The following is a 108580-nucleotide window of genomic DNA, read 5'->3' as shown; positions in this document are numbered from 1 at the left end:
GGTTGATTAGGTGCTGGTGGAAGCCTGTCTCCTTTAGAGAAACTGAATGGTTTGCCTCTTCTCCCATTTGTTTTTCAGTCCGCCCAGACCACCATCCGACCTTCTCCACTCCTCATCTCATGTTGCAGGCCAACCCTTGTGGGGGATCCAGAGATGACGAGAACTTCAAGAAATCTCACGGCCGGTGAGAAGAAATGATAGTTATGTCTTGTCCTTAGAGACGGGGATTCCATTCTGTCATGGAATCCTAGGCTTATGGGCTTCATTGCCTTTCCGAAGTTTTCCCTCCAGCCTTCTTCAGCTAGGATTCCTTTCTCCTGACGTAGCGTGGAGACAAACGAGTGTGTGTCACACCCTCATTTGCAGTTAGTCTTGAATTCATCCTAGGACTACTATTGTATCCTCTGTAGATCCTGGATGGTCCTGCCTTTGGTCTGTCCCCAGATGAGTCAGGATGTATTGAGAAAGATCACCTTCTCCCCTGGAACAGTAATACTGTTTTTTCTTCCTCTTTAAAGAAAACCCAGAGAGCCACATTGAGGCTCGCAGTGGATCTGGAACCGGCACAACACTCTGCCAAGCAGCCTGTGCAGTTTGTTTTATCGACCTAGGTAGGAGGTGAGGCCTTCCCCCGCCATCCAGGGGTCCCGTACTCAAACCTTAGGTGTCATTGGGGTCATCTCTTTTGAGCTACCATCATTTGTTGCAGATAAGGGCAAGAACCTGGAAGAATCGCCTGGGCGTGGGCCCATCTTCTGCCAACGTTGACGGAATACGCAGACCCCTTGAAGTCTCCCTGGCTATGAGGCTGATCAACATGCAATGGGGAGACAACCAGAATGCAAGGGAAGGTGTTGGGCTTTGTGAATTTGGAATGTGTGTGTGTGTGTGTGTGCATTTTGAGGGGGTGAGGTTCAGTAGGTTTGGGGGAGACAGCATGGAAGCCGAGGAGGTCACTGTCAAGTCAGAATGTCGTCCTGGATATGGGAGCAGGGGCTCTGGGCAGAGAACTGGTTCTGTTTGGCTTGACTGTGGGTCTGAGGAGACCCTGGGCCCTTAATTCTCTAGAAGGGTCTCAGCTCTGGGTGCTCACAGTCCTGTCTCCAGGGTCAATCTGTCCATCCTCAGTCTCCTTTGAAGGGACTTTTATCTGGGTCTGACCAGTTGCTTCCAGGGAAAAGAGTAGGGAAGTGTTTGTTTAGTGAGGAGCAGGACAGGCAGGTTTCTGGTTTCCTTGGTTATTTTTTCAAACAAGGAATTCTGGGGACCTGAGTGTGAGATATGGAGGTCAGTGGGGAGGGATGGAGTAATTTCCAGGGCATGAGTTTCATGGAGATTGTAGTGTCCAGTATAGAGCAGTGTACATTGAGGCCTAGTAATGGACTAGGACTCTCCTCTCTAGGGAAATGGGGAGGTATCTTTGGCTTTGGGGCAAGCAGTCATCTACCCCTCAAACTGGTGATAGGGATTTCTCTAAGAGAGGGGTCACGGGAAGGAGTAGGGTCGAGTCGAGTGTCCAGTCTTCTCCTGGGCATTGCCTTGACTATTAGCTGGTCACAAGATTGGATGTCTGCTTTGCTGTCAGGGGTTGTTTGCAGGGAAGTGGGAGGACACGGTCCACAGTTTAAACGGAAAAGAGAGAGAGATAGATAAGGAGAATCAGGGAGTATGTGTGTGTGTGTGAAGCCCCCGCATGGATCTGGATTCCTGTAGTGGTATACCAAATTTTTGAGTGGGTTGAGTATCAAACAGGGATGGGGAGGAGTGTTGCAGATTTACCCTCCACCCCACTTGGCTCAGTATTTGGTCGGGAGAGGTCTTGTTTGGATGCAGTCTTTCTTGGGACTGGGTGTGAGGGGATCCAGTGTCATGGGCAGGGAAGAATGGGGAAGCTCTGGTGTCTTGGGTTGTCCTTGACTGGGTTTGCCACCAGAGCTGGATTTTTAAGGGAGGTGGAAGCAGGTCTGCTGTAGGAAAAATGGAATGGTTTGTCAATTTTTTTTTCCATTTCCTTTTCAGCTAGTTCAGAGCGCCAGTAGCTCTTCTCCACTCCCATGGTCCTATGAAGAATATACTGTTGGGTTGGAATCTGGAACCTAGGATCACTTGAAAAATGTCATGGAAGGTGAGGAGGAATAACAGTTTGCTTTTGTCATCAGAAACAAGGATTCCTTGAACTTATGGATTCTCATGTTTGATTTGGGTTGATGGTCTGTTCCAGGTGTTCACCGTGGTTTGAAACTCCTCATGCCCCTCCATCTCTGATCGTGAAGATCACTGCCTGTGCTGAATACAGTGATTAGCCTTTGAGTGAGCCCTCAACAACCCTCCAATTTTCTGGGTCCTGGAAGGTCCTGTAGTTGCTCCATTTGCAGATTTTTCAGGAGCAAGGGATGAAAATCAGTCTTTATTACGGGATGAACAAATCAATTTTATTGTGTGTGAATCTTTTTTTTAATTTTTTTAAAAATTTTGTTGCTTCCTCCTCTCCGGTGGAAGACAAGAGGCACGTTGAGGCATGAGGTGGATAGGGAACTCCCACGTCGCAACAAAAAGTAGTTTGGGTAGTTTGATTTATTGGTCAAAGGAGGCGGGGCCTTAGCTGGTCCATCGGATGTCCCCTTATAAAATTCAGGTGGCATTCAGCGGATTGTTATTTGGACTCGGCATGTTTTGTACGAACAGGGGGAAGTGGAAAAAACTGAGTCGGGCGTGGCTCAACTCTGATCAACCATGGCGCAACTTCCAGATCACCTGGGACCCGCACGGTGATGAGGAGGGTGACTCTGTGGCCATAAGAGCAACTGAGGCCAAGGGAAGGTGTTGGGTTTTCAGAAAAATGTGTTTGTGTGTGTGTGTGTGTGAGAGAGAGAGAGAGCATTTTGAGGGGGTAAGTTTGAGTTGGGTTCTGGGAGAGAACGAGGAGGCCACTGTTGAGTCAGAACGTTGTCCTGGATCTGGGGGCTGGGGCTCTGGGCAGAGAACTGGTTCTGTTTGGCTTGACTGTGGGTCTGAGGAGACCCTGGACCCTTAATTCTATAGAAGGGTCTCAACTCTGGGTGCTCACAGTCCTGTCTCCAGAGTCACTCTGTCCATCCTCAGTCTCCTTTGAAGGGACTTTATTTTGGGTCTGACAGTCGCTTCCAGGAAAGAGAGCAGGGAAGTTTTGGTGAGGAGCAGCACAGGCATGTTTCTGGTTTCCTTTGTGATCTCTCTTCAGAGAAGGAATCCTGGGGACTGGAGTGTGAGATATGGAGGTCACTGGTGAGGAAGCAATTTTCAGGGCATGAGTTTCTTGGAGATTCTAGTGTCTAGTATGGAGCATTGTGCACTGAGGCCTAGTAATTGACTAGGACTACCCAAACTATGGAAATGTGGGTACTTTGGCTTTGGGGAAACCTGCCATACCCCCAAGAAAGTAGCGATAGGGATTTCTCTGGGGAGAGAGGGGTCACGTGAAGAAGTAGGGTCGAGTGTCCAGTCTTCTCCTGGGCATTGCCTTGACCATGAGCTGGTCCCCAAGATTGGATGTCTGCTTTTCTGTCAGGGGTTGTTTGCAGCAGAGTGGGAGGACATGGTCCACAGTTGAAATGGAAAGAAAGAGAGAGTGGGAGATAAGGAGAATCAGGGAGTGTGTGTGTCTGTCTGTCTGGCCATCTGTCTCACCACTCCAGATAGATCTGGATTCCTTTATCGGCCTACCTGATTTTTTTTCAAGTAAGATTCCTAGAAATGCCGATTTTTCCCCTTTCCCTGTTGATGCGGTATTTGCCTTGGAGAACTCTTGTCCTTTGCATCGAGGCTTTGTTTAGCATGGGTTTGTGGTGCTCTGTGGCAGGGGGAACTAAGTGAGGAAGCTAGGGTGTCTGTGGGTTCAAATCTGTGTATTTTTAAGAAGTGGTTAATGTGGTGCTGGGTAGAAACCTGTCTCATTTAGAGAAACTGAACAGCTTGCCTTTTTTCCCCTTTTGTTTTTCATCCCCCCCCACCCCGACCACCGTCCTCTGCTCCTCATTTGGTATCGCAGGGCACCGCAGGGGGAAATCCCAAAACGAAGAAAACTTCAAGGAATGTCATGGCAGGTGAGAAGGAATGTCAGTTTTCTCTTACACTTTGAAACCAGGCTTCTGGGCTTCATTGTCTTTCCAAACTTTTTTCACCATCTTAATTCAGTTAGGAAACACTTTTCCTGATGTGGCGTGGAGACGACGGACTGTGCGCAACCCCCTCCATTTGCAGTTAGTCTAGAATTCATCCTAGGATGACTGTCGTATTTTCTCTGTACATTCTGGAAGGTCCCGCATTGGCTCCATTCCCAGAACTGTAAGGGTATATTGAGAAAGTTCACCTCCTCAGGAATAGAATTCTGTGTTTCTCCTCCTCTCCAAAGAAAGACCAGAGAGCCACGTTGAGGTGTGCCGTTGGTCGGGAACAAAGACACCCTTTCTGCCGGTACTCTGTGTAGTTTCTTTTATTGGCCTAGCTAGGAGGCGAGGCATTAACTAGTGTATCCGGGGACCAGCCTGAAACCTTAACTGTCATTAGGGCTATGCTTTTTTGATCCACCATTTTTTTTCCCCAATATGGGGGAAAAAATGTAAAACGTTCGTTTCGGTGTGGTCCCATCTCATGCCAACGTCGATGATGTACAGAGACCAATTGGAGGCTCCCTGGCTGCGAGGATCAACTACATGTGATGGGGAGAAAAACAGAATCCAAGGGAAGGGAAGGTGTTGGGCTGTGTGTGTGTGTGTGTGTGTGTGAGAGAGAGAGAGAGAGAGAGAGCATTTAGAGGGGGTGAGGTTGAGTTGGGTTCTGGGAGAGAGCGTGGAGGCCAAAGAGGCCACTGTTGAGTCAGAAAGTTGTCCTGGATATGGGGGTCGGGGCTCTCGGCAGAGAACTGGTTCTGTTTGGCTTGCCTGTGGGTCTGAGGAGACCCTGGGCCCTTAATTCTATAGAAGGGTCTCAACTCTGGGTGCTCACAGTCCTGTCTCCAGGGTCACTCTGTCCATCCTCGGTCTCCTTTGAAGGGACTTTATTCTGGGTCTGACAGTCGCTTCCAGGGAAGAGACCAGTGAAGTGTTTGGTGAGGAGCAAGACAGGCAGGTTTTTGTTTTCCTTTGTGATCTTTTCCGAAAAGGAATCCTGGGGACTAGAGTATGAGATATGCATGTCAGTGGTGAGGGATGGAGCAATTTTCAGGGCATGAGTTTAATGGAGATTCTAGTGTTTCATATGGAGCATTGTGCACTGAGGCCTAGTACTTGACTAGGATAGCCCGAGCAATGGAAATGTGGGTACCTTGGCCTCGGGAAAACCTGCCGTACCCCCAAGAAAGTAGCGATAGGGATTTCTCTGGGGAGAGAGGGGTCAAGGGAAGAAATAGGGTCGAGTGTAGAGTCCAGTTTTTTCCTGGGCATTACCTTGACCATGAGCTGGTCCCCAAGATTGGATGTCTGCTTCTCTGTCAGGGGTTGTTTGCAGTGGAGTGGGAGGACATGGTCCACAGTTTGCATGGAAAGAAAGAGAGACAGGGAGATAAGGAGAATGAGAGTGAGAGAGAGAGAGTGTGTAGGTCTGTGTATGTGTGTGTCAGGCCCCCATGTGGTTCTGGATTCCTGTAATGGCCAGCAGATAGTTCTGTGGGTTGACTAGAAAACAGGGATGGAGAAGAGTGTTGCAGATTTTTCCTCCCACCCCTGTTAAGTCACCAGTTGGCTGGGAGAGGTCCTGTTGTTTGGATGCAGGCCTTCTTGGGTAGGAGTGTGAGGGGATGTAGTGGCATGGGGATGGAAAAATGGAGGTTGTGTTGGGTTGTCCTTGCTTGTGTTTGCCACAAGAGGTGGATTTTAGGGGGGCGGTGGAAGCAGGTGTGCTGTGGGAAAAATGGAATGGCCTTTTTTTTTCCCATTTCCTTTTCAGCTAGCCTAGAGCACCCTCAGCTCTTCTGCAATTCCATGGTCCTATGAAAAATACTCTTGGGAGGAATCTGGGGCCTCGGATCACTTCTAAAATGTTATCGCAGGTGAGGAAGATTAACAGTTTGCTTTTGTCATCAGAAACAAGGAATCCTTGAACGTATAGATTGTCAGGCTTATCGGCTCGATGGTCTGTTCCAAGTGTTCCCAATGGCTTGAAATTCCTCGTGCCCCTCCATCTTGGATGATCATGAAGATCGATGCCCATGCTTAATACAGTCCTTAGCCTGTGAGTGAGTAGTGAACAAACCCTCCAATTTCCTGGTCCCTAGAAGGTCCCGTAGTTGCTGCGTTTTCAGGTTTTTCAGGAGCCATGGACAAAAACCAGCCTCTCTTAATAGATGGACAGATAAAATTTTTTTTATATTTTGTCGTTTGCCCATCTTCAGAGGAAGACGAGAGAGGCACGTTGAGGCGTGAGGTGGATCGGGAACTACCATAGGAGCAAACAAAGAGGTTTGTGTAGTTTTGATCTATTAGCCCGTAGTAGGAGGCGGGGCCTCACATGGTCCAATGGGGGTGGGGGGATGGTCCCCTCTTAAAATTTCAGGGGATCGTTATTTGGATCTGGTATGTTTTGTACCCACAGGGGGAAGAAAGCGGAAAATTTCAACCAGGTCACGGCTCGTCGCTGGCCAACTGTGATGAAACATCCAGGTGTCCCGGGGTCCGCACGGTGATGAGGGTGACAGTGCAGCCACGAGAGTGACCGGATCCGAGGGAAGGTGTTTGGCTTTCAGAAAAACGTGTCTGTGAGCGTGTGTGTCCATTGGGGAGAGGAGAGTGGGTTAGGTTGAGTCGCGTTGGGGGTGAGGGCATTGAGGCCGTATCGGGTACCGTCGACGGGCAAGGTGCTCCTGGGAAAGGGGTCTGGGGCTCCGTGCGGGACCGTGATTCTGTTGGGCTGGAGCGTGGGTATGAGGAGACTCAGGGCCCTTAATTCTATAGACGGGTCTCAGCTCTGGCTGCTCCCAGTTCCGCCTGCAGAATCAGTCTGTACAGACCCCGTCTCCTTTGAAGGGACTCTTCTGGGTCGGACAGTTGCCTCCATGGAAGAGAACAGGGTAGTGTTGGGTGAGGAGAGAGGCAGGGAGGTTTCTGGTGTCCTGGATCCTATTTGGAGAAAAAGGAATGTGTGGCCTTGAATGGGAGATGGCTGTCCATGCTGAAGGACAGAAGAGTTGTTGGGAGTCAGTTCCATGAGGCATCCAGTAGAGAATGAAGGTAAAGAACGACCGATGAACAGTAGTGGAGCTGGAGTGTCCTATGTAAAGAGAGGTGGTGTGCCCTTGTCTTCAGGGAAAGCAACCCTCCACACCTGAAATTTTGGAGTACGGATTCCTCTGGGGAAAAAGGGGTCAAGTCAAGCAGTTGCGGGGAGTGTAGTGTACAATGTTTTTTTAGGAAGTGCCTTTACCCTCTGTGGGTCCCCAAGAATGTATCTTTCCCTATCAGGGGTATTGGAAGGCGCTGTAAACAGAACATGAGAGTGGAGAGGGTGAGCGTGTGTGGTGGGTGGAGGTGGGGAGGGAGAATGTCTGTCTGTCTCAACCGTTCCAGATAGATCTGGGTTCCTTTATTGGCCTACCTGATTTTTCCAATTAGCTTTCTAGAAATCAGGTAGGGTGATGAGTAGTGCAGATTTTCCCCCACCCCTGTGAATCCAGTATTTGGCTTGGAGAGCACTTGTTCTTGGCACTGAGGCTTTCTTTGGCCTGGGTGTGTGGTGCTCTCTGGCAGGGGGAGATAAGTGAGGAAGCTAGGGTGGCTGTGGGGGTGAATATTTGTGTTTTTCAACAAGAGGTTGACTTGGTGCTGGTGGAGGTCTGTCCTCCTTTAGAGAAATTGAATGGCTTGCCTTTTCTTTTATTTGTTTTTCTTCCCCTCCCCCAAGACCACCGTCTTCTAGACTCATCATATTGTATCGCAGGCCACCGCTGGGGGGAATCCAGGAATGAGGAAAACCTAGAAGAATCTCCTGCCAGGTGAGAAGGAATGCTAGCTATCTCTTGTACTTAGAAACAAGGATTCCATTTAATCATGGAATCCTTCTGGGCTTCATTGTTTGTTTGTTTTTCCACCAGTCCTCTTCAGTTAGGAATCCTTTCTCCCGACATACCGTGGAGACGATGGACTGTGCATGACACCCTCATTGGCAGCTTGAATTCATCCTAGCACTACTATTGTATCCTCTGTAGATCCTGGAAGGTCCTCCATTGGGTCTGTGTCCGGATGAGTCAGGGTGTATTGAGGGAGATCACCTTCTCCTTGAGAATAGATTGCAGGTTTTTCCTCCTCTCTAAAGAACGACCCAAGGGCCAAGTTGAGGTGTGTGGTGGGTCTGGAATGAACACAACTTTTCTGCCATGTACTCTGTGTAGTTTTGTTTGATTGGCCTAGCTAGGAGGTGAGGCATTTCACAATCTGTCCGAAGATCATCTTAAAACCTTAGCTGTCATTTGGGTCATCCTTTTTGTCCCACTGTCATTTTTGCTAATAGGGGGAAGAACCAGAAACCCTCAACTTGGTGTGGGCCCATCTCATGCCAATGGTGTCGACGTACACAGATCACTTTGAGGATTCGGAACATGTTACGGCAAGAAAAACAGAATTGAAGGGAAGGTGTTGGGCTTTGTGAAATTTTGTGTGTGTGTGTGTCAGAGAGCATTTTGATGGTTGAGGTTAAGTTGGGTTCCGGGAGAGAACGTAAAGGTCGAGGAGGCCACTGTCGAGTCAGATTCTGGTCCTGGATCTGGGAGCCGGGGCTCTGGGCAGAGAATTGGTTCTGTTTGGCTTGCCTGTGGGTCTGAGGAGACCCTGGGCCCTTAATTCTATAGAAGGGTCTCAGCTCTGGGTGCTCACAGTCCTGTCTCCAGGGTCACTCTGTCCATCCTCAGTCTCTTTTGAAGGGAAATTTTTCTGGGTATGACAGTGGCTTCCAGGGAAGAGACCAGGGAAGTGTTTGGTGAGGAGAAAGGCAGGTTCCTGGTTTCATCGATCATCTTTTCAGACAAGGAATTCTGGGGATGTGAGTGTGAGATATGGATATCAGTGGAGAGGGATGGAATACTCTGCAGGGTATGAGTTTCACGGAGAGTCTAGTGTCAAGTTGGGAGTTTCGCACCATGAGGCCTAGTACCCAACTCGGTCTGCCCTCTATCCAGAAATGTGGGATCTCCTTGGCCTCAGGGGAAAGCCGTCCTCTACCGCAGAGACCTGTGTTGGGGATGTTTGTGGGGAGAGAGGAGACATGTAAAGGAGTGGAGTCAAGTCTGGTGTCCAGTCTTATTCTGGGCTTTTTGACCATGAGTAGGTCCCAAAGGTTGGATCTTTGCTGATTTGGAAGGGGTTGTTTGTAGGGCAGTGGGAGGAAACAGTCATAAGTTTAAATGGAAAGAAAGAGAGAGGGAGAGAAGGCAAAAGAGAGAGTGTGCATGTGCATGTCTGTATGCCAAGACCCCAGATGGATCTGGATTCCCGTAGTGGTCAGCAGAATTTTAAGTAGGTTGAGTAGAAACCAGGGGCAGGGAGGGGTGTAGTGGGTTTTTCCCTGACCCCTTTTGGGTCAGCCTCTGCCCAGGAGATGTCTTGAAGTTTGGATGCAGGCCTTCTTGGGCCTAGGTGTGAGGTGATCCAGTGTCCGGGGAGGGAAGAATAGAGAAGCTAGGGGGTTTTTGGTTGTCCTTGCCTGTGTTGCACCAAGCAAGTGATTGGGGGTGGTAGAATCAGGTGTCCAGTAGGAAAAACTAAATGGTTGGGTTTTTTTAAATTTTTTTTTTTTTGCATTTCCTTTTCAGCTAGCCCAGAGCCCCAGCAACTCTTCTTCATTCCCATCGTCCTATGAATAAGAGTGCTGGGAGGAATCTGGAAGAATCTGAAATGATCGGCTTGGTGTGGGCCGATCCCGTGTCAATGTTGACAATAGACACAGATCCCTTGGAGGCTCCCTGGCTCTGACGATCACGAACATGTGACGGGAAGAGAAACAGAAACCAAGGGAAGGTGTTGGGCTTTGTGAAAAACTTTATTTCATTTATTTTTGTGTGTGTGTGTGTGTGTATGAGAGAGAGAGAACATTTAGAAAGGGGTGAGGTAGACCTGGGTTTGGGGAGAGAACCAGGAGGCCACTGTTGAGTAAGAATGTCATTCTGGATCTGGGGACCGGGGCTCTGTGCAGGGAATTGGTTCTGTTTGGCTTGCCTGTGGGTCTGAGGAGATCCAGAGCCCTTAATTATATAGAAGGGTCTCAGCTCTGGGTGCTCATAGTCCTGTCTTCAGAGTCACTCTGTCCATCCTCAGTCTCCTTTGAAGGGACTTTTTTCTGGATCTGACAGTTGCTTGCAGGGAAGAGACCAGGGAAGTGTTTTGGTGAGGAGCAAGACAGGTAGGTTTCTGGTTTCCTGGGTCATCTTTTTAGACAAGGAATCCTGGGGATTTGAGTGTGAGATATGGATGTCAGTGGTAAGGGATGGAGTAATTTGCAGGGCATGAGTTTCATGGAGATTTCAGTAGAGAGCCTTGTACAGTGAGACTCAGTACTTGACTAGGACTGTCCTCTATAGGGAAATGTGGGGTATCTTTTTGGTCTTGGGGCAAGCAGCCAGATACCCCCAAAACTAGCAGTAGGGATTTCTCTGGGGAGGGAGGGGTCAAGTGAAGGAGTAGGGTGGAGTGTAGGGACAAGTTTTCTCCTGGGTATTGCCTTGAGCATTAGTTGCTCCTAAAGATGGCGGTGTTTGCTTCTCTGTCAGGGTTTGTTTCCAGGGGAGCGGGTGGACACGGTTAACAGTTAAACTGTAAGTCCCTGAGAGAGGGAGAGAAGGAGAATGAGAGAGTGTGTATCTATAGGTCTGAATGTCAAGACCCCAGATTCATCTGGATTCCTATAGGGGTCTCCCAGACTTTAAGTAGGTTGAGTAGAAACCTGGGGTGGGGAGAGGAGTGTAGTGGGCTTTTCTCCCATCTTTCTGGGTGAGCCTATGCCCAGGAGAGGTTTTATAGTTTGGATGCAGACCTTCTTGTGCCTGGGCGTGAGGCGATCCACTGGCCAGGGAGGCAAGAATAGAGAAGCTAGGGTGTTTTTGACTGTCCTTGCCCATGTTTGCACCGAGCAGTTGACTTGGGGGTGGTAGAATCAGGTGTGCTGTAGGAAAAAGTGAATGGTTGGACAATTTGATATTTTTTGCATTTCCTTTTCAGCCAGCCCAGAGCCCCATCAGCTTTTCTTCACTCCCACGGTCCTGTGAAGAAATACTAGCCGGGAGGAATCTGGATGAACGTGCAATGATCAACTCGGTGTGGGCCTATCTCTCGGCAACGTTGACGATATACACAGACCATTTGGAGGCTTCCTGGCTCCGAGGGTCATGAACCTGTGACGGGAAGAAAAACAGAAGCCAAGGGAAGGTGTTGGATTTTGTGTGTGTGTGTGAGAGAGAGAGAGAGAGAGCATTTTGAAGGGGGTGAGGTAGAATTGGGTTTGGGGAGAGAACCAGGAGGCCACAGTCGAGTCAGAATGTCGTTCTGGATCTGGGGGCCGGGGCTCTGGGCAGAGAATTGGTTCTGTTTGGCTTGCCTGTGGGTCTGAGGAGACCCAGGGCCCTTAATTCTATAGAAGGGTCTCAGCTCTGGGTGCTCACAGTCCTGTCTCTAGAGTCACTCTGTCCATCTTCAGTCTCCTGTGAAGGGACTTTTTTCTGGGTCTGACAGTGGCTTCCAGGGAAGAGACCAGGGAAGTGTTTTGGTGAGGAGCAAGACAGGCAGGTTCCTGGTTTTCTTTGGCATCATTTCAGAAGAAGAATTCTGGGAATTTTAGTGTGAGATGGATGACAGGGTTGAGCGATGGACTGAGTTGCAGGGAGTGAGTTTCACAGAGTCTAGCATCAAGTTGGGAGCCTCGCACTCTGAGGTTCAGTCTTCGAATCGGACCGCCCTCTATCCCAAAATGTGGGATCTCCTTGGCCTCGGGGGAAAGTCGTCATCTACCGCAGAAACCTGGGATGGGGATTTTTGTGGGGAGAGATCGGTCGAGTGAAGGAGTAGGATCGAGCCTAGTGTCCAGTGTTTTCCTTTGTATTGTTTGGACCGTGAGTTGCTCCCAAGGGTTGGGAGTTTTTTTGATCTGGCCGGAGTTGTTTCCAGGGGAGCGGAAGGACACGGTCAACAGTTAAACTGCAAATCACCAAGGGAGCGAGCAAAGGAGAATGAGAGAGTGTCTGTGTCAGTCTGGGTGTCAAGACGCCAGATTCATGTGGATTCCCATAGTGGCCTAGCAGAATTTTAAGGAGGTTGAGTAAAAACCTGGGATGGGGAGGTGTGTAGTGGGTTTTTTCCCCCACCCCTGTTGGTCAGCCTATGCCCAGGAGAGAAGGCAGGCCTTACTGGGATTGGGTGTGAGGTGATCCGGTGGCTGCGGAAGGGAATGATAGAGAAGGTCGGGTGGGTTGGGTTGTCCTTGCCTGTGTTTGCATTAAGAAGTTGATTTGGGGGTGATGGAGTCAGGTGAATTGTAGAAAAACTGGATGGTTTGAAAAAATATATTTTTTTTTCCCTTTTAGTTTAAGCTAGCCTAGAGCACCCTCAGCTCCTCTCCACTACCATGGTCATGTCACAGAAGACTGTTTGGAGGAATCTGGAGCTTTGGATCACTTCAAAAGATCTCATGGTAGGAGAGGAGTCACAATACTCTGCACTGGTCATCAGAATCAAGGTTTCTTTGAACTCATGGAGTATCAAGTATATTGGGTTGCCCATCTGTTCAAAGTGTTCTGTTGGGCTTGCCTGTGGGTCTGAGGAGAGCCAGGATCTTTGTGCCCCTCCATCTTTGATGATCGTGAAGATCCCTGCCCCTGCTTAATAAGGTCATTAGGGTCTGAGTGAGTCCTGAACAAACTTTCCAATCTTCTGGTCCCTGGAAGGTCCTGTAGTTGCTCTGTTTGTAGATTTTTCAGGAACCATGGACAAAAATCAGCATCTCTCATGAGATGAACCAATCAATATTGTTTGTGTAAACTTTTTGTCGCTTCCTCTTCTCCGGAGGAAGACGAGAGAGAGGCACGTTGATGCGTGGAGTGGATCGGGAACTCCCATGGGACAACACGAAGTAGTTTGTGTAGTTTGATGTATCCGTTGAAGTAGGAGGCGGGGCCTTACCTGGTTCATCGGGAGGTCCACTTTTAAAAAACAAAAATAATCAAGTCACATTTTTGCTCCTCTCTAAAGATGACCAGAGAGGCATGTTGAGATTTTCTGGTCTGTCTGGTCTGGAACAAACACAATTTTTCTGCCAAAGACTCTGTTTAGTTTCTTTGTTTGGCCTAGGTAGGAGGGGAGGTCTTCCCCACTCTATTCGGGGACCATCTTCAAATCTTAGCTATCATTTGGGTCATGCTTTTTGACCCACCATCATTTTTGCCAGCAGGGCGAAGAACCTGAAGCGATAGACTCAGTGTGGGCCTGTATAGTGCCAACGTTGATGCTATACACAGGTCACTTGGAGTTTCCCTGGCTCTGAGGATAACCCCCATGTGGTGGGGAGAAATACTGAATCCAAGGGAAGGTGTTGGGGTTTGTGAATCTGTGTGTGTGAGCATTTTGAGGGGGTGAGGTTGAGTCGGGTTCCGGGAGAGAGCGTGGAGGCCGAGGAGGCCACCGTCGAATCAGAATCCGGTCCTGGATCTGGGGGCTGGGGCTCTGGGTAGAGAATTTGGTTTTGTTTGGCTTGCCTGTGGGTCTGAGGAGACCCTAGGCCCTTAATTCTATAGAAAGGTCTCAGCTCTGGGTGCTCACAGTCCTGTCTCCAGGGTCACTCTGTCCATCCTCGGTCTCCTTTGAAGGGATTATTTTCTGGGTTTGACAGTGGCTTCCAGGGAAGAGACCAGGGAAATGTTTTGTGGAGGAGCAAGACAGGCAGAGTTTTGGTTTCCTGGGTTATCTTTTTAGGCAAGGAATCCTGGGGACTTGAGTGTGAGGTATGGATGTCAGTGGTGAGGGATGGAGTCATTTGTAGGGCATGAGTTTCATGGAGATTGTAGTGTCCAGTATGGAGCCTTGTACACTGAGGCCTACTTCGTGACTTGGACTGGCATGTAAATGGAAATGGGGAGCCTTCTTGGCCTTGGGACAAGCAGCCATCTATTTTCCAAACTAGAGATAGGGATTTTTTGTGGGGAGAAAAGGGTCCAATGAAGGAGTAGGGTGGAATCTAGTGTCCAATTTTCTCCTGGCATAGTCTTAAGCATTAGCTGGTTCTCAAGATGGCGGTCTCTGCTTTTCTGTCAGGGATTGTTTCCAGGGGAGGGGGTGGACACGGTCAATTGTTAAATTGCCAGTCCCCGAGAGAGGGAGAGAAGGAGAATGTGTGTATGTATATGGTTGTATGTCAAGTCCCCAGATTCATCTGGCTTTGTTCGTGGTGCCCTTTTCCCTCTCCACTCCTAGTGGCATCGTCCGACCGGATCACGGCTGGTGAGAAGAAATTCCCTCTGTCTCTCTGTCGGAGTCATTGGGCTTTCCCCTCCGGGCGGAGTCCTGTGCGGAATGCATTTCCCAGCATCTCTAGGTCACACACGCTGCCCGATCGTCCCTGTGGGGTCTTGACTCGAGACCCCCCACCCCCAACCGTGAAATAAGGGCCTGTCGATGTCAAGACCTTGTCGTTCAGAAGTAGGGAATAAGTGTGATGCTTTCTTCCCGATGTTCTGGAGAGTCCAGAAGTATGGGCTTTGGGGCTTTCTTCCAGTGAATGATATTTAGGCAGTGACAACAGTGTGGAGAGTACTCTCTGAAGCGTTTAGAAAAGGTGAATTGAGCCTCGGCTGGAAAGCCTCGCTAACCAGCCCCAGGTTCCCGGTATAGCGCGGGGTGCCTGCAGCAGCTTTGGCCTTCGTCACTTGGCACGGGAGCCTTTTTTCATGTCCGTCATCCAAGGAACCCTTTCTAGGGAGACCCTGGATGGACACGGTGACTGTGAAGATGGGACTCGTAGCAGCCAGAGTGGAGACCCCTCGGTAGAGTTCGGGGGCCCAGGCCTCGGAAATGAACTTCAAGGATAGGTGTTGGAATGTAAAATTGGGTGTGTGTGTGTGTGTGTGTGAGAGAGAGACTGCCTTGAGGGAGTGAGTGTGAGCGGCCTCGTGGGAGGGAGTAGGGAAGAAGAGGAGGTGGTTGGTTGTCCCTAGCATCTGTTCCTGGAAAGTTTAGACTGGGTCTCTGAGTCGGGACCGGGTCCCGTGCAGCCGGGTGGTGGATCTGAGGGGACCAGGGACTTTGAACTCTTTAGCAGGGTTTCTGCTGTGTGTTCCAGGTCCCGTTTTAGAGTCATACCGTCTTTCCTCTGTCTCCCAGAAAGGGATTTTTCTCTGTCCCGGTGGCTCCCGGTAGTGAGATAGGTTGGTGGCGCGTTGCCCGGAGAGGGATGGGGGAGATCACGGTCTCGTCGTTCTCAAGGGAAAATGCATCCCGAGGAGCGGCGCGTGAGCTGGATGTCCCGAGCGAGAGATGGAATGAGAAGTCGTGTGCCTCGATTGCTCAGAGCGACCTTTTGAGTGAGGAGGTTTGAACCTGTCAGCTGGAGATAGGAAAAGGAGATGGTCTGTCTCCAGCCTGGTAGGGTGTCTTGTGTAGTGGGCAGCCCTGGCTTTGCACAGGGCTATTTGGGGTAAGGAAAGATATTGTTGAGAGGCTTAGAGAGGAAGTCTAGGATGGATTGTAGTCAGTCCAGTTATGCGGGGGGGGGGGGAGGGAGGTGGTTTGGAGGACCCTGGCTGACTCCCCAAGAAGGGAGAGTTTCCAAGAAAAGTGGTGTATGTTTGTGACCTGAGGGAGAGCAGCAGAATCCTCAGGAAGAGAAACTGTGTGTGGGTGTTTGTATGCCTGTGTGCCTGTGAATCCTTGTTTCCTCTCTGGTATCATCCCGTCCACCTCCTGGGTCGGAGTAGCGTGCTGCCGTGGATCCAGTTTGCAGCCAGGGCGTGGTAGGACTGTCCTTGTGAATGTTCAGTCAGTTTTGGTCCTGAATGGGTGGGGTCTGCCTTCAGGTGTTCCATCTTTGGGTTCCGCGGACCTGGAGTGGTGAGGAAGATGGCCCTCGGTTGTGTGCGGGGAGGTCTTTGGGTTGTTTTTGTATCCCGGGTGGATCGAGGTGAGGTGGAGGATGGTCTCCTACAGGGATTTGGAGGGGTCTGCGTGTCCCGTGGTGTTTCTTTCAGTGTCGGGGATCCTTTTGGGATTTCGGTCAGCTCCGTGGCCTCGGGCCAGGGGCTCCGGTGGTGGAAAGGGAGACTTAAGGAAGCTTGGGGCATCTCCTGGTCGGCAAGCGATTTTCTCTAGGCTTTCCTCCTCAGATACAAGGAACCAACGGGCGTATGGAGTCTTCCCCACCCTTCCTGTTCAGCATGGCCGGTCTGACCGTCTCGGCGGCCTGGCGGCGTGGTTTCCTCTTGATCGGTCACGGAGACGCCTTCGGTCTCGCATAGAGTTGTGGGTCCCGAGTGAGTATGGAATATAGAGTAGGAGGAATTCCCTGCGTTTGGGGGATTCTTTTGACTTGGGGCAGGGAGCCGTTTTACCATCATCTAGAGCGAATGGAGAAATCTCATTCTCCTGCGGGGTTGGGAAAAAGTTTCTGGTACCTATTTTCATCGAAAGGTCCACGAGGCCTCTAGAAAAGGAAAGGAATTTTTCCCTGCAGAGATGAGTTTTTTTGGATGTCGGGGAGGAGGTGGGGGTTGGGATGTGACGGGGTGTCCCGGGGCCCTCTACACTCTCAACGTACCTGTCCCTGGGTGGACCCTTTAGGACTTGGTCTCATGGTAGGAAAGAGGGTGCAGAGGCCCAAAGAATCACCTGGGTCACGGCCCATCCCTCGATGATGCGGAGGCAGGATCGGTCTCCTGGGCTCCCTTTTGTTTTGGAGGATGTAGGTGGGGCCGCTGTCAAAGAAAGTGCACTTTAGACAAGTGGTTGGGGGTTACATGATGATTTTCTCTGTATGTGAGAGAGTGTGTGTGGGGGGGGGGGGGGGTGAAGAATGGGTTTGGGTTATCTGGTTTGGGGGAGAGAGAATTTGGTGGAGGGGAGAGTCCACTGTGCTCAACTGAGGAGTCCCCGGCAAGGTTGGTCCGAATTCTGGGCCGGACTCTGGTTCTGTGTGGTCTGATGGTGGATCTTAAAAATATCTAGAAGGGTCTCCAGTCTGGGTGTTCACAGTCCCGTCTCCAGAGTCTCTATGGACCTCTTTGCTTTCCTTTGCCATGACTCTTGGGTTGTCTAACCGGTTTGGGCCAAAGAGTCACATGGTGGTAGTGAAGGGTAGGTCAGGGTCTAGCAGGTCCTCCTCTGAAGCTGTGACAGGTTAGGACAAAGTGGGAGGTGTCGGTCGGGGAGCGCCCCGATGCGGGTCAGGGAGCGACTGGGCCAGAGGGTGACGGGGCCACTTTGGAAGGGCTGTCGGCACCCCCGAGGTAGTCGTACTGGGAAGTGTGGGTTGTTTGATGGGGGAGGTCTCCCAGCTCTCTAGGCTTGATCCTTCTGGGGGAAGGAAAGTGTCGTGGAGAGTAGATCCTTTGGTGAAGTAAAGAATTCAGACAGGTGGTGACGGGGTGTCTGTGGAGCGAAGGGCTCCGGTCCAGGATGGATGGATCGGAGGGTCTGAGGCCCGAAGGGTCTAAAAACCGGTGGTTTCTAGCTGTATGGGAAAGGAGTGTGGCGTCGAGGCCCGGGTGTCCGTTCACGAGTTTTTGGAGTTTGTCGCTTCTCACTGTAGTTTAGGTAGCGAAGATGGAAACGGATCTAGGTTCGGGTCCCGGCGTGGGTGGTCAGCCCGTGGTTGTGTGTGTCGCGGGCCCGTAGAAGTCACGTAGTCGGAGATCCGGCCTTTTTCAGTCAGTGTCTGGGCCAGTGTCCCGGGAGCGGGAACGGGCCATGGAGAAGTTTGGATGTCGGTCGGCGTAGGCCTGTGCGTTTTCCCTCTAGGGTGCCTTTTTTGGTGGTGGTGAGGAGTGGGTCCTGGAGAGAAGTGGAATGGCTTGCCTTTCCTTGTTGTTGTTGTTTTTTCTGGGTGGCCTTCGTGGTATCCTCTGATGGGTTCCATGGTGGTTTTCAGGAAGTGGAGTGATCTAGGCAGGGCTCTGAGCCCGAGGATGAACTTGACCGTTTCCCTGCAGGTGAGGAGCCTGTATTCGGCCTGGCCTCAAGTCGCTGTCTTCTGTTTACATTTCTCTCAGGCCAGTGAGGCTCATCCAGGACATCTAGAGGTTGGGTTTTCACGGTTCCCCATGGTAGAATCTTTGTCCTCTGTGCTTTTAGTCCCACTTTCTGTGGTATCTAAAGTCATATGTGATGGAGAGTGGTTTACCAGGGTCAAGTAAGGAGTTGCGATCCTTTAGGAGCCAAGAGCGTAGTTTTGTCATTGCCGTGGTGGCGATGTTTTGCAACGGTGCCGGCGAGGTCGACGTCATGAGTGGGTGATGTCAGGAGAGTTCGGAGAGCTGGGAGGATGACGGAGACCTTTTGGAAAGTTACAAGATTTCCATTGGAGGGTTTGGGATCCCTGCTGCCTCGGTCTCAGTTCTAGGGATCTTGGGGGCTTGTCTCTTGCTGGGCCGTCCATGACACTTGGTGTCCTTCAGAGAACTGGATTGGACCTTGCAGCAGGCTTGCACCAAAGGTTGAAGAGGATGAAAGCATCATTTGAGTTGTGGATTTTGTTATTTCATTTTGGGGGTGGTTTGGGATCATTTGTGGTTTTTTGCCTTTAAGGATTGTCCTTGTATGTGTGGTAGTGATGAAAACTGTATCGTGGCTAATGTGTTGGTTTTGTATTTGGGGTGTGTGTGTGTGTGTGTGTGTGTGTGTGTGTGTGAGAGAGAGAGAGAGAGAGAGCAAGAGAGAGAGGGAGATGGCGGGGCATGAATGGAGGGTTAAGGGGAGAGAGCCTGGAAGAAGAGGTGGTGCCAGGGTCTCCAGTAGCTGTGTATGTAAAGGCTGGTTGGGCCTTTGTGCAGGGCAATTGGTAGCGTTTGGCTGGAAGGTGGGTGTGCGAAGAGTTAGATCCCCAGATTGTCTAGAGAGGTATGACCTTTGGATGGGGTTCACAGTGTCGCTAAAGTTTCTTGGGCCACTTTCTGTTTCCCTGGAAGGGCTTACTCTCGGAGCGGTCTTTGGTTTTGGGAAAGATGGTTGGGCAGTGGGTTTGGGATGAGAGCAGCCGTTAAGATCAGGATGTGGTTTTGTGAGCGGTTAGGAAATGTCTGGTGAGGAATGTAGTTTTTTGGGTCTGTCTTAGGGGAGAGGTGGAATGAGATGCTGGTATTCGGGTGGTTGGCAAGGCATGGACAGAGTTTGGAGTCCAATCAACGTGGGTCTAAGGACAGAAAGAGACTTTAGAGGTGTGGAATGGTTGGTTTAGGCATGGGTGAGATCAGGTTTCCTCACTTGAGGTGTGTGGGAGATGATTGATACTTGGAGGAGGGAAAGTTGTCCATGAGTAGTATACTTAGCAATGGGCCTGTTAAATAGAAAGGTGTTGAGGAGGACTATATCCATAGAGGTTGCAGGTGGTGATTAGTGGTATGGGTGGTCAGTGTTTGGGGCGGGGTGTGTGTATGTGAGTTCCTCTGTTTGTTTGGGGCCATGTCTAGTGAAGTGGGTGTGAGTTTTGGGGAGTGGAATATCGCGCCCCCACAGTGGGTCAGGGCTGGCAGGGGTGGCCAGAATCAGTGATGTTGTCACTTGTCGGGGAGTGGATGTGTTCTTGGCCTCAAATCCGTGCTTGGCCTGTGAATTGGGAGAGGTGTCGGTTTGGGGAGGGACGTGGGGATTACCTGCGTGGTCTGTGAGTGTGTGTTTGTGTGGGGGGGGGGTTGTTCCGGGGATAGGTGTGGATTTGCCTGGGAGGATTGGGGTGAGGTGGAGGCCTGGGTTGAGGAGAGCACGGAATGCTGTGCAGGTGTGCCTTTTCCTTACCCGTGGATTGGTGTCCAATGGTGCTAGTTTTCATTCTGGCTTCCAGCTCCCTGACGGTTAGGGTGGAGCATGTGTGTGCTGGGGTGTCCCTGGGTTAATCGCTTAGCCAGTGGAAAAGGTTGCCAATGAGCTCTTCTGTCTAGGTCATTTTATGGTCTCTGATCCGGGAGTGTCCTGTTCCAGATAGTGACTCTGTATGTGCAGAGGTCTTGACAGCAGGAGATGTCTCCTGGGATGTGTTATTTGGACTTTTCAGGGAGTGACTCTCCTCTCTTGCTAGGGTATTGTGCCATGAGGTAGTTTGGAAGAAAGCTTGGTCAGACCTACCTTTATTCTACGGAGCCACGGAGGTGAAAGATTGGTTTTGGCTTCTGATGGTCTGGGTGTGTCCGAACAGATCCTCCTCTGCCCTCGGACCGGAACAGATGAGGATCCGCTCGTCTCGAAGACGGTTTGAGCGTTCTAAGCGAGGAGGGTCGTCTATCGCGAAAAGCGTGGATGATTTCTATGTATCGGACAGGAGATTTTGGAAGGGGTGAGGGCTCTCGTCGAGCGTTCCGGGGAAGGACCTGTCGGTCCGGAGAATCTCGGAACCGCGTCAAACCAGAAGGGACGACGAGGTCGGATGTCTCTCCTCGGTCAGGGCACCTTGCCGATCAACTCCGCTCGGGGGTCACTAGTGCCGTGCTTCTCCTTTTGTCCACGGTTTCGTCATGGGGCGGTAAAGGGGAAAATGGCTTTCTTGGGAAGACGGAGGAGGTTGAATCGTTTTAAGTTGTTAGGGGTTGTGTTGCTTTGGGTCTGAGAGAGAGATGGAGAGTGGGGCGAGGGGGGGTGATGGGACTTGTGGAAGACCGAGCTTTGAGTCTCATGGGTTCCCTGGGGAATTTCCAGGTGACTTTTGAGAGCTGGTAAGGGGGTGGCAGGGGGTTTGGGTTGGTGTTTGGTTTTGGTCAGAGAAGAATTTGGCTGTACAATGTAATGGTGGGTTGAGGGGGCAGTCCCCAGGTGGGTGTTTCTCTATTGTCTCCAGAGACATTGTAGAGTTTCTTTGGTGGTTTGGGAAAGGACTGTGGGTGTGGGACAGTGTGCCCCAGGGAAAAGGAGGCAGCAGAGTAGGTGGTCATTGAGGATAGAGTCCAGAAGGCCGTGGGGAAAAGGTTGCTTTGGGGGAAACTCGGTGAGGGCATTGGAGGCGGAAGGGTGTGTGTGTCGAGCGATCGAGTTGTAGCAAAGTCGCCCCGAGGGGTCTTTGAGGCTTTGTGACCGGTGTCTTTTTTGTCCATCAGGAGGACGTAGGGGCGACCCACCGTCGATCCTCTGCCCCGTCGAGGCTTCCCTCGAATTTGTCTGTCGAACACGGACACGGGGCCAAGAAGAGAGAGGAACTGGCCTGTTGGCAGCCCGTGATAGGACGGCGTCTTCGGCTCGGGGCAGTTTGGCGTCTTGATGGCTGAGTCGTGGATGGTATGTGGTTCAGAAAATGGGGTTGGGGGGAAGGCACGGGAAGGGGTATGTAGTTGTCTGGTTGTGTGAGAAGGTGGAGGGGATCCGAGTGTGATATTTGGGGAGAAGAGGGTCTAGAGGGTCATCAAGCTCCTGGGGTCTCTGAAGGTGGTTCTGACGAGGCTAGCCGAGGCTGTCTCTGTAGGGTCCCTGTTGTGTTGGGTCGGCCTGGGGGGTCTGAGGGGCCCTGGTGCCTAGGAAGTTTTTGAGGGTTTGTTGGGTGGGGGCTTGTGTGGGAGTTGTTTGGTCAGGAGAGGTAAGTGTGAGTTTGTGTTATGAAGTGTGGGGTCAGCGCATGAAGTCCATGGAGTTTGGGGGGGAGTTGAAGCACAGGTGAGAGCGGTCCAGAGTGTGGGGTCTGCCCTTATGGGTGTCGGGTGTTCCCTGATGTATCTGACCATCGGGACTCTGGGTTTTTGGAAGCGGATCCGGTCCCAGTGATCTGGAGCTGTGTCGAAGAGGCTCAATGCTGTAGGAACGGACTTGGGAGTCTGGTGACCGGGGAACATTGGAGTTTGGAGGTAGTTGAGGCTTTGTCTTGTTGCTGAGGACCTAGGGAAGGGTGTGGTTTTTCCCGGTCCCCACGATCGGTCTGTGTCTGGGAATTCATTAGGCGACGTTTCCAGGGACTGTCTTTTTTGTGTCGGTGCCGGGCCGAACTGAGTTGTCCCGGATGTCTCTTTCTCTCTGGGTCTTAATCGGAGCGACTGGGTGGGCTTGCGTTTTTAGGAGGGAGCCGAGACAGCATCTAGATGATGCGTACGGGGAAGTGATCGGTGGCTCTTGGAGGTATGAGTGTCGGTGGTGCCGTACAAGGGTCCAGGGCTAGGATGCCTCTTGGGAGTGAGCGTGGAATGGGGTTCACTTCCCTGGGGGCTAGTTAGCAAGGCTGCGTGACCCAGGGAGCTCTTGGGGAATCTGTCATGGTACCTTGAGTGAAGTGTGGATGAGGTTTCATGGTAGTTGTCTAGAGGGAGAGCTTTTCCCCTTTCTTGGGTTGACAGATTTTTTCAAATCTTGTGTGTTCATCTGTGCATTATTTGGACATTTCCATGATGGGTTGCAACGGCAGCTAGTGGTCTCCAGTGTGGCCTAGTAGGATGGGCCTGTGGTTTTGTGATTTGGATGTGGTGAAGAGAGAGTGGGGTGTGTTCAAGGGGAAGAGGATCCTCTGGCTTCCAATGGTTATGTCAAGAGGACCCATTCAGCTTGAATCAAGAGTGTATGTGTTTGTGTGTGTGTGTGTGTGTGATTGTTGGTTGACCTCGGGTGGTTTGGGTGTGGGCTTAGGTCAGGAATCCAGGGTTTTTCGGGGATGTGTGTTTGGGGATGGAGTCCAGATTGTTGCAGGTATTTGTTGATATAGGTGGTGTCCTCAGGAGCAATTTGCATGGATTTTAGTGGGGTCTTTAAGGTGTGTAGAAGAATCTAGTGAGTGTTTAGAAAGTAGAGGTCATCAATAAAAACAGAGAATCCCTTTGGAAAGAAGAGTATCCGATGTAGAAGGGGGTAGGTTGTGTCACTGGCATGGTGGCCTGTCTGGGTTTGGTGTTTGGGAGCTGGATTGGAGTGTGTGTGGGGGGGAGAGAGGTCAGGAGTGCCTGTGCTGCCTGGGTGAGGTGTCTGGGTGTGTTTCCCGGCAGTGTTGGGCGATGAGGTGGGGGTCGTGGCATGGGTCTTGGAGAGAAGTGGAGAGGTGGGTCATGTATCTTCTCTTGTTTTTCAGACACCATCATGATGTGTGAAGGGTGTTCAGCCTGGTGGTGTTGCTGCTAGGTCCCACTTGGAGAAATGGAGCCCGGAGGAGCATGAGGTGGGTCTTGCCACTCGGAAAATTGATGTCTTTTGGCTTGTTGACTTAGATGCCATGATGCCTGCAGGATGGGGATTTTGGCCCTCCAAACGTGTGTCATCTTTCAGTGATGTGGGAGGTGTGAGATCTTAGCTGCCAAGTATTTTTCCGATTGGTGTGGAGCTGCGTGGCGGACTTCTTCTCGATTGAGTAGAAGAGGTTGGCCAGTAAGAAACTTTGGGATGAGTCCTCCAGGTCGTAGGGATTTTGGAAATGGCCGGATGGGGGCTCTGAGGCCATTGGTCTGGTAAGTAGCAAAAGTCTTTTGCTTCTAGGTTTGGAATGTAATTTGCGGGCACTCTAGAGAAGTCTAGTAATGGGGGTGGGAGGATGCATCGGCGACGACTTGGATCCATTTTGGAGGAGTGTGTCCAGTGGATCGCTTGGCAGGTGAGTTGGGTTCTGAATGTACTTTTTGGGTGGGGCAGGGGGCATGTGAAACGTCCGTGTCGGGGTCCCCGCTAGGTGGCTAGAGGATCACAGAAAAGTCTTGGTGGTGGCCCCGGCCTGGCCGCCCGGATGGGGGATTTGGAGTATGGTCGAATGGGTTGGCTTTTAGTGAAATCTTGGGATCCTTTGAGGGTCCAGCGAAGATGCTGGGTTTTGCGACCCAAAAAAATGTGTCGGACTGTGGGGGGGGGGGGTGTCGTTGGTGCCCGATGGAGGTGGGTGGGGATCGGTGAGGTGGTTTAGGGAAGGTAGAGCTTTGAGGAGGAGGGAGGTCTTTGGGTCTATCCGTGGAGCTTTTGGAAGGGGTTGATGGTGGCTCAGTGGACAGTATGGATTGGGTTGGGCTGGCTGGTGGTTTGGAGGTGAGCCAGGGCCTTGCTGAAGCCATCTGGTTTTTTGCTGTGGGTGATGACTGTTCTATCTCTGGCAGCACTCGGTCCATATTAGTCCTTCCAGGCAATGAGTCCTTTGCAGTGGGAAAGGCTGTTCCTGGGAAAACGGGTTGCACGTGGATGTGGTAGAGCAGATGGAGAAGATGTTCTCTTGCCAAGTGGCAGGAGGGGGCCTAGTGGGAGAGGTGTTGGCTTGATGGTGGCCCAGGGAGGGAAGGGTCAAGAGTGGGAGCGGCCTATAGGGAGGCATTTTGTTAGGGAGTTTCACCTTTTCGATGTGTGAGTTGTTGGGGAAGGGTGGATTCCTGCTTGAGTGATTAAATCATTTTGGTGACAGGAAGGTGGAGGGCAGAGCAGGGTAGAGGGGGGGAAGGTCGAGGTTGGGGATCTAGGGTGTTGTGGTCTTCCATTGGAGGACTTAGGTTTAGGTGGAGGTTTTCTTGAGAGGACTGGTGCCTATGCAGCTGGTACTTTCTGGGTGGAGGTGAGTTGATGGGGAAGAGACAGGGTGTGCGGGTCTAGATGTTTGTGGGAGAGTGCGTCGGGCTGGTCGGAGTGGCCTCGGATGAGGCTCTCAGCGGGCTTTGGGGAAGAGTGGGTCAGGGTGGATGTGTCCCGTGTTTTTGGAAAGGGGGGTTGAGCATGGTCAGTGCTTGGGGTTTTTGGAGTGTGAGGGTGGGGCGAAGGTGCTTTTGGGCCCTTCTACTCTGCACATGGGGTTGAGGGTTAGGGGGGCTAGGATTTCTGGTGTGGATTTTAGTGGTTGGTGTTTGGGAAAGGGTCTTGGGTGGTTTGGGACATTTGGGGATGAGAGGTGGGTGGAGGTTCTGGAGGGAATGTGAGGAAGGTCCTGGATGTCTTGACCCTTTTGGAGAATAGAGGATATAGTGGTGAGTGGGCCTGGAGGGACATTGTCGTTCCTGAGAGGAGCAAGGAGCAGTTGGGGTCAAGGGGCTTTGAGTGTTCAGAGGTGTAATAGGTGGCCAGGTGTTCCCAACTTCTGAGGAAAATCTCTAGCAATGGGGTGTGTTTTCAGAGTTAGGAAATTTTTTTTCCTCAGGGTTGGGATGTGTGTGTGTGTCCTTGTTATGGGGTAGGGAGGGGTAAGAATATTTGGGTGATAGTCTTACTCTTTCGTTTGAAGTAGAGCTCACCTGACTGGTGTGGTAATTTAGCCGTGGAATTTTGAAGGACCCTGTTTGAATGGTACAGAAGGGAAAAGTCACCAGTCTTTTTGGAATGTGGGGAGTGGTTAGGGAGGTGTCTGTATAGGCTAGGAGTAGCAGAATGGAGAGTGTTGGGTTGTGGGGGGCGGTGTTGCGTCTCCAAAATGTTTGGGTCGTATTTTATCAGACCTTGGCCAGCAAACGTATGGGAGAAAAAGTGGTTCATGGGTATTTGGCCGCTGCTGGTGTAGCTTTTTCCAGGTGTTGGGTGTTTGGGTTGGGGCAGGCGGTGCTGTTTTGTCGAGTGTTTTGGTGCCTCTCGGTTGGTTGGTTGTTGTAGGAGATCAGGGGGGATGGAAGGTGGCAGGAGTGCTTGTTGGAGGTGGGTGGGCCATAGTGGCTTTGGACTTTTTGTAGGATTGGGGAATGTGAGAGGAAGTTTTCTTGGAGACCTCCTCTTTGGCCTGGAGTTGTATTGGATTTTAAAGGAGCATGTATTTTTGTGGAGTGGGTTGAGTTTGGGCCTGGGGTCACGTAAGGCGTGGGAGGGTCAGGAGGTGGAGTGCTGATTTGGGACATGGTTTTGAGGGGATGATGTGTCATCAGGTTAGGTGTTGTGGTGTTTTTTCTTGAGTCTCTAGCTAGTGTCTTTGTGGTAGTGTTTCAGAGGATGGAGGGGTCAGGGAGACAGCTGCTGCTTGTTAGGCATTCCTGGGCCCGGAGTCTTTATCTTATTCAGGTGGTGGGGGTTGAGATCCAATTGGAGTGTTGGGGGGAGGGGTCAGCTTGCCGAGATTTCTTCCATGGATTGGGAGGAGTGGCCAATGTGCCTTGTGTTGGGGGGAGAACAGATTGTTGGAGGTGTGGTGAGTTTATAGTGGGGATGTGTCAGGGAGCTATATGTTAGTTGTGGAAGTGCTCTTAAAGTGCTCGGTGGGAAAGGGCAAGGGCAAAGTGAGAAGCAGCGTGGCTCACTAGAAAGAGCACGGGCTTTGGAGTCAGAGGTCATGGGTTCGAACCCCGGCTCTGCCACTTGCCAGCTGTGTGACTTTGGGCAAGTCACTTAACTTCTCAGTGCCTCAGTTCCCTCATCTGTAAAATGGGGATTAAGACTGTGAGCCCCACGTGGGACAACCTGATTCCCCTGTGTCTACCCCAGCGCTTAGAACAGTGCTCGGCACATAGTAAGCGCTTAACAAATACCAACATTATTATTAAAGGGGATTTTCTGGCAGGGATAGGCTTTTTAGCAGTTGACCCAGGTGTTGTGGCTTTTGATGGTTGTTACCCTTGTGTGTTATTTGGGTGGTGGTGTTGGAGCTGAGGGTCTGGAGGGCTTGTGTGTTTTTGGAGGGGTGTGATAGATGAGTGGAGTAAGGTTTTGGGGTGAGGATCCTGAGAAGTTTGGTGGTGGGAGTGGAGAAGTGTTGGCCTTCTCAGGGGTGGGCACCAAGGTGTAAGGATGGTGAGTGGCGTGCCATGGAGTGGAGGGGGAGGTGGTAGTGCAGCTGAAAAGTAATGCCTTGGTCTCGATGAGGAGGCTTGTAGGTGTGTTTGTTGTGGGGGTGGGGTTTAGGATGGGTTTGGAGAAGGATGCTGAGGTGGGATGGGGCTTTTGGGGGAAGGGATCGGCATAGGGTGTTGTGAACCAAGGGGGATTTGGATGAGGTTGGGGGGGGGGTTCAGTGGGATGGGAAGGGCAAATGGGGGAAAAGGGTGTGGGAGAATGAGGGGTCAGACCTGTCTGAAGGATGGGGGTGTTTGGGATGGGCTGTATTCTGGGTGTGGAGTAGGAGTGGGTGGGTCCAGAGGGAGGAATGGGGTTTGTGGAGTTTATGCTGTGGTCTCATTGGGTCAGTACATCTTGGGTTCAGGGTCTGGGGTGTGCTGTGGTTTGTTTTTTGGGGGGGTTGGAGTGTCGTGGGGTGTAGTGAATAGTGTAGAGGGATATCTGTTTTCTGACAATGAAATCTTTAATGGTGTGGGAGTGTAATGGAGGGTTTGGGGGAGGCAGGGGAATTTGGACATGGTGTTGAGTGGAAGTCTGTCTTGGGGAGGGTGAGTGTCGGGGGGTGTCCATGAATGGTGTTTGTGGGTTATGGGGGGGATTTGGAGTATGGATGTTGTCTGAGAGGCCTAAAAAAGGAGGCCTATTTTCAAGGGAAATAGGGGGCTCTTTGTATAGTTGGAGTTTTGGGGGGCAGAGTCTAGGGAAGAAGGACTCCACTCAAAAGTGGAGTTTTTCTTAGGGGCGAGGGAGTGGATGGTTAGGGCGTTAGGGGGGTTGTGGCAGTATGGGTTAAAGAGGTGTGTGTGTTCTGTCAGAGGTGGGGGTTGCTTGTGGGGTTGGGGGTCTTTGAAGGCAGGGCTTGGTTTGGTTTGTGAGTATGTCTGTGGGTTGTGGTAGAGTGGCTTGCTAGTGATGGTAGCTTTGGAAAGGTCAGGTTGTGGTGATGAAGAGTGGCCAGCTGAAGAGGCAGCTGGAGCCAGGGAGCTCCAGAGTACCTTCAGGTGGTGTTTTTATTGGCTTTGTGGGTTGGCCTTTGGATGGGAGGGAGGATGGGCTGGAGTGTTTCGGAAAGGGTTGGGTTGTGTGGAGAGGAAGTTTTGAGGAGGGTTGGGGTGTGGGCTTGTGGATGGTGTAAGAAGGAGGAATGGTGTATTTTTGGGTGGCTAGGTAGAAGTGAGTCGGTTTGGACTTTTCTATGGGGTGGGAAGGGAGTGTTTTTTTGCTTTGGGTGGGGGGTGACTTTTAAGGATTTCCAGGGATTGTTGAGTTTTTTAGGCTGGGTCTTAGTCTTTGGGAGCATTTGTAGGTGATGGTTTTGGGAGGTGGTGGGATGTCAGTTGAGTGGTGGGTTTGGGGATATTTGGGTTGAATGAGTGTCCACATTTCTGTAGAGAGGACTAATTTTCAGAGCAGACTTGAATGAGTGTGTGAGAGTGGGTAGGAAGTGAGGTCTTTTTGCGTTTGGTGAGTGGGTTTTCTGGGGGTTGAGGGTTCTGTACTTTTGCCTTTTTGTTTGAGAATCTCTAGTATGGCCTAGTGTTTGTAGATGGCTGGTGGGGAGGGGGTTAGTGTGGCTTGGTAGGATGAGTGAGCTCACGGGTTTGGTGAGGTGAAATGGTCATTCTCAGGTGCCTATGCAGGTGTCCCACTGGTTGCTGATGTGGTAGAGCTTCAAAGGGGTAAGTGAAGAGGTTTGGGTGTTTGGAGTCCTGGATTGGGGAGACCTTGGACACTGGTGTATCTCACGTCAGCAGTTGTAGCTATATGCCTCTGTAATTTTGTGTGCTTTTAGGCAAGGGCTTGCTGGGTGTGGTTGGACATGGCTTCTTTTTTAGGATCCAGAGACATGCATCCAGATTGGAGGAGGAAGTTTGAGTGGACTGGATCCTTTGATGGGACATGATGATGTGGAGGTGAGTGGACAGGAATTTTTGGCGGGTGGTCAGGTCAGAGGAGTGGTGTTGGGGGGTGGAGGGGGGGTCATGGGGGTAGTTGGCAGTGGAGTGGGTGGGAAGGGGTGGAGAGATGTAGTCCTAGAAGAAGAGGAAGAATGTTTGGGAGGAAAGTATGAGTGGTCTGGCTGGGCACCTTACAGGGGTAATTCTTGGGATGGATCTTTGGTCATCTAGTGTTGGTTCCAAGTGGCAGTCCCAAGGGACAGTAGAGCATCTTGGGGTTCAGAATTGTATTGTGGCTTGGTTGCAGTCATGTAGTTGATGGGTGGTAGAGTTTGTATAAGAGTGCCAAGGGTTCAGGGTTTGTCTCTTACTAAAAGATATTTTTTGGTGTTGGTGTGTGGAGAGGGGTTCCTCAGCTTGTGCATGTCAAATACCCTCTGTTGTGGAGAAGATCTAAAGGTGTGCTTCATGTACCTGGTCCTCTCTTTGTTAGGAGACTCACCCTATGGGTCAGAGTCTTGCAGATGTCTCCCTTTAAGATTGTTGTTTGAGTACTGGTTAGTGTGGGGAGTTCTCACAAGATTGTGATGAGAATGGGAACAGGAAAGGATTTCACATTTATATTTTGGGCCAGTTTTGCTCAAGGGCTGTCCTGAAATCCAGGTGCTCTGGGAGATGTGAGTGCTCAGGCCAAGTGGTTCATTGGGTGTACTTGTGATGGGTCACGTGTAATAGCTTTGTTGGGGTTGTTTGTTGGGTTGAGTATGTTTATTTTGGAGGTATCCTTGAAAGCCCCTGGAGTCTGGGTGGTGGGGGGAGAGGTGGAGAGCATGGTTTGAGTTTGATTTTGGGTAGGTTTGGACATGTGGCCTTTGAGGATTTTAACTTTGATTAGTTTGGAGCAGATTAGAGAGTGTGGGGCTGTGCCATAAAAGCCAAGATAATGAAGAATAAGTGAGGATGACAAGTCACAGTCAAGTATGTGTTTGGAAAGGGCTGAGTCCTGGGTGGAGCACTGTGTTAAGTGTTGGGGGAGATGTAGGGTGGTAAAGGTGGTTATTGTACTCAGGATTTCCTAGGCATTTTCCTTTTTGGCTGATGAGTTCACTGGTCTGTGTTATCACTCATATCACTTTGAATCCCAGAGAGGTGACAAGTGGCAGAGCTGGGATTAGAACCCTTGGTGGTGGATTTATCAGTGTAGGTTTTTAGAGATGTGGAGTAGACCTTTAATGGAGAATGCAGTGGGAGGTGTGTGTGTTTGTCTGTCTTGGTGTCCCAGGTTGGTTTAGCAGGGTTGTAGGCCTTGGGTTTGGTTGGCAGAGGGTTATTGGGTAAGTGCTCATTGGATGGAAAATCAGAGAGTCATTTCAGTTGTGTCAATATAGCCATTAGAAGCATCTCTGCCTTTCCTCAATACTTTGTGAAATAGTAGGTATGAGGATGATTTGGGTAGTATGGAATGTAGAAAGATGCTAGGCAATATCTGGATTTGAAAGGGCAAAGGTTGTCAAGTCTAGCTTGGTGAAGGATTCTTGGATTAGAAGTAGACTTTGGTTGATTAGAATGTTGTAAGGTTGTGGAGGAGGTTGAGTAATTTAGCCTTTTGGGGATGTACTCTTGGTGTCTGTACAGGGTGTTTGATGTGTGGTTGTCTGGAGAAATGGGGTTGTTTACTTAGAAGGCATGATTTGATTAGGCTCATTTTGTGGATTGAAGGGCTAGGGTGATGAATGTGGTGGATGGGGTTTTACAATAAAGTGGTGCAAAAGGAACCTTGAGGGCAGAGTGCCAAAGTGGTATAGATGGATTTCAGAATAGTTTGTGATGACTGGAAAGAGGTGACTGTTTGCATGTGAGGTGTGTGTTGGAATTAGCTCAGGGTTGTGGTATTTAATGGGGGCATTAGTCCATCAGTTTAGGGGGTTTGGGCAAAGAGTCACTTCAAGTTGGAGTTTTCTCAGATGGTGTTGGTGAAGGTATGGAGTAGATTTTGTCTGTATGTGTGTGTGTGTGGGGGGGGGTTGGTGCTGTGTGTGAATATAGTGAAAGTTTTTTAGTTTTCAAGAGTTGGTAAGGATTAGCTCAGAAGTGTATAGGAAATTCAGGCAAGGGTTTTAAGGAAAGGTTGGGGGAGGATCAGGAATGGTTTGGAAATGGACAAGGTAGGACAATGGAGTTGACAGTAGAGCAGATGTTGGTTAGTGTGTTTTGGTTTGGTGTTGATTGGGGAAGTTAGATGTGGGGAATTCTTGGAGTGTTTGTCACTGTACTCTCCCTTTTTAAGTTTGGCAAGTGAGGTTCCTGGGTGCAAAGGAGGCATTTTGGAAGGGAGCAAATGATGCTTTCTGGTGGGAAAGTTTTGGATGAAGATGGTAGCTATTCTATGGGTCTGATGCATGTTGTTTTAGATGTGGCTAGAGATATTTGGAGTCCTACTGTGTTTCCTCATGCATTCCAAGGGACCTTGGAAGGAATGTCATCTGGATGTGATAAGGGTAAATAAAAGAGGGTATTAAGTGTTTTTCTTCCAAACATGTATACGTACCTGTGGGGTTGGTGATGGGGTTGGTATTGGTCTAGTGGTGGCCACTTGTCACTAACCTAGAGGCAGGTATGTATGAGCAGAATAGTCATGTGGTGGTTTCCAATTTAAATGGGAGCTTGAATGGAAAGCCTGGGAAGTGTTTAGGCAGGCCTAGCTGATTGGGTTGAGTAATGACTGATGATGAGGTGTGGGCAGTAGAGATGCTTGTTTTGGAAATAGACGGGTGGGCATTGGCTTTTTTCTGGATGGGGGTTGCTCATGATCTTTTTGTGATGTGGAGGTTGGTAAGTGGTTGTTGATTAATCCAAAACAGGTTATAGGATGGAGATGAAGGTGTTAGAGTCTGAGGGATTGGATTTGTGATAGAATCTTTGCATGTGGATTGGGATTTGGTGGAGACCCTGAGCTGGCAGGATAGGACAGGTGGATCCATCAGGTGTGATTTTTGGATTGGAATGAGTCCATGGTCAGCTGTTTTTTTTAGGATTTGGATTTGCTCTTTAACAGGTTCTTTGGAGTTGGTGGCCTGGGCCAGACTTTAGGGCTTTGGAGACTCTAGGTTAGTGTTATTGAAAGTGTGGGGAGATGGGTCAATGTATTTGAAGTGCATTGGAGTTTGATAGGATAAGGAAATTAGACTGGTGTGGAAGTAGAAAAAAATAGGGTATGTTGGTTGTAAGAGTCTGAAGAAAATAGTGGTGAAGGAGAAATGTTTGTAAATTTGACAATAGGTGTTAGGAGGGGAAGATTATTTCTCTTTTGCAATTAAAGATCCCATTTTGAGGATAATAAGTGTTTTGAATCAGTGGATTGCAAGAGGATTGGCATGGTATGACTTTCTGGGCAGAAGCCAGAAAAGCCCCTTAGAGTTTGTGGCAAGAAAATAGGAGAGATGAAGATGTTTCTGAGCCAGTTTAGGCAGGATGGAAAAAAAAAGAGTTCGGAAGTTGGTGGTTAAAACAGTACAATCACCTTAAGGTGTCCAGAGAAGTTGTGGGTGATGGCATTATAGGGAATAGAAATACATAAAACAAAAGGCACATCAAGTGGTTTTGTTGGAATTGGGTCTTGAAGGATAGCTGCTGTTGTGACCAAGCTATTTGGTGGATGGTTCATCTCCTGTGTGTTGGAAGCTCTGGGCTTAGTTTTTTAGGTGATGAAAAATCTAGAATGGAGAAGATTTGTATTTTGTCCTTTGAGGAATTATCCACAATGTCAATGGAAATGTTTGTGGTAGAGTAGTTTTTTGATGTTTTTGGAAACTTTCCATCACAGTCTAGAACTACCAAAAATCTCTTGTATAAATGTGAGAACAACTTATTGAAAGAGTCTTTAGAGTCATGATTCAATGGTTGTTTTTGAATATTTTGGTATAGTGTTATCCTTTGGAGAAGCTCTTTTGTGGATGAGGTTGACATGTTATTTTGAAGGTAAGTTGTAGAAGGTATACTTTGCACTCATCCTAGCTTTTTCCATTCTATAAGTCAAGCCTTGATAGGAATTGAAAGTGGAGACTGTGCAAGTGCAGTAAAAGATTTTGTGGAGGATGTCCATTGAATGAGTGTCTCTTGAGGCTGTTTGAGTTTGCTTAGAGCATGGTTTTGGGAGTTGAATAGGAGAAAAGGAGAATGGAGGGGCTGCAGTTGGTGGACTGTGGATCTAAATTGGATGCAACTGGAATAGTGTGATGTGCATTAAACATAACTTCAATGAGACCATGGTGAACACTACCCATCATTAAAATGACAGTTTGGGATGTCATGACTGACTCTAAGTTCCTAAGTATTCAAATCCACAGCGTCATCCCCACAAGCGACAAACTACTTTTCCTGGCTACCCTCCATGACCACAGACCACCTCAGACCATGATGTCAATCTAAGTGGATGGAGAAGTAGTTTTTCTTTCCCATTTTTATTCTTAGGGAAAGTCTGTTTTTTAATCCCAGGAAAGCAATAGGGAAGACTTTTTAAGTAGGACGACTGTAGTCTAGACCTCAATTTAACATCTAGTATGTTGATGGGTAAGATGCCAGAAATGGAGATTTTCTAGGTCTGTGGTTTGGAATGTTTGGAAGTGTTAGTGTTTGGAATGTTAGGAAGACCCTGGCAAAATTTGTGGTTTAACTGGGGACAAATGAGAATAATCTTAACAGTTCCCAACATTTTCTTCATTTTTAACAAAGGGTGATGCATAGTTGAAATAGGAAGATGGAGCTTTGAAAATAACTGGGGGGGGGGGGTCAAGAAATATAGATATGGAGTGGTGATAGAAAGTATTGGGTAAGGAAATGGTGATGGATAGTTACAATAAGAGTTCATTCATGAATCATTGAAATCTTTTTAATTAATGTCCGGCTCGTTGACACGGAATGGAGGAAGACCAGAGGAACAGAGATGATTTTAGGTTTTTTTTAGGGCATGGGTGGGGGGTTTTAATCTTTCATTGTTCCTAACGGGTCTGTCTCTCGTCTTGCTCAGAGCTGGAGAAGGAGGCCTAGAAGATGGCAGACCATCTAGTTGTTTTTGAGGGGCTTTGGGGGAAAACACTCTTTCTACGTCTGAGCTAACAGGACAGACTCATGCTCCCCTTCTCCCCCACTCCCACCTCCTGCTCGCTCCCAAACACAGGACTCACTGCAGAGCTCTCCTCTTGTTAGGAGGCCGTAGGGTTGGGGTCTCCTGGAAGCCAAATGTCCCTGCCCCTTCCCCGTCCTGACTGAAACACATCTAGAGGGGTGGAACCTGACCTGAAGAGACCCATGGGCATGAGGGCGGGGCCAGGTTCCCTCCCCATGCCCTTTGCCCCGCTCTCTGCTTCTGTGGGTCCCACCCTTCAGGCTTCCTCAGAGTCAGCCGTCTCCTCGCTGGAGAAGGAGGGGGAGGAGATGGCAGACCAGCTAGGTTTCTGGGGCAGACACCCTTTTCCCTCTCCTCTACCCAACATGAAACGGATCCTCTGGAGAGATGAGGCGTCTAGGCAGACCACCTCACTAAGATGACTGCCACCATCTGCCCTTATTTATTCACGTCTTGAAATGAATGGCCACCTCCCCCTCGAGCCTGTAAGCTTGTTCTGGCCAGGGAAAGTGTCTGTCCCCTGGGTCCTCTGCCAAGCCTTCAGCACAGTGCTCTGCACAGAGGAGCCACTCCCTGCATCCAAGGGATTGACTGAAGGGGCAGAACTGCATCACCCGGGACACAATTCAGTTTCTGGCACGAGACCTGCCTTCTGTCCTGCCAGGCCACACTCCTAGGACCTCGATTTCAGGGAAGAATCGGCACCACGCTGCTTCTCAGAGAAAAAGAGGGGAGACACCCCAAGTTCCTCCCGGCCTTAGAAACCACAAACTTCCACCCTGAGTCCAAAGGGGTCCCTTCTCCAGAGAGTGAGGCTGGGCCAAGACCCTGCTGTCAGGGCTGTCATCCCAGCGACACTCAACCCATCTCTAGAAGTCAGGGCCCTGGATCTTCATTCATTCATTCCATAGTATTGACTGAGCACTTACTATGGGCAGAGCACTGGACTCGTCGCTTGGAATGTCACTTTCGGCAACCCATAGAGACCCTCCCTGCCCAAAGATGTGCTCACCGTCTAAACAGGGGAGGCAGGCAGCCAAGCCAAACAGAACCAAAGAAAAACAAGAATGTTGGTGGGTCTTCTTAGTCCCAGGCCAATCTGAGACAACTCGCTTCCTGCACAGAGCCTAGGCCCCTGTTGTCACATGAGTGGCCTGTGCCTCATCACTCTTCTTCCCCCCCATGATTCACACACACACACACACACACACACACACACACACACACACTTCCCTTTGGGGTTGCAATGCAATCCATTCAGTAAGAGGGAAAATCTGGGAGTTGAGTCTTCCCACAGTATAAGAGCGATGATCCTCAAAGCCGAGGAGAAGCACTGAGCAACCATTATTTTCTTAAACTGGAACAAAAATGGTGCGGGGCCAGGCCTGCAAGGCCAAGGCGGGGCCCGGGCGGGGGGGTCCCATCATGGAACGTAAGGGTTGGGGGCCAAACCTGCAAGGCTAAGTCTGGGGGGCCCAAATTGGAAGGAAAGGACGTTGGGTAAATGTGCAAGGCACCCCAGCTCCGCCACTTCTCAGCTATGTGACTGTGGGCAAGTCACTTCACTTCTCTGTGCCTCAGTTATCTCCTCTGCAAAATGGGGAGTAAAACAGTGAGCCCCACGTGGGACAATCTGATGACCCTGGATCTACCCCAGGGCTTAGAACAGTGCTTTGTACATAGTAAGCGCTCAATAAATACTCTTAAATGAATGAAAGGGTAGGCCGGGGACAAGGTTAGCCTAAGGGAAAATGTTAGGCTAGGGGAGAAGGTTACAATAGGGGAAAAGGTTTAGCCTACGGGTAAAGGTTAGGCCAGGGGAAAAGGTTAGGTCAGGGAAAAAGTATGGCCCGGGGAAAAGGTTAGGCTAGTGGAAAGGTTAAATCAGGGGAAAAGGTTAGTTCGACCAGGGGAAAACATGAGGCTAGGGGCAAAGTTTACAATAGGGGACAAGGTTTGGATAGGCGAAAAGGTTAGGCCGGGGAAGAGGGTAGGCCAGGGGAAAAGGCTAGGCCACGGGAATGTTAGCCTAGGGGAAAATGATAGGCTAGGGGAAAGGCTAGGCCAAGGGTAAAGTTAGGCTAAAGGAAAACAGGCTAGGGGAAAAGGCTCGCCTTGGGGTAAGATGAGGCTAAGGGAAAGGTTCGGCAAGGGAAAAACGTTAGGCTGGAGGAGAAGGTTACAGTAGGGGAAAGGTTTGCCTTAGGGGAAAGGTTTAGGATACGGGAAAAGGTTAGTCAAGGGAAAAGGTTACACCGGGGGAAAAATTTAGGCCAGGAGGAAAAGATAGGTCAGGGGAAAGGTTAGGCCGGGCAAAAAGGTGAGAGTGGGGGAAAAGCTTTGGCCTGGGGAAGAAGTTAGGCCAGGGGAAAAGGTTAAGCTAGGAGATAAGGTTAGGGTAGGGGAAAGGTTAGGCTAAAGGAAAACGTTAGGCTAGGAGAAAAAGGCTTGGCTAGGGAAAAGATTAGGCTAAGGGAAAGGTTAGGCAAGGGGAAAACATTAGGCTACGGGACAAGGTTACAGTAGGGGAAAACGTTTGCCAAGGGGAAAGGTTTAGGTGATGGGAAAAGGTATAGGCTGTGGGAAAAGGTTAAGGCCAGAGGAAAAGGTTAAGGCCTGGGGAAAAGGTTAGGCCAAGGGAAGAGGTTAGGCCAGGGGAAGAGGTTTGGCCAGGGGAAGAGGTTTGGCCAGGGGAAGAGGTTTGGCCAGGGGAAGAGGTTTGGCCAGGGGGACAGGTTTGGCCAGGGGGACAGGTTTGGCCAGGGGAAGAGGTTAGGCCAGGGGAACAGGTTAAGCTAGGAGATAAGGTTAGGATAGGGGAAAGGTCAGCCTATGATAAAAGGCTACGCTAGGGAAAAAGGGTAGGCTATGGGTAAAGGATGGGGCAGGGGAAAATTGTGAGCCAGGGGAAAGATTATGCTATCAGAAAAGGTTAAGGAAAGGGAAAATGCTAGCCAAAAGGAAAAGGCAAGTCTTGGGGAAAAGCTTAGGATAGAGGAATAGGCTAAGCCACAGGAAAAGCATAGGCCAGTGGAAAAAGTCATGCTAGGGGAAAAAGGTTAGGCTACGAGAAACAATTAAGCCAGAGAAAAGGTTAGACCAGGGGAAAAGGCTAGATAATAATAATAATAATGTTGGTATTAAGCGCTTACTTTGTGCTGAGCACTGTTCTAAGCGCTGGGGTAGACACAGGGGAATCAGGTTGTCCCACGTGGGGCTCACAGTCTTAATCCTCATTTTACAGATGAGGTAACTGAGGTAACGAGAAGTTAAGTGACTTGCCCAAAGTCACACAGCTGACAAGCGGCCGAGCCGGAATTCGAACCCATGACCTCTGACTCCAAAGCCCGTGCTCTTTCCACTGAGCCATGCTAGATAAGGGGAGAGGATAGGCCAGGGGAAAAGGTTAGTTCGGGGAAAAGGTTAGTTCAGGAAAAAAGCGTGGCCAGGGGAACTGGTTCAGCCGGGGAAAAGTTTCAGCCGGGAAACCGGTTCGGGGAGGGGGAACAAGGTCCTGGCTGGGGGAACAAGGTCCTGGCTGGGGGAACAAGGTCCGGGCCGGGGGAACAGGGTAGGGGCCGGGGAATCGGTTAGGCCAGGGGAATTGGTTAAGCTAGGTGAAAAGGTTAGGCCAGGTGAAAAGGTTAGGTCAAGGGAAAAGGTTAGGCCAAGGGAAAAGGTTACACAGGGGAAAAGGTTAGATCAGGGGAAAAGGTTAGACCAGGGGAAAAGGTTAGGCAAAGGGAAAACATTAGGCTAAGAGAGAAGGTTACAGTAAGGAAAAAGGTTTGGCTAGGGGAAAAGTTTAGGCCAAGGGAAAAGGTTAGGCAAGTGGACGCATTAGGCTAGGGGAGAAGGTTACGGTAGGGGAAAAGGTTAGTCTAGGGCACAGGTTTAGGCCAGGGGAACAGGTTGGGCCGGGGGAACAGGTTGGGCCAGGGGAAAAGGCCAGGCCAGGGGAAAAGGCCGGGCAAGGGGACAAGGCTTGGCTAGGGGAAAGATTAGGGTAAGGGAAAGGTTACAGTGGGGGAAAAGGTTACTGTAGGGGAAAAAATTTGGCTAGGTGAAAAGGATAGGCCAGGGGAAAAGTAGAGGCCAGAGGAAATGGTTAGACTGGGAGAAAAGTTAAGGCTAGGAGAAAAGGTTAGGCCTAGGGAAAAGTTTCAGCGAGGGGAAAAGTTTCCGCGAGGGGAAATGGTTCGGGCAGGGGAAACGGTTCGGCCAGGGGAAAACAGACTAGGGGCCAAGATTACAGTAGGGGAAAAGGTTTGGCTAGGGGAAAAGGTTAGGATAGGGGAAAAGATTAGACCAGGGGAAGAGGTTTGGCCTGGGGGAAAGATTTGGCCTAGGGAACAGGTTTGGTCTGGGGAACAGGTTTAGGCCAGGGGAAAACACGCTAGGGGCGAGGGTTACAGTATGGGAAAAGGTTTGGCATGGGGAAGAGTTTAGGCAAAAAGGTTAAGTCAAGGACAATCATTACGCTAAGGGCAAAGGTTACAGTAAGGGGAAATGTTTGGCTAGGGGAAAGGTTTAGGCCCGGGGAAAAGGCAAGTGGAAGCATTAGGTTAGCGGAAAAGGTTAGTCTAGGGCACGGGTTAGGTCAGAGAAAAGGTTATGCCAGGGGAACAGTTTCGGCCAGGGGAACAGGTTCAGCCAGGGGAACAGGTTCGGCCAGGGGAAAAGGTTCGGCCAGGGGAAAAGGTTCGGCCAGGGGAAAAGGTTTGGCTAGGCAAATAGGATAGGCCAGGGGAAAAGGTTAGACGGGGAGAAAAGCTAAGGCTAGGGGAAAAGTTTTGGCCTGGGGAAAAGGTTAGGCTAGGCAAATTTCTAGCATGAAAGGATTTGTCCAGGGAAACACAAATTCCAAACAGCTCTCCAGGGGGTCTCATCCCTGGTCTGACCTCTGCTCCACCTTTCTTTCCTGTCTGAGTTCCCTTCTCACAGCCCCCACATCTGACCTGTTGACACTGGACCCCAGGAGTAGTCAGAGCAGTCAGGCCCTGTAAAGCAGAAAACCATCACTCTCCCCACCTGCAAAGCCCTCCTAAAATCACATCTCCTCCAAGACATCTTCCCCAACTAAGCCCTCATTTCTGCTATTTGACACAGAATGGAGTGAGATAAGAGGAAAAGAGCTGATTTTAGTTTTATTTTGGGCAAGTGTGTTGTGTTTTAATGTTTCATTGCTCCTAACGTGTCTGTCTCTAGTCTTTCTCAGAGCTGGAGAAGGAGGCCTAGAAGATTGCAGACAACCTAGTTTTTTTTTTGAGGGGCTTGGGGGGCAAACACTGTTTCTATGTCTGAGCCAACAGGACAGACTCATGCTCCCCTTCTCCCCCACTCCCACCTCCTGCTCGCTCCAAAACACAGGACTCACTGCAGAGCTCTCCTCTGAGTAGGAGGCAGTATCATTTGGGTCTAATGGAAGCCAAATGATAATGGTAGTATTTGTTAAGCCCTTACTATGTGCAAAGCACTGTTCTTAGCACTGGGGGTATACAAGGTGGTCAGGTTGTCCCAGGCGGGGCTCACAGTTTTAATCCCCATTTTACAGATGAGGGAACTGAGGCACAGAGAAGTGAAGTGACTTGCCCAAAGTCACACAGCTGGCAAGTGGCGGATCTGGGATTAATGTCACTCCACCTTCCCCAGTTCTGTCTGAAACACATCTGGATTTGTGGAACCTGACCTTAAGAGACCCATGTGGATTAGTGCGGAACCAGGTTCCCTCCCGCTGCCCTTTGCCCTGCCCTCTGCTTCTGTGGGTCAAACCCTTCAGGCTTCCACAGATTCTGCCATTTCCTAGCTGGAGAAGGAGGGGTAGGAGATTGCAGACAACATAGGTTTCTTGGGCAGACACCATTTTCCCTCTCCTCCACCAAACATTAAACCTAACATCTGGAGAGATGAGGCGTATAGGCAGACCACCTCACTAAGGTGACTGCAACCATCTGCCCTTATTTATTTACGTATTTAAATTAACATCCGCCTCCCCCTCTAGACTGTAAGCTTGTTATGGGCAGGGAATGTGTCTGTCCTATGGGTACTCTCCCAAGCACTTAGTACAGTGCTCACCACACAGGAGGCACTCCATCCATCCAATTGATTGACTAAAGGTGCAGAACTGCACGCACACTGGATACAATTCAGTTTCTGGTCCAATACCTGCCTTCTGTCCTCCCAGTCCACACCACTATGACCTCAATTTCAGGCAGGAATCTGCACCACTCTGCTTCTCAGAGAGAAATAGGGGAGACACCCTGAGCTGCTCCTGATATTAGAAACCACAAACTTCCACCATGAGTCCAAAAGGGTCTCTTCTCCGGAGAGTGAGGCTGTGCCATGACCCTGCAGTCGGGACTGTAGTCCCAGAGAGACTTGATCCATCTATAGAATTAAGGGCCCTGGATCTTCATTCATTCAGTCAATAGTATTTACTGAGCACTTACTATGGGCAGAGCACTGGACTCATCGCTTGGAATGTAAAATTCAGCAACCGACAGAGACAATCCCTGCCCATTGACATGCTCACAGTCTAAACAGGGGAGAGAGGCAGCAAAGCAAAACAGAACATAACAAAAACAAAAATGTTGGTGGGTCTTCTCAGTCCCAGGCAAATCCAACAGAACTAGCTTCCTGTACAGAGCCCAGGCCCCTGTTCTCCCATGAGTGGCATCAGCCTCAACACTCTTCTTCTCCCCATTATTCACATACACACCCACACACACATACACACACAAACCTTTCTCTTTGGGGTAGCAATGCAGTCCATTCAGTAAGAGGGAAAATCTGGGAGTCGTCTGCCCACAGTGTAAGAGAGATGATCCTCAAGGCCGAGGAGAAGCACTGAGGAACAATTTTGTTCCTAAACTGGGAATAAAATGGTTCGGGGCCAGGCCCGCAAGGCAAAAGTGGAGGGTCCCATAATAGAACAATAAGGATTTGAGGCCAAACCTGCAAGGCAAAAAGTCTGGGAGGCCCAAACTGGAGGGAAAAGGATTTGGGGTAAACCTGCAAAGCATAGGCTGGGGGCGGGGGGAGAGATGGGGGGGATATTGGAAGGAAAAGGGTTTGGGGACAAACCTGCAAGTCATAGGATGGGGAGCAAAATTGGAACAAAAAGAGTTCGGGGACATACCTGCAAGGCAAAGGCTAGGTAGGGGCATATCTGGAAGACAAAAGCAGGGGGCCCCCAAACTGGAACGAAAAAGGTTCAGGGCCAAACCTGTAAGAGAAGGTGTGGGGGGCCCAAACTGGAATGCAAAGTGTTTGGGGCCAAACCTACAAGGCAAACAAAGGATGTGGGGCCCAAACTGGAACCAAAAGGGTTTGAAGCCAAACTGGTAATGCAAAGTCTGCGGGGCACAAACTAGAACAAAAAGGGTTCGGGGCCAGGCCTGCAACTCAAAGGATGGGTGGGGAAATCTGGAAGGCAAAGGTGGGGGGCCCAAACTGGAAAGAAATGGGTTCGGGCCAATCCTTCAAGGGTAGGGGGCCCAAAACCTAATGAAAAGCGTTCAGGACCAAACCAGCAAGGCAAGAGCAGGTGGGCTCAAACTGGAACGAAAAAGAGTTCGGGGACAAACCTGCAAGGCATAGGCTTAGGAGCCCACAAGGAAAAGAAAAGTGTTCGTGGCCAAATCTGCTAAGCAAAGGATGCAGGGCCCAAACTGGAACCAATAAGGGTTGAAGCCAAACCTGCAATGCAAAGGCTGCGGTGCCCAAACTGAAACAAAAAGGGTTCGGGGCCAGGCCTGCAAAGCAAAGGCTGGGTGGGGAAATCTGGAAGGCAATGGCTGTGGGACCAAAACTGGAACGAAATGTGTTCGAGGCCAATCCTATAAGGCAAAGGCTGCAGTGCCCAAACCTGAATGGAGAAGGTTCGGGGCCAAACCTGCAAGGTAAACTCTAGGGGGCTCAAACTGGAATCAAAAGCATTCGGGCAAACCTGCAAGGCAAACTTAACGGGGGCCAAACTGGTACCAAAATGGTTCGGAGCCAAACCTGTAAAGCAAAGGCTGCGGGTACCAAACTGAAACCAAAGGTTTTCGGGGCCAAACCTGCAAGGCAAACGCTGCCTGGCCCAAACTGGAACGAGAAGGGATCGGAGTCTAACCTGCAAAGTAAATGCTGCGGCACCCAAACTGAAACGAAATAGGTTTGGGGCCAATCCTGCAAGGCAAACTCTGCGGGGGGACACACTGAAACAAAAAGGGTTGGGGGTCATACCTGCAAGGAAAAGGTTGTGGGGCCCAAACTGGAACAAAAAGGATTAGTGGCCAAACCTACAAGGCAAAGGCTGAGGGGTCCAAACAGGAACTAAAACGGCTCGGGGACAAACCTGCAAGACAAAGGCTTGGGGGGCACACTTGCAATATTAAGGATTCAGGGCCAAACCTGCAAGACAAAAGCTGCACGGCCCAAACTGGAATGAAAAGGGTTTGGGGCCAAATCTGCAAGGCAAAGGCTGTGGGGTCCAAACTGGAACCAAAGAGGGTCAGGGCCAAACCTGCAAGGCAGAGGCTGTGGGGCCCTAACTGGAACCAAAAGGGTTTGGGGACAAACCCGCAAAGCAAATGCTGGGGGGCAAACCTGCAGGGCAATGACTGTGGGGCCCAAACTGGAATGAAAAGGGTTCAGGGCCAAACCTGCAAGGCAAACTCTAGGGCACCCAAACTAGAACTAAAAGGGTTCGGGGACAAAGCTCCAAGGCCAAGACTGCCTGGCCCAAACAGGAACGAGAAGGGTTTGGGGGCAAACCTGCAAGGCAAATGCTGAGGGCACAAAACTGGAACAAAAAGGGTTCACGGACAAACCTGAAAGGCAAACTCTAGGGGTCCCAAACTAGAAACCAAAGCTTTTGGGGCCAAACCTGCAAGACAAACACTGCGGGGCCTAAATTGGAACCAAAAGGGCTTGGGGACAAACCTGCAGGGCCCAACCTGTACAAAAAGGGTTCTGGGACAAACTTGCCAAGCAAAGCCTGCTGGGCCGAAACCTGAATGAAAAATCTCGGGGCCAAACATGCGAGGCAAACTCTGGAGTGGCCAAACAGGTACCAAAAGTGTTCGGGGCTAAACCTGCAAGGCAAAGGCTGTGGGGCCCAAACTGGAACAAAAATGGTTTGGGGCCAAACCTGCAAGACAAGGGCTTTGGGGCCCAAACTGGAACGAAAAGGGTTCGAGGCCAAAACTGCATGCAAAAAAACCAGGGGGGCCCAAGCAGGAAAAAAAAGGGTTCGAGGCCAAACCTGCAAGGCAAAGACTGATGAGCCCGAACTACAGTGCAAAGTGTTCTGGGCCAAACCTTCCAGGCAAGAGCAGTGGGACCCAAAATGGAATGAAAAGGGTTTGAGCCCAAACCTGCAATGCAAAGGCTGGGGGTGCAATCATTTAAAGCAAAGGCTGCGGGGCCCAAACAAAGAAAAAGGGTTAGGGGCCAAACCTGCTAGGGAAAGGCTGCGGGGTCCAAACTGGAACAAAAAGCGTTCAGGGCCAAACCTGAAAGGCAAGAGCTGCGGGGCCCAAACTGGAACGAAAAGGGTTTGGGGAAAAACATGCAAGGCAAATGCTGCGGGGCCCAAACTGGAAAGAAAAGGGTTCAGGGCCAACCCTGCAAGGCAAGAGTTGGTGGCCGAAACTGTAATGAAAAGTGTCCATGGCCAAACATGTAAGGGAAAGGCTGCGGGGCCAAACTCTAATGAAATGGGCTTGGGCCAAAACTTCCAGGCAAGAGTGGGGGAGCCCAAACTGGAAGGAAAAGAGTTCGGGGCCAAACCTGCAAGGCAAAGGCTATGGAGCCCAACCTGTAAAAAAAAGAATTTGGGGCCAAACCTGCAAGGCAAAGGCTCCTGGGCTCAAACTGGAACGAAAAGGGTTCAGGGCCAAACTTGCCAAGCAAAAGTGAGGGGCTCCAAACTGGATCCAAATTGTTTCGGGCCCAACCTGCAAGTCAAAGGCTGCTGGACACAAACTGGAATGAAAAGGGTTCGGGGCCAAACTTGCAAAGCAAAAGCAGATGGCCCCAACCTGGAACAAAAAGGGTTCAAGGAAAAACCTGCAAGGCAAAGGCTGCGGGACCCAAACTGGAACAAAAGGTGTTCAGGGCCAAACCTGCAAAGCAAAAATGGAAAAAGCCCTGCACAGTCAATATTCTCGGACCGCCGGAGAACCCAAGTGGTCCGTCATGACCTAATCCATTCTTTTGGCACTTTTTCCCTCATCTCCCCTGTGAACACAGGCAATGGTTTGTCAGAAAGGAGGACCCAAATAACTTGAATGGTTTTAGGGTGCACTAGGTAGCGGTTTCTACCATGGCCACTCAGAGCCAACCAAGTCCAGACAAGTCCTTGGAGGAGCTTCCCGTTTGTCCCAGATAGGACCCAGCACTCAACTTAGCTCTCCGGGCCCCCTCTGAAGACATGGATAAGAAAATGCCCATCCGAAGGGGGAGACTGATGTTTCTCTACTGGTCCTGATTTGTGCACATCTGGAATGGTGAATCCTACCCCTAAAATACAGTTGGATTAGTTACAGAACTTTAAGTCCATCCTGCACGTAGCAAAGAGTAGCTATTAAGTACAATCCAAGGAGACATGATCCCCACCTTTCAGGAAAGGACAATCTAGCAGGGGAAACAGGCATTTGTCATTCTAGAACTGCTTCCTACTGGCAATTTTAATGTTTAAATGCCTAGCAGGTAAGGATTAGTGAATGCCCAAGTCTTTAAGCAATGAGAGCAATCAAGTGCCAGTTTCGGGGGTGAAACAGAGTGGAGAGATGAAGGGTTAATCATGCACAGCCTCCTGGAGAAGGTGTCATGTCAGTTTCCTCAATGAGGAATGGCAATAATCTGCCACATGAGAAGGTTGGGGAGGAGTTTGAGGGTCAAAGGAAGAGTAAGCAAGAGAATAGTGAGAGATGAGAGAGAGGCATGATGAGTAGCTCACCTCCAGTGTGAAGTGTGTGGGCTGAGAAGTAGGGGAGAAAGGCTAGGTAGTGGGTATTTACATCTGTATCTGTGAGACTATCTGTGGGCTAAAGGAATGGGGATAGTATGAGAATAGAAGAGAATCCAACCTTGGGAGGGCACCCAAAGGAAGTGTCAGAGGAAGAACAAGCAAAAAAGACCAGAGGAGGAAAGCCAGGAGAGGACTCAGGTGGGGAAATTGATGAGAGTATATAGTGTTCACCGGTGCATAGGGTGGTCCACAGGGTGAAACACTGCTGCAAAGTCGAGAAAAAACATGACAGAGGAGGAGGACGAGGAGTCTTAGGTAGTAGTAATAGTACTGATTCAAAACTCCCTAAATGCAGAGCATGTTATTAAGCACTGGCAGTTGCCTCAGTGACAAGAAGGGAGTTGGGGGCACTGAGGGTTTAAGGCAGGAGTTAAAAGTCTAGAACAGATGGTGAAGGCAATAAGCATGGGAGTTACTGAGGGAGGGGAATCATTGTTGCCGAGCAGTGAACAGGCAAAGTCAAATTCCTGCTCACGGGCTATGAGATTTTTGAGGTGGCCCTAGTGACTAGATTCCCCTCAAGAGCACGATGCGCAGTGAGTGGTCTGATGGTGCTCCAGCAAGTTGAGAAGAAAACGGGTGGTGATGCAAACAATGCAGCTTCTCCAAAATTAAGTGTTCACAAGTGTCCTCCACCGCCCCTCCGAGTCAACCTATTGTTCAACAGGCCTGGGAGAACCACCACAGATGATGTTGCTTCTCCAGTGTTCCCAACCTGCCATTGGATCCCCACACTCCCAGGCTGGGAGAGGCCTGGACTTATAGAGCAAGAAGTTTCCAGTTCAATGGCAGACAAAAAGGGGAGTGCTAAGTCCTGCAGTATCCAGGACCAAAACTTTCTATACTCCCTATGAAGACTCAGATTGGAGGCTACAGGATTCCAGAAAAGAATGGGGTGGACAGACATAAACACACACACACACACAAAAACACAGCCAGTCCCCTGGGAGCAACATGTATGAGATAGAGAAAGGTCCCTTCTCTAGGAAATAGAGATGTGCAAGGAAGGTTCAGTGAGTACTGTTCACTACTGTGCTATACCCTGTGCTTCACACTGGTCCCCTGTGTACCCCAGAGACCCTTCCCCTCCAACTATCTGGTTTGTAGGGCTGGTATTCCCGATTCCAGAGGTACCCAGCGCATTTGTATATGGGACAGAAAAATCAGTTTCTAGTACAGTGCCTGCATTTTCAGTTGCCCAATCTGTATACTTGACTGTCAATGCAACTTATCCACTGTGCCTCACTGTGATGCTTACCACTAATATCCATTTCCAAAAATCCTCATAACTCAATTTCTCAGCAGATGATGAGATAGACAGTGACCAGCCCTGCCTTACTCCTGACAAAGCACCACCTATCTGGCTTCCCCAGAAGCCTATATCAGACACAGAAGAGTTCCTTTCTTTGGCACCTGAGGATGTGCAGGTTGATTGGGAAGGCAGGATTTTGACTCTATAGAATTAAGGGGCCCGGGTCTTCAGTCCCACAGTCAAGCCAAACAGAACCAGCACCTTCCACAGAGCCCCAGACCCATTTTCCAAAACCAGCTTCTGTCAACAATGGTATCCTCTTCGTCATGGTTCTGACTTCCCACCCAGATAAGGCCGCCCCCACCCATCCATCATTCATTCATTTAATCATATTTATTGAGCGTTTACTGTGTGCAGAGCACTGTACTAAGCACTTGGAATGTACAATTCGGCAACAGAGAGAGACAATCCCTGCCCAAAAATAGATTCACAGTCGAAGCGGGGGAGACAGACAACAAAACAAAACAAGTAGTCAGGTATCAGTGTCCACCCACCACCTAAAACTCAGCAAGTCCAAGACTGAGCTCCTTATCTTCCCTTCCAAACCCTGTCCTCTCCCTGACTTCCCCGTCACTGTGGACAGCACAACCATCCTTCCCGTCTCACAGGCCTGCAACCTTGGTGTCATCCTTGACTCTGCTCTCTCATTCACCCCACACATCCAATCTGTCACCAAAACCTGCTGGTCTCACCTTCACAACGTCGCCAAGATCCACTCTTTCCTCTCCATCCAAACTGCTACCTTGCTAGTACAAGCTCTCATAATATCCTGACTGGATTATTGCATCGGCTTCCTCTCTGATCTCCCATTCTGTCTCTCCTCATACTCTCTGATCTCCCATTTGCTGTCCCCGCTCCAGTCTATTCTTCATTCTGCTGCCTGGATTATCTATCTACAGGAATGCTCTAGGCATGTCTCTCCCCTCCTCAAAAACCTTCAGCAGTTCCCCATCAACCTTTGCATGAAACAGAAACTCCTCATCCGTGGCTTCAAAGCTCTCCATCACCTGGCCTCCTCCTACCTCACCTCCCTTCTCTCCTTCTACAGCCCACCGATACACTCCGCTCCTCTGCCACTAACCTCCTAACGATGCCTTGTTCTTGTCTGTTCCCCTGTCGACCCCTGGCCCACGTCCTACCACTGATCTGGATTGCCCATCCTCCTCACATCTGCCAAACTAAGTCTCTTCCCCTCTTCAAAGCCCTACTGAAAGCTCACCTCCTCCAGGCGGCTCCCCAGACTGAGCCCTCTGTTTCCCTCTGTCCCTCCTCCCCTCTCCTATTCCCCCTTCCCCTCTCCACAAAACTTGTGCATATTTGTATATATTATTTATTACTCTATTTTATTAATGATGAATTTATATCTATGATTCTATTTATCTTGATGGTATTGATGCCTGACTACTTGTTTTTTCTGTCCCCCTATTTAGACTGTAAGCCCATTGCTGGGCAGGGATTGTCTCTATCTGTTCCTGAATTGTACATTCCAAGCACTGCACATAGTAAGCGCTCAATAAATACTATTGAATGAATGAATCATTAATAAAATAGAGTAATAAATAATATATACAAATATGCACAAGTGCTGTGGGGAGAGGAAGGGGGAAGAGCAGAGGGCGGGAGAAGGGGGAATGGGGAGGGGAGGAGGGGCAGAGGGAAAAGGAGGGCTCAGTCGCATAAGGCCTCCTGGAGAAGGTGAGCACTCTGTAGGGCTTTGAAGAGTGGAAGAGAGTTAGTTTGGTGGATGTGAGGAGGGAGGACATTCCAGGTCAGAGGTAGGATGTGGGCCAGAGGTCGATGGCGGGACAGACGAGAATGAAGCACCGTGAGGAGGTTAGCGGCAGAGGAGCGGAGTGTACGGGGTAGGCTGTAGAAGGAGAGAAGGGAGGTGAGGTAGGAGGGGTCCAGGTGATGGAGAGCTCTGAAGCCGAGAGTGAGGAGTTTGATTCATGCGAAGGCATTCACTAACACACACAACGCCCACACACCCACACCACTGCAACACCTTCCCTTTGAAGTAGCAGCACCTTCCCATGGCTCCATCTCAATGGCTGGACATGTGTGAAAACTGACTAGACTGTCCAAGCTACGAAGGGATGATCCTCAAGATCAGGGAAGTGCACTGTACTGCCTTTGTACAGCAATTAATAGCTAGTCAGAGTCTCCCCTCTGCCATCAACCCCAACCTATGCACTGCCAGACTTTGAGGCTGAGGGACATCCTGCTAGGTCTTAGAGCTGTCTAGACAAGGAACTAGGAAAAGACTCACTGGCGAGGCCTTCTCTGGCAACACAGGATCCTGGGGCATCTGTCCAAAGGAGGTGGGGTACTACTGGAGCTTTGCCGCTGGTCATGCCGATGCACATTTGAAACCTTGGCAGGGACGCCTGGCTTAGTGATCCTGAAGATAAGCATTTCTCAGAGTGCCCTATATCTAAAGCTGATGACCACAATTAAATCGCCAGACACTCATGTCTCCAAGAGGATCAGTCGTCTCGAAGCTGGAGAGAAAAGGGTATGGTTTGACTTTTTTTTTAAAGAAACAAAAAACATGAGGCATTAAGTTTTCCCTCCTCCAAATGACCTTACCACCAGGAGTTGTGAAGTCTACAGACCTAAACAATCAGTCACAATTAAGTTGAAGAGAAAACTCTGCCCTACTAATACTTAACCACCCCCTCCAAATCTGTTAGCCCAAGAGGTGCTTGTAGTCCCAGGACTGGAGGTTCAATCCAAACTGAACAAAGTTCAGTTTGGGGTACAATGCTGGCACTCCATGCACCCAGTCCACACCTTTGACAACTCAATCTCACTACTCTGCTTTTCAGAAAGGAATGGAGTAGATACACTGATCATCTTCCTGCCTGACTCTGGACACTAAACTCCCAGAAGCCTCCACTGCCAGGCCAAGACAGGTCCCTTTTCCAGGGCCTGAGAATGTGTAGGTTGACCCTGCAGACAGGACTGTGCATGCAGGGAGGTTTAACCCAGGTATAGAATTAAGGGCCCTAGCCCTTCTCAGTCCCACAGTCAAGTCAGACAGAACCAGTTCCCTGCACAGAGCCCCAGACCCTGTTTCCAGAATCAGCCTCCAAACCTAGAGTGGCAGCCTTGTCTTAACTATCCTTCCGCAAAGGCTTAGCCCCTTTACACATGCACACACACACACATACACACACACACTCACACAAATCATTCCCTTTGTGGTGGCAACACAGTCCACAGTTCAATCTCTAACTGGTGGGGCAAGTCTGGGGATTGACTTGACTGTGCCCACGCTGCAGGGGGATGGTCCTCAAGGCCAGGACAATGCATTCAACAGCACCTGTTTGGACAGAAATAGCTGGTCAGAGTCTACCCTTGGTCCTACTACCCCAAGATGAGCACCGCAGGGCTTCTGTGTCTGAGTCACCCAGCAGGGGTGTGGGCAAAAACTTGGGACTCGCCACCAAAAACTCCTCCGGGTGTCTCAAGGAGGAACCTGGAGCATTCCCCTCATGGAGGTTGACTGTTACTGGAGCTTCTCCCACCCATCCTGGCTGAAACCCATATGGGGTTGAGGAAACTGGCCCTGGAAGACACACGTGGATTAGTGAGACTAAGGGGCTGTGTTCCTGCCCTCTGAAGTCCTCATCTGTTACTGAACACCTCAGCCTACAGGAACATCATTTCTCACAGCTACAGACAGAGGGATAAGGAGTGACAGACAACCTTGTTTTTTGGGTAGATTTTTTTTGGGGGAGGGAGGGGTGGTCACAAATACTGACCACCACAGTTTAAGCTGACAGAGCATGGTCTTGGGATTAAGAGGACATGAGTTCTATTCCCAGCCCTGCCACTTGTCTGCTGGGTGACCTTGGTCAAGCCACTGAACTGCTCTGTGCCTCAGTTACCTCATCTATCAAATGGGGATTAAGACTATGAGCCCAATGTGGGAGAAATTGATGACTTTGTATCTACCCCCAGCACATAGAACAGTGTTTGGAACATAGAAAGCACTTAAATACCATAATTATCGTTATTATTACAATACTTTACCCTATTAGTACTTGGCGGCCCCCTCCTCAGAACCCCAGCAGGCACTCAATCTCCAGTGACTGGATATTTAGGACAACTGGACAAGTCAATTTCAAATAGAAAACCTCCTGCTCCACTCTTCCCCACCACACCACTGTTGACTCCCTTGAGTCATCCTACTCTGAGCTGTGCAATGCTGAGGTTGGGGATTTGGGACTCCTTTCTGGGTCTCAGCCAACCGTAGAAACTCATGCCACCTTTCTCTCCCCCCCAACCCCCAAAACATACACTCCCCACCCTTCCAAGAAATGCAACTCACTGCAAAGACATCCTCCGGGCACAAAGCAGAGCCTGGATGTGATGGAAGTGAGGTGTCACTGGAACTTCTCCTCCATTTCTGACTGAAATCCACCTGGAGCTGTAGAACCTGGCCTTAAGACACACAGCGATTACTGAGCCTGAGTGGACAGGGTTCCCCCATCCTGCCCTCTGAGGTCCACTTCTGGAGCCAAAGCCTTCAGTGTCCAGCAGATTCAGGTTGTTCAACAGTTGAAGAGAGAGGGCTAGTAGATTGCAGACAACCTAGATTTCCTGGTTGCTTTTTTTTTTTTTTTGCAGACACAATTTTCCCACTTCCCCACCAGACACTGAACCTATCGTCAGGAAAAATTAGGTGTATAGACATACCACAGCTAACTGCAATACTTAGTGGCCCACTCTCAGAAACTCAACTTAGTTACTCCAAAAGGAATTTGTTTTCCAGACACTGGAGGTCCAGCAAAATTGTTTAAATCAACTTCTAGTACCAAGCCTCACTGCTCTGGTCCTCCCAAACCACACCCCTCCTGTCTTGTTCTCGGGCACGCTCCACTTCTCAGAGATGAATGGAACAGATACATCGTTGCCACCCTGTCCTGTTCCTGACACTACACCTCTGGAAGCCACGACTCCCCCACACAGAAAGGTCTCTTCTTCAGGGACTGAGGATGTGCAGGGTGACCCTGCATACAGGACTGTCGACACAGAGAGATTTGACCCATCTATAGAATTAAGGGACCCAGGTCTTCTCAGTAGTCATGTCCAACAGAACCAGTTCCCAGCACAGAGCTTCAGCTTCCATAACAAGCCTTTGTACCAGGAGTGGCAGCCCCCCACCTCACTATTCTATCCCAAAAGCTAACCAATCTCTCAGTCTCTCTCTCTCTGTCATGCACGCGCGCACTCGCACACACACACACACACACACACACACACACACTTCCCTTTGTGGTGGCAATATGGCCCACAACCTCAACTTTCCAGGGTGCAGTAAATCTGAGAATTGATTTGCCTGGATCCACACTGGAAGGGGCTGCTCCTCAAGGCCGGGTGAGTTGTTTGCGGAGTAATAACCTAGTAGATTCTCCTTCGACTCATCCTACCCCAAGCAGTGCATTGCAGTGGGCTGGTGATGTGGGACTCTTGTCTGCATCCAAGCTGACAAGACACAGACCTGGTGCAGGAGGCAAGGGGGAGGAGACTTGTGACTCACCACCTTCTGTAGATAAGGGGCAGTAAAGCCTGGAGCATGAATCTCATAAAAGCGACTTGTCACTGGAGCTTCTTCACTGGTCCTGGCTGAAATCCATTTGGAGTTGTGGAACCTGGCCTGAAGTCACATGTGGATGATGAAACCCAAGAGTCCTTGTTCCCCTATCCTGCCCTTTAAGGTCTCTCTGGCTAAACCCTTTAGTGTCCAGCCAACTCAGTTGTTTCAAAGCTGAAGAACAAGGGGTAGGAGATTGCAACTTTTTTTTTTGCAAACACTTCCTCCTACCCCCCACCTCACCCATCAGTCAACTGTATTTATTGAGCTATTACTGCTTGCAGAACACTGAACTAAGTGTTTGGGAAAGTACAAGTCTAATCCGCCCGATTAGACTGTAAGCCCATCAATGGTCAGGGATTGTCTCTATCTGTTGCCGAATTGTACATTCCAAGTGCTTAGTACAGTGCTCTGCACATAGTAAGCGCTCAATAAATACTATTGAATTGAATGAATGAATACAAGAGACAGATTGCCTGCCCACAATGAGCTTACAGTCTAGAGGAGTGGACAGATATTAATAGAAATAAATCACAGATATGTATGTAAGTGTTGTGGGACTGAGGGGTGGTGGTGATGAATGAAGGAGGCAAGTCAGGGTGACACAGAGAGTGGAGAAGAGGAAAGGAGGCCTTACTGTGCGAAGGCTTCTGGGAGGAGGTATGCCTTCAATACGGCAGATAGAGTAATTGTTGATCAGCTATGAGAAAGGGAAATCCAGAGGCGGGACACCGGGGAGGGGTAAGCAGTAGAGACAACATTCAGATACAGTGAGAACGTTAGAATTAGAGGCAGGTGGGTGGGCTGGGTTGGAGTAGGAGAATAGCGAGGTGAGGTAAGAGGGAGTAAGGTAATTGAGTATTTAAATAATGATAATAAAAATAATAATGGCATTTGTTAAAGGCACTGCTCTAAGCACTGATGTAGATACAAGTAAACTGGGTTGGACACAGTCCCCGTACCACATAGGGCTCACAGTCTTAATGCCCATTTTACAGAGGAGAGAACTGAGGCACAGAGAAGGTAAGTGACTAGCCTAAGGTGACACAGCAGACAAGTGGCAGAGCAGACAAGTGGGCAGTCACTGGAGAGAGGAAACATGACCTGACTGTTTTTGGAGGAAAATGATCTGGGCAGCAGAGTGAAGTATCAAGTTAAGTGGGATGAGACAGGAGACAGTAGGCTGATACAATAATCAAGGCAGGATAGAATAAGTCATGGGATTAACATGGTAGTTTGGATAGAGGAAAGGGAGGATTTTAGCCATGTTATCAGGGTATAGTGATGGATTAAATGGGAGAGATGAGTGGGGGATAATGCCTAGGTTATGAGTTTGTGAGACAGGAAGGATAGTGGTGCCATCTACAGTGATGGAAAAGTCAGGGGAAGGACAGGTTTGGCTGCCAAGGTAAAATGTTCTGTTTAAAACATATTAAATTTGGGGTGAAATGAGGACATCCAAGTAGGCAGGAAGAAATGGGAGACTGTCCAGAGAGAGAGAGTTCCATGATCGAGAACCTCCAGTGGTTGCTCATCCACCTGCACATCAAACGGCAACTCCTTACCATCAGTTTTCAAGCACAGTCACCTTGTACCCTCCTGCTTCACTATCATACTACATCCCAGCCTACACATTTTGCTCCTCTACTGCCGACCTACTCACTCTACCTCAACTCCGTCTATCTTGCCCCTGACCTCTCACCCATGTCCTACCACTGGACTCAAACACCTTCAGTCTTTATGTCTTACACAAAATGACTCCCCCCAGCCTCCAAAGCCTTACTGAAGTCACGTATCCTTCAAGAGGCCTGGCCTAAGGCCTCTTTTCCTTTTGTTCCACTCCATTCAGTGGGTCTCTCCCCTTCCCCCCTCCCAGCACTAATGGATATAAGGATAATTTATTATTTATATTAACGTTTGTCTCTTCTATATTCTAAGCTCCCTGGTGGCAGGGAATGGGACTCTTCATACAGTGCTGTGCACACCTTAAGTGCTCAACACAGTTGATTGATTGGAAGACACCTGGAATAGTGATCGTAGAGATAGGTGATAATGTTGGTAATTGTTAAGCGCTATGTGCAGAGCACTGTTCTAAGTGCTGGGGTAGATACAGGGTAATCAGATTGTCCCACGTGAGGCTCACAGTTAATGCCCATTTTACAGATGAGGTAACTGAGGCACAGAGAAGTTAAGTGCCTTGCCCACAGTCACCCAGCTGACAAGTGGCAGAGCCGGGAGTCGAACTCATGACCTGACTCCGAAGCCCAGGCTCTTTCCACTGAGCCATGCCACCCTGGCCTCTGTCAGCAGCTGAAAGCCCCTTCTGTCAGACACTTGGTCTCCAGGAGAAACATCTGTCCAATGGAAAGGAAGAGAGAGTGGGTTGCAAAAAATCTAGTTATGCAAACTAGAGTCTCCCCCAAAACATGGATGGTCTAGGAGAGGTGAGGTTTACAGGCACAGCTCAGCATAGCTACATTATGCACCTCTAACCTCCACCCTGAGATCCTAACTCTGTTAGTCCAGGAGGGGTTCATTCGCCAGGGACGAGAGGCCCAGCACCGACTGCAGACTAGACAGAATTCAGCCTTATAAAAACAACAATAATAACAACTGTGGTATTTGTTAAGCACTTACTATATGCCAAGCATTGTTCTAAGCGCTGGGGTAGATACAGGGTAATCAAGTTGTTGCAGGTGGGGCTCACACTTTGAATCCCCATTTTACAGATGAGGTAACTGAAGAACAGACAAGTTAAGTGACTTGCCCGAGGCCACAAAGCAGACAAGTGGTGGAGGTGGGATTAGAACCCATGTTCTCTGACTCCCAAGTCCATGCTCTTTCCACTAAGCCATGCTGCTTCCCGTGTCTCTTCCACCAGCACCCCCGCTGAATTACTCAGACTGAAGTCCGCAAGGCTCTGCGCCTCAGAGAGGATTGGGATGGATATACTGATGCCACTCTGTCCTACACTAGAACCCCAGAAGCCACCACTGTCAAGTCCAGAAGGGTTCCTTCTCTGGAGACTGAGGACGTGCAGGGTGACTCTGCAGACAGGGCTGTGGGCACAGAGGCCTGACCCGTCAATAGAATTAAGGGGCCCCGGGTCTGCTCGGTCCCACATTCAAACAGAACCAGTGCCCTGGTCAGACCCTCAGTTAACAGAAGCAACTTCTGTGCTGAGAGTGGTGGTCCTCTCACTAACCCTCCCATCCCCAACTCATTACATACACACTATTCCCTTTTGGGTGGGAGCCCAGACCGTGACCATCTTGACAAGCAGGACATTTCTGGGAAGTGGCTTATGTCCACATTAGAGAGATGGTCTATGAGGCAAGGTGTCTCGGTAGAGAGCAATGGACAGGTCAAATTCTCCACCATGACCATCCTGCCTTGAGCAGTGCTGCCAGGACTGAGCCAACATGCCACCGGGGGATTTGGGACTCACCGAGGCCTTCTCTGGGGATGACGCAGAAGAGCCCCTACCCGATGGAGTAGGGTGTCACAATGGAACACTTGAAATGAGGTCTGTGTCTGGAGCTGTGGAACCTGGCCTTGAAAGCCACACCTGAATTAGTAATATTGAGGGGTGTGGATGCCCCACCCTGCCCTCTAACAACAGCAAGCGGTCTCAGCTGGAGAAGGAGTTGGGGGGGGGGGGTGGAGAGACAATTTGCAGGCAGCCTAGTTTGCTTGCAAGCACTTGGCCCTCCAACCCCCACCCTCAAGACACTGGCCCTAACAGAGAGAGGTGTAGAGACAGGCCACCCTTAAGCCAGATGCTTACCCTACCCTAAACCAATACCAACATGCACCTCAGATCCAACTGTGTAATTCCAGAAATGGCCTGATCTCAAGGGACTGGAGGGCCAGCAGCTAAGGATGGGATATTTCAGTTTCTAATATAATGCCTACTCTGTGCTCCCCATCCACACCCCTGATCACTCACATGGAGCCCACTCAACTCTTCTCAGAGAGGAAAGGGGTGGACCCACTGATGGGCACAGTGCTCCAACTAGCACTCCATTGCCAGAAGCCAGCAGCCCTCATAGAACTGTTCCTTCCATGGGAGAAGAGGATGCAAAAAGGGATCTTGACAGACACATACAGACACATACACAAACCTCCCTGCTCCCCTACCCCCACCCCCACCACACACACCCAGCCCCAAACACACACTTTAGTTTCCATTCAAGCTCAGCCACTAAGCACTGAAGAATTCACACCACAACAGTTAGGTACATATCCTTATACTCAGATCCTTCCCTTTGCTGCAGTAGATCATCTGCCCCCCGCCCCCCCGCCCCCCCCCCCGGCCCATTCAACTGATACTGGACCTCTAAGATTGAAAGGGAACTCTTTTGGAATACAGAATACAAGTACACCTGAATGTCTAAGGGAGACAGACACCATAATGACAGCAGAAAAGTTGGAACAGGTATACGGAGGTGGTGAATGAGGGCTGCAGGGAACATGTCTGCTAATTCCATTGGATTGTCCTCTCCCAAGCACTTAGAACAGTATTCTGACATAGTAAGCACTCAGTAAGTACCATTGATGAATTGTAAGAAGGAAGGGTCTCTGAGAACTTCCACTGCCACAGAGAGAGGCTGGAGGACAAAGATGCAGTTTGAGTGGCTAGGGAGCCTTCCGAGATGGAGTATTAGGGCCTTGGCCCCTCTACCCACCCCCAACACCCAAAGGAGGCATGAATGATGTCAGGATAGATGAGGGACAATACCCTCACAGAACAGCCCTGCAGGGAGGCCTAGAAGAGCTCCCAGCTAACAAACCTGAAAGCACCTAGCCAGCTACATTCTTAACACTTTATTCTCCCCACCCCGCCAACTTCCTCAGAGGCAGTCACAGAGGCATTCTAAGTTCTGCAGGGGATGTGCAGGGTGACCCTGAGGACAGGAATGGGAGTTCAGGGAGGATGGAACCATCTATAGATTTAAGGGCACTGGATCTTCTCATTCCCACAGTCAAGTCCAACAGAACCAGTTCCCTACACAGGGCCTTAACCCCCATTTGCAGAACCAGCCTCAGTGCTGAGAGTGACAGCCCTCTCTCCTCACCACAGACTCCTCCTCCTCCTGCTGCTGCTGTAACCTCTAATCATCCACATCCCCATCACCTTCACATCCCCATCACCTTCCCTTAGAGATGGTAGCCCAGCTTCTGATTCTACCTCTCCATGGCAATCAGCTGCTCTGCATCCTCACTGGAGGGGGAACAGTCCTCACGGCCAGGAAGTGTGGTGAGAAGCTTCTGGAAGGAGCCATGGACTGGTTTCTCTCTTCCCCTCACCTCCCCTCACCTCTTCCCCTCACCTCTTGAACATCCACCTCCCGATCTGGAGGTTCTGAGTTGGATTTAGGAAGTCCCTGAAAGCTCCAGCCTGCTTACTGTGATAAACCTGGTCCACCTCCACCCATCCCCACACATCCTCCCCTTCCTCACCCACATACTGCACATGCCAGCAGTTTTCCAAAACTTTGAAAACCTCACTGAAATTCTTTCTTCTCCAACAAGTTTACCCTGACTAAAGCACTCATCCTCCCCACCCATCCCCAACCCCACCACACACCTTATTTCCCCTTCCAGCTCACCCATGCAATTAGGCTCACCCACCAAACACTGAAGTATTCACCAAATACCCTTATGTTCAGATCATTCCCTTACCATTGTTGTATTATCTGTGTCCTCCCCATTCAACGGCTGCTGGACCTATATGATGCAAAAGGAACGATGTTACAATGTGGAAGACAAGCATAACTGAAGGTATAAGGGAAGGAAACACCATAATGAGAGCAGAGAAGTGGGGGACAGGTGGGCTGAGGTGATATGTCAGGGCTGCAGGTAACATGTCTACTCATTCTGTTATCTTACACCCTCCTAAGCATGGAGTACAGTGCTCTACACAAAGTAAGCACTCAAATACCATTGTTTGCAGGAGAGAATTGTCTCAGAACTTATAATACAGCCTCAGAGAAATGGGGGAGAACAAAAAGGCAGTTCGAGTGGCCAGGAAGCCTTCTGAGATGGAGTTTTAGACACTTTACCCCACTATTCACCCCTCACCCCCAACACGGCTATTAATGAAGTCAGGATAGGTGAGGAATGATACCCCTAACAGAACAGTCCTGCCTGGAGATCTTTAAAAATATTACCTGGCCCAGAAGAAGCAAGCCAGTGCTAGGCACATAGTAAGTGCTTAACAAATACCATTACTATTATGAAGCCAGAAAACAGATTCAAGGTTACCCAAAACTCAACACCTCCTCCTCCTCCTTTTTTACCTAAACTCACTAAACACTTACAATGACGCCAACACACGCGACTCTGAGTAGAGTGAGTGAGGCCCTAGAGGCTTATATAGGGCCAGGATGGCATTAATTCCCCCAAATGGAAGTAGCTGGGTTAGAGATCAGGTGTCCCGGGAAGAACCCCGAGTCACTTCATTGGAGGAGGGGATGGCTGTGGGAAAGATGGGGGTCAGGGGAAAAGGATCTATAGCATGAAGGTCATGGGTTCTAATCCCAGCTCTGCCACTTGTCTGCTGTGTAACCCTGGGCAAGTCACTTCACTTATCTGAGCCTCAGTTACCTCATCTCTAAAATGGGGATTGAGACTGGGAGACCCATGTGGGACAGGGACTGTGTTCAACCCAATTGGCTTGAATCCACCAGGGCTTAGTACAGTCCCCGACACACAGTAAGTGCTAACAAATACTATCATCATCATTATTTTAGGGTTTGTCCAGAGAAACAGAAATTCCCAACAGCTGTCCAGTGGGTCTCATCTCTTGACCCCTACCTCACTTTCCTGTCCTGTCTCAGTTCCCTCCTCACAGCCCCCACATCTGGGCAGCTGACACTGGACCCCAGGAACAGTCAGGGCAGTCTGGCCCTTCAAAGCAGACAGACGGTCACTCCCCTCACCTTCAGAGCCTTCCTAAAATTTCATCTCCTCCAAGAGGTCTTCCCCATCGAAGCCTTCATTTCCTCTATTTAATAGTAATGGTATTTGTTAAGCACTTACTATGTGCCAGACACTGTACTAAGCACTGGAGGCAATGTACTAAGTGCAGAAGAGAGTGAGAGAAGAGGAAGAGAGCTGATTTTGTTTTTATTTTGTGCATGCATGTTGTGTTTTACTGTTTCATCATTCCTCATGTGTCTGTCCTCAGTCTCTTAGAGCCGGAGAAGGAGGCCTAGAAGATTGCAGATAACCTAGGTTTTGGGGGGTGCCTGAGGGAGCAAACACTGTTTCTGTGTCTGAGACCACAGGACAAACTCAATCTCCCCTTCTCCCTCACACCCACTCCCTGTCCCCTCCAAGACACAGGACTCACTGCAGAGCCCTCCTCTGGGTAGAAGGCAGTAGAACTTGGGTCTAATGGAAGCAAGGTGTCACTGGACCTTCTCCACCAGTCCTGAATGAAACCCATCTGGAATTGTGGAACCTGGTCTTAAAAGATGCATGTGGACTAGTGAGCCTGAGGGGCCGGGTTCCCCCATTCTGTCCTCTGCAGTCCACATCTGTGGCCAAACCATTCAGTTTCCAGCAGACTCATTTGGCTCATAGTTGGAGAGGGAGGGGTAGAGATTGCAGATAAACTAGGGGTTTCTTGCAGGCTCCATTTCCCTCTCCCCTATGAAACACTGAACCTAAAATCAGTAGAACTGCGCTGTATGGACAGATGACCCCAGCTAAGCTGACTGCAACGCTCTGCCCTACTGCTACTTGGTGGCCCCCTTCTTAGAACCCTAGCTCTGTTACTCCAGGAGGGCCTCATTCTCCAGAGACTGGAGGTCCAGCACAACTTCACAAGTCCACCTCTGCTACCAAGCCTGGCTACTCTGCTCCTCCCAAACCACACCCGTTGATGGTCTCGGACCAGAGTCCACAACACTCTACTTTTCAGTGTCGAATGGAGTGGACACACTGATGCCACCTTTTCCTATCCCAGATATTAGAATCCCAGAAGCCACCAAAGACACAGAAGGGTACCCTCTCCAGGGATTGAGAATGTGTAGGGTGACCCTGTATGCAGGACTATGGACACAGGGAGATTGGACCTGTCTATTGAATTAAGGTGCTCAGGTCTTCTCAGTCGCGCAGTCAAATCCAACAGACCCAGTTCCCTGCACAGAGCCTCAGCGTCCAGAACCAGCCTCTGGGCCAAGGGTAGCAGACCCCACCTCACTAACATCCCAAAAGCTAACCCCATCTCTCTCTCTCTCTCTCTCTCTCTCTCTCTCTCGCACACACACACACACACACAAACACAAATAAAAATAAATCTTCCCTTTGTGGTGGTGATGAGATCGACAGCTCCATCTCTCCAGGGTGGGCAAATCTTAGAATTGATTTGACCGGACCCACACTGCAAGGGGATGGTCCTCAAGTCCAGAGCAAGCTGTTGAGCAGTCTCTGTTGGGAGAGTAATAGCCAGTCAGATTCTCCCTCAAGTCCTCCTACTCTGAGCTGTGTACTGCAGGGGGTTGGTGTTCCAGGACTCCTATCTGCATCTGAGCCAACGGGACACAGATCTAGTGAAGGGGGTGAGGGGCAGGAGGCTTGTGACTCACCACCAAAGGGGCAGTAGAGTCTGGATCATGGATCTGATGGAGGTGAGGTGTCACAAGAGCTTCTCCACCTGTCTTGGCTAAAACCCATCGGGACTTCTGGAGCCTTGCCTTAAGACACATGTGGATTCCAGGCAGCCTAGTTTTCTTGCAAGCACTTGGCCGTCCACCGGCCCCCTCCTTCCCAAGACACTGGCCTTAACAGAGAGGTGTAGAGACAGACCATGCTTAAGCAAGCTGCTTCACTCTACACTAAACAAATGCCAACCTGCAACTCAGCTCCAACTGTGTCACTCCAGAAATGGTTTGTCCTCAAGGGAATGGAGGGCCAACAGCTAAGCATGGAATAATTCACTTTCTAATACAATACCTGCTCAGTGCCCCCCGACCCACACCCCTGATTACCTTTGATGGAGCCCACTCAACTCTTCTCAGAGAGCAGTGGGGTGGACACACTGATGGACACTATCTTCCACCTTGCACTATATTGCCAGAAGCCACCAGCAGTCACAAAAGGGTTCCTTTCCTGACCCTGACACACTTTATTTTCCCTTCCAGCTCAACCATTAACATTACCCCGCCCACTAAGCACTGAAAAATTCACTCCAAAGCAATTAAGTACATATCCTTATACTCAGATCCTTCCCTTACCTGTATTGTATCGACTGGGTCCACTTCATTAAAATGATCCTGGACCTATAAGATTGAAAGGGGACTCTTGGGGAATCCAGAAGTCAAGCACATCTGAAGGTATAAGGGAGGGAGACACCATAATGAGAGCAGAAAAGTGGAGGCAGGTATACTGAAGTGGTGAGTCAGGGCTTCAGGGAACATGTCTACTAATTCTGTTGTATTGTCCTCTCCCAAGCACTTAGAACAGTATTCTGCACATACTAAGCACTCAATTAATGCCACAGATTGACTACAAGAGGGTAGTGTCCCGAAGAACTTCCACAGCCACAGAAAGAGGCTGGCGAACAAAGAGGCAGTTTGAAGATTGAGGGAGCCATCTGAGATGGAGGATTAGGATCTTCACCCCACTACCCATTGTCCTATGCACAACAAGAGAATGAGGTCAGGATAGGTGAGGGATGATACCCACACAAACACACACACACACATACACACACACCTGCAGGGAGGCCCTTGGCCTAGAACAGCTTCCAACTAGGAAACCAGAAGCACCTAGCCAGCTTCACCCTTAACACTAGACTGACCCCTACCCCCTTGCACCCTCCCAACTCCCTCAGAGGTAGTCGCCATCAGGGACCAAGAGGTTTCAGCTCTGGAGGGGCTAGAGATGAGCAGGGTGACCCTGTGGACAGGACTGTGGGTTCAGGGAGGATTGACTCATCTGTAGAATTAAGGCTCCTGGGTTTCTCAGTCCCACAGTCAAATGAGACAGAACCAGTTCCTTCCACAGGGCCTTAACTGCTGTTTGCAGAACCAGCCTCAGGGATGAGAATGACAGGCCTCTCTGTTCACTTCCTCCTCATCCTGCCATAACCCTTAATCATCCACACATGGCCCCATCACCTTCCCATAGAGATGAAAGCTCAGCTCCTGATTTTACCTCTACAGGGGAATCACCTGCCCTGCATCCTCACTGCAGGGAGAGCAGTCCTCATGGCCAAGAAGTGTGGTGAGATGCTTCTGGTCCCTCCCTTCCCTTCACTGGTAACCCTTGGACATCCACTGCCAGATGGCTCATGAGTGGGGTTTACGAAGCCCCTGCAAAGTCCAGACCCATCAATATGTCTCACGTGGACCACAGCCTCCCTCCTACATAGGGGACATGCTAGTGGTCTCCCAAAACTATAAGACCGCTACCGAAATTGTTTCTTTTACAATGAGCCGTTCCCTGACTAAAGCTCGCATGATCCCCGTGCCCAACCTAACAAAATACACACACATACACACACTTTATTTTCCCTTGGAGCTCACACATGCATTTAGGCACACCCACCAAGCTCTTAAGTATTCACCCCACAACTCACTGTTTGTCAGTTATGTGACTTTGGGCAAATCATATCACTTCACTAGGCCTCAGTTACCTGATCTGTAAAATGGGCATTTCAAAACTGTGAGCTCCCCATGGGACAACCTGATTACCCTGTATCTACCCCAGTGTATAGAACAGTGCTTGGCACATAGTAAGCGCATAACAACCACCACCATTATCATTATTTTTCTTTTACTCAGACCCCTCCCTTACCCATACTGCATTATTTGGGTCCTCCTCATTCAACTGATGCTGGACCTATAAGACTGAAAGGGAACTATGTTAGTATGTGAAGAACAAGCATATCTGAAGGTGTAGGGGAAGAAGACACCATATTGACAGCAGAAAAGTGGGGGCAGGTACAGTAAGGTGATGAGTCAGGGCTGCAGGGAACATGTTTTACTTCTGTTGTACTGTACTCTCCCAACCTTGTACTACAGTGCACTCTACACATAGTAAGCACTCAATAAATACCACTGATTGCAGGAAGAAAGTATCTCTTTGAATTTCCATAGCCACAGAGAGAGGTTAGAGAACAAAGCAGTTTGAGGAGCCAGGAAGCCTTCTGCAGTGGAGTGTTAGGCCCTTCACCCCACAACCCACTCCCCTCACAGGCATCAACTGGATCAGCAAATGGGTCAGGATGAAACCCCCACACAACAGCGTGGCAGGGAGGCCTTTAAGGAAATTACCAGGCCTAAAAGAAGGCCTTCCTCGTCCTATTTCAAGCTGAGGAGAAACAAAGAAGAGGAAAGAAGAAAGGAGAAGGAAGAAGGAGAAGAAGGGATTTTCAGACAGTGCAGTTTCTCCTTTCTCACACTCCTCCTCCCGCCCCCGCCCGCCCTGCACACACCAACAACTCCCCACCACTGGCTTCCCAGGGAAGGATGGGTGTACAGGCAAAACCCGACAGGATGACTGCTACACTCTGGCCCACATTTAACAGTGACCCCCCAGAGAGCCTCACAACTGTAAGTACTCCTGGGGCCTGAGCTACCCAGCAAGGCTGCAGACCGGGCAGAAATCTATTCCTGGTACAACTTCTGCCTTCTCTGCTCCCTGGATTCCCCAACCATCCCCTCGCATTGACTGCCTCATCCTAAACTCCCCATAGTTCTGCCTCTCAGCAAAGGGGATGGAGTGGAAACAGTCACAGTCCATCTGATACTTGGAGTGGACACAGTCACAATCCATCTGATACTGCACCTCTCACCTTCCCCCTTTTCTCCCCAAGAGGAAACCAATGGTCCCACAGAAACACATATTTTGAAGAAATCCACAGCAGAAAGAAGGGAGTATTAAATAAAGCAGAGGTGCAAACATTTCCTCTATACAAGTGAAGCTTTTACCAGTCATACTATCAAGATGGCACTTCTCTATCATGATTGGGAATTTGGCACGATTTTCTTAGACTTTCCCAAATTGTCCATTAGGCCTAGAAAACTGGTTGTACATTGTGTGAATCGCAGTTGCAGGCAAGTCAGACTGAACTGGCTTCCTGCACGGAGCCCAGGCCCCTCTCCTCCCATGAGTGGCAGCTGCCTCATCACTCTTCTTTCTCCCTATTATTCACACACACACACACCCTTCTCTTTGAGGTAGCAGTTCAGTCCACTCATTAAGGGGAAAAATCTGGGAATTGACTCTGCCTACAGTGTTGGAGAGATGATCGTCAAGGCGGAGGAGAAGCACTGAGCTGCAGCTGCTCTGGAGAAAGGCCCCTGGGCCCTGGAACCAGATCACCCTCGGGTCGGAGAGTAGCAGCCCGCCCCCTGGTGGCACTAATTGGGATTCGGCGCAGCTGCTCCTCTCTATCGCCACCTGGTGGCAACGGGCGTTGGCCTGGAAGGCTGCCCTTTTCAATAGGCCCATGGTGGTACTACCTATTGTTCTGTGAGGCTTCACCTCTCTACCATCCTCCGGGTGACAATGACCATTTTTTATGGTGTTTGGGAAGCGCTCACTATGTGCCAGGCACTGTACTAAGTGCTGGGATAGAGAGAGAAGCTCATCGGTTTGGATACAGTCCACGTCCCTAACGGGATTTACAAATCTTAATCCCCATTTGAGAGATGATATAACTGAGGCTTGGAGAAGGGATGTGACTTGCCCAAGGTCACCCCCCAGACAAGTGGCCGAAGCTGGATTTGAAGCCAGGTCTTTCCGAGCTGTAGCCACCAGGAGGCGCTGCTTCTATCCCACATGGTGATTCTGCACGGCCGTGCCCCTCTATCGCCAACTGGTGGCACTTTGCTCCTACTGCGCCGGCTTCCTCCCTGGGCCTCCAACTCCTCTAGGTCGCCTCTGACTCCTTTCCCCCGGCCTCCTTGGCCCGGAACTCCCTCCCTCTCCACATAGGCCAGACCACCACTCTCCACCTCTTCAGAGCATTATTAAGGTAACAACTCCGCCAAGATGGCTTCTCTGATTAAGCCCTCTTTTACCGGCCCCGCCCCAGCTTCTGCATCCCCTACAGCCTTGGATCTGTGACCTGTGGACATTCCCTACTTTCCCCACAGCACTTATGTGCATATCTGTATTTTGTGTAGAGAAATGCAGGGGTTGTGAACACAGAGGGGGTAGTTAATGATAATAATATTAATAATTAGTAGTAGTAGTAATGTGGCATTTCTTTAGCAATTAAAGTATGCCAGGCAATGTACTAAACGTTGGGATAGATAAAAGAAAATTGGTTTGGACACAGGCATTATCCCACGTGGCGCTCACAGTCACAATCCCCATTATACAGATTAGGTAACTGAGAAACAGAAGAGTGAAGTGACTTGCCTAAGGCCACACAGCAGACAAGTGGCAGAATCAGGATTAGAATCCATTACCTTCTGACTCCCAGGCCCGTTCTCTAGCCACTAAGGAGAGAATGAGGTGAAAACACACTGGTGATAATTGAGCATATACTTTGGGCAGAGTACTGAAGGATGTCCTGGGGGAGTAGGATACTGAGTTATTGTTATGGTATTTGTTAACTACTATGTGCCAAGCACTGTTCTAAGCACTAGGGTAGGTATGAGGTAATCAGGTTACCCCACATGGGGCTCCCAGTCTTAATCCCCATTTTACAGATGAGGTAAGTGAGGCCCAAGGAAGTTAAGTGACTTGCCCAAGGTCACACAGTAGACAAGTAGCAGAGATGGGATAAGAAACTTCATCCTCTGACTCTCAAGCCCATAGTCTTGCCATTAGGCCATGTTGTTGTGGACAGGTACTGTGGGTGTCCTATTGTAGTCTCCCAAGTGCTTCATACAGTGTTCTGCATGCAGTAAGCGCTCCATCATGTCTGGCGTTGTGAGATCTGGCCCCGGAAGACGCGCCTGGGTGAGCGGCTGTGGAGGCACAAGTCTTGCGGCCCTGCCCTCTGTCACCAGCTAAAAAAGACGTCTGTTAGACACTTCGGGCTCCAGGAGAACCATTTGTCTGATAGAAAGGGAGAGATGGGGGGTGAAAACAATCTAGATTTGCCAATGTGAGTCTCCCCCAAAACATGGATTGCCCAGCAGAGGTGAGGTTTGACAGTCGCAACTAAGCAGACTGCTATATCCTGCAGCTCTAAACCCTTAACTAACCCCATCTTCAAAATCCCAAGTCCACTGGTCATTCTCCAGGGACTGGATGCCCAGAACTACTACAGACTGGGCAGAATTCAGTCTTTGCAATCCTGCTGAATTACGCTAGAACTGAAGTCCACATGGCTCTGCTCCTCAAAGAGGAACAGGGTGGATGTACTAACCTCACCCTGTCCTACTCCTGACACTAGAGCCTCCTGCTACCCCCCCAGAAACCACCACTGTCAAGGCCACAAGCGTCCCTTCTTAGAGGACTGAAGCTGTGCAAAATGAGCCTGCAGACAGGACTGGGAGCAAAGGGAGGTTTGATCCATCTAGAGAATTAAGGGCCTTGGGTCTTGCCCATTCCACAGCCGGGTCAGACAGAACCAGCTCCCTGAACAGAGCCCTAGTTCCCGTTTCCAGTACCAGCCTCTGTGCTGGGGGTGGCAGCCCCCTCCTTTCTCTTCTCCTCTTCCAGAGATGAACTTGAAACATGGAAATTCAAACGCAAACATATTCACCAACCACAAACAGCAGCTTCCCTTAGAGGTGGCGCCACAGTTCCTGACTCCGTCTCTCCCCAGGGATTATTATTATAGTATTGGTTAAGCACTTACTATGTGCCAAGCACTGTTCTAACTTCTGGGGTAAATACAAGGTTATCAGTTTGTCCCACGTGGGGTTCACAGTATTAATCCCCATTTTACAGATGAGGTCACTGAGGCACAAGGAAGTTAAACGGAGTTAAGCGGCTTGCCCCAGGTCACATAGCAGGCAAGTGGAGGAGCCAGGCTTAAAACTCATGTCCTCTGACTCCCAAGCCCGTGTTCTTTCCACTAAGCCACACTGCTTCCGACACAGTCCCTGGCCCTTGGGGCTCACAGTCTAAATCCCCATTTTATAGATGAGGGAACTAAGGCCCAGAGAAGTGAAGCGATTTGCCCAAAGTCAAACAGCAGACAAGTGATGCAGCCAGGATTAGAACCCATGACCTTCTGACTCCCAGGCCTGTGCTCTATCCACCCATGCCACGCTGCTGCTCTTGGGAAATGCACTGCAGTGGACACGGAGGGGGTCCCCACTTCCATAGGCACTATCACTATCAAACATGGAGAGGCTGCCCACTTGTGGACAGGGCTGTGCAGGGCTCCAGGTCTGCTCATTTGGTCAAGCCAAAGTCAGCTTCCTGCCTCTAGCCTCAGTTCCTGAGTCCAGAACCAGCCTCCGTGCTAACAGTGGTAGCCCCCTCCTCATTACTCTCCCCAGAACTAATCTCATCTTTCATGCACACAGGCACACACACCCCACCTTCCCTTTGAGTGGGACTTCATTACAGAGCTCCATCTTTCAATGGTGGAGTGCATTTGGGAATTGACCTCACTGCCCAAGTGCAGGGGGATAAACTTCAAGGGTGGGGAGTTGTGATGAGCCGCAATTGTAGAGAGAGCGGTAGCAAGTAGCATTTTCCTGTTAGTCATCCAGCCCCCAGCTGCAAAGATCTGGAGGAGAAGACCTGTGGGCCTTTCCTCCTTTCAGAGCTTAGAGCTGATGGACCTAGAATTCGGGGTCTTGGAACACACCATAAATGCCTCCTCTGGAGATGGGGAAGAGGATCTTGGGTCTCATGGGAGAGAGGTGACACTGGAGCCATCCTCCCAGCTCATGTGTTATGCCACTTAATTTCCCCTTGCACTGCACTTAGCAGGTCACCGGGTAATTTGATTCTGCTGTTTTGGATGCTCCTGCTGATGGCTGGGGTTGGGAAACATCAGTTTTCTAAAGTCAAACAGGCCCTGACTCTGCAGAGAACCAGCCGTGACCCTTTGGCATTAGGATCGCGGAGCAGGCGACCAGGTGATGATGCGGAGACCCTTCCCCTGAATTAATCAGGGATGAGCTCCACTCGGGGAGTCCAACTGTTTCACAGTTCCCCCAGGCTTTAACCACTTGAATTCATCAACGGAATTTTTTTGAGCTCTTACAGTGTGCAGAGCAGTGGACTGTGCTTGGGAGAGGGCAAGAGAACTGAGTTGGTAGGCATACAGACAAACGTGGTAGACACTCACACCTCCCCGCTTCAAAGCCCTCCTGAAGGCTCACCTCCTCCAAGAGGCCTTCCCAGACTAAGCCTCCCCTTTCCTCAGCTCCCCTTCCCCTCCATATTGCCCAGACTCGCTCCCTCTCTCCCCGCCCCACAGCACTTGCGCATATACACACATATCTATAATTCTATTTATACTGATGCCTGTTTACTTGTTTTGATGTACATATAGCTAGAATTCTATTTAGTTATATTGATGCCCTGTGACTTGTTTTGATGTCTGTCTCCCCCCTTCTAGACCATAAGGCCCGTGTGGGCAGGGATTGTCTCTTTGCTGAATTGTACTTTCCAAGTGTTTAGTACAGTGCTCTGCACTCAGTAAGTGCTCAATAAATGATTGATTGAATGAATGAATGAACATGTTCCCTGCCCAGATCGAGCTTACAGCCTAGAAGGACTGTCTAGAGTCAATCAATGGTATTGATTGAATGCTTTCTGTGGAAAGTGATGTAATGAAATTGCAATAATTGAGATGAGGCCCCACTGTTTGGTGTAAATAAGGCCTTAGCACAAGTGACACCATTTTGAGCAACACCAAAGAGAACTTTTAAAATGCCAGTGTAAAAAATATCTTCTGGGTTAGAAAATCCTTTGTAACTAGCTGAACTTTACTACCAACCATTTGAGAATGTGTCAACAAGCTCTGCTTATCTGGGAATCAAGATGTCTATGGGAGTGATTGAAATGCATATGTAAGGGGGAGGGAGAGCTATGGCTGAGGTATAAATGTAACCAAAAAAGTGTCTTGGGGGGTCTTACATTCAGCACCTCCCGAGACCTGGTGATTGATCATTCTGCAGAATAAAATTTGGGGACCATACGCATCTTGTTTGGTCTCATTGACCATGCAGAGCAACGAACACACAATTTTACAGGCAACATTACCGGGTGCTGACCACTATACTGAGTGCTTGGGAAAGGACTATACAAAAGAGTTGGTAAACACATTCCCTGCCCCCAACGAGCTTACCCAGACGTTTGTAGTGGAGAAGAGGATGAGACAGTACTTGGAAGTTGCCTTCAGTGAGGAATAAGACTCTCATTCCACCTTTCTGAATGCTCCTTTTTAAAAATGGTATTTGTTAAGTTCTTTAATATGTTCCAGGCACTGTTCTAACTGCTGGGGCAGATACAAGCTGTTCAAGTTGGACACAGTCATGTCCTCCAGAGGTCAAGAAACCTCGGCTCTGCCACAAGGCACTGGTCGCATGGTAAATGCCAAAGTCGTACTTGGAATCCGTGTAGATATTAGCGCGCAATCCTTTAGCCAGGTGAAAGGCCTGAATCAAAGCCTCGAGCTCAGCCGCCTCAGCACTACACGAGGAAGGGAGAGATCCGGCCCATAAGACAGAATTGTGAGTGACCACCACATGAATAGGGGTGACATAAGCATTAATGACCCGCAGGTCCTGAACGAAATGGTAAATCAGGGGGTTCCCTGGCTTACGTATTGGCAACGCTGGAGTATTGCAGGGAGAAATGCATTCAACAAGAGATAATTGGGTACAACCCTGCATGGCCCTCAGGTGACATAGGATATTGCCGGACACAGGGAGGAAATTTGTGCAGGAGGGTATTGATCTTAACCGGTTCAGTTCCCTGGAGGAAACCCACGTCTGAGAGCTCCAAAGGATTGGTGGCAAAGTAAGCAAAACGGGGTCATCAGTTTCCATGGGGACTTCAGCAATTACCATCAGGGAGCCTTGGCTCCTTGGGCTCAGCAGGTCCGGTTTACCAAGGAGACTCCCAATAGTTAGCGTGATTCCCTTCTCCTCACATTTAAGCGTGGCCTGAAGTTTACAGTAGGGCTAGGACGTCTCCTAGGGTGATTCCCTTCTCCAAACCCAGAGAAGTCCCCTCTCTGCGGGAACCACGCAGAGAGTCCCCTCTCTGTGAGACACAGAGAGAATCCTAGCCGCTTACCCGCAAAACCCGCGGGCGCTCCAAATTAGGCTCGAGAGATCTCAAGGAATGGGTGTCCGGACCCTAAAAGCGGGCTTACTTACAGTTTTCCTTTGAGCGCGCTTGGGCACCTGGTTCCCGGAGATTCTCGACCTGGTCTGTCCAATCCTGAGCACAAGGTCCCTTTGTGGTCGCCAAAACTGTTACGGATTTTTGTCAGAGAAACGACTCTGACCTCGCAATCGCATGAGAGGGTTTCGTGACCTCGGTGTAGAAATGAACAGACTCAAGAGAGCAAGCCGAGAGAGCAGGAAAGGGAGGAAAGTGGCTGCCGCCCGTTCACCCCAGTGGGGTACGAGTGACGAACAGCCACGAGCCATCCCGAACCCCATACCTTTATTTGCAAGCATTTCCGCATTCCACTCGACCGCAACTCTTCCAGTGAGCACCCCAAATCCCACCCAACCCCCTTGCATTGGCCGGAACTCCACCCTTCATTCAAAACCAGTTCTTAGTAGTGGTAATGTAATTGACATATCGTTACCCAAATTCAACTGATTGATCTTCCACAGGAAGGAGATTACATGGAGACAGGATGTCTAGCACAATATGGGAAGGAGACAGATCAGAGACAGGATGGTAAATCGTCCAGAACAGAACCAAATCAGAGGCTCGGCTACAAACACTTTACACACATCTGTGTCCAATCTGATTATCTTCTACCTACCCCAGCACTCAACACATATTAAGTGCCTAACAAATACCATAATCTCATCAACAGAATAAGAAGTAAATGGTATCCAGCCTTCCCCTACCACCCTCGGGCCTCTCCATTGTCTATGCATCATTAATCCAATTGACACCAACTCTCCAGCCCTAGTCTCCTGCCTGCCCCACCACATACACAACTCCAGCTTTCTTCACCCCCTCGTGGATAATTCACTACAGGAGATATCATTTATCCCAACCCTAGATTATCACCTCCTGTCACTGCTATCACTACTTACCTTGTATCCAGTCCAGCACGCAGGACAGTCAGTGCTTGGCATATAGCAAGCATTTAACAAGTACCATTATTTTGATCAGTAATACACACAAAGTCAATCATATTTATGGAATACTTACTGAGGACAGAACACTGTCTTAAGCACTTGGGTGAGTACAAGGTAACTTCCTCCAAGGGGCCACCACCATTATGTCAATTATGCCAGACTTGGGTCTTCCTTCCCTACCCCTTTCATTCAAACCTTGAGTCCAGCCCCTTCTTCAGACCCCTCAGTCCCCCTAATCAATAAAATCACAAATATCTCAAGCCTAAACATCCAAGTCATTGCTGAGTCATCCACATAAAACCTACTCCCCTCATAAGCCTCCCCATCACCTTTAGAGTCAACATCAATTAGCTCAGCCTTAAGTTATCCCCCAAAAGCATCAACCCAACTCACTGCTGAACCATCAAAACCAAACCATTTTCCCTACCCACCTCAACACCACTGGCATAAGAAATAGGTAGAGAAAGCCAACTTTGGGGGGCTTTTAATCCAATGCATCAACTATCACAGCTGAACTACCAAGCCAACAACTACCACAGCTAAATAAAAGATATGCTAGCCAAGTGGGCATTACAGACCCTGCTCACTAAAACTGGAGAAGAACACACTCTGTCTTCTCTCCACAGGCTACAGCAAGTAAAGTCTCCAGGCCTTACCTAAGGTAGAAAAATGCCCACCTGCCTCTGGGGCTTTAAAGGAGCAGTGCCCCATTGTAGGACACCTAATGGAGAGACTGGGTTGCACCGAGGGGTGGGGCTATAGGAGCAGGGAAGAAACAGAGGCAGAAGGCTATTAAAGAGATGCAGATTTGCAGCTGCTCATTGTTAAAAGGATCTGGAAAAACATTCTTATTTAGAGGGACCTGCAAGCCATTCACACACTCCAAGAGGATGGGGTCTAATTCTCATCCAGGGCTAACCCAGTGCCTAGTACAGTGCTTTGCACCCAGGAGGATATTCAATAAATAAAAATGAATTAGCAAATGAATGAATGAATTAATGAATGAATGAGTCAGTAAACTCAAGCTCTTCCCTGAGGTCTCCCCAGCCCCCAGACCCCATTGTCCCCTCTACTCTTTGTCTCTTTTCTGTTTGCTTTTTATTGGCATTTGTTAAGCACTTTCTGTATGCCAGGCACTGTGCTGGGCGCCATGGGGGTTAAAAGATAGGTTGGACACAGTCTCAATCCCTGGTGGGGCTTGCCCTCTTGATCCCTCATTTTACGGATGAGGTGACTGAGGGCCAGAGAAGTGAAGCGACTTGCCCAGGGTCACACAGCAGATGGATTGTGGATCCGGGGTTAGAACCCAGGTCCTCTCACTCCCAGATCCGGGCCCTTTCCACTAGACCATGCTGCTTCTCTCCTCCCTGCTTCTGTTCCTTTCAGCCTCTGGGCAAGGACTGTTGGTATAAGAAGTAATTAGAGGAAGCCAAGTTGGGGGGTGGGGGGGCTCTTAATCCAAGAGCCTGAAGAAAGTGGAAGGAAAAGGCAGGGAAGGTGGAGAAGATAGGAAGGAAGAACGGGTCAGCTTTCAGGCTGGCCACTTGGGCCATCGGGGCCCTTGCAGATCTTGTACCAACACATAATAATAATAGTATTTGTTAATGCTTACTTTGTAGCAAGCACTGCATTAAGCCCTGTTGCCCAGGCTGTCACGTGTCTCACGGAACACGTTTTTAATGCTATTTGTTGAGTGCTTACTGCATGTTCGACACTGTTCTAAGTCCTGAGGTAGAAACAAGTGAATTAGTTCGAACACAGTCCCTGTCCCTTATGGGGCTTACAGTCTAAGTAGGAGAGAGGACAGGAGAACCGAGGCCCAGAGAAGGGGAGCGACTTGGCCAAGGTCGCACAAAAACAGACAAGCGACAGAGCCACGATTAGAACTCTTGACCTTCTGACTCCCAGGCCTGTGCATGATTGACTTTTTTGAACCTCACAATGGTGATCCTTTCCTTTCCACTCATTATTCAGCATACCACTATTTTATTCAAATTCACTCTTCATCTGCGCTCCTCATTTTAGGGAGATGGAATTTAGGGAAAATAGGGGAATTTTATGGTTCTTTTAAAAGCACGCCTCCTTCGAGAGGCCTTCCCCGATTGAACGCTCATCACACCTGGGGAAATGGGGGAATTTTATGGCTCATTTAAGGCACATTTCCTCCAAGAGACCTTCCGTGATTGAGCCCTCATTCCCTTTTCTCCCACCCCCTTCCCTGTCACCCTGATTTGCTCCCTTTATTCACCCCCTCCTTCAGCCCCACAGTACTTCTGTCCATATCCATAATTTCTTAATTTATATTAATGTTGGTCTCCCCCTCTGGACTGAAAGCTCTGTTTGGGAAGGAAATGTGTCAGCCAATTCTGTTGTACTGTACTCTCCCAAGCTGTCAGTACAGCGCTCTGCACGCAGTAGGCACTAAAAAATACCATTGATTGATTGATCGGCTCTTAGATTGAAAGCCTGGAGCCTGGACAATGGCTCATGATGCTCTCTCATGCTGCCAACAAAGACCTCAATGTGGGGGGAGTACAGTTTCTGGGTCCTAAGTGGGATAGAAACTTTGTCTGAGGTGATTGTCTTCTGATCTAAAAACTTCAGATATTAGAGGCCACCCTATTTATCTCGCCCCTCATTGTGTGCTCAAATCTCTGCAATTTGTGGTTAAGTTACTATCTCTTTGAAGTGGCTTAACTAATTCCACTGAAAGTAATTTTTTCAGCTGGGAGAATTTGGTCATTGAGCCATGCAGAAAAATTGGTAGGGGCTCTTGGCACTAAGATGAAACCAATCCAGGAATTGCTAAACTGATAATAGACCTCTGGGATGTCAGTCCCAGCTCAAGTCCATGTATATGCCTTACATGTCACTAATCAGTCTATCAGTCAATGGGATTTACTGAGCTCTCACTATAGGCAGAGCACTGTACTAAGCATGTGGGAGAGAACTATAGTAGAGAGTTGGTAGATACACTCAAATCGATCAATCAATGGTATTGATTGAGTGCTTACTGTGGGCAGAGAACTGTACTAAGCTCTTGGGAGAGGACAATAGAACAGAGTTAATAATAATAATAATGTTGGTATTTGTTAAGCGCTTACTATGTGCCGAGCACTGTTCTAAGCGCTGGGGTAGACATAGGGGGATCAGGTTGTCCCACGTGGGGCTCACAGTCTTAATCCCCATTTTGCAGATGAGGGAACTGAGGCACAGAGAAGTTAAGTGACTTGCCCACAGTCACACAGCCGACAAGTGGCAGAGCTGGGATTCGAACTCATGAGCCCTGACTCCAAAGCCCGTGCTCTTTCCACTGAGCCACGCTGGATGCGTTCCCTGGCCACAAGGAATTGACGGTGTAGAGTGGGAGGCAGACATTAATCTAAATCAAAAAATTCCAGATTCGTGCATAAGTGCTGTGGGACTGAAGGAGGAGTGAATAAAGGGTCCAAATCCAAGTGCAAGTGCGAAGCAAAAAGAAATCTTCTATCTTGTACATCCTAGGTACAGTTTTTAGGTGCAAAGAAAGTGCTTAATAAATACCATCATTATCTTACACACCTTGCTTCTGCTGCAGGCACATGGGACAGTTGTGGGGAATGGAAATGCACACACACAACCACACACACCCTCCCTCCTCTGCTTCTCCCCCGTTTCACTGTAGTTCAGCTTTAAACTCCATTTCTTTCCTCTGCTTATGAGGTATTGTAGTATCCATCTCTCCAACTAGATTTTAAGCTCAGAAGGTGTTGTGTCTTCATGTTTCAGCATCCCTTGCTCCCCTCTTGTGCTCTTAGATTGTGAGCCCCCAAGTCTAATTCCCACCTGTGCCTTCTCTCCCCACACTTGGTACAGTGTTCTGCACCCAGTAAGAATGTAATACCTTTACTATGACTGTTATTGCTACTATGCCACAGCTCCAAGCTCATCCCCTCCAGGAAGCCTGCCCATCCTTTTTCCTCCCACCCCAATACTCTGTGTGACTGCTGCCATGAGTGTCCTGCTCCGGGAGTCAGGAGTCGTGGTTCACCGGTGACCGTGAGTGGCCGTGGACTGTCCCGGATACCCTGAGCCTGAGGAGAGTGATGCCCCGGCTACCACATGAGGCTCTGGGTCCGAGACTGTGAGTGACCATGGGCCGCCCGGTCTGCCCCCGGCCCCCGTGCCCTGAGGAGATGCCCTCAGCCTCATCCCTCTCTCCGACCCAGATGGCCGCTGGCCTGCAAGTCTGGGCCTGTCCAGACGGATACCGGCGTCCCCGGCAAAATTCTGCCCGGAATCATCATCTAGAGCTGTGGAAACCCATCTTGAGAGATGAGTGGATTACTGATATGGAGGTCCAGAGTTTCCCATCCTATCTTCTGGAAAAAGCTGAAACCGTGTTTGTTACCAGACATTTCAGTCTCGGCGCTGGAGGCAAAGAAACCAGCAGTATCAGAGCTGGAAGGAGCTGGATAGCAGACTGTAGACAGCATAGTTTGGGGTAGACACCAATCTCCCCCTATCATAAGACACTGACCCTAATTCCAAGAAATGATGTGTACGGAGAGATGTAGCTGACTGCTGCTATGTCCGACTGAGACTTGCCCCCCTCCCCCTTACCCCCAGGCCCCCTTTGGGGCACTAATAGGTATTTGGGGAGGATGTGCCTTTCCACAACCCGTCCCAACCCCCGGGACAGCAGCCTTGTTCAGGGAGCCTGCACCTTTTTATCGCTCACCAGCGGTACTAGGCATCGCTGTAGTAAGAGTATATATAGTATGATAGTAATAATAATAATAATAATAATAATTAGTGGAACTGCACCTAGCTATCGCCCCCTGGTGCCATCAATCAATTGGGAGACTGCACCTCTCTATCGCCGCCTGGTGTCACTATGGTGTAGTACAGTATAATATAGTATAGTATAGTAATGTATAGTATAGTTCAGTTTAGTATAGAATAATAGTTGAAAAGCAGTGCGGTTTAGTGGAACGAGCCCGGGCATGAGAGTCAGAGGATGTGGTGTTAATCCCACCTCCTCCACTTGTCTGCTGTGTCCCCTTGGGCCAACCACTTAACTTCTCTGTGCCTCAATTACCTCATCTGTAAAATGAGGAGTGAGACTGTGAGCCTCATGTTGGACAACCTGATTACCTCATCTCTCCCCCAGAGCTTAGAACAGTCCTTGGCACATAGTAAGCACTTAACAAATACCAACATTATTATTATTAGTAGTAGTTCATTCGGTAGTATTTATTGAGTGCTTACTATGTGCAGAGCACTGAACTAAGCGCTTGGAATTGTAGTAGTATGGTATGGCACTAAGCTTGTTTGGGAGGCTGATTTTCTCTACCGTCCCATGGTGGTACTAGGCACAGCTCTGTAAAGCTGCCCCTTTCTCTCTTCCCGCCCCCCGGTGACACTGATGGGTATTTTTTATGTGGTGTTTCTGAAGCATGTACTAGGTGCCAGGCACTGAACTAAGCGCTGGGATAAGAGAGAAGCTCATCAGGTCGGACCAGTCTATGTTCCACATGGGTGTCACAAGTCTTAGCCCTCATTTTAGAGATGAGGTAACTGAGGCTCAGAGAAGTGAAGTGACGAATACAAAGTCACCCAACAGAGAAGCGGTGGGGTCTGGATTAAAAGCCAGCTTCTTCTGATGCACAGTCCCAGCCTGTAGCCACCAGGCGGCGCTGCTTCTCTCCCACATGGTGTTTCTGGGCGGCCTCGCCTCTCTATCGCTACCTGGTGGCACTTTGCTCCTACTGTGCCGGCTTCTTCCCTGGACCTTCTGCTCCTCTATGTCGCCTCCGACTCCTTTCCCAGGGCTTCCCCCGGCCTGTAACTCCCTCTCTCTCTACATGGGCCAGACCACCACTCGCCCCTTCGTCAAAGCATTATTAAGGTCGCAACTCCGCCAAGAGGCCTTCTCCAATTAAGCCCTCTTCTCTCCCACCTCCGCCCCGCCCCGCCCCTGCTCTTTCTCCCTTCTAATAATAATAATAATGTTGGTATTTTTAAGCGCTCACTATGTGCCAAGCACTGCTCTAAGCGCTGGGATAGATACAAGGTAATCAGGGCTCACAGTCTTCATCCTCATTTTAGAGATGAGGTAACTGAGACACAGAGAAGTTAAGTGACTTGCCCAAGGCCACACAGCTGACAATCGGCAGAGCCACGATTAGAACCCATGACCTCTGACTCCTAAGCCTTGGCTCTTTCCACTGAGCCACCTTCTGCATCGCCTTCACCCTTTGGACATTCGCTAGTTTCCCTACAGCATTTATATGCCTATCTGTAAACTATGCACTCTGTGTACAGAAATGTGGTGGGTGGATGTGAGCACAGATGGGGTAGTTAATAATATCAATAAAGATAATAATAATCATAATAATAACTGTGGTATTTGTTAAGCACAGATGGGGTATGGGTCCAGAAGGGATGAGAATATTGGGGTACCCACCCCGCTGCAATGACAGGAGCTCCCTCTTCCCCCAAAGCTTCAGGATCTGCTCTCTCCCTCTATGACTCCCGACCCCAGAGACAGAACCCATCCAGTGGGGAGGGAGTCCAGATGCCACTGGCCCTTCCCTCTGAGCAAGCAGCCCCTCCCCCGGACGTTGTGACCTGGTGGCCCCAGGGTCCAGACTGGGAGGCTGTGGGACAGTGCCTGGCTGGTGGGGAAGCATTTGAGCCCACATCCCCTGGACCGCCCTTTGCTGGCCCCTGAGAGACCCCTCCCCCACCACCAACAACCGAGTCCTGGCTTCAGTGATTCTCTCCCCTCTAGCCCCTACACCACCCCCTTAACTCCAATCCTGGGTTTTGTTGGACCCTCGCCTGTGTGCCTGTCTTCTCTTCCCCACTGGGATGATCCCCAGAATTCAAAGCACCAGCTGGGGAGGGGCTGCAGCTCCTGGAGACTTCCACCTCCCCGCCACCCCACCCCCACCGCTTTAGCCCCCGAGAGGAGATGTCCATGACAAAGCCAAACTCAACCCCTAGGGCTTCTCCCTTCACTCTCCAAAATACCTGGGTGAGGGGGTGGAGGGCACAGTCAGCAACTCCCAGTCTGCCCTCTCCCTAAGGGACAGACAGTACCCGGCCTAAGTCTTCCCAAAGCTGGGGGAGTGTGGAATCTGATCCTGTCAGAGGAGAGGAAATAACCCCCTGTTGTGGGCACTGGCACTTCCCACCCCAAACCCATTCCTGGCTAAGGTAGAGGGTGCTTGGTCTAGGGGTATGGGAAGTGCCACCTCCAGAGAAGCAGCGTGGCTCAGTGGAAAGAGCATGGGCTTTGGAGTCAGGGCTCATGAGTTCGAATCCCAGCTCTGCCACTTGTCAGCTGTGTGACTGTGGGCAAGTCACTTAACTTCTCTGTGCCTCAGTTCCCTCATCTGTAAAATGGGGATTAAGACTGTGAGCCCCACGTGGGACAAGCTGATTCCCCTCTGTCTATCCCAGCGCTTAGAACAGTGCTCGGCACATAGTAAGCGCTTAACAAATACCAACATTACATTATTATTATGGTTAGTGATCGGGCAGAGCGGACCCCAAGGACCGGAACAGGCGGGCAGGTAGGAGGGCCCAGAGCTGGTGATTGCAGGCAGAAAGAGGGGTGAGAGGAAAACCCCAGATCTGCAGCAGGGTGCAGATCTCTGGGTGCAAAAATGCTTGGCTCTGGGGGACAGAGGGCCAGGGCTCTCTCCATCAGGCTGGCCACACTGCAGTAGGCCGGCCCACCCTGGCACACACCCAGATCTGTCTATTCATCTGTTCCCGGCGTACCAGGTTTGTGCCAGCCTTGGCGTGGTTGAAGCCTGATCAGTGCAGCTGTGACTGCCTGAACTAGGGAACCTCAACTCCTGGCCAGAGTCGGGGGGGAGATTGTCCTATTGGGCCTGGATGCTTCTGGCCATGGGATTTAACAATTCAGGGTGACCTTCAGGTCACACCTGCCCTAGGGGACGACTGGGACCCCCACTTCGGTACTGGGGAGGGAGGATGGCAGGGGAAGGGAAGAATCCCGGTGTCCGGCCCCCAAGCAGCCCAGGCCACTCCAGGTTGACAACGGTTATGGCTGGAGGCATGGTGGCCTGATGGCCAGATCCCTGGGGGTCCAGACCGACTGGGGGGCCGAGTTCCCAATTCCAGTCTGACTTCATTCATTCATTCATTCATTCATTCATTCATTCATTCATTCATATTTATTGAACACTTACTGTGTGCAGAGCAACCTCGTTTCCCATGCAGTCTCTAGATTGTAAACTCGTTGTGGGCTGGGAATGTGTCTGTTTATTGTTGTAGTGTACTCTCCCAAGCATAGTACAGTGCTCTGCACACAATAAGTGCTCAATAAATAAGATTGAATAAATGACTGAAAAAGATAGGCCCAAAGGCCCTCCCACCCCGAGGAGAGATAAGAGGGTGCCCCGGGGAGGCGGAAGAGGTTGAGGCGGGCACCCGATAGGGAACATGGTGATCATGATGAGGGGGAAGATCATCTTCATGTAGGGCAGTGGGGACATGCCAAACACACAGAGGAGCAGCAGCTGGAGCACCTGCAGCCTACGAGAAATAGTGGATGGTTCGCTGGGGCACCCGCCGGATGTAATCCGTCGGAGGATAGGCCGTCTGTGGAGTGAGAGAGCGGGGGGCCACCGGGTGGGTGCGAGTCGGGCTTCCAGACCTCAGCCCAGCCCCGAGGGCGAGGGTTCAGGGAGATTGGGGTCGGCATCCCTCTCCATCCCCCGACAAGGCCAGGGCAGGGGGCACTGGACACAGGGGCAGGAGGGGGCCGGGGACCTGTTCCTCGAACAGAAGGTCGACCTACTTGAACAGCTGGTTGCCGTCAATGGAGGTGAGAGCGATGTAGAGGAACAGGCCATAGAGCATGGGCTTTGGGATCCACTGCAGCGGGAATGACAGCAGCAGGAGGGAAAACACCACCAGGATGCTGGCCACCACGGTGGTCAGTCGAGTCTCCTTCACACTCACATTCCTGGGGAAGAGGGCAGGGAGGTCCGGCCTGGCCAATCCATCTTCATCTTCACATCGTTCCTCAAATCTGACAGTGACACTCCCCTACTTCAAAACCTTACTAAAGGCCCATATCCTGCAAGAGGCCTTCCTTTACTAAGCCCCCCTTTCCTCTTCTCCCACTCCCTTCTGTGTTGCGTCGACTTGCTCCCTTGATTCATCTCCCCTCCCAGCCCCACACCACTTATGTCCAGATCTGCCATTTATCCATTTCTACTAATGTCCGTTTCCCCCCTAGACTGTAATTTCTTTGTGGGTAGGGAATGTGCCTGCTATATTGTTCTATTGTGTTCTCCCAAGCGCTTAGTACAGTGCTCTACACCCAATAAGCTCTCGATAAATGATTGAATGAATGAATGAATTCATTAATTAATGGAGGGGGCTGCTGCCCCGTAACTATACCCTGCCAATCCACCAGCCCAGGCCTCGTCGGGGGGACTGGTGCTGGGGTAGAGAGGGGCTGGGGGTGGGGACAAGGGTTGGGGGAGGGACGGGGGCATTCACGTCTCATAGATGTGCCCCTTCTCCACACGCTCCTCTATGAAGGCCAGGGCTCAGATGTGAATGGGGGAGTGTGGGTAGGCAGCATGGATCCAGGGTAGACCGAACAGGAACAGCCCCATGTTGATTAGAGCCACCACCAGCAGGTCCCAGTGGTAGGCTGTGCCCTTCGCCAACCTGTGGTATGGACCACAGACATCCAGGGTCAGGCACCCCCAAAACACTCTCACAAAGACACAAACACACACACACACACACACACACACACACTCAACAAGCCATATGGGAAGCATTGGGGCCTAGTGGCAAGAGCCCAGGCCTTGGAATCAGAGGACTTGGGTTCTAATCCCAGCTCCCCCTCCCTGTGTCTGCTGAGTGGCCTTGGGCAAGTCCTTTTTGGGTCTCAGTTACCTCATCTGTAAAATGGGGAATAAATCCTACTTCATCTTACTTAGACTGTGAGTCCCTTGTGGGGCGAGGGCTCTGTCCAACTTGATGAACTTCTAAGTACTCCAGGGCTTAGAATAGTGCTTGGCAGTATAGGTTTCTATCTGAAACCTACACTTAAACACCTATACTAATACTAATATCACCAGTAATTATGATAATACAAGGAGAAACTGAGTTGAGCCCCTCTCTCTCTTATTAAATGAGGGGCAGATCAGAGAGAGAGAGTGCTGTGCCAGGGTCCCACAGTGGCCTTTCAGGCTCACTCCCCTACTTTTTTTTTTAATGGTATTTGTTAAGCACTTACAGTGTGCCAGACACTGTTCTAAGTGCTGGAGTATATACAGTATTGTCAGGTTGGACAGAGTCCCTATCCAGCATGGGACAAACAGTCTTAATCCCCTTAATAGATGAGGTAACTGGGGCCCAAAGAAGTGATGGGACTCACAGCAGACAACTGGAGGAGCCGGGATTAGAACCCAGGTCCTTTTGACTCCCAGGCCTTCTCCACTAGGCCGTACTGCTTCTCTAGGCCTAGGGTCCCCAGTCCCTGGCACTGCCTCCTCCTGCTGGAGCCGCCTTTGACCCAATCCAAAAGATGAGGCGGAGGGAAGTCGGGGCCGGCCTGATGGGGGTGGGGGAGAAGGGGCGCGGGCTGGGGGGCGTACCTGTTCTCCGGGACATTGGCCAGCGACGCCATGATGTTCTGCTTGATGAAGAAGAGCATCAAGAGCAAGAAGCCCAGGCCTATAGCACTCAGGGCCACACCGGTGGACAGCAGGTGCACCGGTGCCAACTCAAACAGACTCTCTCTGGGGTTGTAGCTGAACTTGGACACTATCAGGGGGTGGGGAGGGGCCGTGAGGAGCCCACCCCCTTCCCATCCTGGTTCTTTCCCCACCCCCATCCTGGATCTGGTCTCCCCCACTCCCTCATGACTCCGGGCCTTCTTGCTCTAGTTCCAGGGGAAGGGGCAAATGCCACAGCCAAGTTGGTGCCCTGAACAGAACGAATGGCACATTCACCCCCTGCTCGCTGTCTTCCCACTTGGATTGGGCCAGAGGGTCACCCCGCCAACCCCGCCTGCTCCCACGCTTCCTCCTGAGGCCGCTCACGTCTACCGGCAATGTGGTTCCTGCCCCCATCATCGGAGAGATGGAAATACTGATCTGCACGGCCGGGCCCAGTCCAGACACCCCCACTCCTCTCCCCCGGGTCCCTCCACCCCCTCATCTGCTGGAAATCTGCAGCATGGCTGGGATGACCCATCCGGCCTAGCTCAGACTCAGGCCAGAGCCCGGAAGTTGGGCCTCAAACCCAGGCAGCCGGGGAAGAGGCTTCAGCTTGACAGAGGTGCCCTCGGGCAAAGCGGGTTGGGTGGGTGATAACGCAGGACACCCCCAGGGCACACTTACTCTTTATCTCCCAGAAGAAATAGGAGCCCATGAGGGAGAAGGTGAGCACCAAGATGGGCAGCGCGCAGTCAGACAGGATTTCCTGAATGTGGCCGTGCAGGTAGGGGCTGCGGAGGTCAAGCATACCGGGAACTGTTTCCTTCCTAAGCTGAGCACTACTTCCATCGAGAAGCCAGCCTGGATTGACTCTCGGCCTGACTCCAGTCACTCCGATTGTGTGTGTGTGTGTGTGTGTGTGTGTGTGTGTGAGTCCTTACTTACCCATCAGACCTTGAAGGCAGGGACTGTATATTCTTCCCCTGCCTCTCCCCCAACATCCAAGTGTGTGTGGGAGGAACCGGGGGTTGGGGAGGGGCCTTCCCCACAAGCAGACCATCTGCCTTCCATCCCCACATCCCTTTCCTTGGTCCTGGGCCCCGTGCACTGTCCGGCTGGGCCCGGGTCAGCTGCCCTGGATCTTCTGCCTGCTCACCTCTTCTTGAACTGGTAGAGGGTGTGGCCCAGCCAGAGGGTCACCAGCATATGCATGAGGCTCAGCACGGCTGTCTCCCGCCCGTAGTGCACCAGCTCGTGTCTGTCGGTCTGGTTCTGAGGGCACAGTGAGAGGCTGGCTGATGAGTTCAACAGGAGGTTCATGTTGAGGCCAAAGTCGGGGAGGCCGGAGGATGCTTCTGTCGGGCAGGGGTGGCCACCCAAGGGCTCGCCATAGTAGTATTTCCTGAAAACTGATGGGAGGTGCCGAGCAAGCAACCACGCATCCTTATCACGGCCCGAACTACCAGGACTCCATCTCCGAACCAGGGCTGGTGGTCCTCCCGGACACCTGCCCTCGCAGTCGGGGGGTGGACTGTCTGGCCCCCCGCCCTCCATCCCCTACTCTCCAGCGATCGGTGGGCTCAGCCTTGGGTTTGGCCCACTTGATGCCGGGCTTCCTGATGGAACATGTTCTGTCTGCTTGCTCTCCACCCCAACGAGAGCATTTGCTGCTGCTTTTTGGTTCTAGACCTACCACTGTCCAGCTACAAACTGGGGGTCCCCATCTTGCTGGCGCTGGTTGGGGTAAAAGTAATGCTGAGTCCCCCCGTTCGCACCCTTCCCGGATCTTTAAACTCTACTTCTGTGCCCTCTCAGCCTGCAGAATCCTGCCCCCTTCAGGTCATCTCTCCGTCCATCCCCCCGGCCACCCTGACCACCCTTCTCTGTCTCCCCTTCTGGTTGCCTTAGACATAGTCACCAAAATTGTATGTGGGGACCCCGGGGTGGTCACTCCACAGTTTTATAGAACAGCATCCAGAGATACACAGACACGTACAGACATGCACACCCACACGAGTGTGCCCGCATGCACATAAGCACGAATACACCCTCATGATCACATAGCACAATCTATCAATCACTCGGTGGTATTTATTGAGCCCTCACTATATATAAGGAACTATACTAAGTGATTGGAAGAGTATACTAAAGTAACTAGAGAAGTAGCTTGGCTCAGTGGAAAGAGCACAGGCATGGGAGTCAGAGGTCATGGGTTCTAACCCCAGCTCCACCACTTGTCCGCTTTGTGACTTTGGGCAAGTCACTTAACTTCTCTGTGCCTCAGTTGCCCCATCAGTTCAATGGGGATTAAGACTGTGACCCCATGTGGGACAACCTGATTACTTTGTATCTTTCCCCACACTTAGAACAGTGCTTGGCATATAGTAAATGCTTAACAAATACCATCATTACTTATTATGATTAAGGAGACATTATCCCGGCCCTCAGGGAGCTCAAAGTCTGATGAGGGAGACAGGCATTGCAATGAAGTATGGGTAGGGGAAGCAATCGAGTAGAAATTAGATTCTCAACATACACACACACACATACACACACACACACACACACACACACCCCATGTGTACACAAGCAAAAACACATACACCCTCTCTCTGTCTGCCTCTCACTCACTCTCATACCCCAACCTCCACAGTGAACATGGGTTCATTGCTAAGGACTCAATGAGCCAGGCAGGTCCTCAAATCTCCATGTCTCCGAGGGGCCTGAACCCCCAATTCATGATGTCAACCCCAACGGGCCCATCTGGGTACCCACCTCAGCCTGGCCCCGGCAGGAGCCCAGTTCTGCCTGGGACTCCTTACATGGAATAAGGGAGTGAAGGGAACTCAGGTAGGAGGGGGAGACCCTCAACGCCTTTCTCTGGACCAGCTGGATCAGGGCTGGGGAGGAGGCCGGGGTGGGGCTGAAGCAGATTTGGTTGTCAAAGATGGGGCGGGGTTGAACGCCTTCAGTTCGAGTCAGATGACTGTACTAGTCTGCTCAACTGTATATATTTTCATTACCCTATTTATTTTGTTAATGAGATGTACATCACCTTGATTCTATTTATTTGCTATTGTTTTAATGAGATATTCATCCCCTTGATTCTATTTATTGCTATTGTTCTTATCTGTCTCCCCCAATTAGACTGTAAGCCCATCAAAGGGCAGGGACTGTCTCTATCTGTTACCGATTTGTACATTCCAAGTGCTTAGTAGAGTTCTCTGCACATAGTAAGTGCTCAATAAATACTATTGAATGAATGAATGACTTTCCTGGCCTTGACCATGTTCCCCTCGATAATAATAATAATGTTGATAATAACTGTGGTATTTGTTAAATGCTTACCATGAGCCAGACTCTGTACTAAGCGCTGGGTTGGAAACAAGCAAATCAGGTTGGACCCAGTTGCTGTCTCACATGGGGCTCACAGTCTCAATCCCCATTTTACAGATGACATAACTGAGGTCCAGAGAAGTGACTGGAGCCTGGTCACCCAGCAGACAGGTGGCAGAGGCGGGATTAGAACACATGACCTTCTGACTCCCAGGCCCGTGCTCTAGACACTATGCCATGCTGTTTTGATGCCAGCCAGAGCCAGAGCTGGGAGGGGGCAGCAGGGTAAGGGACTTCCGGGACACTAGAGGAGCTCATTCTGGGGGGAAGAGTTGTCAGGTGCCTCTGAAGGAGCACCGTGGGTTTGGGGGGTGGGGGTGAGAGAGGGTCACCATGCATGGGGATCCATTGGCAGGACGACCCTTACAGTCCTCAACCCTGCCCCTAGCACTTTTGATGCCTGTTCTGTCACCAGTTCCTGGGTCTCCGAAGAGCCCTGGGGAGTATGGGGGACAGCAGAGGGGAAGGGGGCCGGGACTCACTTTTGATGATGCCCTTGATGGCGTTGAGCACAAAGGTGATGGAGATGAACAGGGCGATGATCTCCTCCATGGATCTGAGGCCGGCAGGCGAGGTACTGGGGAGGTGGGAGGACCAGAGGGTGGGGGCACAGGTGGATGGACAGATGGACAGCAGTCGGTCACAGTCCGCAGCGTGTGGACAAGATACAAGGCCTCGCATCTCATGTCTCACCACCCCGGGCCCGACCAACAGACCCCTTTTACTCCTATTATGTTTGTGATTGTAGCATATTCTGCCAGGAGCTTAGTACAGTGCTCCGCACACAGTAAGTGCTCAATAAATACCACTGACTGACTCGAGACTGGCCACACTGTGGCCAGGGAATGTGTCTGTTTGTGGTTGTAGTCTACTCTCCTAAGCACTTAGTACAATGCTCTGCACACTCTAAGCACTCAATAAATATGTGTGGCTGACAAGACCACACTGGGGCCTTGTGAATGAATCGGGGAAGCTCACCCCTTTTCTGGTCTACAGCCTTGGGATACAGCCACCGGGGGCTCCACCAGGGAACCACCCTACTGGGAGCGGGCCCCCTCCCTCCCTTGCGAGGAGTCTGCCCAGCCCAGACCTCGGCCGCCCCCACTCCCGGGAACCCACCCCTTGAAGAGCTTCATGACCAAGCTGAAGTTGAAGAGGGTTTAGAGGGCAAGGAAAAAGCTGCTCCCCAGCCCCATCAAGGGTAGAAGGCATGGAAGTCAAGGCTGTAGTCATCACAGATGCCTTGAATCATTGAAAGGCACCAGCCGCTCACAGGCGGGAAGGAGGCATGGACAGTCCTCTAGCCAGTTTACAAACCCGGACCTCAGCCCACATAGACTGGCAGTCCCTCCTTGCCAGCCAAAGGACCTCTGCTGAGAAACTGTGGTGTGACAGGACTCCTCTTTCTTCTCCTCTTCATCACTACAGGAGTCCACAGCCTTCCTAGAATCTCGGAGGCTCCCCTTCAAAGCCTTACTGAAGGCACATCTCCTCCAAGGGGCCTTCCCTGACTAAGCCCTCCTTTTCTCTTTTCCCTCTCGCTTCTGGGTCACCCTGACTTGCTCCCTTTATACATCCCTTCTCCCAGCCCCACACCACTTACTTCCATATCTGTCACATATTAATTTGTAGTAATGTCCGTCTCCCCCTCTAGACTGTAACCTTGTTGTGGGTACTCTCCCAAGCTCTGAGGACTTTGCTTGGCATATACTAAAAGCTCAATAAATACCATTGAATGAAAGAAAGGGCCCAAACCCGGGGGTGGGGGTTGGGGACGGAACCGGAGAGGGTAGTGTCAGCAGCAGGGCCAGGCTGATGCCACAAACGGAAACCTGGGGGCCTTGGCCTGATTGGCCCTGAGTCCAAATAGCGCCAACCTCCAGCAGCCTGGGGATGGGGAGAGGGATGGAAGGGTTTGGGGTTTGAGGGGGATCTGAGAGAGGCAGCCCACCTGGGCCCAAGAGAAGGGCAGAGACTGACTCATGAGACAGTGACATGGCACAGGATCAGCCCTGCCTTGGCTGGGGTCATCCTGGCCCCTGATTTGGCCCCTCTCCAAAAGGGTCAGTCAGTCAGTGGGTAATGGAGCACATACTGTGTGCAGAGCACTGTACTAAGCGCTTGGGAGGATCCAATAGAAGAGCATAACAGATACATTCTCTGCCCACAGTGAGCTTACAGTCTAGAGGTCAGGCCCCACTGAGTGGCATCCCACCCCTGGCATCTGCAGGGGCTTCAATGGTATGAGGGGTAGACATGGGCCTAAGGGGGGCCTGTTGTGTTGGGCACCGGGTTCCCCCCCCGCTGGACCCTCATCCCCCCACCCGGCCCGGCGTGTCCTGCCCTCACAGTTAAAGTAGAGCACCAGAGGGGCCTGTGGTCAGGAGCATGACTAGGCGCTGCCCAGAGAACAATGCAGTGGCCCAAGAAAGTGTTCTGCAAAATGGACCAGTGGGTGGGTGGCGGCCCCACTGCTCCCAGATGTCCCCCGGGGCAACTTGGGAGGATGACCAGGGGGCTGCACTAGCCTCCTGGGGGTGGGGTCTGTCCAGAGCAGGACGGACCCTAAGGGTCGGCGCCGGGCAGCTGGCCAAGGGGACGAGGTGGTCCAGCTGGGCGTCCCCAGCCCCTCCCTGGGGGTCCCACACAGACCCACTGGACCTCACGAGAGGAGACTTAATGATAACAATGATGGTATTTGTTAAGCACTTACTATGGATCAAGCACTGTTCTAAGCACTGGGGTAAATGCAAGCTAATCAGGTTGGACTCGATCCCAAGGAGGGAGGGGGATTGGGACAGGCTGGCCCCTGCTCCCTCCCACCCACTAGCATCGCGGGCCCCTAGGTGAGGGCAAAGCTTTACCGATGCCACCGTGCGTGTTCTCATTGTTGAGGGAGCCAAAGTCGATGGTGGCAACAGGCAGGCAAAGTACAGGAAAATCATGGTGGTGATATACTTCCCCAGTGCCTTCTTGCTTCCGATGATGCCTAGTAGAATCGTGACAACTAAAATGATCATTGTTGTGGTATAATTTCAGCATTTTATATGTGTTGAGCACTATACTTAGGCTGTGAACCCCAAGTGGTATGGAGACAGGGACTTTGTCTCATCTGCTCCTACCTACCCCAGTGCTAAGTGGGAGGGAGAAAAGGCGTTTGGTTAATAATAAAAACAATAATTATGGTACTTGTTAAGTGATTACTATGTCTCAAGCACTGTTCTAAGCACTGGAGTAGATACGAGGTAATCAAGTTGGACCCAATCTCTTTGTCATATTGGGCTCACTCTCTTAATACCCATTTTATAGATGAGGTAAATGAGGTCCAGAGAAGTGCCCAAGGTCTCACAGCAGACATGTGTCAGAACCAAGATTAGAATCCAGGTCCTTCTGACTTCCAGGCCCAGGCTCCATTCACTAAGCCATGGTTGGGTGTCCCAAAGTAGGGGGCCAAGATCTGTCCCAGGATGGGGAAGATGCAGAGGCGACCGAGGGCTGTGAATTCTGCTTTCTGAGGTGTTGGGGTGAGGGCTTGGGACCCCAGAGACACAGCAACCCACGCGAGCCAAAACCACAGGCTCTTCACGAGGTCATTATGTTTAGCCCCCGGCTTCTGGGCAGGTGGCGGCTCCAACCCAGTGGGACTTGAGAAATCTTGAGAAGCAGTATGGCCTAGTGGATAGAGCAGAGTCCGGGGAGTCAGAAGGATCTGGGTTCTAATTTCAGCTCTGCCACTTGTCTGCTGTGTGAGGTGGGGCAAGTCACTTCACTTTTCTGGGCCTCAGTTCCCTCTCCTGTAAAATGAGGATTAAGACTGTGAGCCCTCCGTGGGACAGAAACTGTGTCCAACCCGATTATCTTGTATCTACCCCAGTGCTTAGAACAGTGCCTGGCACACAGTAAGTGCTTAACAAATACCACAATTATTATTATTATTATCCAAGATGCATCTCAACCATCTAAATCTGGGTGAATTTGACTTGGGCTGGGACCCAGGCAGTCTCGGGGGTAGGGGGATGGACAAGAAGATTTTTGAGGAAGGCAATGGCATACCCCCACCCCCCCACTTTCCGGTGTGTGTCTATAGGTCGTGCACATCTACATCCCCTGGCTTCCGTGGGAACCCAGAATTTCATGCCAGGATATCGAGCACTGGACTTGTCTCTGCCCCCGACCCTCTTTGTTCTACAAAAGCCAGCTGGCATCTGCAAATGCCCCAGACGTACAAGTCAGTCTCCAGCTCCCCTCCCTCCCACCACATCCAGGGACCCCAAAGCCCAGCGAGACCCCGGCTGACCCTCTTGGGCCTAGAGGTTCCTGCCTCCTACCTTAGCATATTTGATAGGGGCAGGGAGAAATCTGAAGGTCTCCAGCTGATGGGAGCCACACTATTCTGGGCCATTTCCCTGGAGACCCTCAGGCTGGGTAGTGGGAGAAGGAAGGAGAAAAAGAAGGTGTGACTACTCCCTCTGTTGGAACTCTCAAGACTCGAGCCCCGTTACTCTGCCTTGTTGAGAGAGGAGGAATGAGATCTGGGGGTGTGGGGGGTGCCTAGCTTGTCAATCTACAAGTTAGAAGCCGGTTGCATTCCTACTGCTTTGAGTGCACAACTGGTTCGCCCTCAAATTCTAATTCTACCAGCGATCAGTGGGCTCAAAGAGGCTCAGGACTGATGAGGAACATAGATGTTTTATTCCACACAGATCCCTTTGGCATTACAGAGTCTAGTCAGGCAAGGGGACAGAGAAGGGAGGAGGAGAAGAGGGGGCCAGACTATACCATTTCCTGGGGTAAGGTGGGGGGCTGGGGGAAGAACACTTGGCATCTTCCCACTCTAGGATTTGCTACTTGTCCTCTCCACCTCTTATTCTGCTCCTCCAAGAGGGTTGGAGGACACACGGTAGTCAAACACACATACACACAGATGGACACATCCATTCAATAGTATTTTTTGAGTGCTTACTACGTGCAGAGCACTGTACTAATGTACATATCGGTATGTACATATCGGTAACAGATAGAGACAATCCCTGCCCATCGAGGGGCTTACAGTCTAATCAGGGGAGATAGACGGACAAAAACAAGACAACTTAATCACGACAAATAGAATCAAGGGGATGTACACCTCATTACTAAAATAAATAGGGTATTAAAATACATCAAATGAGCACAGTGCTGAGGAGAGGGGAAGGGAGAGGGGGAGGAGCAGAGGGAAAGGGTGGAAAGGGGGCTTAGCTGAGGGGAGGTGAAGGGGAGAAGGGGGAGGGAGCAGAGGGAAAAGGGGAAGCTCAGTCTGGGAAGGCCTCTTGGAGGAGGTGAGCTCTCAGAAGGGCTTTGAAGAGGGGAAGAGTTAGGTTGGCAGAGGTGAGGAGGGAGGGCATTCCAAGATAGCGGTAGGACGTGGGCCAGAGGTCGACAGTGGGATAGGTGTGAACGAGGGACGGTGAGGAGGTGAGCAACAGAGGAGCAGAGTGTGCGGGGTGGGCAGTAGAAAGAGAGAAGGGAGGAGAGGTCGGAGGGGGTAAGGTGATGGAGAACCTTGAAGCCCAGAGTGAGAAGGTTTTACACTCCTTACTCCTCCTGCCCCTCATCCCCGCTCCCACAGGGCACCCCCACCCCCTTCCCTGCCATAAGACAGGAAAGGGTCTGTACTCTTGAAGCCAGAGATGGACAGGAAACTCTAAAGACCAGGAGCGGGGAAGTTCAGATTGACTATAATAATAATGATAATGTTGGTATTTGTTAAGCGCTTACTATGTGCCCAGCACTGTTCTAAGCTCTGGGGTAGATACAAGGTCAACCGGTTGTCTCACGTGGGGTTCACACTTTTTTAATCCCCATTTTGCAGATGAGGTAACTGAGGCACATAGAAGTGAAGTTACTTGCCCAAGGTCACACAACTGACAAGTGGCAAAGCCACTATAGAATTAAGGGCCCCAGCCGTTACTCTCCCCACTGTCAGATCAGTGATCAAGTACCTGTCCAGAGCTCCAGACTCCTGTTTCCAGAACCCATCTCCCTTTCCAAAGAGGGGTGGCCCCTCCACCTGCTGCTTCTCATCCCTGCTCTCACAAGACACACACACACACACACACACACACACCCCATCACCTCTTGGAGATGAAATAGGACTGGTATGGCACTCACAAGGCTATATTTGATCCTTGACCCCCATAGGAAATGGCATCATTTGGAGGGAGGGGATACAGTTCTGGGCTAGGGGGTGGCCAGGGGAGAGCAGTCCGGCCCAAACGGCTCACCTGTGGGGGGGTGGGGGTGGATTGGCTCAGTGCCCATGGTGTCCCACAAGTGGCAGGTTAAACCTCCACTGTCTATGCCGGCTGATGATCTGTTTCAGCGCTGTGGGCTTCCTGGGGATGGATAGGACCGTTGCTTGGTGGATGATGTACACCCCAGCCCACCTTGTGGGGAGAGTGCCAGACAATCGCAGGTGGCAGGGGATGCTCAGATGGGTCTCTGATGGGGGAGCCCAGAGCCCAGCCAGGGATCGGGACATGGGACTTTGGGGAGGAACCTCATCGCCGGTTACTACGGGGCCAGGAGCAGACTCGGTCATCGTTCTGAGTTTGGGACTATAAGGAGGCAGTAGATTGTGTGTGTGTGTGGCGGGGGAAAAGGAGCCCTTCACTCTACTCTCTCAAGCACTTATTAGAGTGCTCAAGAAATACCATCGATTCCTCCCACTTACCCAAAAAGGAGCCCAAACATCCCCAGGCTTAGGGCACGACCCTCACTGTCCTGTCTGCACCAAGATGTTCTCAAGGAGGCATAATGGATGAGGGGAGTGGGTTTCCCATGTTGCATCCAGGACTCAAGCTACTTGCCTGGACCTAAGGATACACTTGATTAGGTCTCGGGGCAATCTCGCTCTGACCCCCTGCTCAGGTCAGGGGTGCTGTCATGGGTGCCCAGCCTTGCCTCTAGCCCCACCCCTCAGCTGGACTGCAGCCAGGGAGAAAGAAAGAGAGAGAAAGGGTGAGAGAGACCCCCTATCGAGACAGAGCTAGGCAGAGACAGGACAGAGCGGCTGCCACTCAGACACCCTGCCAGGGAGGCCCTGGCTGTCTTGGTCACCCCAAGGCAGGAGAAAAATCCCAACTGAAGTGTTAAGTGTTGGGTAAGTGTTAGCTTACCCAAGGAATGCTCCAAACCAGACCCCCTCCCCAACAGATCCACCCACCCAATTCCCCAGCATCTTACCTCCGAGCAGGATTGTCCGGGACACTTCTCCAGGGACCAGAAAAAAGCTGTGCTTCTGCCTTTTCTCTTCACACAACCAAGTTCCTGAACACTTACCAGGGCCACTCTGGTCCACCACCCTTGCCTTCCCCACCCCCAACACCCCCCAAAATTGAGCATGACTGGGCAATCTGATCCCAAGTTTGGCCTGACGTGAGGGAGAACATACCCCAGTAAGCAACCTCTTTGGCAATTTGGGTGGAGTCAATACAGCCCTTGCCCCTTAGGAGCTTACAATCTAAGGCAGTCAGTCAAGCCTATTTGCACTCTTACTGTGTAGAGAGCATTGTAGTGAGTCCTTGGGAGAATACAATAGAAAAATATATCAGACACGTGCCCTGACCCCAGTGAGCTCACCATTGAGAAGGGGAAAAATATCGACTTTGGAACAAGACAGTATGAATGGTTTAAAGAGTTCAACGCTACCTAGCCTATGTGGCTCCTGTTCTCAAGAAGCTTCCAGTCTACATGACAGACATTAAAATGGAGTTATACACAGGTAGACTGCCACATACAAGGTCAGTATATGCAGTTGTGCATACTAAACCCAAGGTAAGCTCCAATTGGCAGTCCAAGTCGATTAAAAAACACCTATACATCAGTACGTACAGTGAAGGATGGCAGTATTGCAGCAAGACAGCAATAGTATTTATTGAAAGCTAATTTGACAGAGCACTGAATTAAGAGCAGGATGGGGATAAGCGGCCTCAATTGAGAAAGATGCCCATTTCAGTCCGTCAACCATATTTATCCACTGCATATTGGGGGCAGAGCACAATATAACAATCAATCAACAGATTCTCTTGCCCACGCTGAACTTACAGTCTAGAGGGGAAGAAGAAGATTCCGCCTCCTTAAGTAGGAGCCACGATGAGTGGGGGGAGAAGTCATCTGGCAATATGCTGCACACTAACTTCCAACTCTGAGAGATTTATGCTTTGTAACTCAGTCTCCAGGTTCTCAGTACACTGCTGATATCTACTAAATACTCAATGAATCCTGCTGGTGACCTAGCTTCCACTACTACAACCGTGCTTCTGTTGGTGGTGCTCTGGATTAGTCCTTTGCATTTACTGGGCATAGACCACTCTATTAAGGGCATGAGAAAATACAACATAAGACAAATTCCCTGCCCACAACAAGCTTACGGGCTGCTCCATATGGCTGTGACTATTAAACCCAACTCATTGCTGGGCTTTTGCGGGGCTGTAACAGAATCCAATAGGGATGGGGGAGTGAATTTGAGGGAATGGGGAAGTGAATTTTACCTTGGGGTACAGGAATTGGGTAGCCCAGCCAGCTGAAGTGGGCACAATCCTGCTCTTGAAGGGCTTTCAGTTTAAGAACCCTCGAGGGGCACATGACAGTACCGCTCCCCCACCCCTGTCGGCAGAGCTGGGTTCCCACCTCGGGGGGCTCAAGGTCTGATGCACCGGCTACCGTCGCTTCCGGGACTGTCACACACGCGGAATCCCGTGACGATGGTGGATGTCGAGTTGGAGGGAAGGGTGGAGGTTGCCAGTAGATGGGGGCTGGACTTGCATCCCCTTGAAGATGATGGGGCGGCCGTTAACCTTACTGAAGCTTACCCTCATTTTCTAGCGCATTCCAGGTGTAGGGTCCCGAGTCGAGGTTGTGAAAGTCATTGCACTTGGTGACTTTATAGTTGAGTGGGAAATACTAGCTACCTGGTGGCTGGCAAAAGAATAAGGAGGAGGGCACAATGACAGAGACACATAGACACACACACACACACACAAACACACACAAAAAGACAGTGAGCCTGCACGCCCATGCATCCCATGGTTTCTGCCCCATCCCTTTCTCCCCCCACCAAAACCCTCACCTCTACACCTAAAGCACCCATCTTCCCCCTAAAAACACATTTCAAAGCATCCCAACCCCTCAACTTACTCCAATCCAGAAATATATTGTTGGCTTGGATATTTCTCTTGATAGATCCTAGACTCAACTCCCAGTTAGCAAAAACCCAAACCTGTACAGGCTGTGGCAAACCCTGCCTCTCTAGGGCATGAGTATTGTAGTCACATCAGAGGCTGGGCCAGAGACCCTGTTTACACCACACATCAGGGTATAATATGAAAATTTTGCACCTATGCCAGCACTTGGAAAAGTGCTTAACACAAAGTAAATGCTTAACACATACCATCATCACATCAGCAGTATGGACAAGTCAGTAATATCAAAACACATTCGCCATACCACACTCAGCTCTCTCCATAATTCCCACATCATTCATATATTCAATCGTACTTATTCATTCATTCATTCAATTGTATTTACTGAACACTTACTATGTGCAGAGCACTGTACTAAGCACTTGGAATGTACAATTCGGCACCAAATAGAGACAATCCCTGCCCCACAACGGGCTCACAGTCTACATGGGGGAGACAGACAACAAAACAAAACAAGTAGACAGGTAACAAGAGCATCAAAAGAAATCAATAGAATCCTAGATCTAGACACATCATGAATAAAATAAATAGAGTCATCAATAATATTTACAAATAGACACAAGTGCTGTGGGGAGGGGAAGGAGGTAGAGCAGAGGCAGGGAGTCGGGGGCAATGGGGGGGAGGAGGGGCAGATGGAAAGAGAGGGCTCAGTCCGGGAAGGCCTCCTGGAGGAGGTGAGCTTTCAGTAGGGATCATTGGCCATCTGTCCCTTCCCTCTACACACACACACACACACACACACACACACCCCGCCGACCCCAACTCCAGCTTTCTCCACTCCCTCCTGAATTAATTGGTACTGTACATATCCATTATGCCAACCCTAGATTATCGACTCAAATCACTGATATCAATATACACAACAAATCAATCCTATTTATGGAGTAATTACTGTCCCCTTCCTACCCCTCAAACCCTTTAGACTCGCCCATTCCTCTATCCCTCCCTCCCCATAAAGAATAAAGTCACCTCCTATCCCAACCCCTAAGCAGCCAAATCATTTCTTAATCACCTAGATGTCATCACTTCCCCACAACCAGCCACCCCATCCCCCACTGGAGTCCACATCCAATAGCCCAGCCTTAAATTGCCCCCGAAAAGCATCAACCCAAGTGATTCCTGGGCCATCCAAAGTAAAATTCATAATCACATCCATCAGCAACCCCAATGCAGTAACCCTCAGCTATCAGGGCTGAACAAAGAATAAGCCTACCAAGGGGCCATCACAGCCTCTGCTCACCCAACCCACAGAGGAGTTTAGCCTGCCTCTTCTCCCTAGCCGACGGAAAATAACGCCCAGGGACCCTAAAGGGGGAAGGAGCGTGCCAGCAGCCTCTGGAGCTTTAAAGGGGCAGTGGCATTCATTCCATTCAAGGGCACCTAGTGAAGAGACTCAATTTCTGGGGGTGGGGGTTTAGGATCAGGGATTGAAGCAGAAGGCTATTAAGGAGAAAGACATTTGCAGCTGCCTGTCATTAAAAAGATCTGGAAAGACATCATTTATTATAGGCACCTGCAGACCATTCACCTCATCCTTATATATCAGGTCTCATTCTCCTCCAGTGCTTTCCCAGTGCTTAGTCCAGTGCTTTGGACTTAGGAGGATATATAATGCCTAAGAATGAATGAGTAAATCAAGGAGGCCCCACTCTCCCCTCCACTCTGCCTCTCTCCTTTTTGTTTTTGGTTTCCTTTTTCATGCTATTTGTTAAGAGCTTTCTATGTGCCAAGCACCGCTGCGGATACCAGGTAGTCGGGTTAGACACGGTCCCTGTCCCTCATGGGCTCACACTCTTGATCCCCCCACCCCCATTTTACAGTTGAGGTGACTGAGGCCCAGAAAAGTGAAGCTACTTGCCCAGCATCGCCCAGCACACAGAGAGTGGAGCCTCGGTCAGAATAATAATAATAATAATAACGTTGGTATTTGTTAAGGGCTTACTATGTGCAGAGCACTGTTCTAAGCGCTGGGGTAAACACAGGGGAATCAGGTTGTCCCGCGTGGGGCTCACAGTCTTAATCCCCATTTTACAGATGAGGTAACTGAGGCACAGAGAAGTTAAGTGACTTGCCCACAGTCACACAGCTGACAAGTAGCAGAGCCGGGATTCGAACCCATGGCCTCTGAGTCCAAAGCCACCCAGGTCCTCTAATTCCCAGGCACCGGCCCTTTCCACTAGGCTGAGCTGCTTCTCTCCTCCCTGCTTCTGTCCTTTTCTGTTTCCGGGCAAGGGCCGTGTTGCATATAAAATTATGCCCTTCCGTTGCTCTGCATGGTCACTGAGACACACACATGATTTGGAGGGTCTCCAAAATTTATTTTGCAGATCAAACACCACACCTGGGGAGATGATTAGTGTAAGATCCCAAAGGCACTTTTTCATTCACATTGATATCCAAATAATCAACCACCCCATATTTGCATGACAAACACGTGCATAGGCAACTTGATTCCAAGATAACGTTATCCTTGGTGCCCGGGCTTGTCGACACAGTGTCCACAGTCTCCATCCTGCAGTAAAATTCATCTGCTACAAAGGATTTTCTTCACCAGAAGGTACTTTTCACATCAGTATCTTGAAAGGTCTCCTCCGCGTTCCTCAAAATGGCATCACTTTTGCCAAGGCTACGTTTCCACCTAATGGCAGTGCCTCAGCTCAATGATTGTCATTTCAGTCCATTATTTTCCACAACCATTGGTGTAAGTAGGTCTTGGAGGCCAAATCTGGGGGGCTCTTCCTCCCAGGAATCAAAATAGAGTGGAGGAAATGGGTGGGGAATTGGGGAGGAAGAGAGTAAGGAAAGGGAAGTCACCTTGAAGTCTGGCCGCTTGGGTGGCCACAGAGGTCCCTTGCACATCTTGGACCAACAGATAAGAAGAATGGATTTGTTAGTCGTTAGCTGGGATTGGAACTCGGGCCCTTTGACTTCCTGGCCCGGGTTCTTGAGGCAAGACAGTGCTGCTTCTCTAAAGTCCGCCCGAATCTCAGGCATTTCTTCAGTGACGTTCCCCTCTCCGGTCGCAAGGACGCCGCTTCTGAGATGTGGAATTCGACGGTTGGAGTAAAGGGAGGCTGGACGTGGAAAAGAAAAATGGCAGACGGGAAGGCCCTTAATACCGACCCGTACTGTATCGACCGGGTTGACCGAGCATCGGATTCGATCGGGGGTCAGGACAATGGCCGTCCTACCGGCCTCCTCGTCTGAGGGCCTGGGACTCCCTTGAGGCTCCAAGGGAGGTCTGCCGTGGGGCACTCCGGTCTCCCCTCCCAGAATGCCTTCAGCTTGGGACACGCTGCAGAGGGCCCCGGGTATTACCGTCGTACAGATTTCTGATTTCAGGGTGCCGAGGATGGACCGAGATGCCACGTGTCTGCTGTGGGACCTTGGGCAAGTCACTTCCCTTCTCTGTGCCTCCGTCTCCCCATCCGTAAAACGGCGATTAAGACTGTGCGCTGGATGTGGGTAACACTCTCTATCCAACCTCATTACCTTTTATTGATCCCAGCGCTTAGAACCATACTTGGCGCTTAGTCAGCCCAAAACAAATAGCACTCATTACAAATGACTCCATTATGATTCTTATTAGCAGACTAAATGGCAGTGTTTAAGCCGTTATTCACTGAACTTGCCCACCCATCTCATGCTCATTCTGTCATCTTCCACATCCCTAAAGATAAAAGCATCTAAGATACACTTAAGAGCCAAGTAGGGAAATCTTACTACTTAGGGTCAGAGTGGTTGAAGATTTAGCTCTGAATAAACCAGGCCAATAGAGGATGAAAGTATTCTCTAGGAGGGTCCAGAGACCATGGAAATCCAAAGAAAATAAAGCCCAAAATAGAGTATTCAAAAATGGCGTGAACCTGACCTTGGAAAATCAAGAGGTTAGCCTGGGTTGTCAATCCATTCCACAAACCTGCATGAAAAGGGTTCGAGGCCAAACCTGGAAGGCAAACTATAGGTGAGCTAAACAGGAATAAAAAGGGCTGGGAGCCAAACCTGCAAGGCAAAAGCTGTGGGGCCCAAACCTGAACGAAAAGGGTTCAGGGCCAAACCTGCAAGGCAAAGGCTGCGGTGCCCAAAGTGGAACCAATAGGGTTCTAGGCCAAAGCTGAAATGCAAATGCTTTCTGGCCCCCACAGGAATGAGAAAGGTTCAGCACAGAACCTGCAAGCAAAGCCTGAGGGCTCCAAACAGGAATGAAAAGGGTTCGGGCCAAACCTGAAATGCAAAGGCTGTGGGGCCCAAACCTGAACGAAAAAGGGTCAGTGCCAAACCTGCAAGGCAAACTCTAGGGGGCCCAAACTGGAACCAAAAGCGTTCAGGGACAAACCTGCAAGGCAAAGGCTATGGGGCCCAAACCTGAATGAGAAGTGTTCAGGGCCAATCCTGCAAGGCAATCTCTAGGGTACCCAAACTGGAATGAGAAGGGTTCGGGGTCAGGCCTGGAAGGAAAGGGCAGGGGAGTGCAACCTGGAAGGCAAAGGCAGGCGGGCCCAACCTGGAACGAGAAGGGTTCGGGGTCAAACCTGGAATGCAAAGACTGGGGGGTCCAACCTGGAATGAGAAGGTTCCGGCAAAGGCCTGGAAGGCCAAGGTTGAGGGCCCAACCTGGAAAGCAAAGGTGGGGTGGCCCAACCTGCAAGGCAAAGGCTGAGGAGACCACCCTTGAACAAGAAGCATTCGGGCCCAGGCCGGGAAAGCAAAGTCAAGGGGGCCCAATTTCAAACGAGAAGAGTTCGGGGCCAGCCCTGGAAGGCAAAGGAGGGGGAGTCCAACCTGGAAGGCAAAGGCGGGGGCCAAACCCAGAACGAGAAGCCTTCGGGGCCAGTCCTGGAAGACAAAGGCGGTGGTGCCAACCCTGGAAGAAGAAGGCTTCAGGTCCAGGCTGGGAAGGCACAGGTGGTGGGGTGCAGGGGGCGAGGGAGGGGGAAGAGACACACTTGCAACACAAAAGCTTCGGGGCCAGGCCGGGGAGGCAAAGGCAGGGGAGCCATACCTGGATCATGTAGGCTTCGGGGCCAGTCCGGAAGGCAATGGTGGGGGTGGGGGGGCAACCTGGAACGAGAAGTGTTTGGGGCCAGGCCAGGAAGGCAAAGCACAGGGTTCCAACCTGAATCGAGAAGTGTTCAAGGCCAGGCCTGGAAGGCCAAGGCAGGGGGACCCAACCTGGAAAGCAAAGGCTTGGTGGCCCAACCTGCAAGGCAAAGGTTTGGGACCAGGCCGGGAAGGCAAAGGCAGGGGTCCCCAACCTGGAATGAGAAGGGTTCTGTGCCAGGCCTGGAAGCCATAGGCGGGGGGGAATAACCTGGAACAAGAAGGGTTCAGGGCCAGGCCTGGAAATCAAAGGCAGGGAGTCCCAACCTGGATCGAGAAGTGCTCAGGTCCAGATCTGGAAGGCAAAGGTGGGGTGCCCAACTTGGAATGAGAAGGGTTCGGGGACAGGCCTGGAAGGAAAATGAGGGGGGCATCCAACCTGGAAGGCAAAGGCTGGGGGTGCCAAACATGGAACACGAAGGCTTTGGGGCCAGGCCGGGAAGTCAAAAGTGTGGGGGCCAAACCTGGAAGAAAAAGGGCTCGGGGCCTGGGTCTGGAAGGCAAAGGTGTACAACCTGCAAGGCCAAGGCAGGTGGGCCAAACCTGGAAGGCGAAGGTCTCGGGGCCAGGCCAGGAAGGCAGAGGTTAGGCAAGATGTAAAGTTTAGGTTAGGGGATATGTTAGACTAGGGAAAGGGATAGGCCAGGGGAAAAGGTTAGGTCATGGAAAAAGTTTAAGTCAGGGTTTAGGCTATGCTAGGGGAAAGGCTTAGGCCGGGGGGAAGGTTAGGCCAGGGGAAAAGCAGGTTAGGCCAGGTGTGAAGGTTAGGTTCGGAGAAAAGCTTAAGCTAGGGGAAAAGGTTAGGCTGAAGAAAAGATTAGGCCAGCAGAAAAGGTTAGGACAGGGGAAAATATTACATCAGGGAAAATTTTAGCCTAGGGCAAAAAGTTAGGCGAGGGGAAAGGTTAGGCTACGGGACCAGATCAGGCAGGGTGTAAAGTTTATGTCTGGGGAAAAATTAGGAAAAAGATAGGGCAGGAAAAAAGGTTAGGCCATGGGAAAGGTTTAAATCGAGGAATAGGTTATGCTAGCGGCAAAGATTAGGCCAGAGGAAAGTTTAGGCTTTGGGAAAAGCTTAGGCTAGGTATAAAGGTTTGGTTAGGGGAACAGTTAAGGCTTAAGGAAAAAGGTTAGGGTAGGACAAAAGGCTAGGTTGGGGAAAAGCTTAAGCTAGGGGCAAAGATTAGGCCATGGGATAAATTTAAGCTGGAGAAAAAGTGTATGTTTGGGGAAAAGGATAGGCTAGGGAAAAAAGTTAGGCTAGGGGAAAGGTTAGGGCAGGGGATAGGTTGGGCTCGGTGTAAAGGTTAGGTTAGGGGAAAATCTTTGGCTAGAGGAAAAGGTTAGGCTAAGGGAAAAGGTAAGGCTAGGGGAAAGGGTTACGCTAGGTAAAAAGGTAAGGCTAGCTGAAAAGGTTAGGCCAAGAAAAAAGGTTAGTCCAGAGGAAAGGGTTAGGCAAGGGGAAAAGGTTAGGCTAGGGAGAAATTTAGGCCAGAGAGAAGGTTAGGCTAGGAGATAAAGTTAGGCTAGGGGAAAATGTTAGGCTAGGGAAAAGGTTAGGGCAGGTGAAAAGATTAGGCTAGAGTAAAAGTTTGGGACACGGAAAAGCTTAGGCCAGAAAAGTTTATGCTAGGGGAAAGGTTAGGCCAAGGAAAAGGTTAGGCTAAGGGAAAACGTTAGGCTAGGGGAGAAGGTAATGGGAGTGGAAAAGGTTAGGCCAGGAGACAAGGTTAGGCCAGGAAAAAGGTTAGGCTAGGGAAAAAGGTTAAGCCAAGAGAAAACGTTAAGGCTAGGGGAAAAGATAACGCAAGGGGAAAAGGTTAGGCTAGGTGAAAGTTTAGGCTAGGGGCACGACCGTCCTTCCCATCTCTCAGGCCCGCAATCTCGGTGTCATCCTTGACTCGTCTCTCTCGTTCACCCCACACATCGTATCCGTCACCAAGACCTGCCGGTTTCACCTATACAATATCGCCAAGATCCGCCCTTTCCTCTCCACCCAAACGGTTACCTTACTGCTACGGGCTCTCGTTATATCCCGGCTAGACTACTGTGTCGGCCTTCTCTCTGACCTCCCTTCCTCCTCTCTCGCCCCGCTCCAGTCTATTCTTCACTCCGCTGCCCGGCTCATCTTCCTGCAGAAACGATCTGGGCATGTCACTCCCCTTCTTAAACAACTCCAGTGGTTGCCTATCAACCTCTGCTCCAAAAAAAAACTCCTCACTCTAGGCTTCAAGGCTCTACATCACCTTGCCCCTTCCTACCTCTCCTCCCTTCTCTCTTTCTACCGCCCACCCCGCACGCTCCGCTCCTCCGCCACCCACCTCCTCACTGTCCCTCGGTCTCGCCTATCCCGCCGTCGACCCCTGGGCCCCGTCCTCCCGTGGTCCTGGAACGCCCTCCCTCCTCACCTCCACCAAACTGATTCTCTTCCCTTCTTCAAAACCCTACTTAAAACTCACCTCCTCCAAGAGGCCTTCCCAGACTGAGCTCCCTTCTCCCTCTACTCCCTCTACCACCCCCCCTTCACCTCTCCGCAGCTAAAGCCTCTTTTCCCCCTTTCCCTCTGCTCCTCCAACTCTCCCTTCCCCTCCCCACAGCACTGTACTCATCTGCTCAACTGTATATATTTCCATTACCCTATTTATTTTTGTTAATGAATTGTACATCGCCTTGATTCTGTTTAGTTGCCATTGTTTTCACGAGATGTTCTTCCCCTTGACTCTATTTATTGCCATTGTTCTTGTCTGTCCATCTCCCCCGATTAGACTGTAAGCCCGTCAAATGGCAGGGACTGTCTCTATCTGTTGCTGACTTGTTCATCCCAAGCGCTTAGTACAGTGCTCTGCACATAGTAAGCACTCAATAAATACTATTGAATGAATGAATGAAAAGGTTAAGCTAGGATAAAGATTGGGCCAGGGGAAAAGGTGAAAGTAGGGAAAAAGTTAAGGCTAGGGTTAAAGGTTAGGCAAGGGGAAATGGTTAGGCCAGGATAGGCCAGGAGAAAAGGTTAGGCCAGGAGAAAAGGTTAGGCCAGGGGAAACGGTTAGGCCAGGGAAAACGGTTAGGCCAGGGGAAAAGGTTAAGCCAGGGAAAAAGGTTAGGCCAGGGGAAAGGGTTAGGCCAGGGGAAAAGGTTAGGCCAGGGAAAAGATTCGGGTAGGGGAAAAGGTTAGGTGAGGGGGAAAGGTTTGGGTAGGGTAAAATGTTAGGCTTGGGAAAATTCAGGCCAGGGGAAAAGGTTAGGCCCGGGAGAAAGAGCTTAGGCCAGGACAAAGAACTTAGGCCAGGGGAAAAGTTTAGGATGGGGAAATGTTACGCCTAGGGAAAAGGTTAGGCTAGGGGAAAAGGTTATTTCAGGGAAAAGGATAGGCCAAGGGAAAAGGTTAGTTTAGGAGAAAAACGTTATGCTAGGGATCAAGTCAGGCTATGGGAAAAGGTTAGCTCAGAGAAAAGGATAGGCCAAGGAAAAAGGTTAGGCTAGGTAAAAAATTTAGGCTAAGGTAAAGGTAATGCAGGGGAAAGGGTTAGGCTAGGAGAAAAGGTTAGTCTAAGGGAAAACATTAAGCCAAGGGAAAAGGTTAGGTTAGGCAAAAACATTAACTTCACACACACACACACTTTATTTACCCTTTCAACTCACCCATGCACTTAGGCATTCATTTTCATTCAATAGTATTTATTGAGCGCTTACTATGTGCAGAGCACTGTACTAAACGCTTGCGATGTACAATTCGGTAACAGATACAGTCCCTGCCCAATGACGGGCTTACAGTCTAATCAGGGGAGACAGACGGACAAAAACAAGACAACATAATCATGATAAATAGAATCAAGGGACATACACCACATTAACAAAATTAATAGGGTAATAAAAACATATACAAATGAGCACAGTGCTGAGGGGAGGGAAAGGAAGAGGGGGAGGAGCAGCGGGAAAGGGGGCTTAGCTGAGGGGAGGTGAAGGGGAGGAGGGGAGGGAGCAGAGGATGGAGCGGAACAGAGAGGGAGCAGAGTGAGCAGAGGGAAAAGGGGAAACTCAGTCTGGGAAGGCCTCTTGGAGGAGGTGAGCGCTTAGTAGGGTTTTTAAGAGGGGAAGAGAGTTCGTTTGGTGGAGGTGAGGAGGGAGGGCATTCCAGGACAGTGGTAGGACATAGGCCAGAGGTTGACAGGGGATAGGCATGAAGGGGGTACGGTGAGGAGGTGAGTGGTAGAGGAGTGGAGCATGCGGGGTGGGCAGTGGAAAGAGAGAAGGGAGGTGAGGTAGGAGGGGGCAAGGGGATGGAGAGCCTTGAAGCCCAGAGTGAGGAGTTTTTGATTCATGCAGAGGTGGATAGGCAACCACTGGAGGTTCTTAAGGAGGGGAGTGACATGCCCACAGCATTTCTGCCGGAAGATGATCCGGGCAGCGAAATGAAGATTAGACTGGAGTGGGGAGAGACAGGAGGAAGGGAGATCAGAGAGAAGGCTGACACAATAATCCAGCTGGGATATTATGAAAGCTCCTCATATCTCCACAGCTCCTCCAAAAGGTCTTCCCCAACTAAGCCCTCTTTTCTGCTATTTGACACAGAATGGAGGGAGACAAGAGGAAAAGAGCTGATTTGGGTTTTATTTTGGCCATGTGTGTTGTGTTTTAATGTTTCATTGCTCCTAACTTGCCTGTCTCTAGTCTTTCTCAGAGCTGGAGAAGGAGGCATAGAAGATTGCAGACAACTAGTTTTTTTGAGGGGGTTGGAGGGCAAGCATTATTTCTATGTCTGAGCCAACAGGCTAGACTCCTGCTCCTCTTCTCACCGCCACCCACCTCCTGCTCCCTCCAAAACATGGGACTCACTGCAGAGCTCTCCTCTGGGTAAGAGGCAGCATAGTTTGGTTCTAATGGAAGCCAATGTCACTGCATCTTCACCAATCCTGACAGACACATCTGGAGTCGTGGAACCTGACCTTAGGAGACACATGTGGATTAGTGCGGGGCCAGGTTTCCTCACCCTGCCTTTTGTCCTGCGCTCTGGCTTCTGTGGCCAAACCCTTCAGTCTTCCACAGATTCTGCTGTCTCACAGCTGGAGAAGGAGAAGTAGGAGATTGCAGACCACATAGGCTTCTTTGGCAGACCATTTTTCCTCTCCTCCACCAAACATTAAACCCATCATCTGGAGAAGTGAGGCGTATAGGCAGACCACCTCACTAAGATGACTGCAACAATCTGCCCTTATTTATTCATTTAAGTATTTAAATTAATGTCTGCCTCCTCCTCTAGACTGTAACCTTTTTAAGGGCAGGGAATGTGTCTGTCCTACGAGTATTCTCCCAAGCACTTAGTACAGTGCTCTGCACACAGGAGGCACTCCATCCATCCAATTGATTGACAGATGGTGCAGAATGGCATGCACACTGGATTCAGTTTCTTGTACAATACCTGCCTTCTATCCTCCCAGCCCACACTTTTGTGAACTCGATTTCAGGCAGGAATCTGAACAACTCTGCTTCTCAGAGAGAATTAGGGGAGACACCCTGAGCTCCTCCTGAAAATAGAAATCACAAACTTCTCTGGGTCCCTTCTCTGGAGACTGAGACTGTGCAGTGACCCTGCAGTCAGGACTGTAGTCCCAGAGAGGCTTGACCCATCTACAGAATTAAGGGCCGTGGGTCTTCTCAGTCCCAGGCCAATCAGACAGAACTAGCTTTCTGCACAGAGCCCAGGCCCCTGTTCTCCCATGAGTGGCATCTGCTTCATCACTCTCCTTCCCCCCATTATAACACACACACATGCCACCCCCCCTTTTATTTAGGGTAGTAATGCAGTCCATTCAGTAAGAGTTTAGCCTTCGGAAAAAGGCTAGGCTAAGTGTAAAGGTTAGGCTAGGGGAAAAGGTTAGGCTAGGGGAAAAGGTTAGGCTAGGGGAAAAGGTTAGGCTAGCGGAAAAGGTTAGGCTAGTGGAGAAGGTTAGGCTAGTGGAAAAGGTTAGGGTGGAGAAAAGGTTAGGTCATGGAAAAGATTAGGTTAGGGGAAAAGGTTAGGCCAGGGAAGGTTAGGCCTTGGAAAATGGTTGGTCTGGGGGAAAATGTTAGGTCAGGGAAAAGGTTAGGCTATGGTATATTGTTAGGCTATGGCAAAAGGTTACACTAGGGGAAAAGGTTAGGCTAGGGGAAAAGGTTGGGCCAAGGAAAAAGTTAGGCCAAGGAGTAAATTAGGCCAAGGAGAAAGTTAGGCCAGGGAGAAAGGCCAGGGAGAAAGTTAGGCAAGGGGAAAAGGTTAGTCGGAGAATAGGTTATGACAGGGGAAAAGGCTAGGCTAGCTGAAAGGTTAGGCGGGGGGAAAGGTAAGCCTTCGATTAAAGGTTAGGCCAAGTATAAAGGTTAGGTCAAGGTAAAAGATTAGGCTAGGGGAAAGGGTTAGGCTATGGTAAAAGGTTAGGCTAGGGGAAAAGGTTAAGCTAGGGGAAAAGGTTAAGCTAGGGGAAAAGGTGAAGCTAGGGGAAAAGGTTAGAACAAGGAAAAGGAAAGGCCAGGGGAAAAGCATAGGTCAGGAGAAGATATTAGGCAAGGGGAAAAGGTTAGGCTAGACCAAATGGTTAGGCGAGAGGAAAGGTTAGGCTACGGGAAAAGTTTGGGTTACCGGAAAGTGTTAGGCCAGGGGAAAAGGATAAGCCATTGGAAAAGGTTAGGCTAGGGGAAAATTTTAAGTCAGGGAATAGGCTATTCTAGAGGAAAAGGTTAGGCCGGGGAAAAGGTTAGGCCAGTGGAAAGTTATGACTTTGGGAAAAAGTTAGGCAAGGTATAAAGGAGAAGTTAGGGGAAAAGTTTGGGCTAGGGGAAAAGGTTAGGGTAAAGGAAAATGTTAGGCCAGAGGAAAAGGCTAGGCTGGGAAAAGGTTAGGCTAGGGATAAACATTAGGCTAGGGGAAAAGGTTAGGCTAGGGATAAACATTAGGCTAGGGGAAAAGATTAGGCTAGGGGAAAAGGTTAGGTTACGGGAAAAGGTTAGGCTATGGGAAAAGGTTATGTTGAGGGAAATGTTTAAGCCAGGGGAAAAGCTTAGGCTTGGGGAAAGTTTAGGGCAGAGGATAGGTTAGATTAGGTGTAAATTTTAGGTTAGGGGAAAACCTTAGGATAGGAGAAAGGGTTAGGCTAGGGGAAAAGGTTAGGCTAAGGGAAAAGGTAAGGCTAGGGGAAAGGTTAGCCTCGGTGAAAAAGTTAGGCTAGGTGAAAAGGTTAGGCCGGGGAAAAGCTTAGGCCAGGGGATAAGGTTAGGCCAGAGGAAAAGCCTAGGCGAGGGAAAAGGTTTAGGCCATGGGAAAAGCTTAGGCCATGGGAAAGGTTATGCTAGGAGAAAGTTTTAGGACATGGGAAAGGTTTAGGACATGGGAAGGTTAGGCTAGGGGAAAAGGTTAGCCTAGGTGATATGGTTAGGTGAGGTGAAAAGGTTAGGCCAGGGGCAAAGCTTAAGACAGGGGAAAAGATTAGGTTAGGGGAAAGGTTAGGCTAGGGAATAGGTTAGGGTATGGGAAATGGTTAGTCTGGGGGAGCGATTAGGCTAGGGGAAACGTTAGGCAAGGGAAAAACATAGGATAGGGGACAAGGTTATGGTAGGGGAAAAGGTTTGGCTAGGGGAAATGTTTTGGCTATGTGAAAGGTTAGGCCAGGGAAAAGTTAGGCCAGGGGGAAAAGGTTAGACCAGGGGCAAAGGTTAGACCAGGGGAAATAATAATGTTATAATGTTGGTATTTGTTAAGCGCTTACTATGTGCCGAGCACTGTTCTAAAGCAACTGAGGTAGACATAGGGGAATCAGGTTGTCCCCACGTGGGCTCACAGTCTTAATCCCCATTTTAACAGATGAGGGAACTGAGGCACAGAGAAGTTAAGTGACTTGCCCACAGTCACACAGCCGACAAATGGCAGAGCTGGGATTCGAACTCATGAGCCCTGACTCCAAAGCCCGTGCTCTTTCCACTGAGCCACGCTGCTTCTCTTAGGCTCTTAGGAAACAGGTTAGACTAGGGAAAAATTAGTCTAAGGGGAAAGATTAGGCAAGGGAGAAAACATTGGGCTATGGGAGAACATTACAGTAGGAGAAAGGTTCGGCTAGAGGAAACGGTTTAGGCTAAGGGAAAAAGTTAGGTCAGTGGAAATGGTTAGGGCCAGGGGAAAGGTTAAGCTCGGGGAAAAGGTTAGGGCCAGGGAGAAGGTTAGACTAGGGGAAAAATACAAGCTAGGGGAAAAGTTTATGATAGGGGAAATGTTTAGATTAAGAGAAAAGGTTAGGATAGGGGGAAATGTTGGGCTCAGGGAAGAGATTAGGCTATGGGAAAAGGATAGGTTAGGCATAAACTTTAGGTTGGAAAAAAAGCTTAGGCAAGTGGAAAGGGGTAGGGTAGAGAAAAATATTAGGCCACAGGAAAAGGTTGAGCTAGGAGTTGAGGTTAGGGTAGGGGAAAGGTCGGGCTATGAGAAAATGCTAGGCTAGGGGAAAAGGTTAGGTTATGGGTAAAGGATAGGGCAGGGGAAAGTTGTGAGCCAGAAAAAAGGTTAGGCTAGCAAAAATGATTAGGCAAGGGGAAAATGTTAGGCAAGGGGTAAAGGCAACACTTGGGGAAAAGATTGGGATAGAAGAAAAACCTAGGCCAGGGGAAAAGCGTAGGCTAGTGGAAAGGGTTATGCTAAGGTAAAAGGTTAGGCTAGGAGAAACAATAAGAGAGGGAAAAGCTTAGGAGAAGGGGAAGGTTTAGCCAGGGGAAAAGGTTAGGCCACGGGAAAAGATTAGAATGGGGGGAAAAGGTAAGGCAAGAGGAAAAGGTTTGGCCTGGGGAAAGGGGTAGGCCAGGGAAGAGGGTAGGCCGGGGAAAAGGGTAGGCTGGGGGAAAGGTTAGGATAAGGGAAAGGTTAGAGAAGGGGAAAACATTAGGCTAAGGGAGAAGGTTACAGTAGGGGAAAGGATAGGCCAAGGGAAAGGATAGGCCAGCGGAAAAGGTTAGGTCAGGGAAAAAGTATGGCCTGGGGAAAATGTTAGGCTGGTGGAAAGGTTAGAACAGGGGAAAACATTACGCTGGGGGCAAAGGTTATACTAAGGGAAAATGTTTGGCTGGGGGAAAAGGTTAGGCTAGGGCGAAGATTACAGTAGGGAAGAAGTTTAGGCCAGGGGAACAGGTTA

At 50.2% G+C, this 108580-nt stretch overlaps 1 pseudogene; it reads right to left on the bottom strand.

The window, feature by feature from the left end:
- Positions 1-28443: 28443 nt before the first annotated feature.
- Positions 28444-88109, bottom strand: LOC100088047 (annotated as a pseudogene).
- Positions 88110-108580: the final 20471 nt, after the last annotated feature.

The sequence above is a fragment of the Ornithorhynchus anatinus genome, chromosome X1 (assembly GCF_004115215.2).
Source record: "Ornithorhynchus anatinus isolate Pmale09 chromosome X1, mOrnAna1.pri.v4, whole genome shotgun sequence".
NCBI classification, from domain to species: Eukaryota; Metazoa; Chordata; class Mammalia; order Monotremata; family Ornithorhynchidae; genus Ornithorhynchus; species Ornithorhynchus anatinus.
The sequence above is the reverse complement of the archived record's forward strand: the minus strand, read 5'-3'. Positions and strand labels throughout refer to the sequence as shown.